Source organism: Melopsittacus undulatus, unplaced genomic scaffold (genome assembly GCF_012275295.1).
Source record: "Melopsittacus undulatus isolate bMelUnd1 unplaced genomic scaffold, bMelUnd1.mat.Z mat_scaffold_188_arrow_ctg1, whole genome shotgun sequence".
Classification (NCBI taxonomy): Eukaryota; Metazoa; Chordata; class Aves; order Psittaciformes; family Psittaculidae; genus Melopsittacus; species Melopsittacus undulatus.
The window spans coordinates 1-106,164 of NW_022994145.1; the positions used below are offsets into that span (position 1 = coordinate 1).

A 106,164-nucleotide genomic window follows, 5' to 3' on the forward strand; every position below is an offset into this window, starting at 1 on the left:
CCCAATTTTGAAGTCAGCTTCAGCAAATTCCATCCACAGATAGCTGACGTGCTTCACCCAGCATGTGCAGCAGGGGCTACATCGCAGCGTGCAGTTGCGGTGGTAAAGTTCAGCCTCAGAAGGCCAGGAATTTATTTTTTAATGCACAGAGCAGTGACAGTTGAGTGCTTTAGAAATGTACCCTCAGAGAGGGCAGAGGAGATTTCTGACCTTGCTGATTTAATCTGCTTGGTCTAGTTCTAGTCAGTGAGAGGAATGTGTGCTGTGGGCTCCCTGAGGCATGGACATCCACCAGCAGCGGACAATAGAAACGCTTCTCCCTTATAAATCAGGGAACTGGTTTAATGGGGCTCCCTTGCTCTGTCTCTGTGAGGAAAAGGCTTTGGTGAGTGACCAAGGGGAACGTCCCTGGTCCCACAAAGCAGAAAGGGGTCTCACGAGCCAATATACTGCATCTCCTAGCTCACCTTTGCTTATCCAGCACCACACAGAGCTCACTGGAGAGCTCTGGGTGAAATGGAAGAGACCATAAAAATTCTTATATAATGACTCCCAACATAATGGAGTCACCAGTGTCAAACTTACTGAGGAAATAATTATAGTGGTTCTGTTCTTAGAGCACAGGTTTGCCTTAAATGAATTTTTGCCACAGACAAGATGATTTCATACAGGAGGGCATGACTAGGACATCTCAAAGTTTAATAATTGTATATACCCATTAAAAAAATGACAGTAATAACATGTGGGGTTTTTTTTAGCTGCCCAAGGCAGAGTAAAGGAGAATGTGAACATACTCAGTCATAAAGCCAAGCAAAGAACAATCACACAAGATCTGAATAAATGTAGATAAGTGTAGCTGATAGCTCAAATGATTTACTGCAAAAGGCACTGCATTTCTGGAAGAACAACTAGGTAAAAGAAAGCTAGCAGTCACAAATCCTTGCACAGTAATTGGGTCAAAATGTGACTGGGTTTTGTGCACTTGCTAAAAAAAGCAAATGTTATCTATTTTTAAACCAGATTAGTAGTTACACAATGCAATACAAAGCATCAGCGTTTTAAAATGTTATCTTCAGCGTACTTTGGATCTGGTTCATTCAATCATATTTCCCTTTCATTTTGTAGGTTAAACCACTATTTTAGTCATAACAGAGGAGGAGGTCAGTTTTCAGTTGATTTTTTTTTTAGTTCGTAAACGGCCTCCTTATTCATAATCCACAGAATCTCCCAAATCTCAAGTAATTCTTTTAGCAGTTGCTGTTTCATGCATATCAACTTTTCCAAGCTATGGATCTGCTGAAAGTACCCTGTATTCTGAAACTATATAATAAAAATCTGTCAGGCTGATGTCTCTTTTCCCTCAGTCTTGTTTTGAACCTCCATGTAGAATCATGGGGGCTGTGGAGAGCTGCCGTGATATCCATGACAGCCCCCAGCAGTGCAGAAAGCGAGTTGAACAAGCTAGTAGAAGCAGGCAGCTGCATTTCCACTAATAAAGACTGAAGGAAGGCTTTGATTTCTTTCTAGGCAACGATATGCACAGGCACTGGTATAAACTTGCTGTCTTTAATATCATTTAGCCATTTGGATTTATCTGGTCAGTTTGCCTGTGTGCTCCAAATGGAGAGTGTTGGGTGTTACCTGTTCTGAAAGTGTTAATCAATAGGATTAATTAGCAGGCAGCACCAAAAGAAGACAGGTAGTGCTCAGCATCCTCTCGCTACTAGAGCTGAATAAGGGAGCACCCTTGGACAAGCAGAGGGAGAAGTGAACAAAAACCAGCTCAGGTCTCTAAATTTTAAGATCTGTCCCCCATAACCCTGTCTGATTTGGGTATAGGTAATGTGAGTGGTTGTTTTCGAAGGAAATGGCTCACCAATGTGCACCCAGTTGCCCCAGTATGGTTCCCAGTTTGAGTGTGGAGCTGTGACTTGTTACCCCAGTGTGCCTCTACCCTCCATGGAAAGCCCTCAGGGAACAAACATCTTCAGGCTGCTGTGGGGCTAAGACTGGCCAGCAGCAGGGCAAAACCCCATGGTGTTTGACAGCACAGGAGGCCCTCTACTCCAGATAGAGTTTGGGATGAGATGCTGGTTCTCCATTCCCTCTACGACACTGCTATACATTGTGGGGCTGGCAGTAGGCATGGGAGAGAGTGGGGGCAATAGCATCGGTGTAAGGCTGCTGCAAACACTTATATTTCACACACATTTTGGAGAGCAAAGCAATAGCTCTGCTGTTCAGGGTCACAGCTCCCTGGGGCTGTTCCAAAGGAGTTTTCTTGCTGCTCCCTATTTGGCAGAGAAGCTGTAGGCTGAACAGGAGCTGTCTGGCACCCTAATTTTGAAGCTGTAAATTGTAAGTATCAATTTGACACGTGCTAATCTTTGCCTTGATTTTATTTTCATGCAAAGTGGTTTTATCTTTAGATCAATACCCAAGTAAGGCTGCTTGAGGCCAACGGCTATGAGAATACAGACTCCCACTGAAGTCAGTTCAAGCTGAGCTGAGGAAAACATGAGGAAAACATTTCAAGATTGGGCCCACTTTAGATAGCCATTACTGTCTCTGTATGTAAGCCCATGCTTGAAAACTGCAATTTGTTGAACATGAAGATGATTTCTATCTTTTCATAGCAACTCATATATAGTCTTACACGATACAAGTTTCTTTGAATTTAAAAATTCAAATGTTTTATTTGTCTAGAAGTCTCAGCACAGACGGAGATTTCTGAAATTCAGCAGGACTGGAAGCCTTCATTTCTCAGCAACGAAGAATTCACCCAGCTGATGTTGGAGGTGAACATGCATATATACTGTTTCTAATTTTGTCTAGCACTCATCAAAATGCCCGTGCATCTAGAATAAAATGTCATCTGCCCTTCTGAAAGAGGAGGTTTCAGGTATTGCTGTATTTGACTGTCAAGCAGAGCTGTCTCTGGGGCAAGGGATTAGAGTCCCTACATCTTTTCACTCTTGACGGTGCCATCGCACCATGCTGCTTCAGCCCTCAGTGTTGCCCAGGGACTGCCAAGAAATGCATTTCAGCAGAGGGATTCAAATCAGAGGTTACATTTTAGTTTTACAATCAGAGGTGAGGAAAAGGGCACACAGCAGCTTTTTCTCCTGTTCTTGGAAGGCGTTATTATTACCTAATATTTATGCAAGACTAGCACCTAAAAAGCAGCAGTGTCGCATCCCTCTACTGCTAGGTGCTGTACAAGCAGATAAAACCTGACAGCTACTCTTGGTTTGATACAGTTAATACTTCCACTCTAATGCTTTTCAAGGCCCTTATCAAACACTTTTCATTCTAACAGGGAACAGGGTTATTTTGCAATGATAGTTTTTAAATTACTTTTAAATTATACCATAGGTGCTTTTAATGCTAGCTGGGATTTGAAGAGAGGTGACTCAATGGCATTTATGTAGGTTCAAGATGAAATGCAAATGAGCTGCTAAAATTCATTTTTCTTTCTCAATAACAGCTAGAACCTTCTTTAGCAAGGATCTTCTCCTGTACTGAGCACATGGAGGTTGCATGGTCCCACAGTGTCCTTTGAGAACAAGCTTCTCTTCCTCCCACAAACAATGTGAATGTGGGATGTGATCAGGCTCTGGCAGCAGACAAGGAGGAGTGCAGGGGAGCAACTTCACCAACCAGGGGGTGGCACAAAGCCAGGGCATAATGCTGGCCCCAGGGGCTGGCAGTCCCTTGGCCACTGTAGTTTGCTGTGATGAGACTCCCCTGTTCCAATGTTACGAGATGCCTTGCTTTCATCGCACTGAAAATCCCCCATCCCATCTCAGTGTGCAGGAGCTTCACATACATAACTCCTTCAGCCTGCACTGAAATACTTCCTTCAGATAGCAGTAAATTGGCAGTTGTCTTGACTGGCTGGGCCTTTGTTGATTCTACTTGTATGCCACACAATTTTAGATTAAAACAATTGCTTTTAGTTTCCCAGCCTATAAATCACCTTCATGGTCCTGTGATTTTCCATGCCCTTCAAGATAACATTGGGTATTGGGATGTCCTGTTGAGCTAGCTGTTCATCATTCTCTGCTTTTTTGCCTTTCTATTAATCTTATTTTATTAACATTTGGACAAGACCGCTTGAAGTTTTTCCCATCCTGTTATTAAAAGATGGGAAGGGTTTTTTCAAGCGCTAATTCAAAAGAATCAGAGCATAATTGACTGCGGTGCTACATCAGCTTTCTTGAAAATGGCCTTTTCTTATCCCATTGAAAAGGCTGTCATCAAATTACATAAAAGTAGGTATTAGGCTCTGTTTGTTCAAGCAGGACTGTTGCAGTAGTTAAATCTTCGAAGGGGGATATGCCCTCTTAATGTTAGAAGGACCAGTTGCGAGTAAATAAAAATAGAATTTGTATGCATGCATTAACTCGATTTTACCACAGAATTGTGATGTGAGTCACTTGGTACAATTTGCATTGGATATGAAATAAAGACTTGATTTGAAAAAATAAAAAAATCCAACAACGTTCACCATAGTAACATGCACAATCCAGCTGCCTTGTAAAACCTCTGTTCTCTTCCATGGGTTAACAGCTATCCTGCTTTTTTAGAAAACAGCTTGAATGTACTACACGAAAGAAAAACATATTCTCTGCACTTCGATTAACAAAATCACACTAACTGTAGGAGCTGGAGGGTTTTCAGAGATGCTAAACACACTCTTCTACTGGGGTATAAGTTATTGACCTGCTTTTCAAAGGATTGTAGCACCAGCAGATTCCCATTGACTTAAATAGTTGTGGGTGCTCAGCATTCTCTGGAAAGAGGAACATATGTTTGTGTCTTTATTCAAGGCTTTGTGTTTTCCTTTTTTTTCCCCTTTTTGAAAAACAATTAGCATTTTTCAGTGCTCTCAGAATTCTTTTCCTTATTGAAGTCAGCAGGAGGGAAGGATGTGCTGCGGCTCACAGGATCAACTGCTAGTCTGGCTTGGAGGCGTGCCTGGGTTTGCAGTAAGGTTTTGTAACACCATGGCACCCTGATCAGGCTCTTTGCAGTACCCCTGTCTCCTGAACAGGTATCACCTCTGGAGTACAGTCAAACTCTGCTCTGATTCAGTTGTGCTTGCCATGCCCATACTGCTCAAATCCCGCAGGCAACACTGACTCCAGATAACCAGTGAACTCACAGGAAGGACCCAGACCTGATCCACTTGAAGGCTTTGGGAGCTTCGCTAATGACTACTTCATTACAACAGGAAGGTTTTAATATATTCCCTGAGCACCTGCTACTGAATCTTAATTTTGGGGGGAGGTCTGCTCAGGGTAGATTGCTGTAGACCTGGGAATCTACCTAGATTTAACTCTGAGCAACATTTAGGTCAAAACTTTGCAACTCAGAGTAAAGAAGAAACTAATTTTGAAGGTTAAATTGCTCCTGTACAGAGGATGGGAATGAGGCTGATATTCCCCATCAGTGCTAGGAGTGAAGGAGCTTACTGCAAGGTGGGACTGAAGAAGAAACTGCAGAAGGGTGGAATGAGTAATCTAATACCATGACCTTTAAAATAAATCACTCAATTAAAACTCAGGCTAAGGATTATTTGATCATTTGCATTGCTTTTACTTACATGAAAGCCCAGCAATATACAATGTTACATTAATACAAACTGAGATTTATGGGGTTTGCAGAGAAGTACCATTTTGAGATAGGGCCGCATCCTTTCATCATCCTTTGATATTTACACAGAGCTCAAATGTTCATTTTAATAACTTCCAAGGGATCCAGTCTTAGTCATTTTGCATTATTAAAATGTGTGATTAATTTAAAAACTGAGACATGAAATGTTCCTGTGAGCCCTTTGTTGCTTCAATAGTAGGTTTTACGAGACTACAAAGAGTGCTGTAAAAGTTAAATCAGACTGTAAAATCAGAGAATTACTGTTCTGCAACTTGAGATAACGTTCCTACACTCGATAACAATACGGTGCTGAAGTCAAACTGGTTTGATCAACATACAATGAGATGCCCTGTTTACACTGCTCATTCCTGTTAAAGCATTCTCCACTTGTCTGTTTTCCTTAGGCATTAGATGGCTTCATTATAGCAGTAACCACTGGTGGAAGCATCATCTATGTGTCTGACAGCATCACACCTCTTCTAGGGCATTTACCGGTGAGTAATGCTGTCATTGGCTTTTCTACTACACACCGTAGGACTGGGCCCTGTGTTTTTAGAAAGAGATGTAAAAGGGTGGTGGTGGGGTGTTGTTTTCCTGAAAACGCAGCTAGGGGCTTTATCCCTGCATTATGGTGGCTGCTGCTGTTGATCAGCTCTGTTCTTTCTCCGTCTGATTCATACCCTTCAGGTTTTTGTTGCTATGAGGCACTTTGGCTTGAATGGAAAAAGCTCTGCGGGAGTACTCTGGACAAGGAAGAGACAGGGTGACCTGGCTGATCTCTTCCATCTCTAAGCTAGCAGAGAATAGCACCAGTGCTGCTGGCAGCCTGGCAAGGAGCTTGTTAAGGGCCTTATTCTGCTCCCAGGGAGGTAAAGGATAAAAACCCCATTGAATTCAGACCTAGCCAGGGGCTGCTGCAAAGCTCTTCCTGCAGCTCTGCTGTGCTTTCCCAAGGGGAACACACCTTGCTCCAGGGAGGAGCTGGTGCTTGGGTCCAGCACATACAGCTTGTTTTATCTGCCGGCTGCTGGGTTTCGCTGTGGGAGACACTCCTGTGCGTGCTAGCTTGGGCTGGAGGAGCAAGGGAGACGAACTGCTCCAAACCGTGTTCCTGTTGCTAAGGCTGCTCTAGGAGAAATGGCATAATAATTAAGGATTAATCCTCACACTCATTTTTAGCAGCTTGGTCTCAAATAAATACATGCCCAAGAGAAAAAAATAGCTGCCAAATCATTATTGTACCACCCCCCTGCCATGTTCTTAGGAAAATTGCAATTCTTTTTCTCTCATTTACTTTTTCACCAAATACATGTTATGTTTTCCACCCAGACAAATGTATTTCACACATGCAACCTTGCTGTAATATGAACAAAAATTATTTTCTTCTGAGACGAAAGGAACTTGATGAAAGGAGGCAGCTCCTGGTAAATGCAAGAATATTGCTATGCAACAACAGATTGAACCAAATCTATTTCAGTTTTCTAATCCACAATGGTTGAGAAAACCGGTAGCTGACTATTTTCTGACATGTGCCTCCACTTCAAAGGCTGAGAGAACCCTGTCCAGCATTCAGGGTCTTCATACACTTACCGATTTCTGTGGAATCTGTTTGTCTTTCATGGTTTGGGGTTTTCATTGCTATCCCTTCCAAATATTGATTCTTACTGGAGATGGTCAATCTGCTGTGGGGAAGTATTACTTTTCAGGAACTGACATTTCAGACCATCTGCCTAAAACCTTAAGCCCAGGGTGAATGTGGATGGGTTCAGGTTCCCTGAACTGGACCATCACAGACTAAATTGGTTTTCCCTCCTGAAGTCATGCCTTGTGCGATAATCTTGCATGGTATCCAGCTCAAAATAAGGACAGAGATGGGCATTATTTTTTAGTTGCAGCACATAGCAACCCAAGCCAGGGACCAACCTGCTGGGGCTGGTGGTGGAGCAGAAGTTCCCACAGACCTTATCAGAGCTGATGGAATGATGATGGTTAAAAACTGCTCCACCAGCACATGCCTGCAGAATGACTGGGTGCATCCCTGAAACCGCAACTGAGAAAGTCATAAAGGCTTCTGCCTGCCCAGGGTTGGCATATCGTTATGGCCATGGGTAGTTAGATGCACACTGGGCATTGTAGTCCCATGCTGCCCTTTCCATATGTCGTTTTTTAAGTTTTAAAACTAATCAGAGTGCTATCTGGAGAATCTGTGTGGCTCTTTTTGTTTACCTCCAGGATCTATTTGTAAGCTAAGTGCAGACATGTTTTGAGGGACAAAATACCAATTCTTTCTCCTCTGAAGCTGCAAGGGGAAAAAGTGCTCTGCAAATCTTCTGCTTTGAGTACTGAAAGGAAAGCAAAACTGGGCAGAATGTGGAGTAGGACTCTCTGAGGGCCCCTATCAAGAAATCTGATGCATTTTCTTTCATTAAAGTCATAAAAGACTCTGGTGCTGAGAACAAATATGTCCAATTCTCTTTAATACAGTTTCTCTAAGTTCCATGGAGTGTTTTCAAACACAGACTTCTTCTGTTGTAATTCTAAATAGTTTGTTTTTACAAGATCTGGAGGCTACTCTTAGGGTCGGTTGATGTAAAGAGAGGTTTAGCTCACACAGTAAGACTGACTACAGTTGAAGTGAAGTGAGCTTCTGGAAATGTAGTCACAACTCACAGCATTTACCAGTCAGAGGGTCCTCCCTGTCCCTTCTTGCCTGCTTTGCTGAGTGCAACAGTTAAACACAGGCAGCAGAGTGACTTGTTTCCATGTTACAGGAGGAGACGTAGTTTTCTCACAGACATTGCTTGCCCATGGACTCAGGCAGAAGATGCTGCACAAGCTCACAGACTAGGAGGGTGATGTCCATCTCACCCAGCTTCAGTCCCATAGCCAAGGTGTCCACACTCAGCTCCCGCCCATATGAGGACCCACAAGGGTTGGTGGGCAGGTGGCTGTGCAGAGGCAGAGCTGAGCTTCTCCTTGGTGGGTTTTTCTCCCCAGGGGTTCCTCAGTGAAGCTTAGGCAGCTGCTCTGCTGTGTTGGGCACTATAGCTAAACATCAGGGTGGAAAAATCCAGGCCACAGCACCTTATAGTGTACAAAAGTTAGATATGCTGTGTCGCTGTTACAGGGTAGCAATGGGCATCACTGCAGGTTATACAGGTTGATAGAGGGGCCAAATCCCAGTGCACAATACCACAGCTATCTTTCTGTTTTGCGTTGATGGAAAAAAGCCCATATCATTTGCAACCCTCCACCTTTCCATTCCCGTAGTGACTATGCTTTGCTGAGTTTCCCTGCTTTTTTTCCCTCAAAGTGGGAATAACTCATCATATTTCCTCCTTATCACCTCCCAAAAGCAATGAAATGGTGAGGAAGGAGCTCCATTTTGGAGTACAGTTGTTTTACTGAAACTGCACACATATTTTATCTCTGCATCAAATGATTGCAGAACTTGGTGTACTGTACTTAGAAAGGACCAGTATCTACATATGCAAACATGTTGTTTCTTTCCTGCCATAGCTATCAGGGGCAAATACTCAGAAGTTCATGTTAGCAGGATCCATTGATTTGAGGGTGCAGAGTATATTCCAAGCTTAGCTTGGCAGCATAAATATTGCACCTAACATAGTCCATCTAACCACTCTACCCGCAGCCGCTGTAATTTGTCCCCTTTGCCTGTCTCATTCAGCAATGCTTTGTGGCTGTGCCTGCCAGCAGGGCAGGACTGCCACTGCAGAATAATTAGAATAATTAGACAAAGCTGCAAACTGTTCCTCTCCAACTGATGCATTTTTGTCTGTGATGATCACATTTTGTCCATCTCTCCAGTCACCTTTTTGCTGTGGCACCAGATGTCTGCTCTTTGGGTCTGGTGCAGAATTAACTCTGAATAGCTTCCCTGGCATTTCCCACAGCTCCAGCGAGACTGGAATGTTTTTTTTCCTTCTCTCTGTTTGACCTGTTGATATACTCTTGATTGACATACTGATTCAAGAATATTATTGGAGTCTTGATACGTACAGCATCCAGACATTCTGTTCCGTGTGCTGCTTTACAGGTATGCCTAACCTGCCCAAGAGGCAAGAGCTGTGAAACGCAGTGAGAAGTAGAAAAGATGGTACTTCTAACAGCAAAGATGCAAACCAAATACTACATTCTGAATATGGGTATACAATGGCAGCAAAAATATAAATGCCAGGGCTCACAAATCAATGAATAGCTCAGGGCAGGAGGTGCTTTAAGGGGTATGCAGAACAGAAGTCTCCTGTAACTCCAACTGTAGGTGTAGTCACAGGCCTCTGCAGCTACTATCATCAACAGAAAAGACACTGCAGAACCAGTAATAGGTTTTGAATGGGAGCTTGGTCACAGTATGGAGACAAAAGGTGGCACATCCTTGGGTAAAGAAAGAAGCAACAGTGAGTCCGAGGAGAGGTGGCAGCTCACATCTAGTACTCCTAGAGTTACTGCTGAGTGAATGGGAGATTAATTAACCTCAATGAGACTTGTGGGAAACTGGTGGATAAGTATCATTATCTACCATTTACAGGTTGAAAGGGAATGAGAGAGAAAAATTCCTGTTCTGAGACTGTACCAAAAGCCTTGAACAGGACTCACCACTGTAGTTTCCCATGAGATGCTTTTTCTTCATATGCACCAAATCGCATTAACAATGTACTTAATTTTGTATAAATACATATAAATATGCATATATATGTAAAATAAATGTGTATGTCTAGAAAATAAATATAGATTACATAAATATCATTATGAGATCTGCTTTTCTAAAGAGAAGAAGGACTTCTGTGGGTGTACTGAAGGTAGGCCTAAAGGGGACCTACAAGCAGTCTGGAGAGGGACTTTTTAGAAGGGCATGTAGGGATAGGACAAGGGGGAATGGCTTCAAGCTGGTATAGGGTAGATTTTGATCAGATATTAGGAAAAAAATCTTCACTGTGAGGGTGCTGAGCACTGGCACAGGGTGCACAAAGAAGCTGTGGCTGTCTCATCCTGGCAGTGCTCAAGGCCAGCCTGGAGAGAGGTTGGAGCAACCTGGTCTAGTGGAAGGTGTCCCTGCCCATGGCAGGGATTGGAACTGGATGGTCCTTTAAGGTTCCTTTCAACCCAAACCATTCTGTGATTGTATGTGTGTATATTTATACATATTTATACATAAGTATATAAGCTTAATCACATACTGTATCAGTAGGATGCATATTAATGAGGTATACACTAAAGTCACAATAATTTTCAAATATTCTTAACAAAAAGAATATTCAAGTTGTAACAAGCACATGTAATAAACACTTTAAACTGAATACTCTAAAGTTATATATTATCGCATCAAGATAAGTGTATAAGCATAGCACTCTGATTTTCAAAGTACATTTCATTACTCTAAACAAGAATTCCATTCAGAACAGCAGGCATGGTGGAAAGGAGAGGAAACCAAAGTGCAATCTTACATAAATGCATAGGTAAATTATTGTGATTAGTAACTTGCAGTCTCATACAGGGCTAACACATTTTCAGCACGACTGTACAGTCTGATAGGAGCTGCTCTGATGGACACATGAAGCTGTGTCAGTGTGCCAGCTCTGCCTGAAGTAGTCATAAGTGGGATGGATGTAAGTCAATGCTGTCAGAGGGTCACTTTATCTCACAACTTCCTTCCAGACATGCTCTTCTAGCGTTAGGTTAGTTACCATGCTGAACACAGTGAGACCTTCTTCTTGGCAACCCTGTGACAGACTCTTTGTCTTCTCCACCCTGGGCCAGTCATGGCCTTTTGCATAAGCCCATCTCCTCTTTCCATTCCCAGATCTCAGTACATAGATTTCAGACGGGTTCAGGTTCATGCCAGCTAACCATGGGGCCAGAGACACCCAGGCAATTCAGCTGATGGCTGGCCAGAGGGCTTGTGCCAATGGCACCATGAAGTCACCCTCCCTAGGGACAAATTACTGCTGCTGCAAAGCAGTGTTCAGAGTGGGGAGTCTCCCTTCTCCCTGCTCCCACCTACCAGGGTGCTGGGAGCAGGGACCAATGGCTGCTGCTTCAAGGCCACTTCCAAGAAGCTGAGAGGGCTCCCTAAGGGGAGGACTGGATCCAGAACTGATCCAGCTCTTAGGTCTGGTGGCCCAGAGTGACCCCCACTGCTCCTGCTAGTCAGGGTTTGCCATGGAGAGCACAAGCTCCAGGGATCCATGACAGGCCTGTGCATGGAGCTAGTGAGCAGTATGGGGAGCCAGGCACCCACTCTCCAGCTCACTCCCAGGTTTCATCATTTAATTGTATGGATATACTTGGTTGCATCTGATGGTCTCTGACAAACATTAGAGGAGCATCACTGAGTGCTGAGAATTAAGCTGAGAACTGGCCCCACAGAGAAGTGGCTGCTCTGTTTGCCCAGCAGTTTCCTCCGTTTTAGACTTTGTCAGGAGTCCCTGTAAATCAGTGGGAAAGCTCCAGCTGATTGCCAGAGGCTTCATATCCACATTGCTGTGCATCTCTGCAAGTGTTGCTCGTTGTGATATTTCTGTTTCTCTCAAAGGTCCTTTTTCTTTGCAGTGTGATGTCTTGGATCAGAACTTGCTAAATTCCTCCCAGAACAAGAACATTCAGAAATTTATAAGATGTTATCTTCTGTATGCTTATGACGGATTCTGCCTCATCGGACTACCTAAAAAGTAAGTTTTAGTTTATCTTTCCCAGTAAATGAAAAAGCAGGGCAGGATAAAATTTTTCTCTCAGAAAGAGTTTCTTATGTGATGTGCAATATAAAACTTAGGTTCATAGCCTTTTAAAAAGATCTTGCCACCCGGGAATGACCCTTTGGTTCTATTTTGAAATGAAACTCATCGCCTTTATTTTACTAGGCTAAGACTACTTGCAGTTATGTTAATTATTGAATATCGTACCTTTTGAGACAACTGAGGAAAATAGGTTAGTTGATGGAAACTGAGAGTTCGTGTGAGACAAATCACATCTTAATTGATATTTCAGTCTGTTCGAGTAAGATGCTGTTCAGAGGTATGCTAATGTGGCATAGCTTTGGTTTGCATTCAAGTTGAAAAGTATCTGTAAAATCATTGTAATTATTTTCAAACGAAATTTGGTTTTCTTAAAAATGCTTTTATTTGCCTCATCCCTATTCACTTTAGGAGGTAAGATATAGGAAACCTGAAAAACACACGGTAATGTAAGATGTACAGCTGCTTCATCTACCGTATATACAAAACCTGCAGCTGATCACTAATATGCCAAAGTTAATTTAATAGATATTTTGAGGTAATTAGGCATAGTTTTCCAACAGAAGATGTAGAGCAGCTGTGAGTCATGAGAAGCCTACATAGAAAAAAAATGCTATAAATGAAGGAACCGGTTCTCTCCTTTGCTACACCAGTGCTATGGCAGTGGTGGAAGTGGTGTGAGACAAGGGCAGGCTACCCACAAAGGCTGCCCCTGAGCTGTGGGCAGACCTGTGCAGAGCCCTGAAGAACCTGCACCCCTGCAAAGTGATTCCGTGTAGACACTGATCCTGCCATGTATAGCATGTAGTACAATGGTGTAGAGGACTCTGAGTGGTAAGAAGCTGCTCTTGTGCTGCCAGTTGCAAGATTGGGGTTGGAAGACACCATTGGTTGTGTTTAGCTTAAATAGCATATTTATTTCTTCTTCTTCTTCTTTTAACAATCCAGCTGACAATGAACTAGAGTTTTTATTGTCATCTTCTGAGAGGAAGTTTGAACCCCAAAGGAATTTCCAACATATGAATACATAAAATTGTAGGAAATTTTCGGTCTTACAGCAATGGTAAGCTTTAATTGTTGTATAAATGTTACTTTAGCTGTGTAAAATAAAATATCAGTATTGCTCCATTGAACAAGACAGGCTTTTAACCAAAAGGACTATTTTTAATGTTATGGGGTAAATTTTGCTTCCCATGGATCTCACTGCTCGTTTGCAATATCTGGACAAATACCTATGAAGCGTGAAACTGCGTTAGTTGCTTTTGTTACTGCCCTTCACTTGTTAGCAGTGATCCTTTGCATAAGTTTGCAATAATGGCAGGTTCAGAGGAGTGTTTGCGCTCACTAATACCGTGTGCTAAGACTACCTATTAACTAAATAATAAGCTTGCTACCTTAGCTGCTGGCTTACATTAAACACAAGTGCTGTGCCAGAACTGACAATCTGCCAAATCTGCCCTCTCACCCTGCTCTGCAATCTACTTGTAATGGAGTGCCTACAAGCACAGCTCCACACTGTGGTGAGGGGTCCCCTGCCACTGGCATAGGAGTGTCTGAGGACCCTTCCACCTACCTCCTTCTCCAGATGCCATTTTACATTCCAGCACTGCAGAACCCAATACCCTCAAAAAAGGGAAAGACATGCAGTCAGCATAGTCGCTAGTGCACCACAGCCTGTCTAAGGGATGCAGGGCATATTTCCACCTCGCCCATTCCCTAACAAACAGATTGCTGCATGGCCATTAGTGTCAGAAATAAAATACCCTTTTATTACTTTCCCTTCCCCTGCCTGCCCAACTTTGCTTTAGTTACTTGCCTGATTGAACTCCAGAGTGGCATTTCCAAAGTTGCTGGTATTGTTCCAAATAGGTCATCCTCAGCAAAAAAAATCCCCACCGTGCTTTCCAAAAACCACACGCCACACTGCGAGAAAATAAGTCCCTGTCCCCATTTAACTTTCTGCTCTTGCTCCACATGACTAGAATAGAAACCTACGTGCAGGATGGAGATATGTATTTCTTGTTTGGTGCCATCTGATTTGAAGCTTTATTTGTAATAAGAAATGTAACTGCCTGTATGCTTTCTAGTTTGAATGAAGTGAAATGCGGCTGCCTGACAGACGCACACACCAAGCTGTTCTGTTTTCTAGAGCAGAAACTGGCTTTCAGGTGCTGACTCATAAGGATACATTTCTACCAGGGGAATTTCTGATCCATTTTCTTCAAGGGTTTTTCAGCCTTTTATTTTGGTATGACCTTAATATTGCCTTTTTACCTGTTAGGATTTCATATCGAGCATTTGTATGAGTGGCTGTTTCTCAGAAGGAAGATAAAACTTGCATTAAAGGTATCTTCCCTAGCTTGATGCATATAAATTAAATGGGAACATATTGATTTCAGAAGACACCAAATCATTTTCCAAAGACCCCAGCTTATAGTTTTCAAGTAAGACTTGCTTTCTGCTTCATTTTTTTTTCCTCTGTGACACCTTTTTCTAAATCTTCCATCTTATTTTGTCTCTTTCTTCCCATCTCTGCTGCATTCAGGCCCTCTGTACAATAGGGAGGGGATAGCCCTTTCCCCTGCTGTGTGAGATGGTGCCTCCTGGCCCCATTCCCATTTTCCCATTGCAGAACCCAGGAGCTTGCCTATCCTGACTTTAGATTCTTGAGTTCAGTGCAGAGCCTGATGGAAATACTTGTTCATCAGGGCATCCCCAGCACTGCTCCCCCTTGGCTGGAGGACGACCCCATAGCCCCCTCTGTTTCCAATCCCCAGCACCCTGACTTCTAATCCAGCCACAAAAGGCGGAAGCAAGTGCACCAGAGTCGTGATGTCGCAGCAGTCACCCCTGTTTGCTTAGGAGCTGATAACCTTGGGCCAAGGACAGAGCGAGCAGCCACAGGAGGGTGCTGTTGTTAGCTCCACTGGGCTTCTTGCATCAGCCAGCTGCACCCTGAGCAAGGCATGGGGACACCAGCTCAAGTGAGCACCCTATGAATACAGCTGCCCCTTGGGCAGCTTTACAGCCCCAGGCCTGGGGGCAAGGAACTGTGCTTTGGTAAGGGGACTTGTGGCATGACATCTTTGAGCACCTCATGGGCACAGCGATGGGCTGGGTTCCCACCTCTGCTGGCTCCTCACATTCCAAGACACCCTGTCGTCAGGCACTGTCCCCCAGCCAACGCACCTCCCAGACCTGCCAGTAATTTCTTTCTTCTTCCTTCCATGAAATAAATACCCATTCTCCAGCCATCCCTCCTCTAGGTGTGAGGCCAGGGGGGTGAGAAAGACAGTGGTGGGAAGGGTGATGGGGGAGACACATATCACTTGCAGGGCAGCACTCTTCCTATGTGCGTAGGATTAGCTGGCCCCAAATCCTGCTTTTTGGAGGTGTTTGTGAAGGAAGGAGGCTAAGCTGGAGATGAAAAAGAGTTAGCTGGGGGAGAAAGACAGAAATTGCAAATTAAGCTTAATTAGCAGGAGACATTGCTTATGAATGTATTCAAGAATGTTTTTTCCCTGTAGCTTTTCACAGCAGTGGAAGTGTGATCATGTTTTACACATGGGAGACTGATACAGGATGTTCTTCTCTAAATACAAATCTCTGCTTTTTAGCCACCCAATCCTACTTTTGTTTCCAGTGGTTTGCTGAGTGTACTCTGGGGCTGCCCTGCCTGTACATTCCTGATGCAGGGACACCAAAGCCTCTGTGGCCAGGGAAACTCTTACCCCTGGTCAGGCTGTATCCCATCAGGATACTTAACTATTCTGTTGTCATTAATTTGGGGTCATGGCAGTGACAGTCCTAACACTTCACTTAACCTTCACTAATGTTTTGAAGAACTGGTAGGTCCGATTTTGCCCTCTTTAACAGAAATGTCATTAGCTTTATTCTACTTCCACATAATCTTTTACATAATTTCCCTTGAATTATCATCTTTTTAGGCTCATTTTACTATTGTTCATTGCTCACATAATGGTGGTGCCTGGGGAAGGGGGTCATGAATGCTGCAGTCCCAGTCACTTTGCCCCCTCCTGTTCTCCTTCGTATTTTCTCCTTTGATTGCATTGTACCTTATGGCCGAGAACATCATATAGGGATGGGTTTGAATGGATTAATTTGAAGGACTGAGGCTTAGAAAGCCAGTTAGGGGCTTAGCTGCTCTCCCTAACTTTAGTTGGAGCCCTGGGGCTTTAAAGGCCATTGTACTGATAAGCCAAAGAGATTTTTTTGTCTGCTAAAGTAGAACAAATACATGATACCTACCAAGGTGACTTGTAACCAGGATTGCTGTCAGGGAGCCAGGTCATGCATAACCTACATCATACCCATGCTACTCCCTGAGAGGAGCAGTCACTGGCATCTTCCAGATCCCAGAAGGTGCATGTGCAGACCCAGAAATTGCCTGGGAAAGTTCACGTAGGTGATGGCATGTGTTCAGTCTTTCGGAAGATCACTGTCCCTAGAGCTCCTGTGCTCAGCTATAGCTAGAGGCAATAGGGGCTGTACGGCCCAGTGCCAGGGTTAGCAAGTGGGTCCACTCTTGGGTTGGTCCCAGGGATGTTGTGCGGGAAGCTGTGCTCCTAACCCCTGCTACAAGGACATTTCTGCTGCTGTATCTACACCAGGGATGTGACACGAGCCGCCTGCACATGAGCAAAGCCCACTTGAATTAGTGTGCCCAAGCAAGAGCAGCCGACCGGAGAAACAGCAAAGTGAGCTATGTGGAGTGACTGCATGAGTCACTGGCTGTGCTAAATCAAATACAGGAGATTTGATTTTGCATTTGGGAGGATTATATAATCGTCATTAATTAAACTTCAATGAGAAAAGCAGGACTGTAGCCTGACATGAAGAATCAGCTGTCCCTTGAGAGGAGCGGAGGTGGCCCATGGGCCACTCAGAACAGGAAAGTGGAGTTCCCTCTTTGTTTCTGTGAGACATGTCTACTTGCTCTTAGAGCATAAAGTCTGGGGGGTTTATTTGCAAATAGGAACTCTTCCAATATTTTTATGTATTTCAGTTTCTGGTTCTGTACTCCAGATTCTAACAAGCAAGATGAGTGTATGCAAACATCTGAGACAGCCAAGTGCCATCACTATACCTGTTGACCTGTAGTGCCTGATAAGGGACAGAGTCATGTCAGCATCACCTATGAATAATGCAGTGGCTCCCATCCAGTCTTGCCTGAGGGCTGATGGGGGGCAGGGAGGGCAAGTAATAAAAGCAACCCTCAAAAAAAACCCCAAGAAATAAATAGCTCACAGTATAAAATGTCAAATTAAGTGAGAATAGATTATTTTACAAAGCTGCTTAATAGCTTACTCTGATAAGAAAGGATAAGGTGGGCTGGATTTATCCCTCCTGTGAAAATTGTTTGTACATTTGTAAACAGTAAAAGATCTCTCATAATGATATAACCAATATTGGCCTTGGTATCCTATTTCTGAGGTGACACACTTGCTTAAAAACTCCTGAAATGGACAGAGCCAGAGTCCTGCCTTTCAAAGTGTTCACCAGTACAAAAAAGGACCACCAGCATCTTTACAGTGACAGATCCATCCTTTCATCCAAAATGCCTGAAGTTTTCCTCTTGAAGGAGGAGACAACCGTTATGTGAAAAGAGTTTCTGATCAAGTAATATCATTAAATAGTATAGCAGAATTTAAAATTGAGCATTTTTGTTCACAGTTACATAGAAACTCAGGAAGTATCTGGTTACTGGATGCTAATAATGGCAGATACTCTACTGTTAGCTGATACATTTATCAGAGATAAGAATAACCATCTAGAAAATTATTATGCTGAGGGGAAAAAAAGTCTTTTCACTCTCAGAAAAATTAATTAATTCTGAATTCCTTTTTTAAAAGAAACAAGCAGATTTATACAGAAGATACATTGATCTTGAGCCTCCATCAGCATATGCAGAAACATCTGATAAGAATAACTCAAACTGAAATGTATGTTTTGATCAGAACCAACAGCCACACAATTATTATTTGCTATTCACAATATCATGGAAGCTGCGGCTATCAATCTGCAGTGCTTATGTTGGGCTCTCCATGGGCACTTAAGAAAAAAGGCACTATTCCTGTCCTGAAGAATTTACCCATATCAGCACAGGATGGCGAGGGGAGAAACAGGAGGAGGAAAAAGGAGCGAGTAGATCAAAGCAGACAAGTGATGTATGGACACTGTCACTGTTACTCATCTGATGCTACTGAGTGCAGTCTGGCTTGCTGCTGGCACTTGTTTTCTTCATTATATATATTAATTGCTGAATATTCTGTTTATCTGTGGTCTGAATGTATTTATGTAAAGCAGTCTTGGTTTTATTCTGGTCTGTTTGGCTTGCATTTTTTGAAATCACTGCTCAGTTTGTTTGACAGTCACTTTGGCTGGTTCTTTAAACATTAACATCTACTGACAAAACAGGAAGGAGAGGTTTCTTCTTTCAAATGGCATAAATGAGAGGTTTGCTGTTATGGAAAGAATATGTTTTGAACAACCTAAGTTAAAATAACTGACCAAGCAACTGACTGCTACACTATTATTAAATGAATAATGGGGTTTCTGGGGATTTTAAGCATGTTTTCATTAATTTCGTGTGGCGTGATTTGTATCCCTAAGGATGAAAATCTCTTCATCTGTGGTAGTTAAGGGCTTGGTTCCTTATATGTATTACTTACTGTTAATGTCTTGTCCTTAGTGTTCTGGTCTTTTCTGAAAAAACCCAAAACCAAATAACAACAACAACAACAAAAAAACCCTATATATAGATAATTTCTTCCTATCTTCTTATATGGCATTTGTAAGTAATTTAATACTTCTGCAAAAGTATTTTGTGGTAGCTCTAAGAGCAGCAGGTCTGATAGTTTATTGCAAAAACTTAAAATTCATGGTAAGGAGCATCAGCTAACTGATATATATGAGATAACTGTTACATCTTCCTGGTTATGTATTTAGCTTTGTCACACAACCTTCTAATTCCCTACTCAAGCTATTTTGTCTAGATCATTTAATTGTGAAGCACACATGTCCTTATTCACCCAAGCCCACTTGTTTATAGCCAGCTTAACATTTCATCAGTCACCTTCTGACAAAAGCATTCTGAGACCTGTATTTGACTTATAAATGTTAACATCACCATATCCTCAGACTTCATCCTATGTTTTCCATTCCACTGTTTTTCTGTGGTGCTCTCAGAAAGTTCGCTACTGAACTTTGCTACTTCAAGATGTTGTGTGTTTTCTTTTAAAGAGACTTGGAGAATTATAAAGTACAATTTTTCAGAAGGCATGCTTAATTTTATTTTTTTTATGTAATGATCTCTTTTTTTAACTACACTTAAAAATTTGTCAACAAAAAAGGTTGAAATTTGCTCATCAGCTGCAAGGGCAGAGCAAAACAGGCTGTGCAGATAGAGCTGTGGAAAGAACAGATACTAACAAAATAAATCAGGCAGCAAAGTAATTAAAAAACAAATGTCAGGGATTCTTTTTCCTTTCAGTTATTGCAGTTGTTATTTTCAGACGGCAAGGTACACTCCAAGGTGGTGGCTATCTGCCTGCACCATTGAGGCCTTTAATGCTCTGACTTTGTCAAAGGCATCTGAACATGGAGATGGCACAGTACTTGTTCAAAGTCAGGATGGATGACTTTCAGCCAGGCCAGCTCTATCTTATCTTCTGGGGCTTATTCATTCACTGACACTTACATTCAAGATTCCCAAACACTTTACGTGAAATCCAGAATTGAAATTCATCCAAAATAAATTATTTACTACATAATTTTCATATACAATAATTATTTAATTATTATATAACCCTTTTAGTATTGCTTTCACCTCTTGGAAATATAATACTATTTTGTAAATGCCATATTCAGGGATGTATTCTCCTCTCTTCTGTGAATACATCTCAGGCCCATGGCTGTTTACATCAAACAGCTGACGCAGAAAAGCCATCTGCTTTCTTTGATGTGACTTGGCCTCCACTCCGTCTTCACTTTCTTCTGCAACTGGTGTCATTTGCAAGCCCGTGGGTTCACTAACTAGGTTAACTTATCATACCTGTGGTTTGCAGGAGGAATGTACTTATTTTCATATCTTAGAGCGCAGTCTGCTGGGCTCTAAGATACAAAAGCATTTGCTACTGAACTTGGCTATTGCAGAGAGAAACCCCATTAACTTCAAATATGGCAACATATTTCACTGGAAGCCTGGAAGTAACTTTTTACAATGCCCTTAATGTGGGTTTATAGCAATCCCATTAATTTTTAAACAGGTCTGGCTATGAAAAGCAACAAAACTTGCACAAAATAGTCACATCAGAGATGAACCAATACCTCTTTACTCAGGCTTCTCCTGTTTCCTGTAGCTCCTAACTCTTTCTACATTTTTTACCATCTCTTGTATTAATAATCCCATAGAGGCCCTCATATATGCACATAACCCCAGGAGCAGTACAGGAACAGATATTCCTAGGAAGTCCCCAGAGCAAGTGCGCTTAGCTGGTGAAAGGAGGAGGATTTTGCCCATATTTTTTATCTCAATATCCAGTCAGCCATGCCCTCCAGACTCAATCGCAACAGAGAGCTGTAATGTCTGTGGATGTGCACATCTGTGCTTCTCAAATGAGGAATATTGTGCCCCTTTTTGGCACAATATATATTGTGCACACAGTGGCCTAAACCTATTAATCACAGGTGTGAATTCTCCTCAGAGTACTTACTTTTTCTGTCTCATACCCTGTTATCCTTGTTATCAGTTACTCTTTTGTATCATTATTCTAAGGCTTTTAATAGGTTGAAATGGGTTCCAAAAACACGTGTGTAAATTGAGACTTCTTCCATCTCTACAGTTTATGCTAGTGAACTAAGCCTAGTGCAGAAGCACCCCAGAATAAAAATTGCTAGTTACCTCCTCCACAGATAGAAAGCTCTTAATTTTCACAGAACGGTCATGTTTAACCTTGCTTTATCCTGTGCTGAAGAGACAAACTGTAGGAAACTGCACAAAGTTGGATAGAGGGACCTAATAGTAAAGAATATTAGCATTTATCCCTTTTAGCATTAGATTAACTCATATTGGTGAACTCCAGCTGCTAAATGGGACCTTCTCTGCCCCCATGGGAGATAGTTGGTTGGCAGGGCAAGAGCTTGTGGAACCAGCCCACTTCCCACCGTAGCTTAGCACAGAGTTTTCTTTCACTGCTGTGAAAGTAGGATTACCATCTCTAAACAGCTCAAATTTGGATGAAGAATTTTGCATCATGTTATTCTAACATGGGACTGCAGGCTAGCTTAAGGCAACGTGTTCTTGTGGCAGCGTGTCTCTGTGGCAGGAGGTGCTAGTGGGCTCTCAAAGCAACGCAAGAGCCGTGCAATCATGACAGACAGATAAAAAAACCTATGCGAAATCTGTAGCCACATCACATCCAGTTTTTCCTTTTGCCCAGTGTTTCAGAAGACAGCTGACCATTTGCAGCCTCACCAGAAATGCCTAGCTCTGTGAGCCTCTGCATGCATGAGGTCCTTTTAGGGTCTCTTTTATTGAAACAAGGAGAACTCACACACACTGGGGACAGTTCATTGCTAGCTCAATGGAGCCTCACTGGTGGTGGGCCCTGGTGTTTGCCACTGATGACTTGATGATCTCTCTTCAGCTACCTCCCTTGCCAATGCTTTTTTCCACTGCTTCATGGAAGTCAGGGCACTAGGCATGCTGCAGCATATACTTTTTTTCTTGGTGGTGAAAAAGAGCAATTGGATGCATGGGGTTTCTTTCCAGAAAGCTGGTTTATGCTCTTTAATACCGTTTGGCCTTATTTTTTATCAGGATTAACCTATAAGATTCATACTTGAAGTTAAGCTCTGATGTCTTTCTGCATAACATGACTGACTTGGATTTAAATATATGCATATCAGCTTTAAAGCTTTTAGAGCACTTCCCTGAATAAAATTAATACTAGTACGCTTCATGTGTGCAAAATAGTCAGGAAGAGCAAATCTTGTATGAGGAACGACTTTGTGTCCTGGTTTTTTCTCTACCTAGTGCCTAACTCCACTTGCAATGGCTTTGATGAGGCTGTCCCAAGGGCTTACAGAACATCCCCTGGAAAGCAGATCTGCTTTGTTGCGACTGTTCGTCTGGCAACACCTCAGTTTCTAAAGGTAAGTGCATACCTTGGGTCGCATTCATTTCAGAACTTCTCAAAACGCTTTCAGATGGGGTGACATGCAAAGTTATTAGTTTTGCTAATTGAATGGATTACAGATATCACATTTCATGCATAGAAATCCAGTGAAGAGGATTATCAGTGCGAGCCAGGATCTGCGGAAGTGGTGTCGCTTCTCCTCCCCTTGCATGGGAGATGGAAACCCTCCTTACATTAGGAATTGCACAGTCAGTTTGAAATTGGCTTCTTCATTACTGCTTTCTGCTCTGGGACTTGCAGGGCACTCTTAAGTGATTCATGGCCCCAGCAGGCTACTGGGGGGCCCCAGCAGGGTCTCTTCTGTGTGAGTAAGAACATTTCCCATAATCTTAACCACAGTAATATTAGTATGAGGGGCTGGAGTTAAGGTTGTCCGGGAACACTGAAAGCAAATTCCCTTGTCTTCCAGTAACAATGATCTCAAATTAAACAGGGAAACTAAATGGGCTGCACGTGGCAATGAGCTGCCCAATGCTAGGGAGGAGAGGAACCTGGAGAAGGTGTTAGCTGCCACAAAATCCTAGACACTAATTGCTTCAGTTCACCTGAGTGATTAACTCAACCCCCACTCTTCACTTCCTCTTCTAAAGTGAGGGCCAAAATACATATCTAACTGGCTAATGAAGTCAGAATTAGCGTGTTGGTTGCACGAGAAATGTTTGCATGTCGCACCTTGAATTTCAGGGTACATTATTGCCATCAGCATGTATTTTGGCATAAACTGTAGGTGGGGAAGAGAGGAATTTAAGGTATGCCTGAACCCTTTTGCTTCTGTACAGCCAACAACTTTAATAACTTTGTAAGCATTGACATGTATCAAAGAAACACTTGAAAGCAGCGTGTCCCAGCTTGTCCTCTGGTCCCAAGAGGTGGTCTGTATGACTTCCCTCTCACAGAGGAACAGCAAAGACAGAAGTGGCAGCAGAGGCATGAGTGGGTGTCACTGAGCCCACTGCACAGGGGAATGTGTCACCAGGGAGTAGGAGGATGGGCACACTGGGGGCCAGTGGGCAGGCTGTACTTATAATGATGATGGAAACCCTCCTGCAAAAGAAGATGCCACTAAATCCTGAGTGCTGATGCTGGCAAGTCCCAGGCCAGGGGCCTCCAGGTTGACTCCAGGCAGCTCATGGAGCTGGAGGTGCCCCTGCAAACTGCCAGTGGGAGAAGAGATGCTGGCAAAGGGGATCTGGGGCACACAGCCAGTCCCAGCCCATGCATGAGTGTGCACCATGGTGCCATCCTTCCTCCCCTTCCTATCTCCACCCAATGACTAATCATCACTGACTGCCCCCTGATCTCATCCCTCTGGGCCAAGGACATCCTGCCTCACAGGCAGCCCTGTGCCCTGCCTCCTTCCATGCACTTATTATTTATTATCAGAAGTGCTAAGGGCTTCTGAGTCTTAAGGGACAGCTTCTTCACTTCACTGGAGTAAAGTACAAGGCAAAACCACTACCTTTCACCAGTCTGACAGGCTCCATGCAGGCTGTCTGCCTGAAAATACATGTACTCCTCTTTGGCTGTTGAGTAGGAAGGAGAGTGTCCCCCTTTCTCAAATACGGCTCGGAGAGCAGACATCCAAAAGGACTGGGCAAGGGTGGTAGGTATCTTTAGTAACACAAAGAGAGCAAGGAAAGTCATGACAAGCCCAGATGGGACCAAGCAGAGGCTGGATGCTGGAAAAGGGCACTACTCCTTGGGGCTGTTGGCAGCACAGCCATCACACCCCAGGCACTGCCTCAAAACCATGAAAACTCTGGCTCCCTGAAGAACAGTCTCAGCTCTTAAGTCCACGTGAATCACAAGTTCTTCTTCCCAACTCCTGCAAAAATGTTGGCATTGATAAATACAATAGATTGCTCTTTAGAGTTGCCAGAAAATGTGTAAATTCTCTGTATTCGCCTCTTATGCACTATGTATTTATAGCTAACAAAAGCTAAATGAAGCAGAACTCTCTCTAAGTCAGCTCTTTACCACATAGGAAATGTGCATCGTGGAAGAACCTCTAGAGGAATTCACATCACGACACAGCCTGGAGTGAAATTTTTGTTCCTGGATCACAGGTTGGTGGCAAGAAGAGCACTCCTGGTTGCGTTCGATGCTTGTCAACTGTTGTTTTCATAAGTGCAATTCTCTCAAATAGTGTTCCATTTCACATCTAAATCACATGAGCAGGAGGGCTGCCACTGAAATTCCTACAAAAGCTGATGTTTACTATTTTACATTTTGTTCTGCATTTGTTTTTATCAGTCTTTTAAAACAAAATTACTCTGTTTTCTCAGGCCAAATTTGTGATTAGCTTGTTCTCATTTACTTTTAAATTATCAGTGGACCAGAGTCTGCCACATGGCAAAATGATCTAATTGTTTTACAGTTGCAGAAACCATTCTTTCCAAATCCAGCCATTGACTTTGTGTATGCAATTCCCACTCAGTTACGGACAGAAAGTCTGTGCTGGCCTGAGGCAACCGTGCTAGCAAATGTACAAATCAACTGCCCCAGCATGCCATGGACAAGCTCTGCAGGCACCCAGAGGGAAGCAGCACAGATGATCTCCCCTCCTACCCCCATAGTCCCAGTAGACAGTGGCTTCCTATCACCTTGCCATACGTTTTCCCCTGTTCAGAGACTGTGGGAGCAGCAGGAGAGCCCCTGACCAAGGAGCAGCCAGGGAATGGCTCCCCCACAGCAGATTGCTCCCGTGTGAAGGTCTCTGAGAAGCTGAGCTGCTTTCCACAACCACATTTTCCCTGGAAATATGGTGTTGTCATAGCCTTGTCCTGGAAGGATGGTGCCTGCTGGCACTGCCATGCCCAGCTGGGCATCCCAGGCACAAGGAAAGGCAAGTCCAGATCCATTCCGCTGGGGTGGGTAACTATACACTGATAAGCGAGAGCAGATCTGGGCTTTTTGCATATCTGTGTCAATATGCAGAACTGCTTGTTTTGTGGTTTATGAACTCACTTATACTGTGCCTAACCGCAGAGCACCACCGATTATAGGATACTTGCCTTTTGAAGTGCTGGGTACTTCTGGCTACGACTATTACCATATAGATGACCTAGAGCTGCTAGCAAGGTGCCATGAACACTGTAAGTATCGCATGGCCCAGGTTCCTGTGGAGTCACTGGGACACCTCTTTTCAGTGAAATGAAATTTCAGTTAAAATTGTTTTAAACTTGGAAGTAGAGGTTTGACCCTTGCCTCTCACCTGTATGTCTTAGCAAGAGATGTAGCAGATTGGAGGCACTGCAGATTGATCGGCATCTGGATCAGACTTATCAAGCTCTGAAAAATACAATTGTACCCTCCATATCCCCAAAGGAGTCAACAAGACTCACTGAATGGATAAAATATGCCAAATTAGACCCCACTCAATTAGTAACAAACATGCAGGAATAGTTCAAGTAATCTCAGAAAAGATTGTGTTTTGTAAAACTCTTGCAGATTATTTACCTTAATGTCGTGAGCCACTTATTTAGGATACCTGTGAGAATTTAATATAGTCTATTAAGATTTAAGTGAAAAACTCTTTCACTAATTAAAGAAATTGAGGCAATGCTTTTCAAACATTTACTTATAGAACTGGCTTTACCATCTCAGCTTACTGCCTCTGAGTGTCCTGAAAACATCCAGTCAACATTAGTTTTATATGTTGAGATTAAAATACAGAAAGGCTGAATATGTGCTTGTTTGGGAAACCCTTAACATCACTAGGGGAAAAAAGCAGAGATTAACTTTGTGGGGGAATCTTTAAAGCCTCCTATACTTCCCAGTTTACTGCAGTTTGAATTCCTGTCAGTCTGAGAATGGTAATTTCAAATGACTTTTGTCTTTGCACAATGTTATCTCCTATATTCACTTCATTCTGAATCCCTCTGCACACAATGCTCATCTTTTTAAGCATCTTTATCCTGTACTTTTCTGATATAGAACTTAAGATGATCTCTCTTAGAAATTAATCCCAGATGCCTAATTAAACCGTATGTGATCAGCACATAAACCAGAGTAAGATCTCTGTTTAAACCGTAACTGATGTTAATGCATTAGTGTCCAAATTTAATGTCAATTGTACTGAATAGAATTGTACCATTCAAAGAGCCAAAGAAGATACCTACTGATCTTTCTTACTTTTGCTCTATCATTAACACTGACAGGACCACGCACTCAAAAGGTGCTTTGACTCCTGTCTCCCAGGAAAATCAATGGGGTCACAGATGCTTCTGTCACTTTTTTCACATTTCTTGCCATTTTCACATCAGAAATTGTGCTACAAGCCATGTGTGTGTTTTCTGCTGACAGTGATGCAGTTTGGCAAGGGGAAGTCTTGCTGCTATCGGTTTCTGACCAAAGGACAGCAGTGGATCTGGCTCCAGACCCATTACTATATCACCTACCACCAGTGGAACTCCAAGCCAGAGTTCATTGTCTGCACACACATGGTGGTAAGGTATGGAAAATCATATCAACTAGCATGGACATAAAGCACAGTAAGATAAAGACATCCTCACGACTGCCAACACTTTATCTTAAAAACATCATGTTTTACATAACAAAAAAATAAGCTTGAGCTCTCTGAAGGAAATATATTCATTATAGAAAACTGATCAAAATAAACATGTAGTGACAGGACAAGGGGAATGGCTTTAAGCTGGAAGAGGGCAGATTTAGATTAGATATTAGGAAGAAGTTCTTCACTGTGAGGCTGGTGAGGCACTGAACCCATTGCCCAGAGAAGCTGTGGCTGCCCCATCCCCAGCAGTGTTCAAGGCCAGATTGAACAGGCCTTTGAGCAATCTGGTCTAGTGGAAGGTGTTCCTGCCTGTGGCAGGGGTTTGGAACTAAATGATCTTTAAGGTCTGTTCCAACCTAAACCATTCTGTGATTCTATGATTCATGAAACCTTACCTTATGCTAAACTTGATTTGTCAGTCATTAATTTAGGGGCAGATTGTTGCGTTTTTCCATTTTGTGCAAAAATAGAGAATAGACAGATCCCTTAACTATTCACTTCCTCTAATCCTCATGTTGTTTTTAAAGAGATGTGTGGAAGCTTTTCAGTGAAGTCATAAAGCGCTTGTAAGATGTGAACTTGACCTTTATATATACTTCTTTAATATACCTCTTGACTTCAACAAGATAGATAGGAACAGAGCAAAAACTGCAAATTGAAACAGTCTCTCAAGTGTTATTCAGTAGCATTTGACTTAAGTGATTTTTCAGCTGTTAATTTAACTTGTAAAATGTTACAGTAATATGTCCCTCCGCTTGTTTAAAGTACATTTAATGAAATATAACAATACCATGTTCATACAAAGAATTATATTTTCCATTCAGTTATGCAGATGTTCGGGTGGAGAGGAGACAGGAGATGGGCTTGGAAGAAGTGTCCTCAGAGGTTGTGTCCTCAGCACTAAAGGTACAACGAGAAAAGCTTTTTTCATGAATATATGTAGTAATCAGAATTTGTTCCTGTGTTAACGTAACTGAAGACTCCAGCATTGTCTTTCTGGATGGATTCCCTCAACTTCAGAATTCATTACTCACTTGAATTATTTTAACGTAGATTGTGTAAATTCATGAAAGGATAAGCCTGGAGATCAGTAGCAGCCACAGATTAAGAGAAACATGGGCAGGGACAATATAAGATATCTCCACCTGTCTTTGGCAAGATACTACCATTTCGATTCACTTGAGCATGTTTTGGCAATCAGCCTTCTTAGCTACATCTCAGTGATCTGCTGAGGGAAGAAAGAAAAGCTCCTCCTCAGTGCATGGCTGAGTGTCCCACAGAGGTTGCAGTTGCTGTTGCGTCCAACTAAACACAAAAGATTCAGAAACACATCTGAAGGCACAAAATTACTATGGCAGTAGCTTGCTATTTATTTCCAACTCAGTGATAGTTCTTTGTAAAATGCATTGTTAGATAGGAAATTGACACCTGTGCCCAGGTCTTCTGCTAGCCTAGCTGGGATTAGTTCTACTCAAGTTATTTTAGGCCAGCCAAAGAACTGGGTGTCCAACCGTTGCTAGATGTATTTCACAATGTTTTTACACTGACAGATGCAATAGCCATTCCCTTTTCTTGTTTTGGTTTGGTTTTTTTAGGACAGTGGCACCAGCTTGGATCCTGAACAGCACTTTAATGCACTTGATATTGGTGCCTCAATCCTCAGCACTAGTCGGACACCTTCAGTATCATCCAGGAGCTCACCAAAATCTTCCCACACACCCAAGTCAGACCCAGCATGTGAGTGGCATTCCTGTGTTACTGCAGTATTTAGCCAAGTTACAGAATGTGTGCATATATACCACAGCCTCTAATTTAACAGTGAGTGATGAGGTATCGATGATACGTGTTTGTCACTCACAATGAAGTGCATAATCTGAAATGCTAACATACAAGAGGTATGGTTCTAGTGCAACCACCTGTACATGGGAAAATGAATAGAGGGACTAGCTGTGAAACCTGCTGTTTCAATCTGTTATGAAAATGAGAGCTTCTGTCTTCAGATTTGAGGGCATCAGTATGAGCATGAGATCCTTCTAGACTCACATGAGTAATAACAGTGATTCTCTTCTGGCCAAGACTCAGGATGTTCCAGCATTGACTTGTGCACACCTTATGCACTCTTTCTGCTCCCTGGTCTGGAAGAAAAGTCAATGAGCTAACCTAAATTTACAGTTATTTAAGCTATTTGAAGGGAGTTCCAGCTGTTTTAGCACAGTTCTTGGTTCCTTTTGCTCTGTTCATTGGAGCACAAAATCATAATCTGTCTCATTTACTTTTATCTTTGCCCAGACCCTCCTTATCAGTTTAATTTTACTGCCATTGAAGTCAACAAGAACAGCCTTGACTCCCACTGGAGTTTAGCGAGGCCGTAATCATTTCTAGACAGGTCTCATTGTAATACACACTTCAAACAGGGATGTTTTCCAGCATGTGAAATCTCACTGGTACTTTTCTTGCAGCTACACCAACAAAGCTGATTGCAGAGCCTAACACTCCCTTGCCAAGAACACCGAGTGCTCAGCAGGATTTATCCGTGCACAGACTCAGTCAACCTACTGCTCTTCAGGTAACTTCACAAAGAGCCGTCAAAATAGGCAGACAGTATAAAGCATGTGCCACATAGGCAGCTTAGTGGTTAAAAACAACTTACACAAAAGCCATGGCATTAGAAGAAACCTAAAATTTAAAGGAGACAAACTTATAAATAAGTTTTGTTTTGTTTTGTTTTAATCTAGGTTTCTTTGCCTTCTCAGCCTTCACGTGAGCTTCTCCCACAGCAGCTGCTGCCTCAAGCAACTCTGCAAAATCAGCCTGCACCTCTGGCACAGGTTAGTTGGGGATTTGGAAGTGGAATAGGTCACTTGCTTATCTCCTGATATTGTCTCATTCTGGGGCTTTTAGGTTACCTCTTTAGTACCTGAAATCCCCAAACCCACCAGCTCTCAAATACATAAAATATTGTGGGGAACTAATCTGAATTTTACACTCGTGTGTTTTAACATCTGCATACTGGTATTTAGAGGAGGAGCCCAGGTACCTGTAGGTTCAAGTGAACACACACATCTATTTCATGGGAAGACAAAAATATAGATGGAAAAAAAGTTTTCAGTTTTGCTTCTACAGAATCAGGTCCCATCAAAATCAAAGTCACAGACCAAAACCTAACAAAAGTGCTCAGTTCTCCTAAGAAAACCTGCTTGGCTGTGCTGATGCAGAACTAACCAGCAGTAAAGGACATGTGAGTTTAATAAAACCCATTTTGTGAGTGTGCCAGTAATGGTAAGAATGCCACTGAAGATAGATTCCTCCAGTGAAATCTATTAACCTGCATGTCAAAAGCAGGCAATGGCCCCAAAAGCGACCTCAGTGTTTCATTTGCAGTGCATTTTGAAGAAGCATTTTGAGTACCATGCTCCCATCACATTGTTTCTCTCCTGTGGTTATGCCATGATGATACAGCCCATCATCCTATGATTTTAGGTATGGCACAGTATTCCTGGACCTGAGCTGCTTCTACCATTGTTATGCTGTATTCCCTCAAAATATCCCAGAGTTTCTTCTGTAGCATATAAAACATTCAAAGTCCTGAGGAACCCTGATTTAAAATAACAAATTCTCATTTATCTTCTATGTTTAATATTCTTTTCATGACTCCACACCAGCATGCAGTGAAGAAACAGCATATCAATTATCTGCTCTGAGCATTCATTTTCTTTTACAGATATTTCTCTCAATTATTCATTAATGCACTTCCAAACATCAATTAGTTTATTTATTATAAACCTGTGTGTGTTTTGTTTGACGTTTTCCTACCTCCCTTTCTTCTCCATCAAAGCTCTTTGTGAAAAGATTCCAGTCGTTTACCAAGAGCTTTGCTGCCTTGCCTTTTCCCAGTAAAACACTCTTATGGCACTCCAGCTCCATTTCTTTTCCACCAAACTGAAGCACCATCCAGACACATGGCCACTGATTAAACCTCCTCAGGTCAGCTAAATCTTGATGAAAGAAGGCAGACCTCTGGCAGCCCTCTTCTCAACTGGCAGCAAAGTCACAGCAATGTTGCTGTCAAAGCTCAAGATGGAGCTTGATGTGGAGCAGGGGACCAACACCAGGATGTTGCAGCTCAGGTTGCTGATGCTCACATTCCATAGTGATGCTCCAGGGAAAAGTACCAAATCTATATGCTCTTAGGTGATTTTCATGAAATATTGTGAAAATTACTGAACTATTCTGTACTTCCCACCTTAAAATAATAAATGTCAGCCTACAGCAAGATAATCCATCATTTATAGGACAAGGTGCCTGCAGCACCTGTAGCAGGGTACCCTGCTGCCAAACCAGGAGGATGTACTGTGCAGGGTGCTCCCCACTGCCTTTCTGCCACTTGCCCTCAGCTGAAGGTGACTGAAGTCAGGAGCTGAAAGGCAGTGTGCTGAGCCTGGCCATGCAGGGAGCTGAGGACACTCTGATGGGTGTCCTTTCGGCTAGCATTTGGCTACAGGGCAGCAGTGTGGGGAAGGACATTTTAAGCATCCACATCTCCTGCATCTGCCTCAGGCACCATCTGCTTGAACTTTGATTACTTTTATTTTGAGCAAAGGCTGTGATGGTTTTTGTCTCACTGAAATGCAGTTTTAGCTTCTGCCTTGCTTGTCTGAAGAAACAGACAGCACAGTACTAATGTCACCTGAATGTAAATGGTTTATGTTAAACCAAGTGCTCCCTATCAGAAAATGTTTGTTTGCCTTCCTCATTGTAATAAATTAAAATCCCCTACAACACAGCGGATGTTGATGACTGAATAATAATTAGCACTAATAATCCATTAGGGATTGTGCAGGTGTTATTCAAAAGACAGAAAGAACGAACATGTTGTTCAATGAACTGCAAAACTAATGAAAACACGGTTTTCCAGGGGCTGTGCCTTCCAAGGCTGGTGCATGGACCCAGCCTTTCTGAAGGAGGAAGGGACGACTGGATCCCTCTCTCCTTTGCTCAGCTAAAGCTTTCATGAAATTCCAGCAGCCTGGTATTTTTGAGGCTGACAACTCTGTTGCATGTCCCCAGCACTGGCCAGAAGGACTGAAAGTTGGACAGGAGGCAGAAAATAACATTTTACAGGAAACTGAGCTAAGAAAAAGTAAATAGGGTCTCTTTCATTGCCCAGCTACCTAAGAAACCAGACTAGAATTACTGCTGAGGAGTTTTTCTGTCTGTGTTAACAGAGCTTGATTAAACTGGTAGGATTATAGATATATCACAGGTTTAGTCTTCAGTGTTTGCATCTGGAAAGCTGACTCTTTTCCTTGTATAATACACTTCTCTGAGGATCCTATGAATGTTTGTAAATGCCTAAGTGAGACAAGGAGCAACATCATCTGATGCCAATGGCAGAGTTAAAACTGTGCAGTGTTTTCTGTGGAACATTCTGAGTTAAGCTCTTTTAATTTATTATACAATTACAGATTTCGCCCCTAATTGGTAGAGCAGTTAATGATCTTGAGATAAACACTGTGGTGGAGGTCAATGTCTGTTAGTGTGTCACTGTACAAAAACAATAGAAGCTCTGTAATCACAGGGGTCATTGCTAGAGTTATCAACAAGTTTTGGGGTTAGTGTGAGAAAGGGAAAAAGGCAAATGAGAAAGTTCCTTGTCCCTTGTTTTCCTCATTAACAGCTTTCACTCTAATGTTTTTACTGTATAATTGTTGTTGTTAAATGTATTAATACAAAAAGCACATGAAAAAGAGAACAAAAAGACAATTGTGCATGAATATGCTAATTGTAAGAAGGTGCTGCAAAAAAAAATAATTAAGGAACAATAATGTAAAATCCACAGCAATTATTCTGGCGTGTGACTTCGCAAGACAAAATCAAATTCAAAACTAACATCTGGAAATGGATTTTGTTTCTTATTGAAGTATCAAATGATTTTAAAATTATCTGTCATAAAATTGCTTACATTTATTAATTGATGAAAATTGGGTTCCTTTCCCAAAGTGCCTTCAAGGAGTTCACACAGTAATGAAAAGTCTACTGTCAGCAAGCCAGGCAGATAAAACAAAGCTTTTGGCTAAAATTGCTTTTAATTCCTTTCCGATAAGGGCCCTTTTAAAGACTTCAGAGAAGCACTAACAGGTCATATAGGGAGAATTAGTTTGCCTTTTTAAAAATTCCTCCTATACGGTCAGGTTAAGGCAGGAATTAGCTGCATCTCATCTAAACAAGGCGTTGCTACATAGCGTCATTCCACTCCTAAAATCAGGGTCCCAGGGATTCTTCAGAAACAGAGTCATGCTATGACAAGCAGCACCAGCTGCTCCTTTGGGGCACTTGTTTCCAAACATCAGAGGTTTCCACTCATCCATTCCCATTTAATACCTTATACATGGACTAGAAAGAGAGAGACCCAGCTCTGATTTCTCCCCTTTAACATCAAAAAAAAGTAACACAAACTTCCCTTCAGGAGCTTTGACACCATTTTTCTGCTCTGGGAGAGGATGGGGTTGCAGATGACAGTGCTGCTGTTTGAAGGCAAAAGTGACATGAATCACAGCACCAGAGGCCAAGTGCTCACATTATCTCCTTGGGCAGGTGGCACAAGCAGCAAACACTTGCAAACACCTCTGCCACCAAAGTGGGCTCTGAGAGCTTCTGCTAGCCACAACTGCATGTGCCACCTTAGCAGCCCTTTCTTCCCCCTAACCAGGAGGGCCATGAATCTCCCTTCCCCCTTGCCACTACTCTTTGTGCAGTGACCTCCCAGATAGTGCTGGAAAGCTGCTCTCCACCTGGTAAATAGAAATAAACCCTCTGAAGTTTTTGCCCTTTCTCACCTAAACGCCATTGGATATCTCAGCTTTGCTAGAGGGAATGTGAAGGTACTTTCAAGTATTTAACTTGACATTGTACAGAACAAATCAGAACAGTCACATCTAGGTTTCTGTAAGTAGCCAGAGATTTCATTTAACCATACAGCGTTACTAGCACTAGAGTGCTCCATAATTCCCTTCTTCTTACCATTTTGTTTTCCTGGTAAAAAAGCCAGAAATGGTGTAAGCCGGGTCATGTCTATGGAGCAGGAAGGTGCTAGCACAGGGCCACTGGAACAGCCACAGGAATGGAGCACCATTTTTAAGTCACAGCAAAATTATTCATTTTCTTTTGCCTGGACCCTCACAGCACTACATGTTTTCAGAGAGGTCTTAGGTGCCTCAAATACAGAAAAGCTCACAGATCTTTTGGAGTGTTTTGTATTTTTCCAAAGACTGCTTTTGGAATATGAGCTCATGCAAAGCAACTATTCCAAAACCTATTAAAATAATAATTAACTTTAGTGGACTTTGAATCATACCCAAGAACACCAAATAAAACTAAGAATTTATTGCTGTGTTAGTCCCCTCCACACGTCTTGAATGACTGCCTGTTGTGGTAGGTACTGCTGCTACTGAAGGCTGCACTTTCTTCTTCACCCTGATTAGCGATCTACATTTTATGCTATTATTTAGAGCAGCCTTTCTCCCACTGAGCTAAGCTATTCATTTTACATCACATATAAAAATAGCTTAATGAGCATTCCTTTGTAGCTTGACTAGTACTCAGCTGTAGAGATCTAGAAATTGTTTGTTGTGGTCAGCTGTTATGTGATGCTACAGTAAGTCATCAGCAGAATAAAGCATTGCAGCACTGCTATTTCAGTGAGGAAAAAGGAAAATGTAAGTAAAACATGTCCGGAATATGCAGCTATGCCATAAGGGCTCCAAACTACAGTCTAATAGAAATAATGCACTGAAGTCTTATGAAGAGTGTCTGAGAGAACTGGGGTTATTTAGTCCAGAGAAGAGAAGGCTCGAGGGGTGGGACCATATAGCTCTCTAAAACTACCTGAAAGGAGGTTTTAGTGAGGTGGGGGATAGTTTCTTCTCCCAAGTAACATGCAATACGACAAGTGGTAATGGCCTCAAGCTGTGCCAGGGGAGGTTTAGACTGGATATTAGGAAAAATTCCTTCACTGAACACTGAGCACTGGAACAGGCTGCCCAGGGAAGTGCTGAAGTCACCATTCTTGGAAGTGTTCAAAAAACATTTAGATGAGACCCTCAGTGACATGGTTTAGTGGTGGTCTTGGCAGTCCTGGGGTAACGGTTGGACTTGGTGATCTTAAAGGTCTTTTCCAGCCTTGTTGATTCTATGATTCTATGATTTGCTCTCTAGTTAAGATGCTCTTGATATTTTAAAGTAGCATACTGTCGTGGTTTAAACCAAGTCCCCCAACTCCCTGAGAGTTAGGAAGGAAAATCCAAAGAATGTAGCCCCCATGGATTGAGATAAGAACGGTTTAATAGCTAAGGCATAACACAAAACCTCTACTGCCATTACCACTACAAATAATAATGATACAGCAAACAACAAGTGAAAAGAATACAACACCCCACCAGCCACCGACCCATAACTCACCCCACCCTGCCTGGCCGAGGACCACGTGCTCCTTCCTCCATTTTCCTCCCGAGCTCCACCCCTCCAGCTCTCTCTCTCCCAGTATGCATCCTGGGCATCATGTGCTATGGTATGGAATACCTCATTGGCTAGCCTGGGTCAGGTGTCCTGTCTCTCCTTCCTCCCGGCCTCTCCTCCTCCCCGGCAGAACACGTGCCTTGAACAAAAAGCACTTGAACAAAAACAAAGGCCTTGAACAAAAACACCCTCAAAACATGCTCACTATCAAGCAACTGTTCCCAGCCCAGAAGTCAAAACACAGCACTGCACCAGCTACAAGAAGGAGAAAAATGACTGCCACGGCTGAACCCATGACACATACTCTCAAAAACCAGTCCTTCTGATATTACCTAGCGGAACAGAGTCAGTTGTAAGCAGAACATTCTAACTGAAGTAATTTAATATATATGTGCATAAAACTGAAAATACACAGATTTATCTCTGCCTAGATGTTAGTATGTTACAAACACATCTTCTATTCCTTGGCTGTTCCTTACAATCAAGAAACAATAACTTCTTATAAAACAATGTTTACTGAGGCCTGTTTGTATTATAATGACTGATTTTCTCCCACTTTTTTCTTTCTAGTTCTCGGCACAGTTCAGCATGTTCCAGACCATCAAGGACCAGCTAGAGCAGCGTACCCGGATCCTACAGGCCAACATCCGGTGGCAGCAGGAGGAGCTCCAGAAGATACAGGAGCAGCTCTGCCTGGTCCAGGACTCCAGCATACAGGTATGTTACTGCTGGAAGAGGTATAGAAAACCATCCTCTCTCATGTGGCTATTGGCAGGGTTGGCAACTTAAAATTAGCTCCAGAGTCCAGGAACTTTGGACATGTGGAAACCAGCTCATTTGAATGAGGATGTTACCCTCTGAAAGCCTCTTGAGTAACCTATGCCTAGAACGATTTAAGAGCCCTCTGAAAGAAGTGAATGGAGAAATACCTCAAGCTTAGGATGAGAAGTCGGGTCTTTTACAGTAGCATTTTAACACTTTGTTTACTGAGTCTTCAGACTGAGCAGCTGTAGTAGAAAAACATTCAAGTTCAGACTTACCAGTTATTATGCCTTTCCAGTTCATCAGCTTCCACCCAGTCACTGCTTGCTTCATGTTGGTATCACTTGTGCTTGGTATCTTGTCTGTCCAGCTTTTCCTTAGCCAACAGCCCTCCTTTAGGCAGTGCTCATCTCTTTCATTCACCACTCCCTGTTTTCCTGATCCTACCCCAGCCCAGATACAGAGCACATCAGGTTCATTTCCTTGTCACATTAAAAAAAACAAACCTCTGCTGATGATCATTTGTTCACACCTGGAAGGTGTCAGAATTTGTTCTTCACTGGACCAGCTTAAGCCTTGAGGGTGAGGCTGACTACTCTGCCTCTAATACCTCCTACACAGAGCTAGAATTCACCAAGTACAGTATCTGCTTTGTACAACCTCTTCTGTCTAGCAAACCTCAGAAATAATAGGAAGTTCAGTATATCGCCGGTTTCATTTAATGACAAATGGGCAAATTATCCAGTTTTATGCAAGTTTTCTGGATGTGGGATGATTACTTCTATGTTTCTCATAATTTAACTATAGATGCCAGGTTAAATCACCCTTGCTTGAAATGCTGCATTGGGGACCCACTGTGAATACTGTACTAACAAGATTTTTTTAGAAGACAAGCTCTGTCGCACAAATGAATGTCTCAAAGAACATTTTAAGCACCAGATGAAAACCTGGGACCTGATGAAATCAGTGGGATTTTGCTCCTGACTTCCACAGAAATAGACTTTCACCCATCATCAGCATCTGTGAAGTGCAGTTTCACATATTGAAACAAATTGGGATTGTATGTTTAGGCAATTAGGGATCACTGAAGCCAAATTAGAAACTTTGCCACTTAAGTTGCTGCATGTGCACTGCTGTTACACAAAATAGCAATGGTGGGTCCCAAAACTAGGACTGCCTGTTCCTGGTGCTATATAAGCATATGAGTAGACTAGGTTTAACTTCAGTGCATTTCTTCTATTGGTTCTGCACTGATTTTGATTAATGGGAAGGGAAAGTCTCTCTGCAATTAACTGGCCTTCAGTTCAGAATCATGTCATATGTCTGAAAGCTATTATTGTTATTATGAATATCAAGAGACATGATATTCTCACTTCTTTTCTTTTTAATTGGGTGAAAACCATTACTTGCTCCTGGTGAAGCCTTCAACAGTCACATACACTCATCTTTTTTTTTTTTGTTAATGTATAATTCAGGCAAAAATAGAAGATCAGAGCACATTCTTATATGCAGGAAACTGATTTTTTTTTTAGAAAGTTGTCTCCCATATGCGCTGAAGTGCATTTAATAACCCAAAGACCATGGGACAGATTCTCGGATATGCTCACAGGGAGCTCAAGCAGAGAGAAGAGGAGGCCCAGTGGGTAAATAGTGGGTAGTTCTGTACTGCCCTTCCCATACCAATTTGTAGCTCTGAGATACACCACTTGGTGATCCTCTGCCTCTTGAAGACTGCATCAGGTTGGACAAAGTCTTTTCAGACCAGTACAAGTTCTCTAGTGTCAGTACTGACCATTTCCCAGCAGAACTGAGAGGCAGGGGGAACGGAGGGCAGCTCAGAAACAAAAGGGGCTGCACATCTGCCTGCAGGGGCAATGTTGGATGGGGAGGGTGATCCTCCATAGTCTGGGTGCCTTTCAGTGTCTTTAGAGCAATCAAACAAAGCAACGAGATGTGAGCGGTCACACTGGCTCACAGTCAGGGCCTCTTCCTTCCCCCAGTTTCTCGAGGTTAAATAAACAAACAAGCACAAAGAAATTACTGTGCTGTTTGTAAGGATAGAGAGAGACCAGGAATTAGCTTTGTCTTTATTTGACTAAGGGCAACTCAAAAGAAAGATTCACACTTTTGCAAGAAGCACTTTTGTGACTCACAAGCAACGAGGAGTAAACTTAAATCAGAAATCCAACCATGTGCTTTGCAGCACGTATTTTGATCATTCAGGGAGCTGGATGTCTGCAGACATTGATCTGTGTCTATTATCAGAGCTACAAAGCATTGTAGCAAACAGGTGAGATTACTATCAAGCACATTTCTGGTCTCTTTAATATTCTGCGAGGAAGAGCTGTAAGCATGGGGGAGTGCCGCAGGCTGTCTGAAAAGGGGGAAGTGTTCTCCAGTGTTCCCTCATTAGCTGATTTATTAACATATCTTCCCCACTGGTTCATTCACTTCCACACAGAAGTTGTACAGGTTGCTCTGTGGAGAATTAAACCCCATTTCCATTTCCTTCAGGGATCTTCAAAACTGCAGTACCGCAGTCCACCAAGAAACAGTTTCCCAATCGGACAGATGTTGAGCACAGTAGTCTGCATCAGAAAGTATTTCCAAGAGCCTTGTGTGATGAAAGATGAAACTAGCAGGAGGTTTGTGGGCCCTGAACAAAAGTGTTCAAAACCCCATTAAATCCCTATTACTGCTTTTCCTACCAAACAAAAGCGTGAAGGACAAGAGCAGCAAGAGTAACCTCAGAAGTCTGAAGGATGCTGTGTCTGCTCCAGATTTGAACAGTCTAGCTAATGAATTGTGGATGGGGTGGAAGGCAGAAGGGCTGAGCCTGATCAGCCTGCAAGAACTACAAATGAGACCATCCATAGCCACCTATCATTTGCAAACCAGGCTCCCTTCAAAATCCACGAATCTCAGCTCCCTAGTGCAGTGCTTATCTTCACATATTTCACATAAAGAGTCTTGATGCCTGTAATGACGAGCCCAAAGGCTATAATGCCCTGATTATCCAAAGGACAGGTAGAGTCAGAGAGACGTTTTCCTCATGATGTCTTGCCAATGTGATACACCCATTAGCTGTGTAGGGACCATCTATCTTGGAATGAGGGGGCAGAAGTGTCAGAAAGCCCCTCCCCTCCCTTGCTGCTTTTCTGCTTATGTTAACAAGCTGGCCAATTAAAAAGTATTTGTAAGATGCTTCACTGACCTTGCAGTCCACAAAATCAGCCATGAGCCATGTCATTAGCAGCAACGCAGTTAGGGGGCTCCTAATTTATCTACTCGGATTTGCTTAAGAGTGGGCAAGATTTCATTCCTATTAGACAGTTTCTCTTTATACTTAAAGCTGACATATTTCAGTGTTTCAGGGGAATTCAGGCAGTACTATCACAAAAGGGCACATTATGAAAAAAAAACATGGTTAAATTTTGTACAAATGAAGCATGTTCTTGCTTTTAGGCTTAGGTAGGCAGGTAGAAATTCCATGCTTCCAACCTCTTTCAGGTTAATTCTTGTTTTGATGAGGCACCTTGAGTTTTCCAGTTCTGCAGAGACACGGGTTAAATGGCACCATTGCTTCCTGCCCTCAGCTTGTTTTTTCCAGGGCATTTATATTCAGATGGTAATGATGCTGCTTTGACTGTTACAATGGAAAAGAGGGTCCCTAGGTATGAAACACTCAGAGCCCTCTCAGGATATGAACACAGGAACAAACAAGATTGGTTTACTGGGATAAGCTTGATTGTAAATTTAAGAGTGTGTTCACTGCCAACTATTAACTGTGCACGCTCTTACCCAGTGGCACACTCTGGTAATTGCAAAGTAGGTTACTCTGCTTTCTTTCAAGGATAAGTTCCTTGGCCTTCATCTGCAAGTGAAGCATGCACACAGGCAGGTCCCTGCAAAAGTAAGTTGTTCACTGCAAGTTCGCACACTGCCTGACATTCACAGTGATAGATGTTAATTTTGCACTGGATGAACTCAGTTATTTCTCCAGCGCTGTGCGCCACATATAGGAAGGACACTTGAGATAATCTTCCTAAAGGTCTTAACTTGCAGTGATCTGGCTAGTACCAGTAGGCTTCAGTACAAGTAGGCTTGTACTCCCCATCACATTTTTTAAACACACTATTTGCTTTACCTGTTCTGAACTTTATATCAAATGTTTTATATCGGGTTTCATATCAATGTCAATCAGTTTCATTGCTAGAGTTAATCAAGTGAGTTCATTTACTAAACATGTCCAAAGCTGAGCTTCTATATACAGAAAATAAACAGGAAAATGAATTTTCATGATTTGTCTTTGATTTATTCATAATAAGACCTATTTACTTGGCAGAAGTTGTGAGACCATCTGTCTTTCTGATATGTAATGGCTCCAAAACTCACTGAGCAGTGTTTTCAAAAGAAAACTCAGAGCTCAGAGCTAGTTTCAGACCTGCTGCGAACAGCCACAACTCTGTTACTTGACCCATTTATTTCGATCAGACATCTTTGAGCTGCAGTTAGCCTACAGCACCTGAAACAAGCCGTTGCTTTGGGTCCATTAACATTTCCCTTAATTGCCCCCCTCTCCCAGCTGATTAATGTAAGCTTTGACTGTATCTTTTTTCTAAGATCTTGTCATGAAGAAATTAATTTTTTAAATTATCATATTTAAATAAAACCTGTGTTTTAAAAGCTAGATAAGTAAGTACAGACATGATGGATCAACCCACACTTATGCAAAGAAAAGCAATGCATTGTCCCTTTGGAGAAAGGAATGGGTTTTTTTTTCCAAGAAAAATTAGAGGGGACATGATAGTTTAGGGAATTGTTAATATAGCAATAAGCTGCAGAAAGGTGTACTAATTATTGAGTGTACCTCAGCTGTACCGCTAGGCATGAGACTGATCAATGAATAATGAAGGGAATAATTCTGATTTTCATTTCATTTAAACCCTAAGTAGCTCTGCTTAAATTAATGGAGTTCCACACACATAGCAGTGGTGTGGAATCAGAATCAGATCCAAAACTGCCTTCAACTACGTGGGATGCGTATTTCCGTATAGTGCTTGGTGGCAAGAGGCTCAGTTCAAAATACTGCAAAGACAGATTGTAGCATTAATAATTCATAGTTTTAAAAGATGTCTTTTTCCGTTGTACAGCTATAACAAAAGAAATAGCCCCTTGAAAGCAAAAATTTCCCAAACCCTGCAACTTTTAAAGAAGAAAGCTCCATCATGCAATGCAAGAATGGAGAGTATATAATTTACAGGAACATTTACAGAGGAGCTGCTAGCCCTTTTGCACAAGTCAAATGCATGGCACAGTTAGGAAGAACATCAAGTGACAGTTACCTGACAGGAAATCAGATAAATGACAGTGACTGTCTGTTTACACATCTTCTCAATGATAAGGACACGGCCATTCAACACGAAGAGCTCTGGCCTGCCTGTGGCCTCATTAAAAACGTCCAACAAGCCAACTGTATGTCAGGTGTTGAGTTTCCAGAGACACATTCAAAGGCAGCCCTGTCTGAAAGACAGGATGGTTTTTTGAAAGGAAAATTAAAGGACTGACAAACCATGGAGTTACTCTTTTCTCTGGTCAGGATGCCCCAGAACATGGTGAATGTATAGTGAACCGCTCTTACGAGGGCTGCACCTGCCTCCCAGAGAGAGGACTTGTACCTCCAGGACACACTGTGACTGCAGTGAATGCACCTGCAGAACAAGAAACCAAGAAACTAGACACAGCAGAACTGTTAATGCAGGAAAGATCAGTGATTTCCAGTTACAGTAAATGCATAGTGAATATAGAAATGTGATAACTTCATTTCAGAATATACCTTCGGATATAATTCTGTCACCTTTGTTATCAAAGACAGCTGTGCTATGTAAATAAATCCTCCCCCCCTTCTTTTCCAGATGTTCTTACAGCAACCGACAGTGTCTCTGAGTTTTAGCAATACTCAGCAGCTGGAGCCACAACAGCTACAGCAGAGGAGAGGGACCATTGCTCAGCAGCAGCTTGTCCCCAGTCCTCAACTTCAAGGGCAAATTGCATCTTCACAAACAGTGAACCAGCAAGCACTGAGAGAAGCAAGTGTGATATCGAGCCAGGTAATAATTTATTTGAACAGACAAGCATTTATATGCAAAGAAGACACAGACCTGTTATTACGCAAGCAAGTAAAAGTATGTCAAGGCCTCTGCATGTGCCTTTGCCTTTCCTTCCCTATTCTCTTACATAAGGGCAGCCTATATGAAGGGTCTCCCTACAGCATTTACTTCACCTTAAAACCCTGTTTTAAAACATTGGCCAAGCGGGTTACTTGAGTAGCTGCTTCAGCTTGAAAACTGAGTAGGGGGACATGCAAAAGGTGCAGATAACTTACTATTCTTCCATTGATCTTGAAATAAACCTGACTGACCACACTGGAAACCAGCAATAGTGGTGTCAGCAGTGTGATCTCTCACAATAAGCTTTACCCTTCCTTGCTTCTTAAATCCAGTCAGATGCCACCAACACAGCAAAACCTGTCTGATGTGGTAGCACACAGATGAAATACATTGAGATTCATGTGAGACCTACAGGTTGTATCACAGATTCCTGGATTGGGGAATGGATTTCAGCCTCAGTCAGTAGAAGCTGAGATCTGTGAAGGCCAGTAGTTTTGACATGGGATGTTTTTATTTCTTATTGCCGGTTTCTCAGCATTTCCAGTGTTTGCTCTTCCACCCACCTGTTGTACCTGCCTTCACAGAAAACTGAGCTCCTATTGCTTCCACCCACTCCTTGCTCCCTGAGTGGGTGGAAAACATTATCTTCAGACCCCTCAGCTGTAGCTCTTAACCTCTATTATAACAACTTATTAAAATAAAGACTGCATCCGTATTATAAATAGGAGAAAAAACACCTTTTTTTTTCTCTAATGAGATTTATTCCCATCACCCGGCTTTTATTGCAGTGCTAATCACCCCTAACTTTGCCTATGCCATCATGGGAGTGTCATTTGTCTCCTCAACTGCTTCACGGCACGACCAGGGCAGCTTTGCTTTTGGAGCGCTCAGGTCCCAGGGGTAGAACAATCCGTGGGGAAGCGTCGCTTCTCGCACGCTGACAGCAGCCGGGCGGACGCTCCGCCAGGCATTACCGGCGGTGACCGTTGCTTTCAGCGCTCACTGCTCACGGCATCGCTCGAGTTCTGCTCTCTGTCTCCCCGCTCTCTTCCAGGGCCCGAAGGCGCCGAGGAGCGCGGATCTGGCCCCTGGCGGCGGCCGCCCCCCCCGCGCCGCTCCTCCGCCCTTCGCAGCAGCGCCCTCCGCCGACGGCACTGCGGCGCCCCCTGCCGGTCCGCCCGCCCCCGGCTGCAGCCACGACCAGCAGCTCAGGTACGGCCCGACCCAACCCGGCCCCGGCCGCTGCGCATGGAGAACCCTGCAGCACCCGGGCTGGTTTCGGCGTGGCATCGCTTCCTCCAGCCTCCCAGCCCCAGGGTGGTGGGATGTCTCCGCTTTCCCTTCGCTGTCTCAGGCTACCCTGGGTACGTGGGGAAGGATCCAACTAGACATGGGAACCAAAAAATCACGTAATGATACTCAGAACTCAAAACACAAGCCATTCCCACCAACAGGAGCAAAAGAAATCCTGCTTTTCTAAAATCCTAGCACCCAGTCTCACAGCGAGGCACCCACATCACCAGGGAGGGCATGTGCTGCCCCAGCCCCCAGTTTACATCACTCAGGTTGCCCACCCAGCACACCTAAGAATTTAGGTTAGGCTTCCTCATACCTAGCCCTGTGCTGTACCTATGAAAGCACCCTATTTCTCTCTTCAAAATGTGGGATTCATGTGGTCCTTCTGTTTCAGCGATGTTGCTTTTTCTTTTTTTTCCATATACCAGACTGTTGCTCAGCCAGCCTATTCAGCCCATGATGCCTGGGTCCTGTAATGCAAGACACCCTTCAGACCTCAGCATGACGGGATCCCAGGCTAAGTATGTGACTTGTCAAAGATAGAACATCAAAGTTGCTTTTGAGCAGAAATAAGCCTTCTTTAGTTAAATGACTGTTACTGTGCTGAACCTGCCTCCCGGGGTCAGGGTCAGCCTTAACCTGCCTGGTCACATCAGAAGGATGACAGAGAGGCACACAGCATGCCAGCAGTGTTTCAACAGGCCAGGGCTGGGGGAATTTTTTCATTGAATCATCATCATAGAATAGTTTGGGGCTGGAAGGGACCTTAAACTCATCTAGTTCCAACCGCCTTGGCCTGGTTGAAATACCCATGCTGAGAACACCCATGCTCCATGTGCAGTGAGGCGTTGGTGTAAGGCCACTGGAGCAATGCTTAACCTACACAGCAGAAAGAATCAACAGGCTCCTGCACCTGAGCTCACCTGGAAAAGCTGCTGAACAAACCACCTCAGTTTTGTTTGCTGCCTCAAGACTCAGATGAAGAAAGCAGAAAACATTTATTGGAATACGCATATTTTTTTATTTAGCTGTTTTTTTGTCACTGTACTTAATCATAACCTGCTAAAATAATAGGCAACTGTTCACATGTCGTTACTTTAAAAGTAATTATGTTACTTTGGAAAAGTATGTATTCAGTACTTTTAAACATCACTATTGCTATTTAAGAGTACCTTGAGATACATTTGTCAACCTTAAATACACAGCATTTTAGATCTGCTCTTAAGCATCTCAGTAAAAGAGGCCTGATCTGCAAAAGCACATCTCTCAGTTCACATAGACTTCCTGACTCACAGGACTCTTTTTTAGGAGCTCACATCCTAGTACAAGAACCCAAACTGCAGCATTTCTGACTAACCCCTAATGTTGAACAGCTGTTGAGTGAACACACGCCACACTGTGATCTCATCACCCATTAGACGACAAACAGAAGGAGGTTGGGTTGGCAAAAGCTCCACTGTGGTTCTGCCCACAGCCTTCTACAAAACAACACATATTTTACATTCTGCTATGCAAAAGCATGCTGGCAAGAGGAACCAAGTATTTTGTTTCTGTCCCATCCCTAACCCCAGAGGACTTCTAGAGGCTTCTTCAGTTCCTACACTGTGACCCTGCCCATGGGCAGTCGTAGAGGAGCACAGGCAGCAGAATGGCGGGTGTATTTACTTTTCTCTCACTGTAGTTCAGAGCTCAGCATATTAACACAGAATCAAAGACCACTTGGCTTAATGAACCTGCAATGTGAATACTGTGGCTGAAGACTTGCATAAACCAGAATCTTCAATGAATCTAAACTGTGGTCTGTATTTGGAGGTGAGACGTATTGTGTCCTCCAAGTCCAGGTCATGCACAGATTAAGGGGAAAACAGTGCTGCCAACAGTGCCATCATTCATATTAGTAGGTCACATGAACTGGAATCCTTTATTAGGAATTACTTAAGAAGACAAGGGACTTCCATCCCTACCTTAAGAGAAACCTCTGCTTTCAACAGTTTGTTCTTGATTGTTTCGCTTCTTTCTTCCACAGGTATTCCCAAACCCAACAAATCTTTCAAAGTTTGGAAGTGCAGACTTCCAGCAGCAGCTCTCCAATCGTACTGATGGGACAAGCAGTGTTAAACCAAGGGTTTGCCACTACACCTCCTTCCCAGCCATCCTCTCTGCCACCTATGCAACTCCAGCACCAACAGCATCAGCAACAACGCTACCTGCAGGTAGGGTAGGACAAAGAGGGCCCCAAACAGGGCCTCAGGTTTCAGTGGGAGCCTGAAATTAGAGGACACTGAAACATGTGAGACACTGATACAGTGCCATGTACCCTTCCAGTACAGCAAGGGAGCAGTGAGAACCATCAGAATATTTAAAAGCAAAATTACTGATTCTGTGCATTGGAAACATAATCAGATTATCCTGGATATATTTAAAGTGCATTTCTAGATGGAGAAAATTGCTGCCTTAGGATTTATTCTGTACTCTTTATTTGGTAGAAAAAAAAAATCTTAGTTTATAAGTCAAAAGATGATTTTTAATTACCAGCGTTGACATGAGATCTGGATCAGGTATCTGGATCCCTGCAGTAAATTAATGTATTTAAACATATCAACTCCACAAGGCAAAGAAGATAAGCTGGAGCACATTGCCTGGAAGAACCAGGTGATTTGAAGGTGTAAAAATACTTATTTTTGACCTAATTCAACATATTCTAAAGGGGAAGGGGGAAATGAGTTGTCTCTATTAATTCAAAAGAGTTGAACTGAGTCTATAAAACCTGATCACATATCCAGTGGTATCACTGAAAGAGTATCATCAACCTCAAATGATTAAACTCTTGTTATTGAAATGAAATCCTTATCATAGCTGAGAATTAATGAAAAACCATGAGAGATGCCGTTCCCAATAAAAGCATCTGCAAAATTCACATTGACTTCACATCTGCAAGTTCACACCCTACTATAAACTCACAAAAAGAAAGGGCTAGAAGGGACGGCATGAGGTACACTGGGATCCTCTGTTTCATTTCTCCTTCACTTCCATCATCCGTGTCATTTCTGACACTTTCACTCACCCTGTTCCTAAACAGGCTTTTCAGGATAACCTGCAAATCCTAGGCAGTGCACTCCTATTAGAAAACTTTTCTCAATATCTGATTGTAATGCTCTTTGTTGCTATTTATGTCCATTCCTTCTAGCATTAGGTAAGCTAGCCACACACGAAACAGCCCCAGAAATAAAAGTCAGCAAACTAGTAGTATTTTGAAGCACCCTGTACATTGAGGATGAAGACCCTTAACGTGTGAAGGAATCAACACCACAGTGCACTTTATTTTATCTGTAGGTGCAAACACCAAGTTCTTTGCACAATGAGCAACCTGATTCTTTGCTCCTGCCACCGTACTCGCCACAGCAAGGAAATATGGGTATCATCAGACACAGCAGCAGCAACAGCAGCAGCAACAACTAACATCAAGAAGAAGCAATAGCTTACCAGAATCATCAAATTTACCACAGCCACTGCGATAGAGTCCCACCAGCACAATCAATGCACGATTAGCTTTAACCAATGGGCACATGGGGCAGAAGAGAATGACTTTGTACTTCTTTTGCACAAGCATTTCTTTCAAAGCTCTATGACAGAAGTATGTCACAGAGTGCAGACTGCCACGGACAATGCATTTGCGGCATGCTGGATTCAATTTGTGCTGTCTTGTGAGCACAGTATGTACTGAGAGAACAGAATTAAAAGGAACACTATCCTGTGCAGCCTCCATCATTCTTGGGTGCATGGGAGGAGGTGTTCAGTCTTGGCGTGTCGCTCTGAAAGCTATCTGGCAATTCCAAAAGACTGTCGACAGACTCATGAGGTACTTGGCCTTCACTGTTTCAGTTCTTCTTTTGAGTATGAAAAGCACTGCATCAAAGGTCTATTGAGGAGAGAACAAGAGATTATTTTTATTATGATTATTGTTATTATTTTGCACAAATGCACAGAGGACAAAACCTAGGCACTTTCTGTAAAGAGAAGTTTGTTTCCTTATTCTTGTGGCCAAATTAGCACATCCAATCGAGGAGAAAGACCAGTTATTGGTGAAGATGGTCTACAGCTCATAACCCTTGTTTTAGAAACTGAAAAGTATTATGCAGCTTACCCTAACTGTTCTTCATTACTGAAAAACAAACAAAAAACCCCACAACCCACACTGGACTGTTTTCTGTCTGAACTGTGATTGCAAAGGAAAACTCAGATTGTGAGCACAATCATGCAACTCTCCGATAGGACAGCATGGATCCTTCTTCAACCTAAACTTACCCACTGCAAGTCTCTGAGAAATATGCACTGTGTTTTGGCCCACTGACTCGGGATGCTGCGGACTATTACATATCTCTTTCATTATAACATTTAGGATTGAATTTTCCTTTGGGGGAAAAAAAGAAAAAGAAATGCACTTTTCGCTTTTTTTGTATGTTTTCTGTTGATATGTTTCTAAGAAAGATTTTATGTAATTATAAAATAAAAAGTAGTGTATTGTACAGCTGTTGTAATAATGACCTATTTCTATATAAAATAAAATTATATGGAATTATGTGGAAATTATTTTGTATATGAAATATCAACTCATTTCACAAGTATAAAGATTGTGCTTGTGCTTTTTTGTGAGTGGATATTTTGTAATAAACTAATGAATTAGAAATGTTTTTTGTGGAGGGAACTACTGTTTCATGCTATATACAACTCAAACTATTATTTTTTTCCATTAATGATGAACAGTTGTCTTTATTTGTAGAATAAAATAAAATAGCCAAAAGGCTTTATTGCAGGACTTGCACACATTTTCCTCTGGCTGTTCAACTATGTGAATAACATCAGATTTTTAACATTATCCATAACCTTGCACGGTGTTTGGTACCCAGTTAACAAACCAAGTATTATCCTATGGGATCTTTGTCACGGCACAGACAATGAGAATGGTAGTTCAAGAAGTTATATTAGCTGCTAGTCAAGACGGCTAGTTCTAAGCTCCTTTAGAACTTTAAAAGACCTTGGGCAGCTCTGCACTTCCAACTAGTTTTAGCTTAGGACAAAACAGATGGTTTAAAGAATGGTTTGACCCAGCCCATGCCAGGGCTTTGACCCATGTCCAGCTTCAGAGTTTTAAGAAATCACTATCCTGAATTTTGTGACACACCTCTGCTAGAATTGCTATCATGCCAACATTGTAGACAGTCTAGTTTCCACTTTGGCATCCCTGTGCAGATTCTTCTTCACATTAAATTCAACTATATTGCAGGATGGAGTAGCCAAGGTACAGGTCTGATTTCCCTCTGCTGAAACTGTGGCAGGAGCAGCAATCTCCAACACAGAACCACATAGATAACTCAGCATAGCACTGTTTTCATTCAAACACGGCAAGATGGAAAGGGGATGGCCCCCAGGACAGCTTGCAGCCATCCAAGTCAGTGTTACCTTCAAAAGGGTGCAGACCATGCTGCTCTTCCCACTATATCACACATGGGTGTTCAGTTGTGGTTTTCGTGCCATAGGGAACAATGGAGGTAATTGGACTGAGAGCAGGAAATGGTAAAGTAAAGCAAACTTTCTGAGAAATTATAAAGGTTCATGTGCCCTTAGCTCAGAAAGAACTATAAATCTCCTGAAGAAAACCCACTGGCAAAATGACTCCACTCCTTCCACAGCAAGACTGGCTGGTGTCACTGATCAGTACACCTGTATTTTAGTCCACATTAGCTTACTTCACTGAGAGAAGATCAGGGAATCAAGTATCTATTTCTAAACGGTGTTTAGATATCAGATCTGGTCTCTAAGAAAGACGGCTAAGTTTAGATACTAGTCTGGGTTAGCCTACTTATTGTTTTGCATTCAGTGAAGCAAGAGTGACCCCACCAGATGAAGTGTAAAGAAGCTAAACCTGAAGGTGCTTCCACTTCATGTCTGAGGGAACCTCTTTCTTTCCTTTAACTATAGACAAACCTAAGCAAAGGCCAGCTGGCTAAGTTAATCTAACTTTATACATTCCACCCAGTCCTGTACAGGCATATTCTGGGAAATGGGAGAATAAATCTGTAGGTCAATCAGTGCACGCAGGGAAAAGGTAATGAAGGAACATGAGCACCTCAGAAGAAAGCACAGTGGAAGCAGCATTTGATAGATCTCAACTACTATGATGAAAGTCACAGGAAGAGAAAACCCCCTTGAGGGATTTATTTTACTCTCAGAGATAGTTATAATACACCTATATCTCTTCTGACTGCAAACAGGTATGTCCAAACCGAGCTCAGCCCTGGAGCAAACACTTATCTTTCTAAAACCAGCAGTACTGTAAGCTACTAACAAGGAGCAGCTGTAAATAGGGTGGGTTTTTCTAATAAGCTGGTTTTTTACACTGTTTGGACGGGTACAGAGCACTTGCAATAACAGATTTATGTCAGTACCTGGTTTTTCATGCTCTGCCTCATTTCATTCCTGTACATACATTCTGGGTTTGGATAATTACACTTGCTCCCTGTTGAACACATAACGCAATGTCAATCCTCTTCATAGAGGTGGGCTATTGTGATTCATTATACCCGAGACCAAGCTTGATCGGGGAAACACTATTTCAACTTGGGGCATGCGTTCTCTCTGGGCTGTGGAGACAGGGCCACTGCAACACCCAGCTTCTGCTTCGAAAACAGGAGCTGCGCATCTGAACAGGAAAAGCTGCTTGCTAGAAGCACACCACTCCATCTGAAGCCGAGCTCCCCACACAACACCCCACCTAAAAATGAAGGTGCCTATGGCACAGAGGCAGGTGGCCACCTGAGGGACACCCTATATCCTCAGGGATATCAGCTCTGGCTGCACCAGAAGCAGCCCTCGAGTCGGGAGAGCCACAACCAACACCCCAAACATCCACCGGGACTACCCGCTGTCACCGCCCGCTAACATCAGAACGCGGGAACCCCCGGACGAACAACGCCTTGCACATGCGCGGAGCCGCTTGCCAAGGCCCCTCCCGGCGCCGGCGCAGTCAGCCTCACCCGCATCCCGGAAGGAGTCTTGACTCCCACAGTGCTGTGCGCTGTCTCTTCCGGCCTGTACCCGGGCAGGGTGAGTGGCGGCCCCGGGGCCGGGCTCTTCAATCCGTGTCCATCTGCCTTGCGTACCTCGCTGCCGGGGGAGCTCTCCGCCTGGCTCGGCGCGGGGGGGACGTCCCGGTGCGGGAGGCACCGAGTGGGGCCTCTCGGCGGTTCGTGTTCAATGGGGGCTGGGGCCCATCTCCCTGTACCCCCCTCGCTCCCTTAGGCCTGCGCTGAGGCGGGCAGGGCGCTGGCTCGGGGAGGTCTTTGGGGTCCTTGTGGGGGTTTATGACTCATGCTGGGCCTTGGTGAGGGAGGAGGAAGCTGTAGACCTCTGTCAGACCTGGAAGGAGCCTGTCATCGCTGTCTCCTTTTCGGAACGGGCTGAGCTACCCACCTGGGTCGCGTCGGAGCACGAAGGGACTTGGAGCATGCTGCAGCGGGACGGAGTGGTCTCAGGGTCGCTTGGGGCTGTCCAGGAGCCTAGTCTTAATGGGATGTAGTCAGTTTCAGATCTGTTTCATGTTCCTTGTCAGGGAGATGAAAGTAAAGCGTTTGTGATGCTGGAAAGTTGCTGTGTAAAATCTGCAACTGCTGCGACCCCGGGGATGCATTAAGCTTAAAGTTAAGTTGCTGAATGTAGGAGTGGTGTTGCTTGTGAGAAGCTGGGGAGGGAAGGTGATGGGAAAAGTTGGGTCCGTGTTTGAGACATACATGGATGTTTTTCAGCGTTGCTCAGATGGCTCCCGCAAAGAAAGGTAGTGAGAAAAAGAAGGGACGCTCTGCCATCAATGAGGTGGTAACTAGAGAATATACCATCAACATTCACAAGCGGATCCATGGCGTGTAAGTTCTATTTATCATTGATACAAGTCTTACATAAAAGCAGTGTTTGGAAGTTGGTTCAGTTGGTTTAAATGGCAGAGAACAAATTCTCACTGGCACTGATGTTACTGTGTGACAGCTTAGTCTGTTGTGCTACAGTTGTGTCCTGAGGAGGCAGCTCTCTACCTGTGGAGACCTCCAGTTAAGATGTGGCTTTTGGGAACAAGCAAGTTTCCTTTTTTGGGGGTGTTCCTGGACTTAATTTGAAGCTAGATCTGTTTACGTCTGTGCACAGGTTGCCATCTATCCCAGGTGAAGTTTAAAGTTTATCCCACTATAGCAAATTTTAGAAATGAAATACAGTTGTCATCAGATGATTGGCTTATCGCTAAATTGTGTGAGGTGTAAATCTGGGTATGACTTGCTTGAAACAATACTTGTGTGCAGACAAGAGTAACTTTTTACCTGACAAAATGTTGAACCTCATACAACCATGTAGTGGTAAAGTGCTTGAGAGTGCTTCTTGAGAAGATGCATCTCCCTTTGATTCTCTTTGTATGTGTATGGCTGCAGTCACATGGAAGAAGACAATATCCAAATCAAAACAATTGGTGAAAATGCTGAAGCTGACTTAGAATAAGAGAGAAACAAGACAGTATAGCAAACCTATTGGTTATATTTGGTAGCAGTGGCACCTTTAAATGGCAATTGCCTTGCCTGTTTGATTGCTTATGGCAATTCAGCCTATTTTTAATACTGATGATCCTGCTATCCACTTTTCGGGTTATCCTCTTCTTAGGCATGAAGTACTTAGGGGTGCAATGTTTGTTGTTTAATGCTTGTCTTAGTTGTAATCGCTCACACACTTCCAATTTCCAGCATTAAATATCAACAGCAGTATGCAAATAATACTAAATAGAACCCACTGTGGGACCTCAGACACTACTGGCACTAGTTGCGTGTCACAGTGTGGAAATAATACATCTGGCACAACACTCACAGTGCAGCTGTAACTTTTAGTGTAAATGTCTAGTTGTGCAGAATCTGTATATAACAAGCATGAGACAAAGCTATACTTGTAAAAAAAACCCAAAGCCGTTCTCATGGTGGCATTGGTGCAGGTGTGCTGATGTGAAGAACATAACCATCAGCAGCTTTCTAGTATCTGAAGGGGGCCTACACGGATGCGAGAGAGAGACTCTTCATCAGGAATTGTAGTGATAGGACAAGAGGGAATGGGTTTTAAAATAAAACAGAGGAAGTTCAGGTTAGAAAGAAGGAAAAAGTTTGTTACTGTCAAGGTGATGAGACACTGGAACAGGTCACCCAAAGAAGTGGTAAATGCTCCATCCCTAGCAGTGTTCAAGGCCAGGTTGGACAGAGCCTTGGGTGAGATGGTCTGGTGTGAGGTACACCTGCTCATGGCAGGGAGGCTGGAACCAGATGATCTTAAGATCCTTTGAAACCCTAATTATTCACTGATTCTGTGATCAAAATACTGTTTAGCAGAAGCTATTACTTAGAATAGCATAATTTTCATCCTGATTTCAATAGTTTTGTCAAGTTTATGTTACTATTGTACTGCTTTTCTCATCAGCGTTACTCAGTATTTCTGAAAGCTCTGATCTCTAAAGTAATATTGTGATAAGTTTTGATGTTATCCTGTTTGAATAAGACATCTGGCAATCTGGCAGTTGCAAAATTAACTGAAATTATTCTACATAAAGTGTTTAAGGCCAGGGTGGGTGGGACTTTGAGAAACCTGCTCAAGTGGAAGGTGTACTTGCCCATGGCAGGAGGGTTGGAACTAGATGAGTTTTAGGGTCCCTTCAATTCAAACCACTCTATGATTCTCTGTGTGGTTTCTATTAGGCATAGGTTATTAAGGTTAGCAGCTATCTACCAGAGTAAAGTTCTAGTCATGTTATGGTGCAGCTTGTCCTAAAGTTAAAGAAATGGCTTTTGTATTTGTCCCAGGGGCTTCAAGAAAAGAGCACCACGTGCTCTTAAGGAGATCCGCAAATTTGCGATGAAAGAAATGGGTACTCCTGATGTTCGCATTGACACCAGGTTGAAACAAAGCAGTCTGGGCTAAAGGAATAAGGTAGGTTTCTGCAACTTTCCCTTATTGGTGAGGAAAAAACCTTATAACTGTATGTGGAGGTACAGGACTTGGGGAAAAAAAAGAAAAAAGTATATGACTTCCAGTATTTGCCTATTCTTTGCAAATGCTTGCTTTCTTACAGCATGCTAAGATAAGCTTTCTGTAACCTCTGTGTTTATGGTCATCTCCCTCAGCATATTTGATAAACTCTGGCACTGAAAAGAACTTCCTCCTACCTCTAATAAGAATAAAGCAAAAGAAAGAAGCAATGTGGGCCTGGGGGCAGAAGGCAGGGGGAATGAAAGGATGGGAGTATTGTAATACGGTAGTATCCCAATCCCTGTTGCAGCAGTTTTTAGAAACATGTCTTTTAAGTGATAGCTGCAGTCCATGATAAGTACCTGGGATTTATGTTATGTGTTTAAACAGGCTTAGGTTTCAAGGCATGCTAAATTGATGTTGAAATACTACAAAAAGTGTGGTGTATTTTAAATAGGGACATTAATCTTCTTGTGGGAGTACAAATGCTAAGTAATTTAGGGGGGCAGAAATTACAGTGTCTGTTAAATCACCTGCTACAGAGGTAGCTGATCTGGCGTTTGACATGTGCGAAGATGGTCCAGAAAGACTCCTGTGAGGAGTGGGATGTCTTAAACCGTAGTAAAAGATTTAACTGGTAGGGATTAATACTGTGAGTGACACACTAGGTACACGTGAGCCCTTGTTTTAAACCATGTCTCCTAGGAGTTAGATTCCCAAGTCTAGCCTCTTGACATATTTACAGTATTTTATTTGGAGCTGTGTGCTTAGGCCAGCCCTTCCTTCAAAGATAGAGTGGGAAGATGGGACTAAGTTACTGGGCCTTCTGGACAGGGTTTCTTTGTCCTTCCTGTTAAGATGTTCCAGTTCATAGGCAATGAAGAAGTAGCAACTGAACCAGCTGACAGTGTATCTTCAGAGCTTAGTAGTGAGGGCTGCTAATCAAGACTTAGCTAGTAGAAGTGCAGTCTGGAGGAAGGAGTCTTTCCAGTGTAATTTTCACTTGCTAGAATAAATAATGTATGCAAAGTAAAATACCTTCTTCTGGAAGGATCAGGAGAGGCTAAAATCAAGAGGCCAGCTACTATGATAGTAATCTAAGTAAAGTAGTGCAAAATGCTATTGACTTGTTTCAAGAAGGGAGTAAGGTCAAAGCACATTCCCACCTCAAGTTCATTTGAGGTGAGAGGTTACTTGAAAAATTATGTGGATTAATTACTTCTGCCCTCCCTCAGCAGCGTATTTTAGGCAGTATTAGTGGAGGATGCCAAGCTTTGACTTTGTCTTAGGTTCCATGCTACTAAGAAGAAGAAAAAATGACTGCTACAGCTGAACCCAGGACAGACTTGCTATCAAAATCGTCTTAAGTGATTTAGTTGTGTTTCCACACGCTTTTTGAGGAAGAAATATTGGATCAGTTGTATGCTTGTGAATAAGATCTTCATTCAGGTCTGCTGCTCAATAGAATTTCCATGCGATTTTCTGCATACAGGTTGGACAGAACTCTGACTTGGACATGGGCCTCAGGCCTTCAGAACAGATTGCTGGGGAGTTTTTTCCTCACTCTGTTCTAGTAAGAAATGTTAGTAACAGCTGCTTGCTGATCATCCACACTGCATGATCATCTTCATAATGTATTTCATCAATTAGTAGTGGACAGAAGATCCACTTCTGACTTTATGCTCCCACTGGATTATGGGAACATCTTATTCAAGGCCCGGTTAAATCTTAGCTGCTGACTTTAACAAAACTAAAAAACAAAACAAACCAAAAAGTTCCTCTAAGGCAAGACAGTACAGCCTCTAAGGTACAGGATTTCTGTCTTGTTATGATGCTGAGATAGAAACAGAATTAACTCATCGTGTCTTTGTACAAATAGGCAAAGCTTAAGAATTTGAAGAGGGGGAGAGTAATCGTGGAGCAGCAAACTTTTCTATGGATTATCAGGTTTCTGTACATATTTTACTGAAAATTAATCTGTTGTCTTTATTTTAGGAATGTTCCTTACCGTATCCGTGTCCGTTTGTCCAGAAAGCGCAATGAGGATGAAGATTCACCAAACAAGCTATACACACTGGTTACCTATGTACCAGTCACAACATTCAAAGGTGAGGTTGCATGCCATCTCTTTTCCTCTGTGCTGTGTTTTCTGAGCAGGAGCAAAGTGGGACAGCTCCTCTTGCAGTGCAAAAGCATGCTGAAGGGGCCATACTGCTGGCTTAAACTAGCTTTGCTGTAGAGAACAGTGCTGCTAGCTTGCCTGATCAGCATTAAAGTAAATACAGGATTTAGGGAACTATCATTTAAATTTTGAGAATAAACCCCACTAGCCATAGTTGTTAGGATAGTTTTAAGATTTGTTCTCCCATGTAAGTCCATCCTCTGATGTCAAAAGCTCAAGCATTTGAGCTTTTTCTGCTTAGTCATTTGAGAAGTGTCTTATTTGCAGAATTATTTTAACATGAAGCTTTTGGTGAAGTACTTGTCTGTGTAGTATGCTCTTCCAGAACACGATCACCAAACTAGCTTTGAAACTGTAGGTGTACTTCCTTGTGAAGACTTGTATATACATAAAGGGAATTGCCCTAGCAGCAGGTGGTGATACAGTTTCTTGTTTTGCAGGTCTACAGACAGTCAATGTGGATGAAAATTAAACTGATTTTCATTACAATAAAAGGATAAAAAGAAAGTTTATTCCCAAGTTGGTTCTTTTATTGTCCAGTCTCTTCAAGCTCTCATTCATGAAGCATTGAGTTGAACAGGTGACAATATCTTAAAGGATCTTACTTTCTTTGGCTTGTATATAAGGGTGTCTAACTTTCTTAAAGGTACTGTAGACTTCTGTTAGATATGGAATAAAGGAAGAGATGTGGGTGATCCTATGGGGGTGGCAAAGTCCTAGTGATTTTGGTAATTCCCGTGGGAATTAAGATCCACTACACAGCTATTTTAAGTTAAAGACAAATTTGTTTAAAAAAAAAATAAATAACAACCCCCAGCCCCCAAAACTTAGAGTAATACTTCATACGTGAATCTCTTATGGATAAAGTAAATTCCCTGTATTTAGTGCCTCTCTAGCCTCCTAGACAGAAACAGTGAGCTTTTCTGAAGCAGGACTGTGCTCTGCACTGGAAACATGGCCTTCCATCCCATGAATTAATTGTGAGCATGCTAGCTGAGGGAATTGGTTTAATGAGCAGGGACCAAAGGCACTTACTTCTGTAAATCAACAAATACTGTTAATACAAGTCTAGTATAAAAAGGGTTTATTGAAAAGTGCATGTTTTCACAGACCAACATCAGAAGCACAGTCCATGTACACTTAACGTTTCAGCAAGACATACAAATTGGAATACAATCAAATATATTAAAATAGTTTCAATTACCAGCATTGAAACAGTTTTCAGTATTAGTGCAAAAAAGGCAACCCAAACTGCAGACAGTAGCTGAGAAGTGTTTTCCTCTGATCAAAAAGGACAACGGGAGCCAGCCTCTGCTCTCCCAGTGTGGAAGAGGACTCAGTGTCCTTCACACTGTAGACAGATGTTTCCTTTGACATTCAAAACAAGAACACAATTAATAAATCAATGGCACAAAACAAACCTATACATCTTTTAGCTTTTAAAGCTCTTAAACTGAAAACACAGACCAATACAGTTGTTTATCAAAAGTCCACTGCTAACTGAAAGCCTTTTACAGTATGTGCTTTGGCATTACTTTCAGTGCATTTCGGTTTTGATGGGTTTGCTATGACTGTGTGTTTAGTTTTTGTATGTTCCCCCCGTGACTGGCAGCTCATTCCATTTGTTTTGAGACTATATTGATTTAGCTTTGCATTCTCAAGTTTGGGCTTTATTTCTAAGGTTTTTTCAAGAAGTTAACTAATGATTGTTTCAGTCAAGAGGGATGCTAAAATATGTTCAAAAGAGACGGTCCAGTCCCCTTCAGTCACAGGAGAAGGTTGAGAGTCTTTCTGAGGGCTCTTCACAGTGTCAGTAAAAACAGCGCCTGGTCTGAAGTGGAGGCCTCAGGCTGCAAGTCCTCAGTGAACTCGTCTGATCCACTCCCCAGGCTTATGCTTCTTTGTCCTACTTCTCCAATCTGAAGTAACAGTGTGGTCACAGTGGCAATAGCTGATACAAATCATTCTCCTCTTGGATCTTCATGAAACATGCTATACAAGGTTTTGCAGAACTGAATGAACTCCCTCTGTAAAGGATGACAAAACAAACTACTGAACAGCCAGGTTGTGGCTAACTAAGCATAGGAGTCAGGTGAGGATGCAGTACTGCAACGGAAGGCAGAATGCCGTGTACATTTATATCCTCATTTATAATTCCTGCCTGCTTTTAAAGAAATGCTACTCAAGAGATTTCAACCCACAGATACTAGGAAACCTTGTTGCTGCAAATAAAAAGGGAACAGAGCAGAAAAGTTTTTGCTGTCTTGATGGAGATCAGAGGCATCCCAGATGTCAAAGGTCAAGTAAGATGCAAGGCAAGGGATACAATCCATTAGTGGTGGAAAACTAGCGGCTGTTAAAAGAATGAGTTGCAACCAAAGCAGCCATGCACAGGTCTGTGAGCACTTCCTGTCTGCTGTTTCTGCCATCTTTCCCCAGCTCTTCTAACAAAATTCAGACATCTTCCCTGCCTCTCTCCCCCATTCCCCACCCATCACAGATGATTATCAGGCTAGAGAGGGTGCTTCCATACCCTACCCTGCTAGGAAATTGTGAGTCCCCAAGATTCATACAATTGTAGGATGGCTAATTCAGGTTGAAAGGGACTGCAGGAAATAGTCAAGCAATGCTTTTAGAAGAGATATGTGTCTCGCTGAGCTGATAGCATAGGTACGTGACCCATTAGCAACACCAGCACAAAGGGTTTTCTGGGTATAGTCTCATCTTGCATGTCTGTACATTTGTTTGACTAATTCAGGACCCTTTTCCCTGCAGATTTCCTTAGGCCAACAGGATACACAGAGCTCTACTAGCATTAGGGAGGAGATGGTAAGATGATGAGAGCCTTCAGCTCTTTCTTACTTCATGCAGTTCTAGCTAGTGTTTGGCTAAGACAGGCCAAGGGCCAGTTGGCAGTGGGCTAAGAAAGAAGTTACAGCAGTCTCGTGGAGAGGAGGGAAGACAGAACAGCAGTATTAATTCTTGGGAATTCTTTGGCTTAGGAGGAGGGCTTTTCCCAGCCTGTTACACTGTGGGTCAGTGAAATTCTTTCACCAGCCAATCTGAGGAGAGGGAGCAGCTAGAAAGGGTAGCTCAGAGTCCTTAAACACATGCTCTCTGGATGAGAGAGCCCAGTTCTCTAAAGGACTGAGTCTAAGCTCAGGCTCAAGTTACGCTTTCTCAGGAAGAGCTGAACTGTTGTATTCAGTCACTGCATTTTTGAGTGCTCTCCCTTTCTTTAAAAACAAACTAACACTTCTAAGACACATACCTGGCTCATTTTTGGCAGTTCTTTTTCAGTTTTAGTATCTTTTTCCTTGGCAAGATCCTTCAGCATCTGCTTCAACTGCTTCTGGTAATCTACTGCATCACCTTTTTGAAACAGACACAAAAAGAATTAGTTTTGAAGTCACTGGAGTAAATAGACATTTCAGAATAAACAGCAGAGATGATACAGGGTTAGCAAATGGGAAGTTGGTTCTCTCATATGCCACACGCATTAGGGAACCATTCTGGACACATACCATTTGATTTTGCAATAACTAGTGGTCTTGAAGTTGACAGCAAAGGATTCTTTAATGGTGACTGGCTGTCTCGTTCATTTTCTGTGAGAGCTATCAAAAAACAAGTGATAAATGTAATGATTAATTCTTCAAATGCTGCATAATGACTATTTATTTTAAATATTTAAAAAAGTCAAAGTAATTGGGCCAGGATGTTTTTAAACAGTACTGCATTAAGTCCTACTGTAAGGTTGTGTTACTGTAAGTAAGACAGACTGGTGCTGCAGAAAGAGTCAAAAGTTTGCCAGGAGTGGTACATTTAATTAAAAACTTTGCACAGAGAAACTACCACAGAATTTTGTCACCTCATCAAAGCTGGATCAAGATGTGATAGAGATCTACTGTATACAGAGTACAAAGCCACCCAAAGCCACTCCTTCAGTTCACATTTTGTCTGGAAGTAAACAGTATAATGGCTGCAAATTATCTCTGAATGCAGCAGATGTGAGCCTTGACATTATATATCTATAAATTTAATCCAAAATGGTTTTGACTGGAGTAATTTTTATAATGCAAATTACAAATGCACATCCTATAAGCTCCCGGCTGAAGCAAGCAAGATGGAGTTCTTCATTATGCAGCCTTTTCCTAAAAGCTTTAAGCAAGAGGTTTATCTTTTGGAAATGGAGGTATTCCTTCCCTTTTAGAATTCTTACCCGGTGGGATATGCAGCTTATATAGTAACTTATCTTTTCATTCATTTCTCCATTATACATAACATCTGCAAGAGAAAAAAAAAACGAACAAAAGGAAGTGGGACCAGAGCATTTGCTTCCAGAGTTTAAATAAACCAGGCATCTCTCTGTGTATAAAAAGATAATTGTTTGTATGGACAATACACTAAAACATATGGCCAGTATATTACGTTGCAATATTTTAAGTTGTGCTTGTCAATGTGGAACAGCAGATGAGGGCCATCTGGTTTGGTCTTTGTTCTTGTCAAATAGACTGGGAATACCTAACCTTATGGAGCCTCAGCATCAGCTAAAAATACCAAGGAGGATGGAAGGGAATCTAGCAAGGGCTGTTTGCTGCCATAGATTAACAGTAGCGTGAGGAGGGGAGAGGCAGAAAATTCCCATTGGGGCCACCATATTCTTAATATTTCTCCCCTTCATCCCTTCTTGCTCTTCTGTAGAGTAAGCCCAAAGGAGAAAACTACATCACATATAATTCATCTGTTCAATGACCAGTAGAAATGAGATTCTAAACTTTCAATTGCACTGGAATACTGTGAAGACCTTTTTTTACATTTAATTCAAAGTTGAATCCTTCTAAGAATCAAAATCAAATAATGTAATATAGGGTGCCCTGGTTCACTTCAGAAAGTTCTAAAAAACATAACTGGTGCAAATACGGAGTCACTGATTTTTATTGAAGCTCTGAATGTTGATATCATTTTTTTTCACTTGGGGTCATGCAACAGTCATGATTTGCCACTTTCTTTTTCAGCTGGATTTTGGGACGAGCAGTCTCATCTCGTTAGAGCAGCTGGTGGCCACAAGACCAGCCCTAGTGCAGCTCTCCATCCATGCTGGCCACATCTTTTTTTGTTCTGCTTATTGTGAACATACAAGGCAAAGAGCAGTCAGTTGTGTAAGATTAAGTCTTCAAGAAGCAGCTACAAAGAGGTATAGTGAGAACAACAATCCCATAGAGAGGATTTTTTAGCATTCAATGCAGACCCAAATAATTTTAATACACAGCCTTGGGCAACCTGGGTCTAGTGTGAGACATCCCTGCCCTGGGAGGGGGGGGTGGAACTAGATGATCTTAAGGTCCTTTCCAACTCAATCCATTCTGTGATTCTATGAATATTCAGTCTTGTCCTTAGGCTGTCTTTGAAATATAATCAACTTCAGGTGATTGGAAACACAAAAAAATTAGTAAAGGTCACTGACTAGGCTAATTACAAGCCCAAGAAAACCATCTGCCCACATGCTCCCCTGCAAGCTGAATGGCATATTATACATGCATGTCTCACCCATGTGCCAACCCCCTGTTCTCCCCCACCTTCCAGCCCACAGGGAAGTGGATACCTAAGCAGCTGGCGAACCCCTTGAATTCAATCAACCTGTCCATGTTCTCATCCAGGAGCCTGAAAGTCCTTTGAGCGAGGACATCGGTGTGCTCCCCGCAGGTCCAGGGTGAGACCAACCTGTACAGGTTGGCAAACTGCTGGGCATCGATGCGGTACTGCTCAGCGTATGGTCTGCTGGGGTCATGTCGCTCACTGACTGCACTTGTCGTTTCCAGTAACAACCTTATTAAATGTTCCTCTAGGAGAAATCAGAGGTGGGAGAGGTGGGGTTGTGGTGTGCAGTATCAAGAGTACAACCAGCAGAAAAAGGCTTTGATTTGCATCAAAGTACACTGGAAAAGCTTAACATTCTCTTTGTATGAGGGTGTTAGAATGATACTAAGGCCCATTCCTGTGAGAAAAAGCAATCTTTAATTAAAGCAGCCAAGCGTTCGCATGATTTTCCAATGGATGATTAATAAATTTGGAGGGAGACACAGCAGATTCTTGGAAGAAATTCACTGCAGGCTACTGAACTCTATTAGCCACATCTCACCCAGGAGTGCTCTAACCAACCAGAGGTACAGAGGGTCAGAGAAAATCAAGAGTAAGTATTACACAGGCCTGACCTGCTCATTTATTCTATCTCAGACGTCTCCATTTGGATACCACACCTATTAGTCTTCCCTTAGGGACAGACTGATGGAAAACAAGGAGTCCTAACAAAACAAGCTGTCCCAGGGGAGCTAATGAAAAAGGAACCACCAACAACAAATGAATTGAAGAAAGGGGTGGAGTGCAAGGCCAGTCCATGCTTAAAACCAGAGCAGCAAGAAGCAGCAGGGGAAGCACTGAGAGCAAGCCCCAGCAGCAGCATCTTGCAACCACTAATTGAGGGAGGATACTGCTGCTTTTAGCCACAAAGCTATGTAACAGTAAGAACATACCACAGTCATATTCTCAGTACCTAGTATTTATGACTATGAACAATACACAAAAGAAATGGTCCATTAAGGGTGATAATTACATGCTTGACTTCTAAGTCAAGTATAGTTGTACAGGCTTAGATGACCCTGTCTCCAAATAACCTTTTTATAGTAGTTCTTTCAAATATCAGCTTGAGAGAAAAGAATGAAAGTAGAAAATGCTTTTAGTTCTAAAAAAAAACCTAAACCATTAGAAAATTTGGAATCAATAGCAGAGACACAAGTTTGAGGGTATTTTTTTTTCCCCCATGGAAAACAGAGTCTACCTTAAAGAGAGCAAGACACAAACATACTGCTGAGCAGAGTGAGCAGAGCTATGCATTTAATTTATTCTGCATGTGAAAGTTACCAGAACCTAATTTCTTATGGACCATTTTCAAGCAACAAGTTAGAAAGGAAACTGAAGCAATTCTCCTTTGAAGGATCAGTACATTAGTGTTCCTCTTTAACAACTAGGCAGCTGCAGAAAGGACAAAATGCCAAGATCCCATCCAAACAGTACTGCTGTGGCAGAGGATACAAGGTCTGAAGCAGCACTGCATCCCCTGCTTCTCAAGGACACAACCTTGAACAAGTCATACAATTCCTCTAAATCTTCAGGAAGAATCGAAACATCTGGGATGACAACTCGGAGCTTAAAAATAAAGATAATCACATTAATAGCAATTGTTTTTCCCATGTCATCACTTATATGGGCAGACCCATGAGCCCCACAGGACTGTTTTTACTTGAGACAGCTGACAACTACAGTATTGAAAAAATCTTTGCAGTTTTTTTCCCTTCTTTAGGTTCATGGGTTGGACTGATCCATGAAAAGAGAAATCCCTCTAGGGCTGTTGGAAACAAAGACAGGAAGTCCCTAAGCTACAGGTCACAGGAGGCCAGGGAAGCATCGAATGGCCCTTGCTCTCTTCTAACACTCGTCCCCGGGGCATTTGCCTAGGGCCATGGACAAGGTGCTGAGGCTGGACAGTCTTGCCATTGTTCCTACTGTTAAAGCCTTCATAATGTTAAATCCCCAGTAGAAAATAATGCATGTGGCCACAAAAGAAAAACCAAACCCATGAGCATCACAGGAAAGAGCTCTTTCTAGACTCGGTAATGATTCTTCCCTTTTTCCAGATCTGGTAGTGCCTGTCACAAAACAAAAGGCACCTGCCTCAGAGAGGAGATGTTAAGCTACCTCAGTCAAAACAGTATCCTCCTCACCACATTTTGCTTGGTTGTGTCTTCGTGGCTCTGCAGGACACGTATTCGGTGTTTGTAGCGCATATGCTCTATTTGTGCCACAGAGTGATCTCCAAATTTCTACATGCAAGGAACAGAAGTTTATTATTTTTATAGTATTTTATGATATTTGTGTTTCTTATTTAATGGAAATCCAACTTTTTACATATTTAAGGTATCTTATGAGGAAAAAGCATACCCAATCTCTAAGTATATCTGTCAGTGTAGGTATTTATAGCACACTTAGCCTTGTGCATTTGAGCACTTAGTCGAGGAATCTGTAAAATGTGTATTAACTTTTTTAAACATCCATGTTGAATTTAATCTTTTTCTTTTTAAAACTTAACTGACCAGTCAACACAGAGCAGCATTTTACCTCATAGGAATCATGAATTAGGTTAGCTATTTCAGTCACTGGAGAGGGTTCTTGGTCATCACTGAAGAATGCATGGTGGTTACCAATAGGTGGCAGAGGACTTTCCTCGTTTTTGACATGCTCTAAAAACCTGAAAGGAAAAAAATAGAAGCAACACAGATTGCTCTGCACTTTGATTTTCTCTATATGAATAACCAAACAGGTCTTATGCTCAGACTTAGAAATAAATTGAGGTTTGGGCTGCTGGGCTTTTCAAAAGTGCCTTCATGATTACTCATCTGAGGAACAGCAAGCCAGCCAAATGACTAAATGCAGGCCCAAGGAAGAAAACTTCTGTCTCCTTGAAGCCTGGAGCAGGAAGCCCGTCACTCTGGGGAAGGCATGAAGAGCAGCAGTAAATACTGCACACTGACACAATCAATGCATGTCTCAGCACCGCCAAGAAATGTCACAGGACAGCTACTCATCCATGTACAAAGTCCATTGTTTCAGGCAGACACTGAAAGCAGCAGCAACACAGTGGGTCTTGCAGGTGCCTACAGGGTCCATAATACAATGGCAACCCAAAAGCCTTTTTAGGGCAGAATGGTCCATGATGGAAGGAGTAGTCCTGCCCAGCCATACCTGCTCAGAATCATCAGGGCCTGCCCATCATCCTTGGCTATTACACAGATCCACAGCATTGGCTTCCAGTATGGCCAAGCCCAACTGGAAAATAGCTTTGATCCCATCATAGAAAGAAGCAGTCCACAACATTCACAGCACTTTCCAAGGGCATGATGCTAAGGAAAAGGGTAAGGAACCAGGAAAGAGAGATGGAAGCTAAGGCTGTCAGGTCCTTCATATGTTCAGCCAGGCTCTGGAAGTTGCTCTTTTATAAGCTCTTCGAACACTGACTGGTCTACCTGAGCACCTGCAAGTCATAGAGAAACAGTATTAGCCAGGACTGACACTGCAAAAAAATATTCTTTAAAGCTAATGATCGTTGTCAACTATCAACTGCAAGATCTTCTTAAAATCTAAACTGACAAGATACATACACATCTACAATGAAAAATCCCACTATCCTCCTGCTGGGACCTCAGCCCCAGTCCTCATGTCCATAATCCTTACTGTACAGCCAGCTACAAAAAGACTGTGTTGATTCTCCAAAGTGCCTTTACAGTGCAATGAAATAGTAACAGCAGAGCTGTTGCTTTTGGCTAAAAAGAGCACAAGAATAATAAAGTGCTAGCAAAAGCAATTTTTAAAGTGTTTACTTTTCAACTTGGGATCTATGCAATGGAAAATAAGACGTTCCTCTCCAGTGTATATACTCAAGCAAGCAGGCAGTGAAGCTTTTGTTCTACATGAAAAAAAATACAAGATGGGAAATCCAGATATGGCTACACACACTGAGCAGGAAGAAAAATATTTACACATCAATACATGCACAGATATAAACATATACTCATATATATCTATATATAAAGAACAAGGATTTCTGCAATGCCCAAATACAAGCTTTCTTAACTGTCTCAAACCCATCTTTCAAAAGGAGCAGATGTGGTCTCTGTTTTAGCTACTAGCTCAGTCCTGCTTTATCAGCAGCTATCGTAGAAATCAGTGTAGTTTCATATCACTGAAGTGGCCTGTGTCTACAAACCAGATCTGCCACATCACAGGCTTTAACCAAAAACTCCACAAGTTAAAAATATTCCCAAGCACAAAATGCAGGTAGCTTTTCAAATATTTTCTTTCCTTTCAAGTTACTTCATTTCTTTCTCATAGTCCATGTTCTGCTAATACTAGGAGACAACTTTAATCACTATGAAATTCCAGAGACATATATACCTTTAATCACTCAAAACTTCTGTGGCCCAAAAGCAGAATGTAACCCAGACAATTCGTGGCAGACAGACAGCATCTTTTGCTTTCCATCCAAATCATAAAAACCCCCCAGCTATGACACTCATCTGTCTTAGAACTTCTCACATGAAGCCACAAAGAGCTTCTGCTGGTGGCTGAACAAACGTAACAGCACCACAAATGAAAATGAAGTGCCCAGGGACATGCAAAGAGCTCTTGAGAAACACATCAAGCATGGTGCTTTGCTTTGAAGAGAGAGCCTTCTCCTGTCATAAATAAAAGGGTAAAGAAACAGAGGAGAAAACAGACTGAGGTTACTCAACAGAGGGCAGGTTTTGTTCAGGTTGTTTTTAACAAGCTTAATATAAATAATTTAATAGCCATAGTTAACATTGCCACAAAAGACTGAGCTGGCTAAGGGGTATTTGGAGGAAGCCAGAGACCGATAGGCACACACATATAAAAGACTAAGGCAGCACTGGCAAAATCAGAGGTTTAAAAGGAATGTGCGACGCTGCCCAGATCTTTCATATATCTTATTGTAATTAAGTGTTGACACTGTAGATGAAAGTCAAGTATGCAAAGTGACTTTTATGCCCACCTCTTCATTAGGCTCCCAGAAACCACAAAATCTGAGCAACTGAATCTCTAACATATTATAGCATGGAACCATGATGAGGTAGAAAAATACCAGGGTATCCATTTAAAAAATAACGACCCAAGATGCAAACTAAATGACATCTCCAAGACTGAAAAGGTAAATCATAGAAATGAAATTAGATTTTCAGTGCTTCGAGAATTATTATATCAAGATGAAGACAGACTAACAGACAGAGTAAGACTGACTGCTGGTTCATGGAGAAAATGGAAAAGTCATGGTAACATGAGAATAGAATACGTATGACCTTTGCCACCACTTTTGACCCAAGTATAACTTGTTCCTATCTTTATCTATTTATAATTCCTCTAGGCATTGCAAAAAAAAGGAGGACAGAGGAATTCCTGAATAAGGAGATAATGTGTGCCATCCCTGCCTGCAGGCTTTCCCCCTTTACAGCAGGGAAATGATGAAAAGACTTGTGAAAAGACAGATTGGTCATAGCTGGCAAGACAGAAGGAAGGAGATGGTCATGTAATAAAGACTGAGTAGGACTGAAGTGCCTACAATTTGAAAGCAAAAACCCATTAAAAATAAAATAAATAGAATATTTTGAATATCATAAAGAAAAGGCCCAAGAGAAGATGGAGCTAAGAAGGCCTGTTATAACCAAGGTCATTATTCAGTAAGCTGTTTTGACTGTACACATTACTGGCTGACACTGAAGAGGAAAAGCACAGTGACAGGTAGCAAGGTCAGAGATCACCAAATGTACAGAGACCAAAATTTGGACACAGTGTTGGCAGTGCAAAGAGGGAAAGTTAGGTCTTGGAAGTATTATGCAGTAAGAAACAATACAAATTTAGACAAGGTCAACAGAAATGCAAAGCCAAGAACACTAACTCAAGCAACAGGAACCAGAGGAGAGGCAGGGTGAAGAAGACCTGTAGCACGGATTTTGGCACACTAAAGTACATCAAAGCTGCACAAATAACTGCTTAGTGAGCAACCATGCTGCAAACTACCCTGCTGCCATTCGAATGGGGGAGCAGGGGAACTTCTGAGCTGAAGTCCCTGGCTCTTCACACTGTGGTGAGCCACAGCAGTACCTCTTCTTCTAGAGTCACAGTACTTTTTTCCTTTGGCTACAGGAGGACAAGGGAAACAGAAAGACAGGATGACAAAAGACTATCAGCACTCAAACAATGCAGGCTGTAGCCATGGCAAGTAACAGGCAAGATAGAAAACCAAAATTAAGCACAACTCAGGGCAGCAATTTGGCTGGCCAAGTGGCCATAAACTCAGTTTGGGTGTGGAGAATGTTACTTAAGGGCAATAACCCAGCAAGTACCAAAGTTATCAGTAACTCAAGACAGGCTGATGATATCTAGAAATGCACAAGGACAGATAAAGCTCTGTTTCTGTTTTAATCAAGGAAGAAGATAGACAAACATGGAAGTAAGTCATCAAGATAGCTTTTTAAAGTCACATTTGGAAACAAGAACCAAAATGCTGACAAGCAGGATAGTTACAGTGCCCAATCCATAACTGGAAAATATCACTGGCATTCAAAGCACCACAAAACACCCTTACACATCCAGCTAACTTTGGAATAACTCTGCTTTAACTTTCCTTATCTGCCAGGTCAGTACAAGACAATAATCGCAGCAGCACAGTGTCAGGAAGGAGGCGTAATGATCCTATGCTCCAAGCAAAAGAATTTGATAACTCAAATGTGTTCTCCCTCTCCCCAAGCAGCACAGAGTGCCCACACCATTTATAGCTCGCAGAACCACTACTGCCAGGGATTTCCTCCTGTCCCCACCTCCTAACTTACACTGATCCCTCCTTTTGCTACAGCGGTGGTATAACAGCAGACACTAAAGAGTAGCTAAAGAGTTAAGAGTAGCTAAAGGTTGATATTAAAAAGGGAATAAGCTATCAACGTTTGTGTAAGAAAAGGAAGTAAAGCAACTACAAAGAACAAAAACTCTTTCTTGTATGCATACCTGCAATTACTGCCTCAAGCTGCTCAGCCCTTCTCTTTCTGTGCATTAGGCAGCCAGACTTTGCACAAGTCTTAAAAATAGTTGCACTGAAAGTAACAGGAGCATAGCACATGCAGTAGAAGGCACACACTGCAGAGGACTGAGCTTAGTTCTTAATGCAGCATCTAACATTCAGAGGGTTTTGTATCAACCCTCATTACAAAGGGCCAGTTCAGATGCAAGCCTGTATTGCTCCAGCAGCCAGGCAACTCAGACAAGTCAGATCAGAAATAGCTACCCTAGCAGATCTTCCTAGGTTCATCTTAAACAGCTTGAGTCTCCAGTACTGAACACATACACATACACACACAAACCCCAACCAAGATATGCAGGCTCTCTATTTTTACCTACAGGCAAAAGCGTCACTGCCTTCTGACCAACAGGTTAAAAACAAACTGTAAAACTGAACATATATTTAATAGTTCTTGCAGTTCAAACCCTTCAAACCAAAACCAACCCTAGCTGGAACCTGAGCAGTCACCACTGCTGGCCCACTGCACAAGTCAATGGACCACCTCACCTATGGGTTCTGGATCTCAGAAGACCCTGAGCATTTCACTCACCCCAGTGCCATTCATCTGCCCCTTCCCAGTTAGCAAGAGGCACGAGCTCACCTATCACTCGGTGATTGAAGTAATCCGGCAGCATTCGCTCACACACAGCAACCAGCAGCCAAAAGGCTTCTTCCCTCTTTGGCATACAACAGCAACACGGAGGTCAAAATGTTCATAGACTTACAAGGGCAAAGAAGAAAATGGGATTTGTTAGTGACAGCAAAATCCTACTGACAAAAGCTACATTGTGGCTAATTTTAAAGAGAGAAAAGTAGCCTAACATGATGTAAATTGAAATAAAGAACCAGCAAAGAAACCCTAAACAGCAAAACAGCAAGAGAAGGGTAACAGACAGCGAACACATAGTTGCAACCTACAGGCATAACAAGTTTTTCAAGCTTCTGTTTACTGCTGTTCTTAAGAGCAATAGGAAATAGTGGAAAAAAACACAGTATTGGATTTGCCCAGATAAAAGCAGGCAACTGATAGTGTAGTATGTTTTGGGGCTGCTTTCCCATCCTTCCTGCATGACCAGTCCTGATGTCAATCAGAATTCGGGGAGCTGCACAGATGTAAAGTTATTATTTTAGCTAGCTGGCTGGGCAAAGTACTTTAGTAATTTGTCATCAGTTTGGGAAGAAAGGGGTAGAACTTCAGTTCATTAAACCTCTGCCCCAGTGCTCTATGTGAATCTCATCTACTTTGCACTGTCTCTAAGTCTTGTGCAAGAAAAACACTTCTGAACACAGAGAAGCATCAGAAACAACTTTTTTTCCCCTTCTTTAACTCTAAATGCAGTTTGCAAACTGCTGAGGGAATACTTAAGCCAAAGCCCTCAGTTAAGCACTTGTTTTCCAGAGTAAGTTATATTTAGTAGCTAAAATTATGGTTTTTTCCTAACTAGAAGGACATTATTTATCAAAACCAACATTAAAAATACTCCCAAGAGTACAATAAAACTGGGAGAGAGAGGAAAGAGCTAAAGAGGCAATGAGTATTATCCCACTGGGGGTTTTTCACCTGGCAGTATCCAATTTTGGGGTTCCTGTGCGCGTACGCCGTGAGCACCCTCCTTAGGGCAGCTATTCCCGTCTCGCTCTGGAAGGCAGGGTGCTCAGGCAGTGAGCGGTGGAGGTCACGCTCGATCTCCTCCGTCGCCATACAGCATTTGCCCATGGATGCCTCCACCAAATGTACATAGTAACCAGGATGTGAGGCGAGATCCGTCACAGCATCTGAAGGCAGCAGGAAGAGAGAAAGAGGAAAACACAAAGTAAATTAGGATGATGCTAAACTTGGTGCTGTGGGAATTACTGCGCAAAAGGATGTAAGCAAATGATCTTCCCCAGGGTTTGTGAACCTAGTGAAATTTCCAGACCAGTGAAAGAAATTAAGTCCCAGCAGAAGACAAAATAAATATTAGCAAAGCTTGCATGACCCAACATCATTCAAAACACCTTAATACTGACACTGAGCAGGAAACTTCCCCAGCAGAGGATTACAGTTAGAAATGTACTCAGCACTGCTCACACCCTCTGGAGGAAAACCACCACTTTTTACAAGTGTTTGAACATGTCATATACTGGATTAAGGACTAAACTTGCGATCGTATTGTAGGATTCTGGTTCTGACAGATCTGTGTATGAAATGAGTTATTTTTTCCATCTCTATTCTCCCTGCCAACATTCAATAAGAAGCAGCAGCAGGACTGCTGATGCCCTTATTTTGCAATAATTTGATTTGCCTAGGGCTAAATCAATATTTATGCTACAATCTAATTGTTGCTTGAAGATGAACATTATCTTATACAAACATGATGTTAAATGACACAGATGAAGATGACGTTATTTCAATTCTCCTGCACATTATGTCATGTCATCTTGAGACAGAGATTTTACAAATCTATCCAGCTACTTCCTTGCATTTATTAGTTCAGTTCAGGTCATCTCACTCCTGTAAGCAGTATCATAAGCTCCATGAAAACAACATTTAATTGCCCTTGGGAGATTTCCTGCCGAAAGGTTTTGCCATGTTCAGAATCAGATGATGGCTACAGCCAACATTTCTGAGCTTGCCCACCTGAGAAGAGCAGCCAGAGTTTGCCTCTTAAGGATTCAGGGATCCCCATGGCAACAAGTTTTCTGATCTTCTCTGTGCGGAACATGCACACGGTTCTGCCATATTCTACAAAATGGTCATCCCACAGGTTCTCCTTGATTTGCTCCCTAGACTGGGAACAAGAAGATGTGTTTTAAAAGAACAAATCACGTGCATGTGAGAACTGGTAAACAGAAATATTTTGCATATTAGAAATTCCACGAGGTATTTCCAATACCAATGGAAATGGGAAGTCTACTCTAAGGACTACAACTTTCCCCATTTCGCATATTCAATTCACCACACAGGGAGAAAAAAATATAAATATTCATGAGAAAGAAAATGAAGAGGAAAAAACTCCAAGCAAAATGGAAAAGCTGTTATCCCATAACCAATTTCTCCAGCCAATACAGAGTTCATTTTACTGAACATGATTATCTGTTTGAATGTCACCCCAGATTTAAATAAACAAACAAAAAAACCCAGACCACCAACTGCTACCACTTCCCCAAAATGTTACATACCTTTCCAAAATCCAGGCCCACTATTCCTGACTGATGGAAGTCTGATCTTAGTGCTTCTGCATTGAGCAAATAACTGCTGTCCTTTCCACATTCACTTCTCTCCTTGCTTTGTGAAGCCTCTGTTCCCAGACACACAGGTTCACTGTCCCCAAGCATGCATGTGGACCCAAAAGGCAGAACTGTTCTGCAATGCAAAATCAAAGCAGTAATGACTGAGAAGAGGCTAAGAACTATGTCCCCAGCTATCTTTAAGACACAGCTGGGTTAGTTTTTGCCTTTTACATAAAACCTTCTCACTTTACTCAAGACCTTATACAAATCCTCATTCATTTGTATGGCAGGAAAAAGGCTGTTCCTTAAAAAAAGAAGTTATTAGTCTAAGAGTCCTTGATGATAAGCTACCAAACAATCTACTTCAGCTAAGAACTAGAAAACAGAATCATAGAACTATTAGATCAGGGGACACCATCTTTTTCAATCCCCTTGCTCAAAGCAGGATCCCTCAGACCAGGTTGCTAGGAGCTGTGTCCACTCATGTTGAGTAGCTCCAAGGAAGGTGCATCCACAGTTCCTCTGGGCAGCCTGGTCCAGCTCTGCCCACTCTTGAGGTGAAAGCTTTCTCTTTTCATCTATTTGGACTTCCCCTTGCTACATTTGGGACTGCTGCTGCCCATCTTTCAGCTGGCACCTCCAAGAAGTCTCTGGCTCCATCTTCTCTGTAACTCCCCATTAGCTAGTAGAAGACAGACTGAACAAGACCTGCTCCATCAACCTCTCCTCAGAAAACACGTGCTCCAGCCCTGACCATCTTTTAGCCCTCCACTAGACTTGATCCAATTTGTCAATGCTTTTCTTGTGTGGAGAGGCAGAGTCAAAACTGAACTCAGTACTTCTGATCAGCCTCAGAAGTGCTGAATGGAAGGGAACAGTAATATCCCTTGACCTGCTGCTTACAGTCCTGCTAGTTCAACCCCAAATGCTCTTGGCCCTCTATGATATGAGCACACTGCTCACTTATAAAAGCTCAGCCTCCTGTTGTCCACCAGGACCCTCCAATCTTTTCCCACATGGCTCTTCTCTATCCTTCAGCCCCTCCTTTTGTATGGGGTTAGTCTGCCAGGCATCACATTTGCTTTTGTTGAACTTCACAAGGTCTCTGTCAACCTATTCCTCCAGACTGTTGAGGTGTCCATCACCCTGCTCCCTACCATATCCCTGCTCACTGCAGGGTGGTGGACTAGATAACCTGTAAAGGTCCCTTCCAACCCAAACCATTCTGCAATGCTATATTCATTGCTTCCCTCAACATGCCAATCACAACCCATGCTCTGGGTGCATTCCATCCCATCAGGCAGGTCTTTAAAGAAGGCATCACACAAGTACTGGCTCAAGATCAACCCCCAGACAGGACAAGAGACCAATGGATAAACAGATTGAATTCATATCCCTAAAAAAAATTCAGAAGTTCGGTACCTGGTTCTTGTTGTGCAAGTTGTTACAGTGTACTGGGTTGCTGGAGTTCACTTCTTTTAGCCTCTGGAGCAGATTCTCCACCAAAGTATCCCGGTCCTTCAGTTCAATGAACTGAAAGGCCGTCTTGCTCCTTATGCTAACAATGATGGGATTAGGGAGAAGGCTTGTGTCCTCCATCTTCTCTATACTGATTACCTTTTCCAGAAACATTGCAGAAAACATGTTATGTACCACTTCCACTTACACATCTTCAAATATTCTACATGTATTAAAATGTACAAACACATACGCACGCACGTTTTAAACATCGTTATTAGAATCATACAATGGTTAAGGTTGGAAGGGGATCTTAAAGATCATCTGGTTCCAACCCCCTGCCATGAGCAGGGACACCTTCCAATAGACCAGATTGCTCAAAGCCCTGTTCAACCTGGCCTTGAACACTGCCAGGGATGGGGCAGCCACAGCTTCTCTGGGCAATCTGTTCCAGTGTGTCATCACCCTCATAGTAAAGAATTTCCTAATGTCTAATGTCTAAATCCTAATGTCTAATCTAACTCTAATCCTAATGTCCAATCTAACTCTACCCTCTGTCAGTTTAAAAGCCATTCCCCCTTGTCCTGTCACTACAATGCCTTTAGAAAATGTCCCTCTCCAGATTTCTTGTAGGCCCGTTTTAGGTATTGAAAGACTGTTAGTAAGGCCTCCAGGTTTCCTTGATCAGACACATCCTACCACCTGAAGCTCGTGGTCTCTTTAGAAGCTCAATGCAGACACCAAAAGAGTATTCCTGCTTTTTTTTTTTATTTTAATTTTTTTTAATGATTTTGTGACCCACTCCTGCAGAATGGGCTGAGGGGAAAGATAAGAAAAGGGGAGTATGATTAAAACAAGATCTGAGAAAGCATCAACTTGCTCACATGCTGAGGGATGGAGGAGGAAATCTCACACTTTTGACGATGGGGGAAAACAGTTGTTTTGTTGTTTCTGATTAAGTGTGTAACACTGTTCTCTTACTGTTTTCTGTTTCTGTAACAGCGGAAGGTAAGTTGCTACAGTTAGAATATCATTTGGATGTTACTCTGGTATTAGTTGAGGATGAAACGAAAGCTTTAATTAAGAATTCATAACAGCCTTGTATCCATAGTAGATCAGGCAGGTGGTTTGCTGACAGCTTCCTTCTCCTCTTCTACTCCCACCACCTTTCCATGTGCTCTCCCTCCCATTTAAATAAGTCTCTGATTTCATGTAAATTTGGCAGCGGTTCATTGCATTCAGAACATCTCCTTTTTCTCTCTGCCCTACAGTCTGCAAAGTATCCACAGGTTTCCTAGAGTGTGCCTATGAAGGGAGAGCTTCAACACTTCAAAGTGTTGATCTCAGACAAGGATGCTTTTATAACGCCAGGATGGGCCCAAGCTGAAGTCTCCATCACATTAAGCTGGATGTGTTTGTGGAGCTGGGAGGGTCCAAGTCTTGGACTGAGCACACTATGCTTTTGCAGTGCTGTCTTGCTGCATTAACTGTCTGTACTTCGCTTTGTAGATCATGTTGAACCACCCATATATTTAGGAACTCATGGCCAAATGAATCCCAGAACAAGCTGTACAACAACCCCATAGACATGATACACACAAGCATCCTACTCTTTTCCATCAATCAATAGTGTGCAGGTAAGTCAGGTGACAGTGGATGCTTGCAGCAGAAAAAGGCAGATAAAGATCTGAAATGAAACAACTCTACCTCTCTAAGTGGGATGATAACATTGCAGCAGCCATTTTCTTTGCTGGCAAAACAGATATAACTGTCTGAAGTATACATCCTTCCTGCTGTGTGACAGCGACTAAACGGCGTCCAGAGAGAACAGTCTACAACTTCATGCAGCTTCTCCTTCCTGGGTAATCTGAAGAAGGCCCGAAAGAATTCATTCTGGGCTCTGGCTTCAAGATCCCTTAAGAGAAAACAGTGAGAGGGAATCACAAGACCCAAAAAGCCAGGACATCCAGCTCAAGCTTTGCTTTTCTTGTTAGCCTCAACAAGAGCGAGGGACACAGAATAAAAGCACCATCGCATCAACCTTCATTGCCTATGTGAACAGGATGATAAAAGCAAAAAAGAATCGTTATCAATACTTGCTTGTTTAACATTAAGGTCAAAAGCAACTACTGTGGTGACTAGGAAAGGAAAGGACACTGATTTAAATTAGCTAGTTTGTTGGAGTCTTTTAATTATTACTTAACTGTGCATTTTCTATGGCTGCTGTATGAATTTCCAGACTCAGAATTACAGATTTCAATGCCCAGGAGATAACAAAATTTCTCGTCTGATGAATGTACATTGAGCAACAGAGATGAGTTTTATGTTCCTTGTTTCCCTTCCCAAGAGCATTACTAACAGCACCCCAGGGATTTGCAGCTGCATCTGAAAGTAATGCATTTGCTCCGTGAGTAATTCCAATGCCATCAGTAATAAAACAGTTAATGATGGTGGTATTTATAATCACCAAATCCTTGACTTGCAGAGGTATCACCCTCTTAGAGCCCTCAGAACAGCTGCAAAATGCAGAACGTTTTCAGGTCACTTAAAAGACTCAGCTGGGAATAACAGCACCAGTTACTCTCCATTTGGACTTGGCTTCCTTCCAGTCACCCATCCACATTTACATGGAGAGAAAAAGTTTAAATAAATTAGCCTTTCATTACTGAGCTATGCTTCTACAGACTTGGCTTTGGGGATTTTTTTTTCTCTTCCTTTCTTAATGGAGAAGTCTGCAGTAATTTAAAGATCTGTGCAATTACATTATAAACAGACCACAGCTATTAGCTCACAAACAGCAGCTACAGAATCATTAGGGCTTAAATTCTATCATTTTCTTTACTGCAAGTAAATTTTTCCAAACATGATTCACCTTGGGGGAATTAAACAAAAAAGCAAAAAACAAAAAGCTTGACTTTGTTCCATTGAAAGAATTTTAAGCGTGGGCTGAAGTACAACAGGGAGTGGTACCTTGATGTTGTAAATCCCCTCTCCGCTCCTTCCCAAACCCTCCTCTTCTGCTGATGCTTCCCCCTTATCCCAGCCCTGCTGTTTAAAAGTAAGGTGAGAGAGATGAAGCCTCTGCTTCAGTAAGTAAATGAATTGTTTGGTTTGGGGTTTTTCTTATTTCAGTTTAATCCATAGAGAAATGTAAAGCCATGTGAAGCAGGAAGGAAGACATTCCAGAACAAACCGAGACCTGTGAAGAAGGGAGGATCTGTATCTGAGACCAACAGAAAAGACAGAACGCACTCAACCAGCGTTTGGCTGCTGTTTCCTTCTCAAGCATTATCTTCCTTAAAAACATTATCCAAGCAAAACAGACAAACAGTCTCCTGTTTTTCACACAGAACAAAGAAAAACCCTCTTTGTGAAGGAAGACAAAAAGGTTGCTCCCGAGTTAAAATTCCACAACGAGAGCAACTCTGATAAGTGCCCGCAGCGATCTGCTATTGTGACAAAGCTGGATCAGGATATGCCTCCTAGTTAACTCACCACTAAAATATTTTCCATTTCAGCACAGCACAGATGAACACTGCTGATAGCATCTGCAGTTAGGTCCGGGTAGAGCTGTGTTCTGCTGCTATTGTGCTAAGGTAAGACCCTCCCTGCACCTTTTGGTTGCAAAAACTTCTATACCTTTATGTGAAAAGAGGCATTATATGGAAGAGTGGGACCTCTGTGGAGGCAGTGACTGTCTGTTATTTAGGAGGTGACTGTTTCTAATGCTCCAAAATCTGCAGTTTCTGCGTGTTCAGGATCTTGCTGCATCTCCTGGGGCTGCAGGCTCCAGGTGCAGGGCCTTTCAGACAAGAAGCCACAGGTTTTTAAGCTGAAGAATAACATTTCCCATATATGAAACTAAGTAAATTCACCACGCACTGCACTGAACCTCCATGCCTTGTACTGGGGGAAGGCTGCCAGTCCTAACACCCCTGGAACTGCCTGTCCCCTGCTGATTCATGACACAGGTTCATATAGGGCCAACGCAGAGAGCACACCACAGCCAGGGCTGCACAAAAACAAGTGCTGAAACAGGGGCCAGCTGGTGCAAGAGATCCCAGAAAGAAAATATGGTAGCATGGGGATGGAATGCTGTCAGCATCTTCCACTGTGGGCTCAAACAAGATATTTTACTGGAAAGTGGCACACCATGAAAACACTTCCTGTTAGGCTGGTGAATTCTAGGGCTTAAAGCAATTGCTTCCCTTCCTAAATACAGTCAAATAAAACTAGAGCTTGGTAAAACAAAAAAACAAACAACAACCTATAACTCAAAAAACCCACAAATGAAATTAGCTCCTAAAACAAGACAGGCAATTGTTTAAACATGATACAGCAAAGATGCAGTGACTGGCCCACATCACCAAGTCCCACAGCTTTCATTTTGAGTTTCACAATGCCTCCAGCACCAAACAGAAATGCAACCTTCCTACCTGTGCTCAATCTCTTTGAAATTTGCTCTCCTAACATATCCATTTCCATGTTGGTTTGGTTTTTAAGTAACACATGCACCATGAGAAGCAAGAAGATGTAATTGCCTTGTTCCCTGCTTTTCAGAAAACTCAGCAATTCTTTTCAAGCACAGCTCCTGACTTGCATGTTACAGGATCCTGGACTGCCTCCAACTTGAGCACTTCAAAGTGAATGGCAAGTCTGAACTGTGATAACTCCCTGTGCGTGACCCCCACATTGCCTTCCAAGAGTTTTAAATTAAAGGAAATAACACACAAGGCTAACAAAATGCCTGAAAGTATCAGCACACTTAAAATGATGTCCTCATTGTCAAACGTTTTTCTCTGCTTTAGGTCTAACAGAAGTCAAGCTGGCAAGATTTTAGCTCTGCTGAGTCACTTGCTGCCTATCTAAAATCTTACCAGAATGGCTGACCTCTTGCTTTTAGAAACCAATTACTAGAGTCTTCTTGCTATCCAAACTCAGAAAGTTACAGATTTTGGAAATAACACATCCAATTATATATGTCTTGTTTATTGGCAGAGCTGCCAAATTCGTGTGGCAAGAAAGGCTCCTTGTAAGCAAGCCAGAAGTTAGCTGGGAAGAGCCAACACGGCCTTGTCAAGAGACATGTAAACTGAATATCATTCCCTTATGTCACAGGAATGCTTGACTTCTAGATGGAGGAGATGCAATGGATGTTTTAGCCAAAATTTTCAAAAGTCTTTCTTATTTCCTAATGTAACTAGTAAAACTAGATTAAAGTGAAAACTGTTGTACCAAGACAGTTGAAAAAGAGTACCCCAAAAAGCAGCCCTCAAAAGCTGCTCACTAAATTGGAAGGCTGTATCAAGAGGACTTCCTTAGGGAGTCTAGCTTCTGTTCAACATCTTCATCAGCAATCTGCACAATGGATCAAGAGATTGTTGTTATTAAACTTGCACACATCATGAGACTTGTAGAGGCTAATGAGCAGAAGAACAGGGTCAGATTCAGATTTATATTCATAAACTTTAGCGATGGTGTGCAAACAAAGCATTACATATGTTTTCATCTGTACACCATAAGCTGCATAAATGCAGCACAGATATTATCTCCACCAGCAGCCATTCAGCAAAAAGAAAAAACCTAGAGGTTACACACAGGATCGCAAGTCAAACATGAGCCAACAGCCTTCTGCTCATAGGAGGAGAGGAACACTGCACTGGGCTGTAAAAATGCATGGCCACCAAGATGCAGAACAGCAGTCCTGGAGATCATAGAATCATAGAATACCAGGTTGGAAGGGACATCAAGGATCATCTGGTTCAATCTTTCTTGGCAAAGCATGACTTAGACTAGATATCCAGCCAAACCTTAAAAAGCATCCAGTGTTGCTCCAAAGATGGTCATGCTGCTCCTGCCTGGGTCAGCACTGGAAACGCATCTGGAACATTCCTGTATCCCACCACCCGATGAATAAGTGCTGAATGTCCAGAGAAGAGCAAGCAGAAGAGCTAAAATCAGAACTGATAAAGAAAAACCTGGCTTAACTAGGGCAGTGCAGTTTAAACAAGAAAAGATAAAGGAGATGCATACCAACCTCCAAGTATACAAATGGTTGTTCTAAAGAAGCTGAACTCTTTAATAGTACTGGATAGGACAAGAAGTTATCAGACTCAAAAAGAAGCACAAAAGATTCAAGTTAGACTTCAGAAAGACTTTTCAGTGTCAACTGAAGTGAAGTATTGGCATGGATCCTGATATTTCCATTACTGGAAATCCTTAAAAACAGGTTAGGCAATCATCTGTCACGAGAGATACAATCCAAACCCTGCCCTGGAGGTTTTTAAAAGACATTTAGATGTGTTGCTTAGGGACATGGTTTATTGATGGACTTGGCAGTGCTGGGTTAACAGTTGGACTCCATGACCTTAAAGGTCGTTTCCAACCTTAAAGGTCTTTTCCAATGATTTTGTTGGGCAGATGGAATGAAAGCAAGTTCTTTCTAGTTACATCCTCCTTGTTGCTCAAGGTTTACAGCATTCTCGGATTCCTTCTCTGAAGGAATTAAAGTGACTGAAGTGACATGTATGACTCAAGATACTTCAGTTTCTTTTCAGCTTAGATCAATGTTAAAACCCTTCTTTGTCTTCATATGGAACAAAACCATCCTCTTTGGCAATTCAGTTAGACATGAAGAAAAGAAACCAAAGGGGTTAGAACCTGGAGAAAAGTATCATACTTTTGAAACCTTTCTGACACCAGTAGTAAAGCTTTTAAATTTTGGTTGCTGCTTGGGCCAATTTCCTCACTGCATTTGAGGAATGTAACGGGTATTCCTGCATCCTGAAAGAGATAGAAATAAGAAGCACAGGAAAGCAACAGCAGAGATTTTAGTGACCTTCCTATTAAAAAAAGACAATACAGTTACCATATGTTTCCAGTAAAATTGGATGGCACACAAATATACCTGCAAGAAGCAAACACTTCAGCTTTATTTTCCTTTTTATGGCAATTAACTCAATTGTCATTAATCCCTTTGTAATCCATTGTTCCAAGCCTTATCCTCTCATTAAGCTGCATGAAAACTTGTTTGACTCTGGCCACCATACAATTTGTGTCAGAGACTGTTGGCCTAATTGCACTTCCAGTGGTGAGCAGGATGACCCCAAGAACCTCAGGAACTGTAGAAAAGGTTTCTGGTTTTCAGGATGTAGAGTATGCAGATCAGAACAATATTAAAAGTGCATGTTTCAAAAATAAATATACAAAGACAAGCCTCTTGCAGAAGAAACCCTAACAAACAAAAGCAATCTACAGCAGCTTCAGTAATTTGATACAGCTGGAATGGTTCTAATGATGTGCGGATTACTGCTTTCATTCTGATAGACTACTATTTGCTTCCAAATCATGCACAAGAGCTAAAAAAGACAATTATTAGGAGGAAAATGTCAAGAGGAAAATAGTTGTTCTTGTAGTACTAAAATGGCTTCAGAAAAAAAAAAGTGGCAACAAAAACTTCACACACAGAGAAGTTCAACACCCCCAAAACATGTCAGCATCAAAAACCAGTTTATCCACTATTCAAACTACAGTCTTGCTTAATCGCTTTACATCAAAGTGGTTGGTGAAGTGTTACAAAGGGCACCAGGAACAGCAACTTATCCAACCACCACCTAATTCATGCAGAGGAAATGGGATTTTGGCATCTTCCATGTTTCCATGTTTTCCCTTCTGCTATCTCAAGTTGCAGCACATCAGCACAGGTTAGAGAGTATCTTGCCCAGGAACTATCCAGTAAATATATTTTTATACTTCCTTTTCCTCTGCTCCCTCCTGACTTCTTCGAGTTGGACGGAAGGTGAGGAGAAAACCTGTTTGAATAGACGTGTGGGATGGTTTCTGCTGCTTGTTTGCCATTACTCATACACCTTTTAAAAAATGCCACAAAGTACTTAAAGGTTGAGTCCCTGAAAAACTCCCCATTATAGCATATTACTAAGCTCGCACTTTTCCTTGCAACTGTAATTTTAGTTTATTTTCATTACTTAAAGTACATATCCTGCGTTTCTTGGGCCAAAAGCAACATCCAGTGACATGTACATTGTAAAAAAAACCAGTAGCTCCTGTGTTTAAAGGAACTCTGGCTACGAAAAAACAAAAAACCCTGCAAAGATGCTTATAGGTGCTCACCACTATATCACCTCAAATGAATTCTTTGACAACATCATGGAAGAAATCCCAGTGTTTGGTGATTTTCCTTATCATGTGTACATATGAAATTGCAAAGAAAGCGCATTTTAGTCTTTTAAACTCCATTACGAAACCTTGCAGAAATGTTTCGACAAGATGTACATCCAACACCACTGCAAAAATGCCCCTTGGAAACAATAGAATGGCTGCTGAACATGTGTCTGGATTTCAGGGAAACCACACACTCCATATGTTTTAGCCAGGAAGCAACACCTGGGTGATTCCCTTCATGCCTCTGGCAGTGGGGGATGAAGGAAGAGCATGCAAGGGTATGATTCAGGAGGGGATAAGAGCTCCATTCACACCCTGTTCAGAAAGAAGTATTTTAACCCAGCACCTCAACCCTGATGCCCCAGGCAAATTCCAGTTTGGACTACTGCATCCTGCCCACCTAAAATTCCTCTGGGCAGTTCCTTTCCCCTTTCCCACAACAGTGAATTGTGTGTTGTGCTACTAGCAGACAAATAGTTATCAATCTTCTCCCTGAAAGCCCAGTGCATTTCTGTAGTGGGAGAGGAATGCAGAGATGCATTTCGGAGATGCAAATGGTAGAGCTGACAATCACATATTAATCTGTTGCAACTGCCTGCAGGGTTTTTAAGTCCAAAAACTGCCTGCTAAGTCAGATACAGCAATCATGCTACTGGGAAATTCCATGTTTCAGATACAACCAAAAGCAGTAATTCTGCAGGATTGATGGCACTAGGAAAGCCTACATATTGCCAAATGATAAACAAAATAATGTTGCTCTCCACAGAAGATGGAAAATATCCCTTGCTGCAATCTACCCTCCTATGGAGAACAGTACTTCTAACCAAACAAACAAAAAACCACAGTGATGTTTAAGGGAAGACTATAAAACCGCACACAAGTTCAAATGCACCTACTGGATACACCAGAATACATTATAAAATCTCTTTTGTACCCAGTGAAGTAAAGCTTTGAAATGTTACCCAGCTAACATAGCAAACCACAGAGCCCACCAATGAACCTCTGCTCACCCAAACAATTTAGCTCTTTACCTCTTGGTGATCTGAGTAGGATCCTGTAGGCCTGGATCCAGTTCAAAGATCTCATTATCCAGCAGCCTTCGGAGTGTCACATCTGCCAGTTGCTCCATGATCCTGAAAGCCTCAGTGATATTGAGGAACGTGGAGAAGTCGCGCTCTTTATTTGGGGTGGTGACACGGACCGTGTCTGTCATGAAGACGTTGGAGGTTCTTTCCAACTTCTGGACCTCAACCCAAGGAATGATCAGTTTCACTGACATCAGAGAAAAAAGGCAAAAGTGGGTTGGAAACTCTGCTTACTTTTTTCAGACTTGGGAAATAGGCAAATTAGGAATGAAATGCAAACATTTCGGAAGAGACCCATTTTTGCAGAATAAGTCCAAGCAAAAGCTGAAATGCCTGTTACTGCTCTACCTCCATTCTCTCCCACTCCAAGAGACTGCCTTTCTCAGAATCTCTCCCTCAAAATTTAACTTCTTTTCATACAAAGTGCTGGTCTGGGGAGTTCTGCCTTTGCAGAATACCTGCCACACGCTGTGCTCTACCTCCTTTACAAGTCACTTCTGCAGCCTGCTTCATTACTACCAGAAGAAAACAGTTTGTTTGAAGAGCACGAAGGTAACAGGGAAAGGCTCTGTAATCTAGAAATAAAACTGTAGGCAGGTGGAAAACCAACTACAGGCATGGTACTTTAACTTTTATTTTAAAATAAAGCTAACAACTTCCATACACAAGGAAGCTTTTACACATGGACATTTTTTATAGAGTTTAGTTAGTGCTACAAAACAGGGTGTTCAAAACAAAGAGTCTAGGTTTGGGGATCTTCCCATTTTGGTTACTTTTTACTGAAAAGGTGCACAGCCAAATTTGTCCTAAACATTAACTGCAGCTGGACTTGCTCATAGCAAAGAAAAAGCGTAGGACACCTGTTCTCTGTACTTAAATATTGCCGAGGCATATAAACACAAACAGTAAAAAGAATCAGCTTATTCTAGATAACCACTGCAGGATGTTACTTGCCTCTCCCATATGAATCTCTGGGTTGAAATTAGGCTGAAAGGACTTTAAAATAGATTAAATTTCTTTTAACAACTGTTGGAAGCTTCCCAGGATTCTCTGTGCCAATAATATCAAGAATACACCCCCTAACATCCCTAGCAGGTCTCCTGATGCAATAAAACAATAAAAAAGGCTGTAATAACAAACATTGTCATATATATATGATACTTATCCACAATCATTAATTACCTGCGGAGCTACCCTCAGCAAGGTTTCTGTCCTACATGAACCACAGCTGTCAAGATTATTTGCAGATTACATTTTTTCTTCCTTAAATAAAGCACAGCTGTGTCAACATGCACAAACTGTTGCGAATGGTCATAAAATCATCTGTACCAGAACAGCCAAGGGAAGAAAGATTGAATAGCACCATAGCAATAGCACTATTGTTCAAGCAGGTCAGCATCACATAGGCTCTACAGTGTTGGTTACAGAAACAGCACAGCGGATTGTAAGGGGCCCAAACAACTGATGAAAGGTACAGAGTCTTCAAAGTCTTAGAAAAACACAAGTTTAATTAATAAATATTAAGAAACCTTGGCATGCCCTTTCAAGAAACCCGGTGTTCTCAGCCTCTGAAATCCTGCAAATACTTCATGGCTGAGATAAAAGGGGACTTGTCCGGGAAAAATTGTTCCATGGAGTTTATGCTCACATAAGCCAGAAGTTAATTTTATGAGAAGCTGAAAACAGGTTCCAATACTGCATTCCAGATCATCTCAACATAAAATAAAACAAGGGGAAGAAGACAAACTTGCCAGAAGCATAAGACTTAATGCTCTGCCTATAAACAGACTGCAGTCTAAAATCTGGGGGGGATTTTTAGAGTTAAAACACATTTAAGAAATATTTTTATTGCAACCCATATATTGGTTTTTTCTTTCATATGATGTATTGAAGAATGCAATAAATGCAATCTCTTGGAAAGATTTTCAAGAGCAGATTTAACCAGATTTAATTTCTGTTTGCTACCTGACAAAAAAAGAGACAATGAATCACTTGTTCTACATATAATCAGCATCAGCTTCTCAATAGTAACAACCAGAACCATGGTAAATCTGGATTACTCGATGTAATATAAGTATTTTATAAATGTGACAAAATACTATCTTTGAAACAGCAGCAATTTTCCTTATCAGAATCAAAGAAATGGAAAGCATGTCAGCACATAATGCTTCCCACTGAGCTATGGAAACTTGTTTAACATACCAAAAAAACCATCAGGTTCTTATTTCAGATTTCCATGCAAATGCACGGGAACACAAAGGCAATGCAACTGGCTGCCATAGAGAATGAGTGGTGCGTTTTCCACAGTCAAAATGAAATTTGCAAACATGTCGTTGTTTGTGGGGGTTTTGTATTTTCATAATGAATTATTATTAAGAAAAAATGAGAAGTGATTTCTTTTTAAATAATACAGCTTGATGTTGTACTTGCAGTATCATTTAACAACCTGTGGCATTGCATAAACAGTATTTTTGGAGAAATATAAAGGGTTCCTCTCTCTCCCTCCTCCTTCTCCCATTATCTATCATTATTAAGCATTGGCTCTGCTTTGTGTGCTTTGGCCGACTGGATATATCAGATCTAATTGGAGAAAGTTTGCAAGAAGAAATTATTGAGAAAGGATATTATTTAATACTAGCCAGCAAAAAAGGAGATTAAACAAGAACTCTGATGTCTTGTATGTTTCAAGAGATTCCATTCCAGTCTTCCCAGCAAAACTCAGCTTCTTTTTTTATAACAAATAACAAACATTTTAAATCTAACTCTGCCACCTTTTGCAAACACAACAAAATAATTGGTCTGAAAATAATACCAGGGCAAAAAAGGACCTCTAGCTCTAAGCATGTCTTTGTATGTTTTAAGTCTTCGAAGCTGCCAATTACTATCTTTCTTATCTTTATATTAATGTACTTTATTTTTGAACCTACAATTTTATTTGACTAGCCATCCCAATATTAAATCGAGACAGTAAATGGTAAAGCTCTTGCTGTATTTATAGCAGTACAGGCTTATATTACTGTTCTTGCTGAAGTTCTGGCAGGATAAACAGGGCTTAAAACGTGCAGTTCATGCACAGTCTTACTAAACAAAAAAAAAGCTATAGAATTTAAATGGCTACATTCATTTTTATCATCTAATATCTATTCAGACAAGCATTTCATCAAGCCTTCCTCTGTAGAAGAACACCTGATGAAAGCCTTACAGCTCGCTGAACAGTCTGAAGGGTCTAAAAACCCCAGGACACACTCCCTGTGACCTTCCTGCACTGCTGTTCAGAAGCACAAAGGAATCCCTAAATTGCTGTTGCTTTCCCTTAAAAACTCTGCATTTTCACCTGGCTTTCCAGGACACAGCCTTGTTATGTTTCCTGGGCTATTTTCAGGCAGGCAGCTGGCCCTAGCAGCCCTTCCCATGCTGCTGGGCATCAACAGCTTTGCTTCCTTGCCTATGAGGGGGACCCATCCTCACTCACCATTTCTGGCACTAAAAGTCTCTATTTCAGAATCTGTAGAGATCTGTTATGTTTTAAGGCTGCTTCACCATGGCAAGGAAAAGAAGCAGATAGCAGCTGTATCTGCATGCCTCATTTTTATTACTGGATTCATACTAAAACATAAAGGCTGAAGTGAATACTAAATTACACAGGATCTTTCAGCTGAACAACAAAAAACCCCTCAGAAACTAAACTTCAGAGGTGAAATAGGCTTTTCAATAAAAATCCTAGCTACTTTTAGCTTGAAATATAGTTATATTTATACCTCTACCCTATCACTAAATTTCTTACACATTTACACTTACATTCTTTGCCCAGGAAGAAGGAATAAAAGCAGAGGTGATTGATGCTCAAATAAAGCCAGCCTTGCCGAGGAACTTTTCCTTTCCAACAGCAACAGGAATAATAGGTGATCAATTTCTCTGCTTCAGGGAAATTAAATCTGGATTCAAATTTCACCAGGGCTTCCCGGAACTTCTCAGGGTCTTCCTCCTGCTCGGGCCAGCTTGCTGCTGGTTTCCTCTGCAATCAGCGCCTGAGTCCATAACGAGATAATGTATCAGGACAAAGCTATGGCATTCACACTCCAGCAAGCTGCTACAAGCTCACCTATTCAAATTTTGGTAACACAACTCTGTCTTACAAGGAAACTCAAGTTGATTTGCAGTTGTCACAAATGGAGAAATTTCTCAGGTGTTTGCATCTCTCATACTGAATTCATTCATTCTGAATGCTTCCAAATCGTGCTTTCTAGGGCCCTTTTTTTTGCTATAACTTTTTCAATGCCTTGCAGAAACATCTATTTACAATTTCACTGTGGCTTATGAATGCTGTCATTTGGTGTATACAGAACAAAGGTACTGTAACAACTGTGTGCATTGACCAGTACTATTTTCCTATGAAGAAGCAATGCAGTGACATCTGTCAGCAACTTGTAACATGCTTGGAACCATAAAAAACATGGTCTCAAGAATATTTACATAAATATAATTAAGTGATCAGAATGTGAACAGTGCTATTACAGCAAGGGAGTTAAGTATCTTCAGACTCAACTGCATGTTACAGCACCTGGTATAATTTGCAATTACCAAGCAGTCCTACTATACCAAAGTCCACAGCAGAAGCAGGGGGGTCCAAAACCTGGATTTAAACAATAACTAATGAAACCTGAAGAATTTTAAGTATGTGCTGTGCTGGGTAACAGCCACAGCATTACCAAGAGAGATTAATTGTATTTGAGCCTTTCAGTGCCCTTAGACAAAGCTCAGGATAAACACTAAGATTTGCACAGTGATGTTTTGCCTCTTTGTCCCCTTATTCCCCAACTTCAGAGCCCCCCTGAGATCACAGCAGCAAGGTTGAATTTCACCAAAACCATTATTATTCCTACAGATTTCCCAGACCAATACAAATGGATACTGGGGAAGAGCACCTCATTAAAACTCTTAGTAAGGAAAAGCTTGCAGCAGGACCTAAGTACAGTGGTCACCAGCAAACCTGGACCCCGGACAGCCATCACTGAGCTCCTCTTGGAGCTCCTCAGGACACCAGGCTTTCTGAGTTTTACTGCACGTGCCATTGTTATTTTAAATGTGGTCATCAGTCACCAAATTCCTTTACTTTTAAAATTCTTTAAGCATCCAAAAGGATGCTCATTTCTGCAAGCCTGTTGTCAAGCCATAACCCTCACTGCAGTGCCCTGCCATGACTCCCATATCTCACAAAGCCACCATCAGTTTCTATGCCAGATGTATATGATGCAGGTGATACTAAATAGGGCCTTGTTCCCTGTCCCTGTGCTCTGGGACTGCGTGTTTAAAACACAACAGGAGGTTTAGAAGGACAAAACCAGATATGAATGACAACAGCTTCATGACATCACTTCTAACAAACCCGTAATCATGCAAAGAAAGGGTGAAAGTAAGATAATTTCCTTACCTTCACTTTCCCTTTCACAAAACTAACAATATCTTCTTTATTGTCAAACACAGACAAAGTATGGAGCAAGTTTTGTTCCAGCCATTCCCAGTGCTGATTTATCTCCTCTGCAGTAGCACCTAGAAAAGCAAGAAGTAATTTACTGAAATTCTTCCTATGAAATAAAATTGAAAGGAAGAAAAGAAAGTAATGAAACACACTACTTCATAAATTCATTATGAGAAACTGAACTTTCAACCTCAAAAATTCTTGGTAGCAAACAGGTCATAAAGGTCTCATTCACAGCAGTATAGTTAGAGAAAAACAAAAACCTCATTGTTTTACAGAATTAGTCTTAGTGCTTTTAGTTTTATCTTCTCAAACACCTCCCAGCCAGCAAATGCTGCATTAAAGTCAAAGCAGAAAAAACAGCAAAACTTCAATCCTGAGCTGCCAGAGTGCAGCTTATTCTGACACCACGTTCTTAAGCAGCCACTGGAACCTTTGATTTACGTCCTGTTCCCAAAAGTTCCTGATCTTCCTCTCTCCCTCCCTCAGTGTGCACATGCATAACACACACCACACTCACACATACATGCACACCCTTTGAAAGGAATACACATGGTCATGATCTGCATCTTATTTGAAAACCTCTCTGAAGTACCTAGCATCAAAGAGTTTGGTTCAGCAACACCTGAAGAGTCTCAAGAGCAGTTTGGGGAAGAAATACACTGAACACAAAATCTTGGACAAATAAAAATTTTCACCTCTTTAAGGCTTTCCTTCTCTAAGCATATATTTGAGGGTTTTGCTGTTGCTTTAAATGCAATGCGTTCACACTAACTCCAGAAGTAATATTTGAGTCACCACCTATTTGCTTTGGCTCTTTCTGCTTGAAACTGAAACTGTCACTGCACAATACAATGGCACAAGAGGCAGATCAAGACAGGCAACATACAGAACAATCTGGCCCCTCCAGATCTTACTGGAGATTAAACATTATAGGATAAAAAGTAAATGCCACGAAAATTGCTCTTTTCCTAGTGCCTTGCTAGTGGAAGAAGAAACAAGAGACATACAAATCACAGATGGATATGATACTGAATCTCAAATAGAAGACCCATTTTCTCAAGATTTTAACTGTGTGTACAAATAAAACCTTTTAGAGATGCAACATGTTGCCTCACAACAAAAAAAATGATATATATAGCCAAGGATTTTCCACTTTCCCCTGCTCTGGTTTCCATGCAGAATGCCACTGGCAGGGAAACTTTCCAAGCTTTAACTTCCTTGACAGGAAGGTCTTGTGATGGAACTTCATAAATATTATTAATCAAGGTCAAACAAACAAAAAATCATGAAAGAAAAGACACTTTGATGTCCTTTGGGTAAAGTACACAAACTGTATCAATGGTTAAGAACACCAGAAATATGTTAATTTTATACTAAAATGGCTGCACAAAGCAAATAATGAATTGAATTTTTATTACTGAGCAACCTAAAAGGTACCTATTGTATGGCAGTGCTGGTGGGCTGCCTCTTGTGAAACAGGCCACGAGCAAGAAGCTTTTTACAGCAGCATCCACACTGTTCACACTGCTCCGAGCCTGGGCTCTGGCAGTGGCCTTCTCCCACAGGGGCTCCTTATTCCTCTTCCTGTGCCAATGCTCTGCACAGCATTTTATTCACCTTTTACCCACCTTCTTCATGTGCCTGTGCCAAATGTAAATGCAGTCTAACCACAGCCTCACTCCTCTTAATCTCTTCTTTAAACCCCCTTTTTGTCAACCCCTTTGCTCTCCCTCTCCCGAAAGCTACTTCACTTGATTGGGACTTGGGTTTCTCTTTCGTCTACAACCCTTTTGAAAGGAAAACTGTAAGTGACTACACTGAGGCTGAGGTTAACCTCTTTTTTTCTCCTGTACTGGTATAACATGATTAACCATCTGGATTGAAACATCTCTGCCAAAACAGCCATGCTGGGCAGGGGCCAGACTTCCTAGCAGCCCTCATTGATCTGCCAAAAGTCTGTAACACAGATCTGACCCTTACACATATATTATCATTTAAGCCTACAGCTCCTGGAACAGAGGACTGCCAACATACAATTACAAAATGTCATTTTAATTAACTGCCTAATGACATGATGATCATCCTAATGATAGTTACACAAGGACTGGCAGGAGCTCCCGGAGCTGCTCCTTGTCTTTGCTGTATTATACAGCAGGGACCTTAATTTGACTCACTGCTTTCCCAAACCCAGTAACAAAACTCTTAACATCTTGTTTGAGCAAGCACCTTGCTCAGACAGGCATAGCTGGGCAAGCAGCAATGGCCACTTCTGCACAGGGAAAATCCTTCCAGCTTTCTCAGAAAAGGTCAAGTGATGCTGTTCCCCCAATTCCTATCGCTAGCACCAGCCAGAAACAACTTCTGATGCCACAGTTCTTCATTTCTGCATGGCAATGGCAACCATGTACATCCTAACCCACACAGCATGAAAAACAGAGCCCTCTGCTTTCCGTTCTGTTGAGATAAATCTCATTTTCTCTGGGCTGAGCATCCATTCAGAAGAGCCAAAGAGAATTTTAGAAAACATTAAATCTGATAAGTTTATGTCAACAAAAATCCCAAACCATTCCAACCAGACAAAATTTTTTATTTATAGTTCCTTTAATATAAAACACCTATGGACATTAAGACACTGGACAGGCAAGGATCAGCCCCAGAAAGGAATTTACATATATTCAAATGATCAAAAAGCCCATGACCGCAACACTGGTTTACTTTCCCAGTGAAAGCCACCTGACTTCATAAAGGACTGTAAGCCTCTGATGACCATAAACACAAAGCTCTTAAATTCCCCATGAGATGGCATTGTTTAAATATAAAGAGGATGAGGTAGGGATAGATGCAACTGCACAGAGCAATTGCAAAACAAAGAAAACCTAGCCACAACAAAAATAGCAACAGACTTTATGCAAGCTTCTTCACACAGATCTGGCACAGGGGAAGAATTCCCAGTATTAATGGGAACATGCAGAGGGATCTCTGCTGAACTAAGGAATAAATGCTGAATGAGAATGTACAGAGGAACGGGACAAATATATAGATTGCCCCTTCCATTTAAAGGACTTCCATATCAACACTATCAGCAACATGTCAACAGTTACATTACCTAACTATTTCATGGCTTGATATATGTAAGAAAGGGTAGGGTAGAACATTTTCAATTAGAAAGGATGTACAATGGCCATCTAGTCCAACTGCCTGACCACTGAAGGCCTGACCAAATGTTAAAAGCACATTGTTAAGGGCATTGTCCAAATGCCTTTAAACACTGATAGGCTTGAGACATTGACTGCCTCTTTAGGCATCCTGTTCCAGTGTTTGACCATCGTCTTGGTAAAGAATATGATTCCTAAAGTCGAGTCTAAACCTCCTTTGGTGCAGCTCTGAACCATTCCCAAAGGAAAACCTGCTGTAAATTTCAGTGCTAGGATTTTATAGGCTGGAAAAGAAGGGATAAGACAGCCCTGCAGACTGGCCAACCAAGAACAGTTTAATGGAACAAGAGCACTCAGATGGTCTTTACTGTGCTGTGGCAAGGTTACTGCAATTCACATCGTTATCACTCTCCTGAAGAGGAGGCTCGACCTTCAGAGGTTGCAGAAACACTGCAAAAGGGATTAGTGCACAACAGACCAGGCAATTAGACATTTCCCCTGACAAACTTTATCTCCTAAATCATGTAGCATCTTCCAAATGTTCCAGTCATATTTCATTATACCAACTGCGGGAAGACATTTCATGTAAGCAAGTGAAAACCTAGACTGGTGAAAGCTAGAATAAGTAGTTTCTTGCTGTAAGGAACTATTACTGATGTAGGAAAAAGATACGCTTATGAACAGACCCACACTACTTTGCAGAAGAGAGAAAATTAGTATGTAACACCCTCAGCTAAACAGGCTTTCTATAGAAATTCAATGCTCCTAGTTAACACTTTTTCATAATTCCTATTTGGAATTTTAACCAGAGATTAATTTGGTAGTAAAACAAGCTATAGGCAATAGCTTTCCGCACACACACTACTAGCTGGGGTTACCTTGAGCTTCTTGGACATGCAGACACTGACCATGCTCAGAATCAGTTTGGGGTTTTCCGTCTGTGACTCACCAATAGCTATGGCCCCAGTAAACTTCTGATCCATTCAATAACTCACCACATGCAATGGCAGAGTAAACCTGTGAGCCTGGAACTTGGAGTAAAATTCGAAACGGAGCAACACGTGCGTTAGAGTCTAACACGGCATCCAGGGCACCAACCAGGCGACCTGCAAAGAAGAAGAGTGAGGGAAGAGAATTAGCACCAACTTTCACTTCTTCTGCCAGCAAGTCTTTTCATGTCTGAAGCCGTAAAATTGAAATATAGAACATAATGATAATGATCCCTCTTCATTTTGTGCTGTGATTTACAGATGCTCGAAATGTGAAAGGCAAAACCAAATTAGAAGATCAAAAGCATATAGAGATATTTGTGTTTCCGGTTTTGCCTCATATATATGTATATAACACAGAATTGAAGTGGAAAGGACCTGAGGGCACCTTAAGAAGTTACCATTCCAGCTCTGCTCTGAAGCTGGATAAGTAACACCTATGCCATAAGTGGTGTTTGTCTAACCTGTTTCTTCAAAACCTCCCACAACCAAGATGCAACAACTTCCCCAGCGAGCCTCTTCCTCTATTTTCGTTAAGTATTCTTACAGAAGAAAAACTACCCCAAACAAAGAAGTCAGCCACCACAATCTTAAACTTGCTTGCTGGAAATTAATCCTACTCCCTGGAAGAGCACAATTAGCCACAGGCATTTCTGATATTAATGCTTGACATAGAATCATAGAATCATAGTATCGTTAGGGTTGGAAAGGACCTTAAGATCATCAAGTGCCAACCCCCTTGCCATGGGCAGGGACACCTCACACTAAAGCATATCATCCAAGGCTTCACACTGAAAAAGTGTCAGCATGGTTGCCCACTCTTTAAATGATTTCTCTTTTTCTGAAGAAACCCAAATCACCTCATCTCTTCCTTATGGATCATGTTTTTCAAACAGCTTATTGTTCTAGAGCTTAAGCTGGAATCTCTCCAGCTCATCCCTAAGCATAACACTCCAAACTGGACATGATGCTCACTTCTAGTGAAGTTTTAGCCATAAGAAGAGTGGAAAATCTCCTCCTGTTTTTTGCATACACACCACTGTATCCAAGAAAGCTTTCAGCAGTAAACCGCTGTAAATTGGCACTTCAGATAAATACAGGCAAACTCATTTTGGAGAGTTGGAGCAACTGCTGCCCCCAAAACAGACATTCCAGTTCGGAGGCCAGCTGCAGTTGCTGGCCCTTCCTGCTACCCACCTCCTCATGGTCTCCCCTGCCGGCAGGCAGAGCCAAGCTATGCATGAAAAAAGTTTATCCAAATGCCATGATTCGCAAGCTGGCATACTAAAGTAACTCCAAACTGGTTTACAACACCTACGAATAGCGATTCAGAAACAGCTTTATATTCAGTTCCCTTATATTGTACATCCTGCAGAGAGGGATGGCAGACAGCAGGGAATAGGTCTACTATGTTTGCGTATGTCCATTTTCCCTTTGCACATGTTAATTTCTCCAACCTGTTGTATTTTTGTTCCTTTGCCATTACCCAAAGAAAAAGGAACCAGTCTCAGCCCTCCAAAAGTTTCACCAGCCTTGCAATTTTTATAATTACATTCTCCAGTTCATCACCTAAGTGAGTAATGGAACAATCACCTACAGACCTACAAAGTCCTCATCTGAAAAGACTTCTCACTTGGACAACAAACTACCACTAATTAATTTGAATATGGCACAACAAAGCATCAGTATTTTCTAGCCGAGGAAGTGTAAGAAGCTCACATGGAACAGCATCAAAAACCTTCCAAGTACAAAGAAATTTACACCAAGTACTTCCTCCTTGCATTCACACACACTGTTGATCATGCTTTCAAACCCAAGCAGAAGTTGGACACAACATGTTTGAAAACTGTACGTGAGATAATATTCAGCACCAGTTTGCTTCTCAGCTATAAATATATGCAGATACTATACACATCTATTTAAAACAGAGACCTGAATTTGGAAACATACAGTATCAAAAAAACACTAAGCACGATCCTGTAACTGCAAGAAAAGGACAACAAAAATCATCCAAGTACAAAAGATAGCAAATTATCTGTGTTCACAGAAAACACAGCACCAACTTCAGCACATGTTCTTCAAAAAAGCTGGATTAAAGCCCATAAGATACCATCAAATGATGCAGAGAACGAAAACAGGGTTTAACTTTCAAATTTCAAAAATACTTGAGACATTACAAGAAGCAAAAGAAGAAGAAACTTGTGACGTGCTGGGCATGTTTTCCCCTGATGATAAATCTAGGAAAAAGATTTTGTTTTCATTGCATTAAAGTTCATGGAAAAAAGTCAACTAACAGTAAGTGCTACTCAAATCCCAAGAGAAAGCTCAATCATTTGTGAAATACTTTTTTTTCCCATCAGAAATCATAAAAAAAATATAACATTAAAGTAGCTGCAAAATTTTGGTTATATTTCTTAGCCTGTGCAAAATTAATTCCTTTTTCTGTTCCTGAATAACTGACCAGAAGGCCAATTCCTCTTCTCACTGGTTACTTCTGCTTACAATTTTCTATTTTGCTTATCAACCATTAAAGGTTTCCTTCTTGCAAAGAAAAAAAATCACCTCCCTTATCTAAACTACCCATAGCTAACATATTAACTAAGGATGACAAAGAGGAGCCGGAACTAAGAATCAAAGAGAAGAAAGAGCAAGGTCACTGGGATACCTGCCAGAGTAAAGCCCAAGTGGCCTGGTCCCACTATGAGGGCTTCACAAGGGCACAGCAACCCCACACCTATACCACTCTAAGCCAATGCTGTGGTTGACATCCTGTCCTATCCCACCTCTGCCAGAAGGGTTTGCAGTGGGGTTGCTCCAGAAGGCACATAAGGAGAGCAGGGGAACATGAAAGCACGTGCTATTGAAGTCAAGTAAGCACCAAGCATGAGTCCTGTCTCCATGTCTGGGTCTCATCCTACCCCCCAGACAAGGCCACCAGCCATCACTGCAGGCTGTGCAGCAGTCCCCCCTGATCATCATCTTCATTTTCTGCTGCCAAACCACAGAGCACTAACCTTTTTTGGCAGGAGCCCATGTCTGTGATATAGCACCTGCCCTTCTGCAGTGGTTCAGCTGCACATGAAGTTGATGCTTAAGTGCTGAAACATAAAGGAGAGACTGACAGAGGCAGAGGGGGAGGAAAAAGGGAATTACTAAGAGTGCATTTGGCAGGAGCATGAAAAGGATTAATCACTAATAAATACACCCAAGCCTAACATGATGATTTAGTTGAAAATGTAGTAGCATGAAAATTACTCAAACTAGAGGCAGAATTTTTTCCAGTGTGAGCTGGCTCCTTTGGAGTAACTTCTGAATCACAATACCTGTGTTAGGCTTCTCACTGAAGCATGGAGAAACAAACAACTAAGTCCCTGAACACACAAACAAGAAACTTTACACAGTACACTGATTTTGAAACCCACTTTGAAACACACCTAGCTTGTGAGCAAGCACCTTCCTAATAATAAGACCTTGTTCCACTGAAGGGGCTCTTATACAATAAGGTCTGTTTATAAAATAAAAGGGTCTCTGACTCTCAGGTACATATAAATTATAGACAGGATCCCTGGCTCAGACACTGATCCATTAGCATGCTCTCAGTAGGATGCAGCAGACCTCTTTCATATCACAGGCAACACTGAAACCATTTATACTACAGGACAGTCCAAAAATTAAAAGGAAACAGAAGCAGAAGCAGGGAAAGAGAAGAGCTGCTACACTGGGTTTCCCTCCAGAATTCCCATTGTTTATCTTTTGACTATATATGGGGTCAAGATTTTTGGGAAGCACTTAAACCTAAGTGCCCTCTTTCCCTTTAACAAGCCACTCCACCAACTTCTCATCCGCTTTTTGACCTCCCAAGATGCAGAAGTATTTCAGGAAGCAGTTAACTGTGCAGTAACTGCACTAAGGAAAGCTGCAGAAGTAGGTTTGCAACAGCCCCCTGCTAAGGACCCCTGTCGGAACACGGCAGGGTCCTCAAAAAGTCCAAGTTTCTTCATGCAGAAAGAATACTCCCAGGGGTAAAATTCCTATTCCAGTGTCAGGTGTACGTATAACTTGTGACAAAAAAGGAGGGGAGAACAGAAGAAGTGGAAACATACATTCTCCTACAGAAATTATATGCCTCTCCACAGTAAATCAGATCACGTTAGCTGCAAGCTGCATTTCAGGTAGAGGGAACATCTACCTGCACTTTTTCAGAGGTAAGTAAGTCTATAAAACAAACCTGGAAAACTCACCACAAACCCCACACTGTACTTGGTAGTTTTTATTTCATCGAAATATCTACTTTTGTGCACACTGTGTGGCTTCAATAGTGGAAACTGGAATACCTCCAAGTAAACCAGACTGTTGCACTTCTAATTGCAAATCCAATTTTATCAATGTACATGCTTATTACAGACGCAATAACACAAATAAACTGAAGCACAGAAGTTAGCAAGGAACCATTTCAAAATCTGCAACAGGTTGGGAGTGCCTCCCCTTTACAGAGGTCAGCCTGTAACCAAATGGGATGCAATGCACATCATGCACAATTAAGTTGTTCAGCTTTTCTTCACAGAAAACAAAAATAAGTCAAGGGTATTTCGTACGATTGGGTTCTCAAATGAACTATCACAAATGCACCACTCCTCACCTTCAGAGACATGGTTCTTTATACCCTCACAGAAAGATAAAAGGTCCCATTACAAGTTATCCAGTGTCATGTTCATAACTAATCTAGAAAAAGAAACATGTTTACAGTAAGTTAATCTAACACCAATTTCTCCTAAATGTACCTTATCTTTCAAACTAAAGAATGCAGGCTCCTTTCCTGCATCAGTCTTACTTAACAGCATAGTATTTTTCTGAGACACTGGCCAGAGGGTGATTAAAGCTGAACTCTAACTAAAAACTGCAACTCAAAAACTATCTAATATTTCCACCTTTAAGGACAACACTCAAGAAACGGTCAAAAGCACTAACCATTATGCCCGGCTCAACAGCACATGAATTAAGGCACCATCTATATAGGGCAAAATGATTTCTGCTTACCTCCACCATATTTTAAAGACCTTAAAGGGAAATTTCTCAGAACTACTCAAATGCCTTCCCATAAATGGGGTGGTCACTTCAGCAGTTAAGCCATGCTGTAAGGCACAGGGACTTGGATTGATCACTTAAGAGCTCAGGACCAATTATTTAATAAAACCCTCAAAAAAGAAAAAGGCAAAAAGACAAAGCTGATATTAATTTTTTTAATTACTATTATTATTAAATGTTACCCTTATAGTTTTACTTTGTTTTTAAATAAGATATCACAATCAGTGATTGTGGCTTCTACAATTAGACAGGAAGAATTCTGATGACATGTTTAAAACCTGGGGAGCAGCAGAAGAGGTGTGCACCTGGAAGCATCTCTTCCCACCCATGTGCCACAGCCCTGAACCTCCTAAACCAAGTGCTTACATCCCCTCTCCCAAAACCAAAGGGGTCACACCTGTGTCTCCTGTACCCTGGGGAACAGCTTTAGCCACTGTACAAGCAAACTGACTGCTGCAGAAGTTTGAAGCAGAGAGGAAACTGTCCTTCCACTTCTCCTTGGTCTACTTGGAGTAAAGAAGAGACTTGAGGTTTCCACTTCACCTCAGAGCAGCACATCTGGACAGATGTGCCACAAAGCCTGCCTTGAGAATATCTGCCAATAGAGCTCTTCTGGGAAAACAGGCAGAGGACCACCACAGTACCTAGACCCAAACCAGTGTGCCAAGATGCTCGGCTCCTCCAAAGCAGAGGCTGCTCTCAGCTGCAGGCACCCAGCACTTCCAAGTCAGGGAAGTGGGCACGGAGAAGTCCCTAGGGCCTGTAGTGACTCCTGCTCTACAAGGCCCTGCAGAGGAACAGTTGGTGGCTGTGATCATCCATATCGTGCCAAAAGTTTGTTTTAAATACTCCTACCTTTTTTTTTTCAGACTAGGTTATTTGTGTAAGACAAAACCACCAAATTGAAGGATTAATGATTACAGCCACAGCTCAGTATCCTGTCAGGCTCTCACCTCAGTGCAAAGCCATGAAGTGTAAAGCATGCCTCTGAATTCATAGAATCACAGAATGGTTCGGGTTGGAAGGGACTTCCAAAGCTCATCCAGTTCCACTTCCATGGGCAGGGACACCTTCCACTAGACCAGGTTGCTCCAAGCCCCATCCAACCTGGCCTTGAACACTGCCAGGGATGGGGCAGCCACAGGTTCTCCGGAAAACCTGTGCCTGGGACTCATCAAGCTCATAGCGGAAGAATTTCTTCCTGATACCTAATCTCAATCTCCCTTCTGTCAGTTTAAAGCCATTCCCCCTTATCCTGTCACTACATGCCCTTGTAAAAAGTCCCTCTCCAGCATTCATCCTCAGGAGCTCACTGCTGCTCTTCACTGCTGCTTGCTATCTCTGCCCCTCCATCAGAAAGCTGGGGGCTGAAATTAAAACCAGCCCCGGATGCAGAAGCAGGACTATGACAAAACCAATACTTCACTCAGAAGCAGAAAGCTGGGAAGTGTTTTTTAACAGTACAGGTTGCTTCCCAGGTGATGCAGTTTTGCAAGGAGAGTAAATAGCTGCAAGAGGCACACTAAGCTGCTCAGGCATGATAATTGGGAGAAAAGAGCAAATCAAACAATTCAGATGATCACAAAAATAAAGTTGAAGTTTTGGTGGGTTTTTTTTTTAGGACAGTGAAATAGAACTGACAGCTTCAATAAAGCAGAATTAATCTCGGCTCTTTGAAGCAGAGAACAACTCCATATCCTGAATCCTAATTACACGTCTTCACATAGTTCCCTCCAACTCACAATGATTTGCAAACAATCAGTATCACAACAGCCATGGTGCACAGCAATTAGCCACGCTACAGGAGGCTAACAAACTGTCTGAAGAGCAGCCCACCACCAGGCAGCAGGACACGTGGATGTACCCATTCCCTGGCCCCCACTATCCCTGTGCTCCAGCTGGAGCAGAAAGGCAGTTTTCATACCAACCAGGATAAGCTCAGCCTGCAAAAAGGCATTCCCCGGATGGCACCAAATAGCAGGGGTTGCTCACCTGTCTATGCAACGCATCTCAGGAGCTCTCCATAGGACCAACATCCTTGCTGAAAAAGGGATGGAGCGGTTATGAACCTGGCTTCCACCAGGAGCCATAACTGGTGACCACAACCCCATGGCTGGCGCAAGGCAAGACCCAGAGCTGAGATGCACTGAGGATTATCACTGGCTTCACCCTCACCTCTTACAGCCCTGTCAGACAGCACCACTCATCCCACGGGCACTGGGCATTACAGGCTGGGGTGGAGGCTTTTGAGCAGCACCAAGGTAGGATATGGCCCAGGACAGTAGTCATGAAGTTACTGCTGGCCAGCAGCAGCCACCAGCATGAATGTTTGGGTACACCTCTAGCTCTTTCATTCAATCCTTATTTGATTTGGTTTCTCTAAGAGTTCAAAACTCAGATGTTTAACAAGTCACTATTTTCACCTGGGCCACCCTAAAATCCATGGGTTTGCTGCATAAAACCACCGTCAGTTATGCAAGGTCACTAATAACAGCAGCTTTACACCAGCCACACTGTCTTCACTGAGTTTTGCAAAACTATATAGACAGGATTTGATACAACACAGCACCGATGAGAAATTATTTCTTATTAGGCTTCCCCCACAAAGATTAACCCTGTAGAACTTATGTGTGCAAGTACATAGCAAAAGGATGGAGGACTCCTCCAAGGGCTATAGAAAGGCTGTGTTTCCTTTGTGATGATAAGGGCTCATCCTACTTGAAGATAACCACAGACAACATTAGATTTCAACATAAAGACTTAATGCTCCAAGCATTTATTCACCTGGGTAAATACCAATATTCAGGCCCTTACCTTACTTCCAATATGGGTTTTGGCAGACCAAACACTGCCACTAAGTAAACTGGTTCCAGTGCTCCAGAGAGACTAGGCATAACGAAGTGAGAGGATCTGGGGCATTTCACTGTGGACATCAGTGTCCTATAGTCCTCATGACTCCTGCATCCTTGAGTGTGATGATGAGAACCTGTTCCTTTATTAGACCACTGCATGGGAAACAAAAGACCACACCAAGGAAAGAGAAGTGAGCAGAACCATGTCCCTGCTCTCCTGAGATGCTAGAAACTGCCCCGCGGCCTTGGGGACCAGCAACTTCTCCTTGCCCTGCTTCCCTATGGGCCATTTCCCCATGCGGGCATGCTGCCACTGCAAGGCTCTCACAGCTGCTTATCTTAGTCCTCTGCCTTCAGTCCAGGTCAGGCCAAGCCTATTTTTATAGCCCCAAAGGCTGCACAGCCAAATGCTTCAATTCTCACGTTACAAGTGAAAATACCTGAAACTATTTTCCACCTGACAATGGAGGAGAAGCTGGGACAGTAGCTGCTGCTGCAGCCCTGTAAACTACCCAGACACAGGGCACTGCCTGGGGCAATACACAAAAAGTCTCTAATTTTTAGTGGGTGATGCAATAACACTGAGGAGACCAATCCAGTATTGAACTGTGCCACCACAGACATACTCAATGATTTTATAAAGAAGACATTTTCCCTATGAGGGTGATGAGGCACTGGCACAGGATGCCCAGAGAATCTGTGGCTGCCCCATCCCTGGCAGTGTTCAAGGCCAGGTTGGACGGGGCTTTGAGCAACCTGGTCTAGTGGAAGGTGTCCCTGCCCACAGCAGGGGGGTTGGAACTGGATGAGCTTTGGAAGTCCCTTCCAACCCGAAGCATTCTGTGATTTTCCTGCCTTTTTCTGTGCCATCTGGCCTTCAGAACATGAAAATAAAAAGCCATTATAGCTGTTCACTTAATCAGTGTTGCACAGGCTGGCGGTCACCCTCTGAGCCCCATCTCTCCATACAGAGGTACATCCTCCTCTTTAATACAAGGATTTAACCCAATGTTAGCATTTCAACACAAGCATCTGTGGTTTTGCTTTATCCATCTCAGCATGGCTGCTCCTTAGGAGCAGGAAACCCACCCCAGAGAGGCAAACAGAGGGAGCCAGAGCAGCACACACAGTTCAGAAGGCAGGAACTGGGGTGCCTGGCTTTGAAGGCAGGAGCCTGGACCTCCTGCCCTATCCCTCCTTCCCACTCATGCCTCTTGGAAATACGCTGTAATGGAGAAGCCACCCTCTTGGGGAAGAGCTTATATGCATGCACTCTCCTTAAAAAATGTTACAGTAAAATAAGAAGATAAAAAATAAAAGGAGAAAAAACCCTGCTGATCTGAATTCCAGTTCTGGGCAAGGCTAGATAACATTTTGACAAGATTCCAAGCTTTCAGTAAAGTATTTGGATTTCCCCCTCTCCTTGTGCAAGCCTTCAGAGAGCTCTTCCTTAAGAAAACAAAACCATGAATGCAGACAGTGAGCATGAACAATATCCTTTATTAGCATCATTACTGTGGCATCTTCCTCTCCACAATCCACTGCATTTAAAATAAAAGCACTTCTTCCCCCCCCCCCCCCTTTATTCTTCTTAATCAGAGCTCAGATTGAGCCTTTACCTATTAGCATCTCCTTTGGTATCTTGGACAAAAAGGCAAGCTGTTTTGAAGATGGTATTGGAACAGATCGTTTAATATGATCCTATGAATATAATATGCATTTTGCCTTTCACCCCTCCCAAATGTAAAGAAGTTTATGAGGATATCCATTTCATTCTCTACAAAAACATCAAGGTCTTCAGGGTGTATTTGACACTCCCTTGTTACAGTGTAATGAACAGCAGCAAGGTAGATGGATCCCCTGTTTAAGTCACAGGAACCCCCAAACCTCTGTGGTCCCTTCACTGCCTCTCACTGAAATACACTCTATTATGAAATCATTTACCCAGACTTTTGGAGATGTACAGGGCTACTAAAAGCTGATGTATTTATGATGATTACAGTACTGCTTGGACTCCAGAGTATGAAAGAGTAGCAAAAGATCTTTTGCTTTTTTAATTTCCAGAAAAAGCCATTGTCAATAGCCTTTTTACAGTATGCATTAAAAAATAAAATCCAAGACAAGGGAAAATAAGGATGAGAACTTTTATCATGTAACTAGTCACATCTCCATGCACAACCAAGAGGTACTCTACAGATCAGTCCAAAAGCTACCACCCTGCAAGAATTTTACTTAGAAGAAATAAAATCCTGAGATGGGAGTTATTCCAATTGCTGGCATATAGCTCAAGGAAGTGTATTTATCACACATAAGCACATTTATTTTTATTAAAGGAATAATAAAGGTCAGATCCATATACAGAAGATGCTTCTTTTTGCCAGTGTATTAAAGTTGTGAACCATAAAGGTTTATATGAGATGAAGGAGAAATCAATTTCTTTTCAAAATGTTCATCCTCTGCAAGTTGGAAATGATGTAAGACCTTCATCCTGCTTAGAAAGTGCCCTTTCATCCAGCTGAAAATGAAGGCTGGGAAAATAGCAATGGAAATAACACAACTAAATTAAAAACACAAGTAAAACAGGAGCAAGACAATTTTTATTGATCTACTTCAGGCAAGCACTTAAAGCAGCACAGTATCTCAGAAAAAAATGAAGACAAAAAGCCGCTTAAAACAAGAGTTCATTTTAAAGTTTTATTTCACCTTATTTTATAAAGGGTAAATTTACAAGTATTTAGAAGAATCTTAAGTGGGTTTTTATGTACTAAGAGTGTGCGATGTGAAGTACTGTGTAAACAGCAACTGCAAAGCCAGCTGCTTGAGAAGAGTGGAAAACCACTCTCAGTCCAGTGCTTGTGATGAAATCATTCCTAACACCTCCCAGAACAAGTGGTTTTGCTGTCAAAATGCACAAAACTAATCTAATCAAACAGGAAGGTGAATGAGGCTTTCAACATCCCCTCATAAAAATGAACGTATTGATTCACATACAGACTAAATCATCGTGCAGTATTCTACCATAAGGAATTTGACTGCATTTTTTACTACTGTGACAGCATCTCAAGCTTATCATTAATACACAACCTCAGAACTAAAGATACCTGCAAGTACCAAATCTAACCAACTTCAACCTGTTAATCATGCCTACATTACAAGCCTTTTAGTGGGGATAAAGAGGTCTCCAATTATGGGGAAAAAAACCAAACCCCTCGGACCAGAATCAACAGAAATTGCTGGGCTAAACATTTTTTTAAAATCTGTAAATTAAAATTAGTTTAAAATTAATAAAAAAAATCAGTTTCTATAAAGTATTTCTAAAATAATATCCATTTCCTTCCTAAGTCTGACCCAAAAGAGCCCTCAAGTAGAGATCCAGGTAAAGTGCTAAGCTAAACATTTACTTGAAAAGCATGTCCCTCAGGAAGACAGAAACTGGGATGACACTGGTCAGGTAATGAGGAGTTAAACACAGCCTCCATCATTTTTTTGTACCCACTGCTTGCAAGCCCAGCCTGTATTCAGTCACTGCCCTAGGAGGCAAATTAAATAACAGTAGTAAATATAGCCTCTTTCTTACAAACATCTGCTCAAAGTCCAACTGAAACACAGCACTCAAAGAAACAGATACAGAAAGAGCTTTTGTGTGAGGGATCTTCTGTAGCCCATCCTTCAGCAATTAAATCCACATAAAATATACCCTCCAGCTGTGCTAACTTACTCTTACATAATGGACAAAACGCCCTGGCAAGGAGAGAGAAGCATCCAAGAAGAAAAAAAGGCATGCAAATATGAGAATAGGGCCATAAAACATTTGCACTGAACCTACATGAGGACGTGTTGTAGGAAGACACAGGGGGGGCAGCTCAAGCATAGCACCCATCCACTCTGTTTAAATCCAGTCACGTCACGGGTGGTCCCTTGCCCCATCTACACTCTACTTATGAAACCTGGTCTCCTGGGGGCTTTGTTCTGCCAATCCCACACTGGTCTGACACAGTCTGAGGATATGCAGCCTCTTCCTCCTCATTGGAGGAGCTATGAGATTCTCTTTTACCATGGCATCTGCTTTCATGTATAGGATCTTCACATCTTTGAATCTTCTACCTTTCCATCAAACATAACTGCAATGGCCAGGGTTCAAGTTACTAAGGGGAAGAGAGATAAGGAGATGTTTCACTTAAGCTTTGCTTCCACAGTAAAACAAAATCTTCTAATGTATGTCTCTACAGCTTGGCAGACCATATCTGAAATATGGTAGTGCTTAACTGCCCTTTGTATCTGTCTGTTTGGAAAGGGCAGGTAGTAGTAAAAGTGTCTCTATAGCCATGTAAAGCAAAAATGAGAAGGTCAGCTTTGCACTGAAAGCAAACAGTCACCAGCAAAGCCCGACTGCTTCTCAGTGCAGGTCTCCATTTCACTTATCCCAAGTAAAAACCGAGGGAGGAGGAAAAAAGCTATCTATCTAACTCCAGACATGCTCTGTACTCCCCCACACTTGCTTTTTGGGTACAGGACTCTAATTTCTAAGCTCTTTTAAATGCAAACATTTCCAAACGTTTTATGAGACTGTCAGAATTCACAGTTCCCTTTGAAAACACTGCCGCAGACAGGAGCACCTTCCCTTTGCCAGCCAAGAGAGATTTGTGCAAGCCCGTGCACTGTAGATTCAGCAAAATGATTCACCTGCAACTTAACCAGAGAGAAAAGCAGTTTGTTTGGGTTAGGCTTGCAGATTTTCTGCCGCAGAAAGCTCAGGCTCGAGGAGTTAACGTTTGTGGATCTGAACCTCATGATTGCCCTGGACCTAAACCAAGCAGCTGTAAACATCTATTTTTAACTCTGAAAATAATCCACATCGTCCTTACAATCACAAAAGACTGGCTTATGACTTCCACACGGGCAGCAGGAGAAAATATGAGCATAAACACTTAACTTGCTGGCAAAACTTCCATTAACTATACCAGGGCTGGCGTTTCAACAGTAACACAGTGACAACAGGGATCAACCACGCCACAATTAAGTTCTGTGCTCCTTATGACTCCGCATCTAGGAGAAGCTAAAGCAGACAGCAGTATTATCAAGTGGCAAGGGTCAATGATTCGGGAGCAAAAGGTTTTATAAAGCAAATACTCCCTTTGAAAATAACCAACCATCCCTTCAAATATATGAGCCACTATTAAAAATCCTGATTTTTAAAAGGTGCAAAACAACTTCGTCTGCTTTTAAGTAAGAATTACACTGTTAAACTGCATTAATTCTTCAAAGTATTCTCTGTTTGCATTCAGATACTGATGTCTTTGAATCAAAAGTCTGGCCCAGGTTCCTTACTCGGTTACTCTACAACATCAACGCCAGAGTAGGATAAATGCAAAAATAAGTCGGAATCCACTTTTCCACAACGCTAAACTGACAATCTCCTCCCCGTAATGCCTGTACCGGCCAAAGCTGTACGCATACATACGACCCCATAAAATATAGGGGGGAAGCCGTGCCTCAGCACAGGTCGCGGCCAGTCCCGGGGGGCACAGCCCGGCTGGGGTGCGCCCAGCAGCCCCCTGCCGAGCACAGCGACCTCGTCCCGATCCTGGCTCGCGTTTCCGCAGCCAGCTCCGCAGGGAGCGGGGCCGACCCGCTCCCTCGGCAGCTCTCCCCAGCGGGGCCGGGCCCCGAGCTCGCCCCCCGTCGTACTTAAGAAAGCCACCCGGAGGGAGGCGAGAGGGGAAGTAAAAATAGAAGTGGCTTTCGCGGTGCTGGAGGCTACAGAAGCACGAAGCTGCTCCCGAGGCAACTCGGGGGAAGCGGGGGCCGCTCTCACGCCCGGCCGGCGGCAGGCTCCGCGAAGCGGTGAGATCCACGCTGCCCCTCGCCCTCCCC

General features: G+C 42.2%; 2 protein-coding genes and 1 pseudogene across 3 annotated transcripts; 2 read left to right on the forward strand and 1 right to left on the reverse strand.

The window, feature by feature from the left end:
- Nucleotides 1-2,706: 2,706 nt before the first annotated feature.
- Nucleotides 2,707-48,575, forward strand: LOC117438376 (neuronal PAS domain-containing protein 2-like; annotated as a pseudogene). The gene is made up of 18 exons (XR_004550724.1): nt 2,707-2,798; nt 6,063-6,152; nt 12,229-12,347; nt 13,359-13,473; nt 22,468-22,586; nt 24,615-24,696; nt 25,619-25,725; nt 26,936-27,083; nt 27,971-28,052; nt 28,742-28,883; nt 29,606-29,712; nt 29,882-29,974; nt 36,231-36,377; nt 42,338-42,532; nt 43,647-43,804; nt 44,317-44,409; nt 45,915-46,101; nt 47,222-48,575. The product of XR_004550724.1 is annotated as a neuronal PAS domain-containing protein 2-like (transcript).
- A 2,533-nt stretch (nt 48,576-51,108) lies between these two features.
- Nucleotides 51,109-56,630, forward strand: LOC117438377 (60S ribosomal protein L31-like). Its single transcript, XM_034073921.1, is given in 6 exon segments — nt 51,109-51,131; nt 51,691-51,807; nt 53,764-53,860; nt 53,862-53,890; nt 55,925-56,037; nt 56,552-56,630. Coding segments are annotated over 5 exon segments (378 nt in total). The 5' UTR covers nt 51,109-51,131; nt 51,691-51,700; the 3' UTR covers nt 56,584-56,630.
- A 963-nt stretch (nt 56,631-57,593) lies between these two features.
- On the reverse strand, nt 57,594-92,533 carry LOC101880204 (TBC1 domain family member 8; the record flags this gene model as incomplete). Its single annotated transcript, XM_034073920.1, is given in 27 exon segments — nt 57,594-57,937; nt 57,940-58,138; nt 59,383-59,483; nt 59,636-59,725; nt 60,331-60,363; nt 60,366-60,395; nt 61,714-61,951; nt 63,243-63,314; nt 63,890-63,988; nt 64,284-64,413; nt 64,908-64,942; nt 64,944-65,021; nt 65,023-65,139; nt 65,141-65,196; nt 69,392-69,464; nt 69,466-69,510; nt 70,352-70,566; nt 71,411-71,561; nt 71,953-72,131; nt 73,225-73,228; nt 73,426-73,620; nt 75,169-75,376; nt 82,674-82,914; nt 86,526-86,718; nt 86,720-86,755; nt 88,159-88,277; nt 92,360-92,533. Coding segments are annotated over 27 exon segments (3,455 nt in total), but the record flags the coding sequence as incomplete, so codon positions are not given.
- Between the last annotated feature and the right edge of the window lie 13,631 nt (nt 92,534-106,164).